The sequence below is a fragment of the Scleropages formosus genome, chromosome 3 (genome assembly GCF_900964775.1).
Source record: "Scleropages formosus chromosome 3, fSclFor1.1, whole genome shotgun sequence".
NCBI lineage: Eukaryota > Metazoa > Chordata > Actinopteri > Osteoglossiformes > Osteoglossidae > Scleropages > Scleropages formosus.
Window position 1 is genome coordinate 3,700,559 of NC_041808.1, and position 143,874 is coordinate 3,844,432.

General features: G+C 44.9%; 6 protein-coding genes, 2 long non-coding RNA genes and 1 pseudogene across 12 annotated transcripts; 5 read left to right on the top strand and 4 right to left on the bottom strand.

Moving 5' to 3' along the window:
• Nucleotides 1–211: 211 nt before the first annotated feature.
• On the bottom strand, nt 212–6,715 carry LOC108924689 (peroxiredoxin-like 2A; annotated as a pseudogene).
• A 135-nt stretch (nt 6,716–6,850) lies between these two features.
• LOC108924687 (proline-, glutamic acid- and leucine-rich protein 1-like) lies at nt 6,851–19,552 on the bottom strand. 4 transcript variants are annotated; one of them, XM_018736229.2, is made up of 6 exons: nt 19,398–19,550; nt 18,659–18,830; nt 16,143–16,385; nt 9,769–10,128; nt 9,111–9,278; nt 6,851–7,966 (listed from the first exon to the last, which is right to left on the bottom strand). In XM_018736229.2, exons 1-6 carry the CDS (start codon nt 19,439–19,441, stop codon nt 7,940–7,942), a joined length of 1,014 nt encoding a protein of 337 aa, XP_018591745.1. In that variant the 5' UTR covers nt 19,442–19,550; the 3' UTR covers nt 6,851–7,939. The 4 variants fall into 4 exon arrangements, with proteins under 4 accessions (XP_018591745.1, XP_018591741.1, XP_018591742.1 ...); XM_018736225.2 differs by lacking the exon at nt 6,851–7,966 and having other exon boundaries at nt 8,617–9,278; nt 19,398–19,552; XM_018736226.2 differs by lacking the exon at nt 6,851–7,966 and having other exon boundaries at nt 8,617–9,278; nt 19,337–19,550.
• Nucleotides 19,553–23,596: 4,044 nt separating this feature from the next.
• Nucleotides 23,597–32,582, top strand: LOC108924857 (S-adenosylmethionine synthase). The gene is made up of 9 exons (XM_018736488.2): nt 23,597–23,907; nt 25,790–25,867; nt 25,984–26,106; nt 26,830–26,942; nt 27,368–27,511; nt 28,903–29,121; nt 29,439–29,621; nt 29,908–30,041; nt 30,218–32,582. The coding sequence occupies exons 1-9, from the start codon at nt 23,817–23,819 to the stop codon at nt 30,318–30,320; spliced, it is 1,188 nt and encodes a 395-aa protein (XP_018592004.1). The 5' UTR covers nt 23,597–23,816; the 3' UTR covers nt 30,321–32,582.
• Nucleotides 32,583–32,918: 336 nt separating this feature from the next.
• Nucleotides 32,919–63,405, bottom strand: LOC108924843 (transmembrane protein 150A-like). 2 transcript variants are annotated; one of them, XM_018736452.2, is made up of 8 exons: nt 63,122–63,405; nt 62,684–62,839; nt 55,993–56,040; nt 54,039–54,125; nt 49,580–49,647; nt 42,094–42,221; nt 35,628–35,805; nt 32,919–35,407 (listed from the first exon to the last, which is right to left on the bottom strand). In XM_018736452.2, exons 2-8 carry the CDS (start codon nt 62,746–62,748, stop codon nt 35,154–35,156), a joined length of 828 nt encoding a protein of 275 aa, XP_018591968.1. In that variant the 5' UTR covers nt 62,749–62,839; nt 63,122–63,405; the 3' UTR covers nt 32,919–35,153. The 2 variants fall into 2 exon arrangements, with proteins under 2 accessions (XP_018591968.1, XP_018591969.1); XM_018736453.2 differs by lacking the exons at nt 54,039–54,125; nt 55,993–56,040.
• Nucleotides 63,406–91,478: 28,073 nt separating this feature from the next.
• LOC114910174 (calphotin-like) lies at nt 91,479–93,575 on the top strand. Its single transcript, XM_029250102.1, has 2 exons — nt 91,479–92,997; nt 93,040–93,575. The coding sequence occupies exons 1-2, from the start codon at nt 91,716–91,718 to the stop codon at nt 93,573–93,575; spliced, it is 1,818 nt and encodes a 605-aa protein (XP_029105935.1). The 5' UTR covers nt 91,479–91,715.
• Nucleotides 93,576–96,254: 2,679 nt separating this feature from the next.
• On the top strand, nt 96,255–106,896 carry LOC108935991 (interferon-induced very large GTPase 1-like). The gene is given in 7 exon segments (XM_029250114.1): nt 96,255–96,422; nt 97,422–97,477; nt 97,576–97,646; nt 98,847–98,913; nt 99,520–100,124; nt 102,134–104,960; nt 104,963–106,896. Coding segments are annotated over 4 exon segments (5,412 nt in total). The 5' UTR covers nt 96,255–96,422; nt 97,422–97,477; nt 97,576–97,646; nt 98,847–98,867.
• A 17,457-nt stretch (nt 106,897–124,353) lies between these two features.
• On the top strand, nt 124,354–125,035 carry LOC114910165 (uncharacterized). The gene is made up of 3 exons (XR_003797541.1): nt 124,354–124,567; nt 124,634–124,699; nt 124,982–125,035. It is a non-coding gene; the product is annotated as an uncharacterized LOC114910165 (long non-coding RNA).
• Nucleotides 125,036–125,097: 62 nt separating this feature from the next.
• On the bottom strand, nt 125,098–128,444 carry LOC114910166 (uncharacterized). Its single transcript, XR_003797542.1, has 3 exons — nt 127,862–128,444; nt 125,744–126,277; nt 125,098–125,167 (listed from the first exon to the last, which is right to left on the bottom strand). It is a non-coding gene; the product is annotated as an uncharacterized LOC114910166 (long non-coding RNA).
• Nucleotides 128,445–131,566: 3,122 nt separating this feature from the next.
• Nucleotides 131,567–138,398, top strand: LOC114910175 (interferon-induced very large GTPase 1-like). Its single transcript, XM_029250115.1, has 2 exons — nt 131,567–131,760; nt 133,641–138,398. The coding sequence occupies exons 1-2, from the start codon at nt 131,710–131,712 to the stop codon at nt 138,396–138,398; spliced, it is 4,809 nt and encodes a 1,602-aa protein (XP_029105948.1). The 5' UTR covers nt 131,567–131,709.
• The last annotated feature ends 5,476 nt before the right edge of the window (nt 138,399–143,874 follow it).

The following is a 143,874-nucleotide window of genomic DNA, read 5'->3' on the forward strand; positions in this document are numbered from 1 at the left end:
AAGTATTCCTTTTGTGAAAAGTTACAGTATTATAGTAAGGGTTTTTTATATCGTTAAAGAAAGTAACACACACACACACCCAGGACACACCCAGGACAGGACGCCAGTCCATCACAAGGCACCCCAAGTAGGACTCGAACCCCAGACCTGCCAGAGAGCAAGACCCAGCCAAACCCACCCCGCCAAGTGGTTGTTGACAATGGAGGGTTACTAAAACTTTTTGCACGGTGCTATATATTTTCAATGTTGGTTCCTCATGACAATTACCACGGTAAAAAATGCGGGAAACCGTCTGCTTTTCCTGGCTCGGCCTACTGCCATTCGAACTGTGTTCGAACCCCATCGACCCAACCATATGATCAGATCCGCGGTGTGTAATGTGATCACAACCAGGTGCGCAAATTTAAATGAAGAATACCCCCCCACACACTCATGGTGTCGGTAAGGTGAGGTCGGATCGTGTGTCCACTGGTGTATCGATGGAATGTGTTCTAAAATGTCCCTTTATCGAACCCAAAGCTTATTTAAAGTTCTCAGGGCAGCGATTCCATAACCACAACATCCTCGTGTGACAACCCTGACGCAACACTAAGATCTGTGGGTGGGAACCACAGTAAGAGGTTGGAATGGGCAGAATGTGCAAAACAGAGAAGAATCTGGTTGAAACAACATTTGCTTAAAAAAAAAAAAAAATTGGAATGCCAGACTAAGACAGGAAGAAATCAACATTTACTGGTAATTTACTGCAGCTGGACCTTCTGGACCTTCTGGACTGCCTCTAAGACGGATGACATGTTGACCTTGTCCCCAAACTCCTTCTCCCGGTGTTCCAGAAGGATCCCCTGGCAACACACACACATCTGTACCTCAACACACGTGTTTCATAAAGACGTACTATTGTAAATACACCTGCTTTGTGCATCTGGAGAACCTTCAGTGAACGGAGAACCTCATCAGCTCCACAATCATGTGTTTATACAATAGATACAACCGACAATCCTCAACCAAGGGCAGGCCTGGTTTAATAATATGGTGCCTAACCATACCCCCCTGTGATGGACTGGTGTCCCATCCAGGGTGTACCCTCCTCAACCTTGTGTCCCAATGATTTTGGGATAGGCTCCAGACCACCACAACCATACTCAGGACAAGTGGTTAATGAAAATGGATAAATGGATGGATGGATGGATGGATGGATGATCCTAGCCAATCACATGGGGTGCTGAAATTTGGAGGTACCAAATTGTTTTGCTAATCAAATTTTAAAAAAAAAATGTATTGGGATCTTCGAAAAATTTTTAAAAGTATTTATAATAAACAGTTTTCAGGTCTGCTGTCTTCTACATAATGTAAACTTCGTCCCACAGATCACTGCCCCATGTCTTTGAAATGTTGCAGCTCTGTAGGTGACGTTTTCTAGGATACAAACTGTCGCTCTGCAGTTAATGTTTATTTGTTCCCTTAAACTGCAGAACAAATTCGTTCTGTAGATTGTTTTCAGTCGTTACAGTGTGAATTTGTGTTCTGCTCTGTATGTAATATTTGCATATGTCATAAAGCAAAAAATAACATTTATATATTCAAATTTTATTTTCTCTCTATGATTCACCTGTATGTGTATCTAGAAAATAATTACATTGATTTGTTTAGCTGATGCTTTTGTGTTAAGCTACTTACAGTTATTTACCCATTTATTCAGCTGGGTAATTTTACTGGAGAAATTCGGGGTAAGTAACGTAACTTAGAGTAGCTTTTCTCTGAGATGTACGTTGCTAAATGAATAAATGTAAAGAACCTTGCTGGAAGGTACTACAGGGGAGGGGGGAATCGAACCTGTGATCTTTGGGCTCAAAGGCAGCAGCTCTAACCATTATGCAACCAGCCACAAAAAAATCTTTAATTTTTTGTTATAAGTGTGTACCTGCTGCACTTTACAGATGGAAATTTAAGGGCTGCCAGATCGAGTCTTGCCTAGGGGCACCAAAAACCCTCGTACCAGGGTGAGAGGTGCTGACAAAGGGTAAATTATACCATGTTTGTTAGGCAGTGTGCAGCAGATGCCAGTCAGATTAGTTTAAAGTTCAGACTGAACAGCCCTCCAAATAACTACTGGTTTGTGTGTGAAGAAGTGACCAACGGTCGACTGTAGTGAAAGGGGCCGATGTCACAAGGTGAGGTACCATACCTGTTTCCCAGGTCCGATCACAAACACCGCACCCAGTGTGAAGCCCTCCCCCTTGATGTTGCCCTGGAAGCCTTTCCTCTTGGCTCGGGCAAAGTTCTGCAGCACCCCCAGACGGATGAGTCCCAGTCCGATCATCCTCCTAGGCTGGGGGCCGTAGAAGCGTTGCTGCGGGAAACGAAGGGTGGTCTCGTTTTGTGAAGAAGGCACTGCTCATGCAACGGTACAGTTTTGCGAAAACAGTTTATGGTTCCAGCGAAGCAAACAAACGCTACAGTGAATGTTTATTTTTATGACGCACCTTCTCATCCAGGAAGATGTCCCCAGCGAAGTAGGGTCTGAAGTCCTGGACCTCTGTGCCGATGTTCTCCTTCACTACGGCGTACAGAGGGACCCCGTGTTCCTCCAGCTGGGGCTTGAGAGAGGACAGCTCAGAGGCCTCCTGCAGAAACAGCCCCCCCCAGTACAACAGCTCTTTAGGTCTTAAGATTCATGGGTTGAGAGCAGCTATTCAATGGCAGGACCAGCCTTAGGAATTAGGGGGCCGATTCGGACCATTTTGCCAGGGCCTCCCGGACTTAAGGTCATCTCCGATTAGGCATCAGGATATAAGCTATTATGTTTGTGTTTATTAGCTTATATTTTGACATAAAATGTATTAAAAGTACAATTATGAAGAAATCTTGCTTGCTGTTCTGAAAACTCCCAATTTTGTTGAAGGTTTTGATTTTTTACATTCTGTGGGTAACGCAGCAAGGCTCTTGAGTAGTTCTTGGACCTCGGACCTTGATCACTTTTGGCTTGGAAAAGCTCCTTTCCCCTGAAGCCCTCCCAACCCCCCAACCCAATGCTTCTGTAGGGTATTCCTAATGATCAAAGCTGGAGGTGGCAACCCCAGGGTCAGGCCCCCCAGTAGACGCAGGGATTACTGGGGTTTACTAGGTACAACTGGTCTAAGGCTGACCCTTGGGGGTGGCTGCTCTTCTCGATCACATGTGTGTGTCCAACGACCAGGTTGGTCATGTATGGGGGTAGTGAGTTGGATGAAAAACGTGGTGACAGACTGCCCTCGAACCTCTCTGCACAAGGATCATCCAGGCCGGCGCACGGCCATGACCACCGCACCCGTCTTCTTCCAAAGGGCCTGGGCTTTGAGCAGCTTCTTACCTGTGAAGGTAAACCATTGTACATTGTCAGTGTTTACTCAACGTTTACCCATGATGAGGATGAGAAGAGTCCAGTGCAGCTCACTAGGTGATCAGAAAGAACGCTGTTCCTTACTCTCCGACCCTGGAGATTCTGTTCGGTGGCAGTTCTGGCCTTAGCAATTTGGGGACTGGTTCTGACTATTTTAGTGGGGCCTGGATTTAAGATTATTTCGGATTAGCTATCAGGAATATATGCTATTCTGTTATGTTAAAAACAAAAGAATGTCAATATTTCATATCTTATATTTATAAGTTGAAACAATGCTTCTTAATCTTTCTTGTTTTTTATTCTGCAAAGTCATTCAAAGTTTTCACAAAGTTTATTGTTTCATCACATTCTATGGGTGACACTGCAAGGCTGCTGAGTGTCCTGGATCATTTTTGATCTTAGGTAAGATTTGATCAAGTTAAATTTGGAAAAACTCCTTTTCCCAGATGCCACTGCACCTGGTGCTGGTGACAAAATGGAAATCCAGTGTATCGCTCATTCAAAGCAAGTAACTCCAGGATTTACAATGGCTTCCCAACCCCAACCTCTTCTGTTGGGCGTTCTTTATTTTCCAAAGCTGGAGACGGCAACCCAAGTGTAGAGCCCGTCATGTGCGTGGGGCCGCGTTGGGTCAAACAGGTGCATTGTGTATAAATGTGGTAAATGATAGGATCTGTTATGATATTGGTGTTTTGTTTGGGTTTATGTTAGTAGTTAAGTGTTGTATATTAAGTATTAGGGTTGCTGTTGAATGAAAAGGGTAATTATGTGTTTGGCTGTTGAGTAAGATGTGATTTTTTTTCCTTTTTTTGATTTGGGATTGTAAATGATCTAGAGGAAGGATTTATTAATGGAAGAACATGTAATGGATTTGGCACTTCACCTTGATCCATCACTGAAGGCCTGCTTCTCTGCATGGACACGACCTCACCTTTCCCGATCTCCTGGAGGTCCGTATCCTCCAAGTACGCCAGGGTGGCTTTCGCCGGTTTAGCCAGCAGGATGTCAGTGTTGGCGAGGAAGAGGATCACCATGGCAACACCTACAGCACCCAGGACCAGGGTCCAAGCACAAGTGGCCAGGAGCTCCCCCTCCAGTAAGTGGAGCAGCACTGCAGTATCAATCCCCATGGAAGAGGGTCAGCTTGTATTAAAATGATCATCTCATTTGCAAAACACTGAAAAAAAGAGTTTATTACTCTATAAAGCAAATGATACATTTATAATAATTTGGGTAATTATGACCAGGAGGAATCTAGTGGAGTGAAAATATGACTCACAGACCCTCCTTGTCTTTGAGGTTTGAGGAGAAGTGTATGAAGTGGACAGGAATAAAGTGCAATTCCAGCATTTTTTTACTCTAAATTCCTGCACAGGGAGGGGTGCAGATATGTTCTTCTTTGTGTTTAGTCATTTTTTGTCCACGGTTCTAGGTCTGTGAGGGTGGGAATGGCACACACAATTCCCACGGTTACACACCTTTCTGTTTCAACCTCCTCGCTTTGCTTTCCAGATCTTTTATGAACATGTCCCATGTGTCCATTTCAGCCATTCCACTGTTCACTGAAACACCTCGAGTGGCCCTGAGCATCACCAGCTACTGACACTGACAAAGACACTCTGTATTGCTGCGATTAAATCATACCTGTTGGCAAACATTCAAATACTTAAAATATTAGGTTTGTACACTCAGCTACTGAGAATGACTTGCCCATTTATTCAGCTGGGTAATTTTTCCTCTATCAGGTCAGCATGCGAGAGGACATGGGTTCGATCCCTGCTCAACCTGTGTGGAGTTTGCATGTTCTCCCTGTGTCTGTGTGGGTTTTCTCTGGGTGCTCTGGTTTCCTCCCACAGTCCAAAGACATGCTGTTCAGGTTCACCCATAGTGTGTGAGTGACAGAGAGAGTGTGTGTATGTTCCACTGATGTATGAATGAGTCACCCATTGTAAGTAGTGTATCTAGCAGTGTAAGTCACCGCGGTGAATAAGGTGTGTGTGTGATAACACTACATAGAGTTCATTGGAAATCGTTTTGGAGAAAAGTATCTGTTAAATAAATGTAAATCTGTGTGAGAAACATTTAGATGCCAAACAGCTGCTTATTCAAACACTTAATTTTCCTCAGAATGCATTTACAGTCTTTGTCCAACTGAACGTACACATTGTCTGAAACTGCTTGCCCCGAGCAAGGGTTGTGGTGAACCGGAGCCTAATCCAGCAACACAGGGAGTAAGGCTGGGGACACACACACACCCAGAACAGGATGTCAAGGCACCCCCAGCGGGACTTGAACCCAGGACCCACCAGAGAGCAGGACCCGAGCCAGCCCGCTGCACCACTGCACCCCCCCAACTGAACATAAAGATTAGAAAGTTTCAGAGTCAAATGAAAGACAAATCTCTGAGCAGCAAAGATTTCACAGGGACAAGACCCCAGATTGCAGCTGAAATTAGTTTGCTAGACATTTATTCATTTAGGTGACACTCAAAAACTAAAAAATTAAAGGCCATCCAGGTACATGAAGACTTTCATAATATAAAATTACAGTAATAACCCTTGAAAACTGTAAAACTCAAACTGCCGCGTTGAGTTTACTGTACTGTTCTCAAGTCAACTTATATTCCACTGAAACGGAGCATTTATTGTAGCAGAAAATGTTATTGACGTTCATAAAATGCCAAAAATATTTGCAGAAAATCATGGAAAGTTCAAGTGACTCTACTCAGCATGCATCTTTGAGCACAAGAACATTTTAACATACCGGCATTATATAAATTTAAAAAAGCCTTGGGCTCTGGAGAGAGGCACTCACTTGCGTGTGTCGTTCCAGACTTCAGAAAGGTGCCGGCGTCTCTCCTCCAGCTTCAGGGCTTTGAAATATAATATGAATTAGATCTGGATCTGAGGGACTCGGAGGAAACGGTGTAGCTCAGACATCTGTTATAAAGCCTTGGAGTGGAGGAGGCTGCACCTCCCGAAGGAAGGAGACCAATGATCTACAGGCACTTTCACATACAGTGCACAAATACATTTACATTTATTTAACCGACACTTTCCTCCAAAGCTGATTAAAATGTGGAGGGACTTATAGCAATTTCCTCATTTATATAGCAGGGTTATTTTTTGCTGGAGCAATTCAGGGGAAAGAATAGCAGGAGATGGGATTTGAAAATAGAACCTTTAGGTCTAAGGACAGAAATTCTGAACATTCCACCACTTCTTACTACCCAAACAGACTTACTGTGGTCCTCATTGGCAGGATCTGAACTCTAGATGCTGCACACAGTGTAGGTTTTTGAATGTTTTATTCTTGTCACAAGGTGGGTGTAGTGGTGCAGTGGGTTGGACCGGGTTCTGCTCTCTGGTGGGTCTGGGGTTCGAGTCCTGCTTGGGGTGCCTTGTAATGGACTGGTGTCCTGTCCTGGGTGTGTCCCCTCCCCCTCCAGCCTTATGCCCTGTGTTGCTGGGTTAGGCTCCATCTCCTCATGATCCTGGATGGGACAAGCGGTTCAGATGGTGTGTGTGTGTGTATCCTTGTCATCTCTGCATCACTGAACTTTCACTGCAATTTGTGTGAAGGGTGACTGTATTAAGTAACTGTTATTCATTTTTAAAATATGAGAATCAAATTCTTGCAGATGTTGAAAGTCGTATTCTGACCGATACCGATCTGAAAAGAACCCGAGTGCAATAGGAGTGGTTGACAGGTTACTATGGCAACGAAGGAACTGGGACAGCGCTGAAGTTCACCACTTCTCAGAACTACGTTCTCACTCTGAAATCAACTCAGAGAGATCATTTAGGAGATGTGCATGATAGCTTTTGCATGCAAATTTATGCACCCAAAACTACTGGGGAAGTCTGTAACTGAGCTGCCAGCGGGCAATAATGAACAAACTGAACCCCAGTTCACTTTCCGTGACCCTACGTCAAAATAACACACAATTTACACAACGTTAAATTTTTTTTTGTTTACAGTTTTAAATGGCCGCACCTGCTGCTCGTTACATCTTAACCGGTTCTGACCAGGTGGGTCCGTTGGTCAGGTTTTCATTGAGCAATTTTTTAGTTTTTTAGAGCTTCGCTGCAGCATCAGATCACCAATAAGAGGCTCCAAATTCCCACACATTTCAATATTTTACTGAGTCCTATCTCCATGACATAAGGTTATGACAAAAGAAGAATTTATTGCATCCAGTTTTAAATGACAGTCCTTGGATGATTTCCAAACATCACAATAACAAAGTTCACATGCGATTAAGAAAAATATAGATATTCTAGAATGATAATAACTGCATCGAGTAGGAAATAAAAAAGACAAAAAAGAACCCAAATTATTACAAAAAGAACTACGTGTGACACCGCCTTCATGGTGTGTATTAATGAATTTCAGCATCAAGTATCCACCACTAATACATTCAGACTCCCCATCTACAGACCACAGCGAGAGATGTGATGTTCTGCATGCTCAAGATGAATGATGAAAATGAAGGGCTAAACTATTTCGCAGTCTTCAGCGCCAGGATGCAAAATCACAAGACAGTGTTATCCATGATGTTCATTCATCCTCTTTTTTATCTTCTTCCTGAAAAATTAAAATGACGACTGTTTCAAGCGCGCTTTAAAATTCATTTCAGAAGTGCAGCTATAGACTTTGCCAAAAATTCCTGATATGCAGCATGCTTTTAAGAAATGTGTCACGTTAAAAGCAAACTCAAGATTCAGATAACTACTGGTTACACCACAGAGAAGCTCTATTTCCTCACTCCATTGTGCCTTGTTGAAGGTCATGACTGGTACTGAACCAGCAAGTGAAATGGACTCTTTCCACACCAGACTGTAAGCTGCCACATCCTGAACGTCTTCCTCATTTTGTGGTTTACTGTGCTTTCATCTCCACACAGTGCAACATGGGACAGCGATGCATTCACTAGATCATGGGAACTGCTTGAATAACTGCACTCCTCAAAGTCCAATATGAGCTCCTATAAATTTGTCTTTGTATTGCGACATTTTTTGTGTGGGGAGTGCACTTCCTTTAAAAAACCCCTCAGCACTTAAAGAACGGTAAAGAAATAGCCAAGGGGCTGAAGATTCCTTCTGAGAGTCTGTTTAGAAGTAACTTCTGGAATAAAGTGTTTTATTCCATCCATTCATTATCATTATTCTTTGTCCACTGCAGGGTCATGGTGATCCAGACCCTATTCCGGAGGCATAGGGTGTGAAGCAGGGTACAGCCGGGACAGGACGCCAGTCCATCGGGGCAGTCAAATAGAATGTTTTATTTTTCAAATGATTTAATGATTTTTGAGGTTTATTCAGTCATTTCTTTGAGTTCACTGTAAATTGATATGATTTTATCACTGCAGCAGGAAAGCATTCACACACACTCCATAGTCAATGGTGTAAAACTTTAATCTGACAACTTAGTTTGCCAAAGAAAAAAGTTAGTTCAAAATTAAGTTCAACTAGGTAACCTGGCGCAAAGGCAAAAATGCTCAGAAATCTGGGCTGGAAAAAGAGAGTGAGCTGGAATAGAATGACAAAGTAGCACTGTTATGGCAATGATCAGATAGAATAAATAATTAAGAATGTGAAAAAACCTGCATTAAAGCACAGCTAATTAAGAAGAACCAAGGAATAAGATTTATGCACCACGATAAAAATCTACAATATGAGTGATGTGTGCATTGAATTCGGAGAAATGAAAAGGGTCTTATCTCTCTAACCTTTTCCTTGACATGTTCATCAGGAGATGCTCGAACTTCCTGAGAGATCTCTGCCTCCTGCTGGGGCCCCTCGTCTGATCCGACAACATCATCTTGTGGTTCCGGCTCGGGTTCGACTGGTACGGAAGGAACCTCTTTGCTTGTTTCGGGTTGAATTCTCTCCCTCTTCTGATAATCAGCGTGTTAGGGAGGTACAGAAACAACAAAAACAGGAAAGTAAAAAAGTGCAGAGTCAAAGCTCTCTCCTCTGTCAACTATCTACTCATCTCCCTGATTTGAAAATTTCGTACCAAGTAGATGAGATGGGGTTTGTCTCTCGTTAATCACCTCCAGATCCCTATCGGCACCTGCACTAAAATGTTAACTACGGTTTAGTGCAGTAAAGCCGCTATGTCTGTAATGTGTGTAACGGTCTTGTGATGGACCGGTGTTCACTGCCTCACGCCCTACACTTCTTGGATAGACTCTGGGCCTTTAGGACCACACACTGAGTATTTGATTATTGATGATTGATGGAATTTTTGGAAACATGAATGACATTTTCTCTGCTGTTGGTAAAAACACTCATACTTTTAGCTCTGGATCCTAATAATTTTGAATCAGTGACAAAAATCTGCGTTAAGATGCTTGTGTCTGTCGGAGCAACGGGCACCATCACCTTTTCTCCTCCCTCATCAGCGGCAGCAGACAAGGACTCTTGGCCTTCCTGCTGGAGTTCAGCTTGGACCACCCCTTCTACTGGGGCCTTTGGTTCCAGATCTGGTTCTGCTGGTGTGAGCTGAGCTCTTTCACTCACTTCTGTTCCACTTATCTCCAACATGTCTCCCACCTCCTCTTCTGCTTCGGCCTTTGATTCCAGATCTGGTTCTGCTGGTGTGGACTGAGCTCTTTCACTCGGTTCCGTTCCACTCATCTCCAACTTGTCTCCCACCACCCTTTCTGTTGCGGCCTTTGGTTCCAGATCTGGTTCTGCTGGTGTGGGCTGAGCTCTTTCAATCGCTTCCGCTCCACTCGTGTCCTGATGATAAGATAACACTTTATTGTCTTATGACAATAAGACAATATTGAAGTTATGATAAGAAGTTATTTAGCAAGAAACAGGTTTCAGTACAATCACAGCCTCAACAGAAGACAATAAACTATAAGTGGCTTCACCTTCCAGGTAACACCTCTTGAGTACCCAGAGCTGGTCTCAGCACCAGTCCTTTTGGGCTGGCACTGGTGCCACACACGGCTCATTTCTCTCTTCTGAAGATTTCTGGTTTCTTAACAATACTCCCACTACCGAGGATCTGGGGAAATATCTTTACCTCCAGCTATGTAACCTGGAGCACTTGATCCTTTCCCAATCCCCAGCAAAAGTACTTGGTGGTGCCTTACACAAGGGGTCCAAAATCTAACTCTCTCTCCCCTCAAAGCTGTCAAATCTCTACCAGCATTCATTTTTTTTTAAGGATCAGAATGGACTACCATTCTAATCCATAAAAAGATTCTGAAAAGGACTACTTTGAGATTCTAAAAAGTGTCTGCTACCTTGAGCTGTCCAACTTGACAGTAAACATCTCTCCTTTCATCACTTCCACTATTAAAATCTTTATTCAATAACTAAAAACATATGGTACATCACACCTTGCCTAAAATATATCCAATTAAATTTAATAAAACACCAACCAATATAAATATTTAATGACGAATACTTCAATAAATACATACCCCAAGTCTCAAACAGAAAACAGCTAAAAGGAGACCTACCGACAACTCCACCGCTCAAGAAGGGCCTGAAACCCATCTTTTTCGGACCCATTTCTCTCCTGATCTCAAATTTAAATGAGTCTATTTGAGGTACTTGAGGGATGTGAACCAGCAACATAGTGGAATCACACAAACACGCTGTGCATCAATAATGTTGCGTCTCTGTCTAAAGCTCTTTCTTTGTTGTTCGTGCGCTTGCTGGAAGCAGCGTGAGGCGAGCACTGTCAGCCGAGACAGAGTCTAAGGGACGATGGAATCCCTATTTAATGTGTGTTCGATCCTCAAAATTTCGTCAGATGCCGAACTTACGTGTTGTGTGTATAGCTCAATTGCACCTGCTGATATTGTTGATAAGTTCACGTGCTCAAAATGTATAGCAAATAAGTTGCGGAAAGGCCGCGACTTAAAAGAGCACATAAAAAATTTGACTTCTGTTTGTGAGACGGAAAGCTGGTTGGACTTGGCATGCCCCGCCGCCTCCATGGTGTCAAACTCAACATCAGACCTTTGTGACCCCAGTACAGTTCACGAGAGTCCTGGTACCCCAACTGCAGTCATAGCGACTATGTTACTGGGAGGAGGAAGTGGAACCAAGCTACATGTAAGCCACGAGGTCCAAGTTCCGGTTCTCCTGTCCGAACTCAAATAGCTATGTGCTTAGAAATAATGATAATAATAATAATAGTAATTAGTTGGAGATAGCTGGAGATTCAGCGGTTTGGAATGATAAGGTTCGAGGGCTTGAAGATTGAAGTGTAAAAACGGAGGCGTTTCCTGCGCGCATGTACGCGCGTCCGACATCGAGGATCGTGTCAGTTCTCTGTCCTTCAACCAGTGACGTCACTAGAATTGGTGTCACCCAGTGCGGTAACTCACGGTGTGACCCCCCACGGACCTCCTCCCGTACCAGACCATACAGAATCCTCAGTCAGTATCCGTAAGACAAAAAAATAGAGAGAGAATGAGAATCCGTAATGTTTTTTTGTACTAATGTTTTTCGGAAATTCAAATTGTACTTCCCGTATTATCACTGAATGTAATGGTAATAGTAGTGACGTAAACAACTAGCAAAATAAAAATGACACCTTTAAATTAAATTACAATATCATACGCGCAGCCTAATGTTTACATTATGTATGTACAGTTTCATGGTTAAAGTAAAAATTCGGTGAGAAAACAACAGAATTCCAAGTAACGTTTAAGAACTACGTTAAAATTGTGTATTTTAACATCATTATTTTCACAAATACTAATTACCACAATTCTGTAGCTAAAACGCCAGAAAATGTGACAAAATCGGCGACTATATATATAAAAACAGCAGCGGCGACGAAAACAAGAGCGCGCGCCCGTAGCGCGTGCAGACGAGACCACGTGATTCGAAGTGTCGCTGCAATTGGGTAATAATGAGAGCTGTGGGCGGAGCTTATTGGAAGGTTCAAAGTGTCAATGAGCGCAAAGTTTTATCCATGTAGGTTTATTGATACATATGAGCTGGGCTTTATTACGGAAGCTGTTTTTGTTCTTATAAGTACCTACAATTAAAAATAAAATAAAAATAATACATTTCTGCTAAAACAGTACACAAACATTTTATAGACAGTCATGGTGTCACCCTACCGTCCGCGCCCCCCGCACCCACCACTGCAGTAAGTACACAGTACATCCAAAAATAGGTTATTAAGACCGTGGCGTTTAACTCACTGGGAACGGCGACAGGAGAGCTTGCACCGGTAACCTAGAATATATTAACAAATAAACACGACTCAACTGATCACCGCCGGAAAATAGTCTGAAATGCTGTGTCTGTTAAATTCTCTCACTAACTGTAAGTTGTTTGGTAACTTACTATTAATACAAATAAATAAATCCCATCCTTATTTCTTACCAAAATCTGGCTCGATGACTCTGATACACTCCGCTGGTTGAAGCCGCTACAGACGGAGTGAGTATTCTTGATTGGTAATTTTGTGCCATTGAATACTCTGGCTTACTAGTTCTACATTACCTGATGATTTTTCAAAGTTAATGCATTTACACTTGAGTTACCAATTTTAAACAGGGGGGCAATTGTGGGCAAGTGCATAACTGCAGGTAGGATTCGAACGTGTGACCTTCGGGTCCAAGGCAGCACCTCTAAGCACTGTACTACCAATTAGCGAGGGTGTACAGAACGTAGACCGTAACTCGTAATTTTCGGTGTAGCTGTTCATGTAAATATAATTCCTGGTTCAACCCACTCGACTCGTGTTATAAATGGTATTCAGCTAAACTGCATGTTTCTGCTCCGTTTCGTTTGTGTAAAAAATATAGAAAAGCACTCTTTTTTTCTGTCTGTGCTGTGGAAGTTTCTGTCACCAAGACAAATTCCTTGTATGTGTGAACATACTTGGCAATAAAGCTCATTCTGAGCACTTTTAAAGTCTCTGTTACATTGACATTTATTTATTTAGTAGATGCTTTTTTTTTTTTTCTTCAATGGATAGTATGTAGTGTTATCAGTCCACAAACCTTAATCACCAAGGTGACTTACACTGCTAGATACACTACTTACAATGGATCACTCATCCCTACATTAGTGGAACACACACACTCTCCCTGACACTCACATACTACGGGGGGAACCTCAGCAGCATGTTGTTAGACTGTGGGAGGAAACCCCTGCAGACACAGTGAGAACATACAAACTCCACTGAGCAGGGATCAAACCCACATCCTCTTGTGCCAACCAAGTACTGTAAGGCAGCAGCTCTACTTAGTGTGCTACCATGCTGCCCCACATGCTTAGACCTTCACTAAAAAAACTTGATATAGACCTATCTGTAATATACCATTTTTATCCAAAATTTTGGGAAAGATTGTAGTTTCCCAAATTGTAAAATACTATACATGTACCACAGTAATCATATTATATTAGAAGAATTTCAAGTTGGTTTCCACCCTGGTCATGGCACTGAAACAGGCCTCACCCATGTTGTTGATATTCTCATCCTGTTTGATGCTTGTCATACCCTCATTTGTGTTTTTACTAGACTTGAGTGCTGCATTTGATAGTTGACCATATTATCTTACTCAGTAGACTCTGATCCCAGGTTGGGCTAAGGGGCACTGTTCTGCAGTGGTTCCTTTTGTATTTATTTAACTGTAAAATCTGTACTAAAATCAGATGACTGTATCCCTTCTTTCTTGTTTGTGGTTGACTATGATGTGCCTCAGGGCTCTGCGTTTGGTCCATTTTTGTTCTCACTGTGTATGTTAGCACTGGGTGATATTCATAAGCATAATATTAGCTTTTACTCATATGCTGATGACAGTTATGTTTTGTTTAAGCCTGATGACCCATCTCATACTGTATTTTGTCTTTAGCAAACTGTCACAAATATAAAATTATGGATGATTAATATATATATTTTTATCTGTGAATACTAGTAAAACAGAGGTTCTTGTGATGTTGCTGAAACCCTTGACACAGTCATGTCAATATTTACCACCCAGCTTCACGTGTACAAATATGTTAAGGACTTTCGTGTTTTGCTGGATAGAAACTTGTTATTTGTCTCTCATGTTGCTACATTGACTGGGCCGCACTTCCGTCATCTGCAAAATGTAGCAAGATTATGGCAATTTTTATATAGACAGGAGGCTCAAAAATTGGTTTGAGGCCCCGGGGGGGGGGCTTATTATAACACTGGTAAATTACTGCACTGGCTTCCAGTTAAGTTTAGAGTTATAAACTAATCTCTATACTTGTAAAGTCTTACTTTTGAAAAATAAGACTATAATGCCATTGCTCCATCTTACCTGTGTGAGATTGATTTTTACGATCCAGAACGTTGCATTTGTTCATTGGATGTGGGTTACCTTAAAGTACCTGTGATCAATAAAATCTCTGTAGGAGGGTGTGCCTTTCACTATAGAGAGCCTAAACTTTGGAAGAGTCTGCCAGTTATTGTCAGGAACGCCCCATCTGTCTCAGCCTTTAAATCCAGGCTTAAGACTTATATGTTCACTGTGACATCCATGACCAATGAAACGCCTGTTTGCTGTATTGTCTTTTATGCTATATAAAACTCCCTAATCTTATTATGTCAACTGTTTCTTTCTTGTTGAGCATTGTTTCCCCAGGATGAGACCTGTGGATGCCGGCTGTGATACCAGCACTCCATGCTAACAGAATCTGATGACTGCATGTCATGGTGAACGAGGCATGCCTATGTGAACCCAGGACACAGAGTTATTAGCACTTGGCAACAATGTTATGAATACCTGTAAATTGGCTTTAAAGTCTGTTTTAATTCTAGAATGCCCAGGAGGGGTGGGAAGCAACTCACACTTCGATCCTACAGAGGTTTTTTTTTCTCCCTTACCTTTCTTTCGATTATAAGGTTTTTTTTTTGTTAGTTTCCTTCCTTAATATATAGCCAACCGTTGATTTGTATTATGCTTCTGATCCTTGGTTCAGTGCTCTGTTGCTGTGAAAAGAGCACTCAATAAAAATAAATTGAAGTGAATTAAATAAATGTAAATGTAAACCATGGGATGGGGTCTCCCTGCTAACCTGGAGGAATTCACAGGAATGTTTTGGCCAGGAAAATGTGTAGAGATGTGACACCTGAAGAAGATACTCTACATGAGCATGAGAAGTAGCAAAATGACCACCACCAGTGGACCCCCCAGTCTGCTTGAGCATCCAGGTTCAGATCACAGTGGAGAAGTACTAAAGTTGAGGATGATCAGGTTTTTGTAAGCAAGTTTTACAAATTAAGCAGGTCACCGGTGAGCTAGTAACTTTCAGCAATGTCAGCCCCAGATGAGGGTAGCGAACGAGATTAACATCAAGATGAACACATTATCAGCCCCTTCTGAGTCTGAGGTTTCTTGTTTTTGCGGCTGGCTCTATCTGCAACTTCTGGCCTTCACCGTGCATTGCGCCCCAACTGCGTGGAAAGGCTTGTCTACAATCAAACTGTGGTCACAGAGAAAACATGATTTTTGTTTTTCTTCAGACGTGTGCATTAGAACTGATAAGGACAGAACGCAGTGTACTATCATGCTGCAGTTTTTTCTAGTGTTTTTTTTTTTTAAAAAAACATCTTCAGCATAGCAGAACAGCTTCCTAAGCTGAGACAAAGTAATACTTGATGGGGTGTCGTGTTTAACGTAAACATGAGAAGACAGGAAAATTATAAATAAAAACATGTCGGTTTTGCAGAAAATCAAAGCGAAGTGTTAACTACTGAACAACTTTAATTCCTTATAACAATGGTCTCAGGTTCAAACCTCGGGCTGCTCCTGAAGTTCTTCGACCTTCTCCTGAAGTTCTTCGACCTTCTCCTGAAGTTCTTCGACCTTCTCCTCAAGTTCTCCGACCTCCTCCTCAAGTTCTCCGACCTCCTCAAGTTCTCCGACCTTCTCCTCAAGTTCTCCGACCTTCTCTTCTTCCTCCTGCTTCTTGCTCAGGTTCTCTGCTTCAGCAATGGCCCTTTGCTGTTCCTCTTCCAGCTGTGCCTGGTACTCTTTCCTCTGCAGAAAACAGGTAAACAGGCAAACAGTTATTTACAAGCATGTTACATCTACAACCGTTTTGACAGTTGGGTCAGGTCTCTTGGGGTGATGGAAATACTAATGCGCAGCTTAGTAGCACTTACAACTCAACCTCTCCAAAACAGAGATCCTTCACCTCCCAGCTGGCTCATCTTCCTCTTGTGAATTCTCTATCAAACTGGACAACCCATTTTGCCTACCTCCTCAGCTAAGAGTGGATTGACTCAGGTCTGTATTTCTCTCAGCACGTTGAAGCCACCATCTGGACCTGCAGATACATCCTGCATAACATCTGCAGGATCTGTCCTTATCTAACAAGGAACTCTGCACAACTACTTGTCCAGGCCATGGTGATATACTGCCTGGACTACTGCAACTCTCTGCAGTTCGAGTTGTGTTTGACCTGCCAAAGCGTTCCCACATTTCCCCCCCTCCTCATCTCTCTGTACAGACATGCGTCACTTAACAATGGGGATTTGTTCCGAGAAATGCGTCATGAGGTGATTTCATTGCTGTGCAAACATCATAGAGTGTACTTAGACAAACCTAGATGGTACAGTGTCAATCATAGAGTGTATATATACAAACGCAGATGGTATAGCCTTGATCATAGAGTGTCCTTATACATTTACATACTTAGCAGACACTTTTCTCCAAAGCAACTTACAATGGATACTGGGTAGCGTTACCAGCCCACACACCTTATTCACCAAGGTGACTTACACTGCTGGATACACTACTTACAATGGGTCACTCATCCATACATACATCAGTAGAACACATTAGCTCTGTGTCACACACACTATGGAGGAACTGAAGTCTTTGGACTGTGGGAGAAAACTGGAGCACCCAGAGGAAACCCACACAGACGTGGGGAGAACATGCAAACTCCACACCGACTGAGCAGGGATCGAGCCCACCTTCTCTCACACCACCCAGGTGCTGTGAGACAGCAGCACTACTTGATGTACCACCGAGACGCCCAATGGCCTAGATGGTATAGCCTTGATCGTGGAGTGTACTTGTACAAACCTAGATGGTATAGCCTTGATGCAGTCCAGAGACGCAGTAAACATGAGATTTGTGACACTGCTGCCGCCATAACACAACATACTGTTTTACAGTTTAGTGCAGTAGGTTTGTTTACAGCTGCACCACCACAAACATCTGAGTAACATGTTGCACTACAACGTTACAACAGCTATGACCGCTGCAAGTCGATAACAATTTTTCAGTTCCATTATAATCTTATGGGACCACCGTCGTATATGCAGTCAGTCGTTAAGCGAAACGTCGTTAAGTGGCGCATGACTGTATTGGGTTCCTATAGCTGCCCGGATCAAATGTAAGACCCTGGTTGTGGCCTACACCCTAACCAGACTGCTACGCTCCTCCACCTCTGCCCATTGGTGGTCCCACGCACGAAAGGTCCAAAATCAAAAGCACAAAGGTTTTCAGTTTTGGCTCTGTTGTGGTGGAATGACCTCCCTCACCTCTCTCACTCAGAACTGCTAAATCTCTGTCCACATTTAAAAAGGGTTTTAAAACTCACCTCTTCCATGGCCTCTTAAGTTCATGTAATGTGTAAATGCTCTATAACTTTGACATAATTTACATTTAGCTGCTGCTTTTCTCCAAAGTAGCTTACAAGGTTAAGGTACTTACAATTATTTATCCCTTTCTACAGCTGGACAATTTTTACTGGGGCAATTTTCAGGTCAGTACCCTTGCTCAAGGGTCTGGGGCTTGAGCCCTGCTTAGGGTGCCCTGCGGCAGGCTGGTGTCCCGTCCCGGCTGTGTCCCCTTCCCCCTCGACCTTGCACCCGGCATTGCCGGGTTAGGCCGCGACCCCGCTCGGGATAAGTGGTTGTTGACGATGGGTGTATGATCAGGAACTGTCAATAAACCTTTATGCAGCTACTTGTGTGATGTGCATTGGTTCAAATGGTGGAAAGTAACAAATTAACTGTACCTAGGAATCATGTGTCTGCATCTAAGTGTCTCTTTCTGCTAATGTAATGCACACATTGTATTTTCTATGAGATGTACGTTGCTTTGGAGAAGTGTTCGATAGATGTATGCAAATGTATGTAAATATATGTAAATATAAATATATGTAAATGTGACACGCAGCTTGACCGCCCCCTAGTGTTCCTAACTGAGGGACATGGTGCAGCACATCGCTCGTCCATCGTGAGCTCCTGCAGTCCTGGTCAGTTGATCAGGCAGGAGCCCCTGGCAGTAAAACTCACCTCCTTTTCATAGTTCAGGTTCTCCTTGTACTTGTAAATCCAGTGGGCCAAAAACTCAATGGGGTCCCGGGGCCGCCGCTCCAGCACCTCGGCCAGACCCTCCACCAGACACTTGCCCAGGCGGTCCTTCAGGTACTCGGAGTCCATTACCCAGGGACTTATTGAAGACACGCTGCATGAAACACAAAATATCGGCTCAGGAAAATGCGCAGCGTGTGGTTTTACTTCACTTGTCCAAGTCAGGGTCGCAGTGGTCTGGAGACTATCCTGGAAGCACAGAGCACAAGGTCGAAAACAACGTACACCCTGGACAGGACACCAGTCCATCACAGGGCAGCCACACACACACACTCATACACTACGGACAATTCAGAGTCTCCAGTCCACCTGGAACACGTGTCTTTGGCAGAGGGAGGAAACCAGAGCACCCTGGAGCTGCTACCAAAATGTAACAAATACCACATGATCAATGTTAAAAAAGCATGTACCACATGAGTAAAATTGTAATTATGATTAACCCAGATAAAAAATGCATATTTTACACTGACCAGTGTAAAAAAGCAGCATTGATTCGCTAAAAATACAAATGTAGCAGTAAATAAGACATATTAGCGGTCTGGCCGCATCATTTAGCCAACAATCAATAGTAAGTTGAATATAAAGTCATGAAATACCAACCTAATACTGTGAAAAATTCTGAACTTTCGCACATTACAACACTCCGCCGCTTCTGCCTCACCGAATGTCCACGGACAAGCGACCGGAAGCAACAATGGTCTCCATGGAAACGGTGTCACGTCGTATTCCTTCCCCCAGTGCTTCGGGATAGTGTTCACCTTATTTGAGTTGTCGAAATGTTTTTGTCTCTGGGTCGTATCGTCTTGTTCTGTTGTGTTGTTCGTTTGCGTTACTGTGTGGTTTTTTGGAAAATAAGCGTTTGTTACTGTCTGACGTCATAACAGTTTCTTATTCAATTAAAACCGCAAGTAAACAAGTAAAATGATGTTTCCGACTGTGTGTGATTGTCAATTCGTGTGAAAGCATAAATTATATTTAATATTTCTCACTTTAAGTTTTAACCATGCTTAAACGATCCTGTGAAATCCTTCGACCGGCAGAAAAAATATTTAAAAGTATTAAAAAAAAGAGAAAAATATAAATAATAATCTTTTTTATAATAATAATAATAATAATAATAATAATAAAAATAATTCATTGATAAAGGGAGCTAAATAATTAAACCATTTCAGGCTGTTTACCGTTCACAGCTGTGTAACAGTGTTTCTTAAATGTGCAACATTTTGGTATAGACTCGGATCTACATGATAATCTCAGGAAACTATTGTGGGTAAATGTTCGCCGGAGTCACTGGTGTCTTTCCCTCACGCTATGTAAAAACGCGTTACTTTAATTGGAAAAAAGCAAAATTAGGAAAAAAGGGACGGGCCAGGAAGACGATCGGATCGGGAGTCGAAGCTGAAGGGTGAAACTCGACACTGGAGAGGCCTACGGGCGGCCGCTGGCTGCCCCAGGCAGGAATGTGCTGAGGGGCACTTTGGGGTAACGCCCTACCCACGCCCTGCAACCAGTCCATTCTGGGCCTTCGCCGGAGCGGCGGCCGAAAGGAGATCCCCTCACTGGAGTTCCGGCCACTCCTTCCCCCTCCATTCGTGGAGCGCTCCAAAAGCAGCTAAATAAGCGCTGCTTGCATGTGCAGCGGCGACCTGTGAATTTACACGAGACTTCTTTCCCGGCCGGCTGGGTGTGTTTCCCTGGCGGCCGCTTCGCTTTAATCCCCTCGGCTTCGAGTGGCCAATCAGAGCGCAAAATGGTTCCGAAGTTCAGGGTTTCACTGGCTTCCGTCAGTCACCCAACTTCGCTTTCACGGAATTCAGCTGGTTAGTCGTCTCTGTGTCATTAACTTGCTCGATATCCGCAGTGGAGGAGTATTACTGCCATTGTGCAGTAGGTGGTGGGTGTAAATTGGCTGTATTGTCTGGAATATTAAACCTCAACTTATTACATTTTAGGGGGGTGCGGTGGCGCAGTGGGTTGGACCACAGTCCTCCTCTCTGGTGGGTCTGGGGTTCGAGTCCCGCTTGGGGTGCCTTGCGACGGCCTGGCGTCCCGTCCTGGGTGTGTCCCCTCCCCCTCCGGCCTCACGCCCTGTGTTACCGGGTAGGCTCCGGTTCCCCGTGACCCCATATGGGACAAGCGGTTCAGAAAATGTGTGTATGTGTGTGTGTATTACATTTTAAAATTTTATAACCAATTTGAAACATTTAAATTGCAGCCATGTAGAATTTTTGGATCCTGAGTTTGAGTCCTGCCTTGCTGTGGCACCCTTAAGATAAGATAAGATACTTTATTGTCACTGTATACAATGCAATTAAATTCCGTATGGCAACCCTCAGAAGAACAGCAGCAGAAAGAACACTTGATACGAACAAACAAACAAATAAATAAGAATTTGGATGGAATAAATAACAATTGCACTGAAAAGCTTTAGAGTCTTCAGTCCTTAGCAGGCTTGGGGGGAGGAGGGGGTGAATGTGGGGGAGTAAATTGACACATTTAAAAAGTACCCTGTTATGTAAATGGTAAATCATTGTAAGTAGCTTAGTGTGCAAACCTGACACTGTTAAGTCTCCTTGGATAAAGGGGTCGGAGAATCAAGAAAAATAATTTTTCAGGATGGTCATTATTGCCAGGAAAACGGATGCAGTCCACTCTGAATGGCTCATACAATTCTGAATGCGTGCATTTTCTCCATCTCGGTAACTGCTTTCATTTGGCATGTGAGCTGGGCGTATGAATATTATCGTAAGCTCCATCCCAGGTAGTATAGTGCGGTGGAACTTTTAGTGGACATAAAGTGTCGGGAGCACCCCGCAGGAGACAAATGTGATCTGGGATTAAATTTCAGACTTGGACTGCTCTTTGGGACGATTCTCATCTTAGTGGTTCACTTCAGGGCCTGGTGTCACATGGCAAGAGCCACACCCCCTACACACCCACCGCCCACCGTCTGGCACCCACCAGAGCCCAGGAGGGCGGTCATCGGGAAGTAGCCTATCAGCGCCGGGCTCCCCGTCCTTCCTACTCCTGAGAATGTTGACAGACCGAACCTGTGACTCGGTGATAGAGGCATCAGCGCTCCCTGTCTGTGTGGCACATGGAAGGCACTGTTTGACCTCGTCCAATGACCGTTGAACGCACCTCTTGGAACCTTGTTAGGAAAGTAGAGTTTCACAACAAAGCAAACATGTGACAACACTTCACTTGTTTTTTATCAGGATTAGCCTTGAACTGCCACTTGCGCTTGTTTTTGTGGGCACGGCCCATGTCCTTCATTCACTCGTCTTATTAGTCAAGACTGAGTTTGCTGGTGGACACAACAAAGTCCCCGGTCTGAGAAACATCAAGAACGTCAGTAAAAGGCCACACATACCTCAATTAGCCCTTCTCTCCTGTCTCTTGAACCCCTGAGACATTCAGACTTAGTCCTTTTTACCATGGTATACCCTGGGGGCGTCTAACCTTTTTTGGCCAAGGGCCATGATCATTACCTGGAAGTGGTCTGAGGGCCAAGCATGTAAAAATCATAAAAAGTCACGTATCGAATATTAAATACCTAAATTAAATATAGTAAAATTAAAAAGTATTATGAAATAATATAATTTATTGCATTTTATTTAGGTTCAGTGTGTGTTCAAGTTTGTGTCTAACTACAGCTGTATTATTTAATAGAATTTATACTGTTTATGATGGATATCATTTATATTAATAATTTAACAAACGCTCTCGTTGGCCACATGGCGGCTGTACTCTGAACACCCCGGTGTGGACCGAGCCAGGTCCAGGTATTATGTCAACAGCATCAGGCATGGTAACACAGTAACAGCTTGACCTTTTCAAATGAACACAGAGACCTCCAGCCAGAATGGACAGCTGTACCACAGTAAACATCATTTACCCAAACTACCTGAAACCGGCAATATTTGTATTCCTTGGTCTGTCTGTATTGGGGAGAAAGTTGAGTATTAACTAACATCTGTATACAACACGACATTTTTATAATATGTAAGCTTTGCTCATTAGCAAGTTAAATGTTTTTTCTTTATTTTCATGGAGTTGGCACCTCTGTTGAAGGCAACGTACAAAGTGAAGTTGATTTACTGAGCTCTTTACCTATTATATCATATGGCTGGGTAACTTATACTGTGCCAGTTCAAGGTGTGTACAGCTCAAGGGTATAACCGCAGGAGCAGGGACTCAGACCCCAACTTCTTTGTTTGTGAGAGAACAACTTTAACCGCTATGCCACCTGCTGCCCCAAACTGGAAGTGTTTGCTAAGTGGTGAGAATCATGCTTCAGAAAGTTCTGCTGGTGTCTATGAATAGTTTCTCTTTTTGTGGACCTCTCTGTAGTGCCTCTTCACCTTCCGCCCAAGAGCGGTCAGTGATTATTGAGTAAAAATGACCTTTTGTTAAATGAAGCGGTGCTAATTAATAAAGATTAATCAACCCGGTCATTTAATTCCTTTATACTTGTACAGTGACAGTAAAGGTGAATTGAATTTATTTCTCTTCCCCCCACAGCTTTTTCCATGACTTAAAGCCCTGTTGATAAATGTGGTCGGAGCCCAGGGGAATGCTGGGAAAAATGAAAAAAACGAGACAGAGATTTAATGCTTTGCTTATGCTGCATATGTTACACCTGGAGGCCAGTATGACGCAGGGCCACGGAGGAGAAAACACCCCTCGGGTGCCATCTTGGGCGCTGCGAGCAAGAGCATGGCACCCAAAGCGTTAAACGTTCCCTAAAGGTTTTAATCCCCCCCGAATGCCCCCCCCCCTCCCCGTTCTTGTCCGGAATGGTCTGGCCCCGACCGTTCACATGACCTGCATGTGTGTTTTCTCTTAGCCATATATAGGGGCAATGCTGTGGGCAGAGTGCTGTGTGACAGAGCGCCACCGATCACACTCAGGCCTGCAGCGGAGCACACGGCACGGGCGGGAGTTCCGGCACACGACTGCATCCTCTCTCCTCCTGTTGTCGAGAAACAGAGTAACACCCCCCTTTCTTTCTTCTTCTTCATTTTTACTTTCTTTTTTTTTTCCCCGTCGGTGCGTCCAGCGCTGAGACTTTGGAGCCATGAACGGGCCAGTGGACGGCTTGTATGACTCTCTGCACGAGGACGGGTCCTTCATGTTCACGTCTGAGTCGGTGGGAGAGGGACACCCAGGTGAGTGACGCTCCGCACCGACTGAAAAACCCCCCCACCCTTCAGGATAGCACACCCCCAACCCGGCATCCCAGTCGCCACTGTGGCTCCTCCAGCCAAGCAGCTGTCCTGGTTTATACATCCGCCCCCCCAACTCTGCACACACACACACACACACACACACACACACACACATGACACACCCTCACTGCATAACACCCACTGTGCAACAAAGATGCAGACAGACATACAGACATGTACTCTGCAAGACACATACTGTACATAGGCGCACACACACACACACACACACACACACACACACACACACACACACACACACACTGCATTGTGCTGGCGGTTTGGATGGGGAGGGCAATGCATCTTCAGTGTACTAAGTGAAGCAAAGCGAAAATAGTCCAGTTACAGAAAAACATGCAGTGTTTCGACATCACAGATTGTCTTGGGTTTGGTGGCTTACCTTGACTTGAGTTGATTAACTTGTTTTGGGAAGGTTACCTTTTGTTAGTGGGTTAGTCTGGTTTGGGTTAGGGTTACCTTTAGTTGGATGGGTTACTATGGGTAGAGTGGGTTACCTTGCATTTGGAAGGTTTGGGTGGGTTACTACTGGTTGGGAAGATTACCTTGGATTGAGTAGGTTACCTCGATTTGGACTGCCATAACTTTGTCAAGAAGGTATTCCATTGACACATGCCAGAGCTGCAGTGTAGTGTGTGTGAATCTGTGTGTGTATCTACGAGAGGGAAGAAGGAGTGGTATCTTGATGTGAAGGTGCTGGGTCTTAAGCAGCCCTGCATAGTCATTCATGTACCACTCACACACACATATTGCATCGTAATGTACATGTGCACATCATTTCACATTCAAGGACTCTGCAATCATGCAATCGCACACACTCTACTCACAGTCATACAAACTCCAGACACTCATATGCACTTTTTAATTCACCCACACTCACTCACACACTCAACTCTGCCCGGCATCTACTCACAATCCCACTCCCAATCTCTTGGTCTAAGGTTGCCGTGACTTCAGCTGTGTCTTGATCACACACAGTCTATCTATAGCTTTTCTCAGAAGCATGGCTGACACTTGGAGTATACACCAAGACAGTGTGCATGAGCTGCTGCAGTCATATAGCATGTGCATGTCTTTATGCGTAAGAGTGTATGCACATGCATGTGTTCAGATGTATGGCTCCATTCTAGATGGAGCATGTGGCCTACAGTGAAGCTACCAACTCTTAAAGATTAACCCATAGCTACCCTCTTTTGCTGTACGGCTCCGTTACCACGCTGTCACCTTCGACCTTAAGTGTGACCAAAGTACCCTCTTTGAAAGTGGCAGAACTCAGTACTGGAGAAAATAAACAGGAAGTAATGCCAAGACAGAAGGAAAGAATCAGTTTTAATGTTATAAATAATGTTTATTAGTGTATAAATGATCTACTGGTGCAATAGTTTGAAGGCTAAAGATTCCAGGTTGATACATAAGCACATAACAAAGCAACAACAACAACAAAAAAAACACAATTACTGGTTACAAATGAATACTAGTACTGCTAACGGTACTGTACAACCAGAAAGCAGCAGGTCAGTTTAGCTAATTGCTAACAGGAAACTCGTGAAAAGACAAGATGTGCAGTGTCACTGCTGTCTGCATGTCTTTCACAGATACATGGTGCTTTTTACTTTTTCTTGACAACGCTACAGTTGCCGTCATTATTTACCAACCATAGCAAAGGGCAGCTCAGGAAGCCCTTTTGTTGATTTTCCTCTGTGTGACGGAGAAGATCTGCAAACGCGGGTGGGTTAAACGTGGTTTTCCAAACTACCACAAAGATATCGCGCAATCGTTTATTAACCAGACATCTTGTCCTGCTCAGACAAAATCTGCGACCAGATCAGTGATGCAGTGTTGGACGCACACCTGAAGCAGGATCCGGATGCAAAGGTTGCCTGTGGTGAGTCCTCAGAGCTGGGGTCAGGTTCAGGTGCATTGCGGGGGTCCAAGTGTAGCTTGTAAGATGGGTCCTTGCTGCTGCTGAAGGGACCTCCTGCAATTGTGTTTTTCCCACAGAGACAGTGTGCAAAACCGGCATGGTGCTGCTGTGTGGGGAGATCACATCCCGGGCCAACGTGGACTATCAGAAGGTCGTGAGGGAGACCATCAAAGAGATTGGCTATGACAACTCCGACAAAGGTGAATGTCCTGGGACCAAATTTGGGAGCCCTGGAATGCCGAAGCTACGTTACTCCAGCACATAGGCCTACCGAAGCTACATCCTCTTCTTTAGCATGATACTGTTTCAGGCAAAAACTTTTTCCATGGATGGAGTGCATTTCTGAGCTCAATTTGGCAAATTCTTAGCCTTCAAAAAATACCTGTAACCTAATCAGAGAATTTGCACAATACTTCCCTCAACGACATCAACTGGGGTTGGGGAGTAGGGACTCGGTTTTAGAGTCTGAACCACTCCTCTGAAATAGAATGCCAATCACTGATGTCGGTGTTTGATGCACATTATAAAAACACAGAAAGTTCTCAACTTTGACAGGACCATTCCTCATTAAGTGTCTGTGACTGGGATTATTTTCAAACTTTGATCTGTGCCATAATCCACAACAAACAACATAGTCGGTACAATAAATCATGTGTTCCCTGTTTCAGGGTCTAACTAGTTTTCCTTCAGACATGATTTTGGAGTTAAGGCTGACATTCATTCCTTTCCACTGGATCTTGTTTAACCCTCACCTCTGTTCTGAAACTGTAAAACATCCATATTTGAAATTTGTCTGAAACATGTAATTGACCTCAGAGACAGCAATATTTGTTGCTAATTTGCAGTATGAGTGGATAAAATATGGATTGACTTTGAGGGTATAACTCATTTTCTTTGGATTAATCCAAGCATTCTTCCATCAGGTTTTGACTACAAGACATGCAATGTGCTGGTAGCTTTAGAGCAGCAGTCCCCAGACATTGCCCAGGGGGTGCACATTGACAGGCATGAGGAAGACATTGGCGCTGGAGACCAGGTGCGGCTCTGTTCAATGCTACCTGAAGTGAGAAGCAGATCCTCAAAGACCACAACGGCATAAATGCGTTCTTATTGCTTGGTCTGATATTGGAAAAGTTTTTGAAGGTTTATGCCGATTTAACAAGGGTGTTCCTTTTTTGGGACCATATCCATTCTCCTTTGTTCTATGTTCTTCGGGTCATGTGCCAGATTTTCTTGCCAGGTTTTGCCTGTGATGTCTGCTAAAACTCTGATTTGATTCCAGGGCTTAAGTCCGATTCTAAATGGCTGCAATCCAGATTAGTGGAATCAGGTGGTTAGGTATACAGTGGGAATAATGGCCCTGTGGATACTACGACTACGACCTCCCAGGAACAAAGCTGAAGAACTCGGCTGTGTGACAGATTCACTAAGAGCTGAACTTCTGATCTCAATGTCCATCAGGGTCTGATGTTTGGCTATGCCACCGATGAAACGGAAGAGTGCATGCCACTCACCATCATCCTTGCTCACAAGCTCAATGCCAAGATGGCAGAACTTAGACGCAACGGGACTGTCCCATGGCTCCGCCCAGACTCCAAAACCCAGGTACTTGAGAGTGCGAAGCCAGTACACAAATCAACCAGTCTTTGTGAGTGCATTAACTGATGATTCAGAAATAAAAGACAGTGGTAGCAGCTTTGTGGGAATCCTTGGTTTCAGTTTTGAGTCCAAAGGATGGCTCACATCTGCAATTGGGCAAGATTGTTCAGTTTCCCTTTGACATAAGTCAATAGGTGATGGGGAGAGGTCGAAGGTTAGGTCTCATGAGCAACATACCCTCAAGGCCATTAAGCTCTGAGTTATTTTGTATACGCTCAAATCTAATATAAGGGAACCCTACACAAAAAAATCTTGGCTGGAGGGGTTGACTTGCTTTGTGATTTTCAGGTTACCTTGCACACTGGTACAAAACAGTGCAATGAGGGAAGCAATCACAAAAAATGTGGGCAATAAAAATGATTATCAAAAGAAAGAGATTAATTTCAGTATTTTTTTAGAGAAAATAAGTCATTCTGCAGGCAGCAGAGTTGCTGTGCAGGTTTCAGGCTGTCATGCAAACTGTCTCCGATAAGAACAACTTCATAAAATTAAATTCAGACATCTGTAGAAATAGGGCCCCCAGACCTCAAAAATTGTTTAAAATGAATTAAAGAGAGCATTTAAAAACCAGATATAACATACTATGCTTCCTGCTGCAAAAAAGTAGCCTTTCAGTACCAACAGGTTTTCAATTTAATTCAAAAAGAAGAAACGGAACACTCACCTGTGAAGCACTTATTTAAAATGAGAACCGCACACTTCAAAATTCCAGCTCTCTGGGAAGCTTTTGGTAACCTGGAAAGTGACCAAATTAGGTTCCTACTTCTGAGGCATGACTGCCTATCTTAGTGATGCCTTATAGGCTGGGGTCAACCTGGAGTGGGTTGGTTTAGGTTGGGTTTGACCAGGATTAAACAGCTGTTGACCTAGGATGGATTGGCTGATCAAGAGTAGACCCCGTAAGGGGCACAGCTTTAGGGAAACTACTCTCCACCTGTTTCTCTTCTGCTTGGAACTACTCCAACACTCAACTCGGGTCTCCCTTGTAAGCTGAGACCTTGATGCTATTTTAGACATTCTGAGATTCCTTAAATCATGGGCCGAATGAATGAGGAGGACAAGTGGCCTTAAACAGCTGAGAGGGAGCTTCTCACAAGTTCTTCCACACTGGTGTAACCATGCATGTTGAGTGTGTGATGCATTTTGTAATCCTCCTTTCAAGGTCAACAGCAACATGAGATTTGACAAAATCTTCGACAGCAAAAACTTACTTGCGTAGATTTGGACTGAGTGAAACCCTAAAGTGCAATGCGATAACTAGGATATGGAAGAAAAAAATGAATGAAATAATTGTAATTAATTGAATCCTACTCGGTTCTTCTCTGTTCAATTTGCAGGTGACAGTGCACTATATACAGGAGAATGGTGCGGTTGTGCCCAAACGGGTGCATACAGTGGTGATCTCTGTGCAGCATGATGAGGACATCTTATTGGAAGAGCAAAAGCAGGTCCTGAAGGAGAAGGTCATCAAGGCTGTGGTGCCTGAAAAATACCTGGATGAGAAAACTATCTACCACCTGCAGCCCAGTGGGCGTTTTGTCATTGGGGGGCCCCAGGTAAGTCCATGACCTTACCAACCATTCAGCATTCTAATGTTTCCTCAAGGATGGAGCTTGCTGTGAATGATTCACACAGCTACTACTGTCCCTTTTGTAAAATGTCTCCTGTTCTTTGGATAAGTGCTCTTTCACTACACATTCAACTCTATATCACAGGAGCAAATTCATTTTACCACTGTTTATCAGTGCAATAGATCTTATGCTCTACATATTGCGGTAAAAATATCAGCTCTAGAGGCTTCCTGATGTGAAAGGACAAGTTTTTAACGATGGCATAAATTCCTCCATGACAGAGCCTATGTTGTCTTGGGTAGGGGGATGCTGGTGTTACGGGGAGAAAGATCATTGTTGACACCTATGGAGGGTGGGGTGCTCATGGTGGAGGAGCCTTCTCTGGAAAGGATTACACCAAAGTGGACCGGTCAGCTGCCTATGCCGCTCGATGGGTTGCCAAGACGCTGGTCAAGGCCAAGCTGTGCAAGAGGGTGCTGGTGCAGGTGAGCACCAGTGACTGGTGTGCTGTTCCAGCTGACCAGACATCAATGTGAACATAGATTCACGTGGAATGTGAGATTCCTGACTGGTTACAAACACCTACTGAATAGGGGTTGATAAACTGAACTTGTGATGATAAGATTGCATGTTGCATTAATTTTCTTTGTTGTAAGGAAGCTGTGCTAATCTTAGATCTACCCTTTGTTTCGTCATGTAAAGTGTTACTTTATGTCCCGTCTGAATATGAAATTGATGGAACCCCTATCTCCACCACTTTGTTTAATGTAGGTGGCCTACGCCATTGGAGTGGCCTATCCCCTGTCCATCTCACTCTTTACCTACGGTTCCTCCCGCAAGACTGAGAAGGAGCTTCTGGAAATTGTCAACAAGAACTTCGATTTACGACCCGGAGTCATTGTCAGGTTCTAAGCCTTCTCCCTCCATTTTTTGCCCTTCTTCAAGGCTATTTTTAGCCAAGATACTTGTACAATGTACAACATGCCTTTTTTTGTGTTTGCTTGCATATTTCTGGTTTTTCTCTTAGTTATCTCTGTTTTCATTGGGTTTCCTTGCTTATTCCCTGTACTGTCACCCTCAGAGACCTGGATCTTAAGAGGCCAATCTACCAAAAGACCGCATGCTACGGCCACTTTGGCAGGAAGGAGTTCCCCTGGGAGATACCAAAGGAGCTGAAGTTTTAGTTTGGTGACTGCTGCCGTTGATGTGGACAGCTGTCCTTCAGGAGTCACGATACGAGGGACACCTCTGTGAAAGTTGTACCCAACTGTTTCAGTCACGAGGGATTGTGATGTTCTGCATGAGCCCCTCAACTCATAAATGAGTAGTTCTTAGCAAGCTCGCCTGTCACTAATCTCTCGATTTCTCTCTTCATAATACATATTTGTGAGGTCGTAATACATTTTAAACCCAAAGCCAAACTCAAACCAGGGTACTAGACCCTTCGCTATTCAAAGAATGACTAACAATATTCGCAACGTTCCGCACACGTGGACATGAACCCAAAGGTTTCTGTGGTATTTGGGACGTATTCCTGTGGCAGCATCGCAGCCTGTGGACCAGGCGTGCTTCATTCTGACAAGAGTTTATCCAGCATCTTTGTGACATTTACAGTAAGTTCACATTTTTTTCCTCCACAGCTGAAGCGTGAACATGTTTTGAAATTGGTATCAATTCACTCCCCGTTTCTGCAGGTCAGACGTTTTTAAATATGAAAAAACTTATCCAAAGGGGACAGGACAAATTTCTGTGACAGTTTCATGTGACTGCCTTCCACCATTTAACAGTTATTAATGACCAAATATTTGCTTAGCTTTTCAACCCTGCCTCTAAATACTGAGTTTTTCTTCCAAAATCAATGGCAAAAATTTTGAGTGTGCCTGAGAAACGGTTAAGATATGAGCTGTCGTAACTTTTCTTTTATTCGTACTCTTTCCTGACCTATCTGTACATATTTTTTTTGTGTGATATTTTAGACCACTTTGGCTTGGTCCACTCGGTAGTAGGTCTTTAGTTTGCTTTTTAGTCCACTAAAGTACATGAAATGCTGTAAATGGGATTTATGAGCTTTTTCTCATTAGGCAAAAGTTCCAAAATGCTGTGGGCCATTGCTGTGGAGAAGGTTGCTTCATAAAAATTAATTTTAACTTGATTTACTTATTTCAGGTTCGGTAACTGAGGTGATTGAGGTTCCCTGCATGTTTCAGAAACAGATTAAAATTAAAATTCATCCAACTGGCTCAGTAAGCAGCTGCTTTCATGTGGCTGCCAGCTGTCAGTGTGCTTTTGAGAACCTCACAAAAGCTGTAATTCGAACGTGAATAGGCATCGTTTCATAAGAGCTGTAGGCCAGACATAGCTCTAGACCGTTAGAATTCCGCTTGTTGAGCAGCATGGATTTTTATAAACATACCAATTATTGCCATGGAAACAGAATACATTTTAGGGTTTTGGAAAAGAAAAATTTCCATATAATTTCTTAGCTTGATGGCAACAATAGTTTACCAATGCACCCTTACATTAATTTCAATTGACTATATTACTAGTAATCTACATTTTTCATGCCCTTCATGGCATTGCTATTGTTAAGGATATTGAATAATAGTAGGTTTCAGGCTGAATTTTAATCAACCGCCTGGTTTACATGTACACTACAAGTGTATTGAAGGAGGCACCCAGCTGTAGCCCCTTGGGGCATTTTAGACCAAAGACATAGAATAAGTAGATTGGTGCTGGTCAGGTGCACTATGACTGGTGTAAAACTGTCTGAAAAAATCCCGGAATGGAAATGTATTTATCGTTATTGTTCCTTGTGTTTTATTGCTTCTACCACTTTGTTTACAAATTGAGATTTTGAATGTAAAGTGGTCGAGGGGTCAATTAATCCAATACGGCCAGGGAGTTGCACTCATGTCCTGCAATACGGCCTTGCTGAAATCACACAAACACGAGGGCTGTCCACTCCTGGTTCTGGAGCAGTGTCTTCCACCTTCTTTGAAAGCCTCGCTGCTTTACGGGATGGCTGAATTAGATCAGTTCTGAAAATATTTCTGTCTAAGTGCTCAACTGAAAGAGAAAATTTCAGGGGACTAGGATTTTACACCCCTGATCAGTTGTTCCTGAGGACCTTCACTTTTGGAAAGCAATGGCTGTTGCAGGTGTCAGTATTCTCATGCCTGTGGTTTATTTAACCAGAGTACATAAGTAGACAGGAAACAACATCAGCGGTGTAACTGAGTTACTAGTTACTAGTTCAGGACCTGCTCCAAGGCTCCAAGGCCCATGAGGACAGGAGTTGCCAGTGTCCGTCCAGTACAGAAATCCATGCCTGTGGTGCTACTTCATGACTTATTCTGTGCGTGTCTCGCTGGTCTACATCATCCAAAGCTTTTGTAGAAACCTATAAATGTAAATAATTTATTGACAATAAAACATTTTAGCAGAAATGCCTTTGTAGTTTTTGTTTTTTGAATAATCACGCATAAAGGAAAGAAATTCTAAAGATTTCTTGACACCCGGGACAATTCCAAGATGGGACACACTGTGCCGCTAAACCAGTGCTTTTTCATACAAATTAGGCACAACTTTAATTATGGTAAAAAGACCCAGTCTTTGGTTTCATTTAAAGAGGGAGTGAAGAAATAAGGCACAGCTGTGCTTTATTTTTCGGGTGCACTTTATCACCAGTGCTCCTGTACAATTTATGAACAGCATTTTTGAGTACAAGGAACTCACCATCACTTTAGCTTTTTATTTATTGATTTATTTATTTATTTCTCCCTCTGCATATGACATACGTGTGTGAACACATAAGACAATAAACAACAGAAATCACACAGGATCAAATGAACGCCGAGCTGACTTGACTCCTCTTTTTAGCGGTTTAGGATCCCAGAATCGACCCCTTCAGCTTCATGAGACTCTAACCTGATCAGGCTCTGACTGAGTGGCTTAAAGAGGTGCATTCTGGGTAGTTTGGAACAAACCTTGAATAACTCCCGATTTTGGCCTTTGTGAAATCTTAAAGTAAATTTGCGTTTTTTTTAAGGCTTGCTTTTTATTGTGGTACCTCAGATGACCCTCAGGTGGATTTACTGAAAGTTCCCACCATGGATGACTGACTACGGTCAGATTTCAGTTTTACTGGCAGCAGTAACAGTTTGAGACTATCCCAAGGTGAGGTGTAGAAGTTTAGTTTTTCAGTGCCTGATCAAAAGAAGATATTAATCACTTTTGTCACCCGAAAGTGTTTATTGAGTGATGTATGAAGCTGGATGTCATTCCTCCAAAGACAGTGGGGGGGAACCATGGAGCACACTCCCATGACCACCTTTAACGGTTCAGTTACATAACAAATACTCACACCTCGCTTACATGGCAGTAAAATACACAAACTGATCTACACATACAGAAACAATTGGTCCTTTGTCACTTTCTTAAAGGAAAAAAGAAACCAAAAAAAATTCCTTTGAAGTCCCAACTATAAGCTGGTAAGAGGCTGTAAGGGATTTTCCTGAGAAGTTGCAAAGGCAAAGAGGTGAAGAATCGGTCAGCATTAACAACACACACAAGTAAACGGGCTGTGGTTGTTTCCGTAGATGAAAATGATGATGAAGGTGATATTCTGCATATGACACTTCTGCTATTGGTCCACTAACACATTTTTTTATAAGACAAAAAAACCATTTTCTTTGATGTTTCATCATCAGAAAACATTGGGTATATCCTGCCGAAATCTTACACTGTAAGAAAAAAACAAGGATTACTGGGACTCTGCAAGTTCTCACTTTTTCACATAGAATTACACAGGCGCTACAACAGGCCACAATTATGGTGAGTTTTCCACTTGTGACCAACAGGGGTCAGGCTTTAATTACAACAAATATTTTTCTGATAATTTATTATATATGGTCCATTAAAAAAAAAAAAAATGATGAAATAAAAAGGCAATTATTAAATTTCCACACTGAGACTGTGTGATACAAAGTTGTATTTTGGCCAGCCTCATGACAGCAATGTGGTTTTTTCAGTTGCGTGGTTTTGAGTGTCAAATCTTTGGAAACACTGCAGCGAGAAGAAAGAAGCCCTTGAGAACGGAGGCCGTGGCAGCAGTTCAGCACCATTTTCCATTTGGATGAGTTCTTAGGTTTTGCACAAACATCAGGAAAAGCCGCCGTCGGAGTTGGGAAAAGGCCCACGGACCAAAACAGAGGACGCATATTTTCATTCCTTTACTGCTAAAAAAAATTGTTGCAAATACTGGATGCAGTGAAAAATACTTTCAGGTTTTCCATAGATTTTTTTTTTCCCCATCTTTAGAAAAGCAGCGCGTAATTTTTTTTTTTCTTCAATTTTGCAAGAAAATATGGGAGCGAAGGCAAAGAAACCAAGTTTGCGTGTCCGGCTGTGAGCCATACCAAAGGACGCAGAGACGAACGTCATCTCTGACATCAGCAAGCAGATGTTTTAGCCCCTCCGTGAATCACCAAGGGAGAACAGTCTGTGAAATGCCCGCTTACCCATGATGCCTCACAGAGGAAACAATGGCGAGTCCGCTGTCCAAACGAGAAGTGCTTTAGGCCTGTCCTGGCAGTGTAGTTCCAGCAGCTGTGTGAGTGTGTGAGCCTTTTGTAAGCTTTGCTTGGACTATTTCCTGCGTGTGTGTGGGCTTTCGTTTGGCTATTTCTGTCTGTACAAATATGAGAAAATATAAACAGAAGGTTGTTTGACAGATCATGGCTCGTCCTGATTTACCCTCTAGAACAGGAAGTCGCCACATCTGTATGACGCTGTTCCCATCATGCTTTGCGTTAGTTCACTTGGCTGTGCTCGGATGACAACTCAACGCTGACCGGGTGACATCATCTTTGGTTTGAAAACTTTGGTGTCTTGGCATTGTGCAAATTTCAAGCTGGGCCCTCTATGGCCCCCGATAGAGGAAGTGGTTCCTGTTATTCCTCCTGACGTCCCACTTAAAATTTCAGCATCGCGAGGTTGCCAGGGCAACCCATGTTGGACTATAGCATAGACAAGCTCTCAGCTTCATGCTGGGGATGACTCTGTCCCCCCGCATCCTCCATTTTCCACTCGGATCGGGAGAGGCTACGAGCAGCACCGCCCTGGACCAGCACCATAAGGGTGTCGCTGGACACGTCCCCAAACTCAAAGGCAAATGTACCGTAGAAGAGCATTATGATGACAGCGAAGAGCCACTCGAAGATGGCTGAGGCGTGCTGCAGCTCAAAGCTCTCCTGCATAAAGAACACACCACCTGGAGGATAGGAGGTCAAGGAGTATCAGTATCGATAGAACTTTAGGGACACGCACACACATACACACAAATATTTGTCCACCAGCAGGGGGTGCTGTTTTACAACAGATGACGATTTGGTTCACTCTTGATGCTTCCACACATCACACACCAAGGGACAAACACGGCGCGCGCGCGCGCACACACACACACACACACACGCACGCAAATAGTAGGATACTGAGCACCAGTGAGATGAAGGCCAACAAGGTCAGGCCCAGACGCAGGTGTGCCATTCCATACTCGCTCTGGGTTTTGGCAAGGCGGTATGTCAGTGCAGCCTGGAGGCACACGAAGAGCATGCTGGTGGGGAATGCCACCCCGGCGCCCACGTAGTGCAGGACCTTGGCATAATCCACCTGTGGGGGATTGATCACATGATCATCAGGAAAGGCTCGCGCAAAAGTAGATGCACAGAGAGCCCTCGTGAGCAATGACTGCAGATAAACTCACATTGGCCAGATAAAGCACGTGGGGGGCCAGATAATAAGAGAAAAACACTTTAACAGGCTGCTGTACTTTAACCACCATGGAAGTGCTTCGAGTACATTTAAAGGAGTATATTCACAGTCCTGAATCAATTTCTTTACAGGAGAAATTCCGTAAAAGGAGGGAATGTGTTACACAGCGACACTTACAGGTCAGAGCAGGTACTGCAGGGGTTGTTTTAAACCTATGGATGAAAAGCAGCTATTATAAGAGTAAATTAACCTACTTAACGTAATGTCTGACTCTATAAATAGGTAAAAAGTATAAGCTATTGTTCTGGTTCTGTCGTCTCTTAAATTTAAAGGAGCACTTGAACCACTGTAGCCTTTTGTGTAAAACCACAAACTGTCAGTGCAACTCCATTAACCTTAATCTCCCTGTTTACGTCACTTCCTCCGGTCTTTTCAAATGATTATGAGATTATGTACAATTATATGACTTTTATATCCACTGACACCATGGCTACGTGAGCCAGAAAGTAAAACACTGCCCTTTATGTGCTACAAGAGCAATTACACACACTGCGCCAACGGGGGAGGCGTGTCCTACTGCCCCGCCCCACCACACATTAACAAGCTGCAGTGTTTACAGCTCTCTTGTTTGTACCATGTTTACATCCTTTCCGCGAACAGCTGAGAGGCGCGTGTTTGGATCTCGGCTGTTGTCTATAAACAATGTCAGACACAAGCACTCACACTGGAGAACTACACGTCCCATCACCAAGGCAACGCTTACTGCTCTCATAACCTCAGGGCTGGAGCATCATGGCTAAGGCAGACAGAGATACCCCAACTGTTCCTTCTAACAAAATCTTTCACCTTTGTACAGAAACAGTGGCCAAAAGTTGGATGCGGGGTGAGTGGGGGCTACCATAAGGCTGCCTTGTGTCAGAATCACATGCGAAGAGACAATGCACAATGGGTGAGACTGTGATCACATGACTGATGCTGGGGGTGTGTCACATGACAGGTGCTGACTGTGCCGGGGACCATGAGCTCAGTCAGGCTTTAAAGCCCTTTAAAAAGGTCTTGGCCAGCGGATGTACGTATGCGTGTCTTTTAGTTACTGAGATCCTTCCGGAAGAACGCCACAGCAGACATGCAGTTCCAGGGCTCCAAATACAGGATGACTGACACGTCTGGGAAATTCTAGTCCAACACATTAATTTTTAAGTTGCCGGAAGAGTGGCAGCATGTCCACTGGTGGAAAAACATGCACAAACATTGCAAAAGTCAGATAATTCACCTGAACTTGAGACCAGGAAGGTCTCAAAATCCCAGCAACACGGTCCTCTACCTGAACTGCTTTAGTAACACCATACCGCAAGCCTGACTGGTTGGAGACACAAGCTGTGGGCGGAGTCAAGGAGCCTAGACATGTGCTGACAGTCTTGGTGGAATTTTTTTCATAAAAAATGAAACTGTAACCCCCCCCACCCTCTGGCTACACACGCTTCCTCCAGGAGCCAGTTCAAACGTGCAGATGCTTCCCATAATCTCTCATAGACCTCCAAGATACAAAAAAATCATTAATGCCATGTGGATTGCAGTAGGCTATTAACACAATAGACACTGGCAGCCTTTAGAGCCCCTGAACATGGCTTAAAACACAGCAGAAGGGAACAGATCTGTCCAAACAGTAATACCTATTTGTGAACGCAAGCCCTGTAGAGCTCACTGTGGTGACCATGGAAAGATCTGATAGACCCCTTTGACCATCAACTGGACCTATGCATCCCAGCTGCGGTGGCACCAAGAGCCAAGGCCCAGTGCCTTAGAGGCTGAACCAGTAGCATATCCCATCCAGACACACCCCACCTCTGTCATCACTCAACACACACTGCTACCTTACACCAGTTCTTACATTTGCCCTTTCAGCTGGTCCTTTTCTCCAGAGCAACGTATAATATAGCAGGAGGTGGGAATTGAACCTGTGAACACTGAGTCCAGAAGGAGTGCCTTCAACCACTATGCCACATGCTGAAGATTCTACATTCCAGCTATTGTCAGATTTTCCATTCGCATCATTAAAGCTTCGCTGCAGTTGCGAAATAAATTAATTTCTCCCATCCTGGAAAGCCCTGGAAAATCAGATTTCCGGAATTGCTTTGGAAAGTCAGCAGCAAAGAGCTCCATGACATGACTGGCAAAAATGCGCTTTGCTAAATAAACCCAACCGCACAAAAAAGGCGGGGCTTTTACTCAGAACGCAGCTAGCGGGAAGAGAGCCTCTGTGTGAGTGTGTGTTTCGTGTGTGGTGGGAGGGGAGCTGGCTGGAGTGGATGGTGGGTGGGGTTCAGCAGCAGGGCGTAGTATTGGCGGAACCCGCTATGTCATCACGGCTGCGCTGGAGTCACATGGCACCTCAGGGTGAGGCCCCACGGTAAAATTCCCCAAATCGTTTCCCATAAATCTTTTTGGAGAAGGAAGCAGCGAAGGAGGAGAAGCCAAGCGGGACTCAACAAAGAGCGGATGCTGGAGTACAAAGCGCCAGCAGAAATGTACTGTGTAAAAATAAGGCTACCTGCTTTTTTACACTATAGGCAGACGCATGAGCTCCAATAAAAACAAACCTTTTTCTGACTGTTAATGCTGACGGTGCACAACAATAACAAAGATTTACACTGGTTCCAACAGCTTGCGTGGCAGCGTGTGTCACAGTGCAGCGTTTGACCCTTGAACCCTGGACCTCAACTTTAAAGCCCTTAAATACCGCAGAAGGTGTGAGGGTTAGAGTTAGAGTTTGCGCTGCTTTCTCACACAGATGTGAGTTTGCTGGCAGTGAGACTCTAGATGCTGCCGTAGTCTTGGATGACGTGAGAATAAACAGATGGTGGGTCTTAGTCCATCTCAGGCGCCATCCTCACATGTTCAGGCAAACGTCTCTACGAGGAATGGGGTACGATGCACTCAGGCTTGTTTTCGCTCCCCCCACCGATAGGGCAGGACAGAAGGAAGATAAGAGTGTGGTGGGACCATGAGTCAGCAGAAGTTCAGATGCAGAGGAAAGGGCAAAGGTTCTTGGGAATACAAACAGAAGGGTGTAGAACATTCTTCTTATGGGGGGTCAAGGGAAAGCCACATTCTTATAATTGGGACGAGACCTCCGGAGCAACACGGTATTGGGCATCAACGGGGGCAGCGTGTTGAGATCATCAAGCAGACCTTGCAACCGCAACGCTGTGGCTTCACATCCCGAGTTAGTCCCACTCTTGCATGAGACGATTAACCTGAAATGCTTCACAAATGATATCTTGTCACCTACATCGCAAAAATCCAAGACCAAAGCTAAGCACTTCATAGTTTGACTGAGAGTGTAAGAGGAGCTGTTATAAACCCATCTGATAAGCAGCTCTTCTGAGCGCTGTGGACGGACGACCTTAGAGGACCTTCACAGGATGGAGAGGCTGGGCATGGAAAGGTCACGTGACAGTTTCTCTTCTCACAAACTGGACGCTTATCAAAGGTTTTAGGGGGCGCGTTACGGGGCGCAAATCACGGAGCAGCTATTTCACTCCTCTCTGAGTTGCCGGGAAACAGCGAGCAGAGGAGGGAACTCGCCATTGACACAGCCTTGTGATCTTAAAAAGTGAGCTGCCATCAAACCCATGTTTCAGTGCAACCCTTTGACAGAAACCAAAAGTCCTACACAAAAGTTTCTTCCTATAGCTGCCTGGATCAAATTTAAGACCCTGGTTATGACCTACAAAAGCGTCAATAGAACTGCTCCCAGGTACCCAAAGGACTCGATCAACTGCTAAACTCCAACCAGACCCCTTCGCTCGTCTACTTCTGCTTGCTTGGTGATCCCACACACGCAAAGCAAAGTACGGAAGTTCTCGGTTCTGGCCTCGTTGTGGTGCAACGACCTCCCCCTCTCACTCAGAACTGCTGAATCTCTGTCCACATTTAAAAAGGGTCTTAAAACTCACCTCTTCCAGACTCATTTCGCCCATCATCTCTTAAGTTCATGTAAGGTGTAAATGTTCATGCACCATAACTTTATGATGATGCCCGGATACACCTTCACGCAGCCACTACTCCTGTAATGTAACGTAAATCTTTATATGTATCTCAAAAAAAAAAAAAAGACTAGGAAGGTGATCAGGCATCGTGGTTATTCGGATAAAGTTTTATGCAGCTACTCGTGCGATGAACTTCGGTCCATATGGTGAAGGAAACTAACTGTACTTAAGAATCACACGTCTGTAAGTATGTCTCTCTTTCTGCTAATGCAATGAACAAATTGTATTTTCTATGAGATGTACGTACTTTGGAGAAAAGCATCTGCTAAATGAGTACATGTCAATGTAATGTAAATGTGAGTCCGAGAGGTGGGAACGGCCACGGCGCGCAAGTGTGGCCAGGAGCCGACACACCACCTCTCTTGGCCGACAAATACAGTCTTTGCTGACAAGATGCAAACTCCTTAATTATGGTGCCCTAGCAGAACGCTCTAAACTCAACGCTGCCCTCCCAGGGGGTTTTAACAGAGCTATTATCTCTAATGAAACCCACATAAAAAAAAAATCCCTCCCACAAACACCGCGGTAAAATAACAGAGGGGGAGCAGACACAAAAACAACATACCCAGTGAGAAATAGAACGGTCATGAATGGTTAGTGTCTAACTGCGAACATTGAGTGCCATATACAGGTTCTGGAAAAACAAGGCAGCGTTCCGAGAAAGAGAGAAATGGGTTGCACAAGAAGGCTGTTCTGCTAGGACATGGTAAACTAACGCCTTTCTGCTCGACATGAGAGGAGTCAACTGTTTGTGGTACGGAGGTCTCCCTGCACCTCGACTGCTCCCACACCTCACACCCTTGTTCACCCGATCACGTCGGCTTTTATCTCAAGACTGGGCCCTTCGTGAAGAATCGGTCTGTTACCTCCGCATTGCATTAATATGAATTAACTACAAATTCAAATTAAAATCTGAATTCATGAAGAAGCTATTTTTATATAATTATGATAACACTTATGTTTACATTATATATGCACAGAACTCAAATTTATGCTGTATCAGCTTAATACTACACTTATTTTGAAGAGGTTTAAGGGAACAAATAGATATAGACTATTTACTACACTGGACATGGGAAATGTCATCTACGGAGTTGCAACATGTCGAAGACACGGAGCGGCGATGTGTTGTATCATGTTTACATTTATTTAGTAGACGCTTTTCTCCAAAGCAGCTTCCACTGAACCCTATGTAATGTTATCAGTCCACACACCTTATTCACTGCGGTGACTCACACTGCTAGATACACTAATTACACTGGGTCACTCATCCATACATCAGTGGAACACACTCTCTCTGTCACTCACACACTATGGGGAAACCTGAACAGCATGTTTCTGGACTGTGGGAGGAAACCAGAGCACCCGGAGGAAACCCGCGCAGACACGGGGAGAACATGCACACTCCACACAAAGTGAGTGGGGATCGAACACATGTCATCTTGCACCACTTGCTGCGCCACCGTGCTGCCCCATTTATGTAGCATATTATGTGGCAGATTGTCTCCAGTTTTAAACCTGTTTCTTTATTACTCAGTGAGTTTTTTATATGATTCTTTCTTCCAAGATTAAAATTTATTTTTTGATTTTAGCTGCAAGGGGTGTGGCGACGCAGCGGGTTTGACCGGGTTCTGCTCTCTGGCGGGTCTGGGGTTCGAATCCTACATGGGGTGCCTTGTGGTGGATTGGTGTCCCATCCTGGGTGTGTCCCCTCCCTCTCCAGCCTTGTGCCTTGTGTTGTCGGGTTAGGGTCTGGTTTGCCGCGACCCCACTTGGGACAAGCGGCATCTGCCAATGTAGGTGTGTGATTTTGCTCCTCCAATCTGTCTAGGGTCACCTAATTATTAAACCTGCCTTGTCGACTGTGTTTCAGAGGAATGTTCTCCAAACAGCCACTCAGGCCTCTCCAATGATCTTTGGTGTTGTAAAGAACATGCACACATCACAGGTTAAAGACCTGCTTAAAGGTACAACAGCAGTATCCCGCACGTGACAACCACCACCATCTGGCAGTAAAGGTTCACATTCTGGGCCATAATGTTCAATAGCTCAGGCGGGAAGGTAACCATGGAAACATCCCGGGCGGGACGACAACTTACTGCTACCTGGGCTGCAGATGCCAGAGCTCGCTCACCTGAAAGTTTCCCACCATGATGAGGCCGGCGGCGCAGATCCACCCCATGGAGAGGGCTGCCGTGTTGAGGACGCAGTTCTGGTGTTTCTCAATGACGTGAGCGTAGCGCAACAGGCCAATCAGCATGACTGTGTTGAGGGAGGGGTGACAGAAGAGGAGGTTTGTTAGTTTACCATGGTAAAATAGACCACAATAGACCATGCAAGAAAATATCTTAGTAAGATGCTCTTCCCCAACGAGATTTCCATGAGGTGTACCAAGTACAACATGACTGATTTCACGGAGTCCTTCATCTGGGGTCAAAAGTGCACCCTCGTCCCTCTTGAGCGATCTTGCCCTTTGGCAGTAGAAGTGGCTGGCTTAGAAAAAAGCTCCACAGACTCAGCTGAAGCACAGTCCTAAGGGCTGTGTATCCAAATAGCGATGATGTCAAGAGCCGGGGCAAAAAGGACGCGGTCAAAGCTCACGGCCGCTCTTTTTCTGGAGTGAATGGAGACACTAAAAAATTCGAGAACATCTCAAAAGTCAACCTGTCCTCTTACAATAAGAGCTCTGGAGATGCGAACCGCCACATGCAGGACTCCAAACCCATCGCGAAGCAGCCCAGCGCTGTGCGAGCGTCTCTAAAGGTAAGCAAAGTCACCACGGCCACCTGACCTCTGACCTCCAGCTGTCTTTGGATGTAGAAAGACCACATCTGCAGCAACTGTGATCTCATCTCCATCAGACAACAAACACTTTGTGTGCAGGCGGAACCGATACGTGCCACGGCATAAACTCGATAAGCCACGGCCGGTGTTTTTGTTAGAGAACCGGCAGGAGACTTCCTGACTTTCCTGTGTGTTCGCGCCAGACACTTCAGCTGAACAATGAGCGCGTCTAACATCGCGGTCGCCAGCGTGCAGGACTGCGTCTGCGGGGTGTATGACACAGGAAGCTGGTTAAAGAAACACTTTGCCTCGGAGAGTTTCGCCTCACCGTGGCCTGCGGTCCCCGAGCTATGGATTCAAACATGAGGACCGAGTGCGATTGACATGTTAACAGTTTTATATTCATCTAAGAGAGAAAATCAAAGCAGTCAACTTGATCTCTGGGTGCAACCAGTTGTATAACCAGGTGAAAGTTTAATCTGTGAAATTGTCCTTTGTCTGGGTTCAGGTTGTTTGCATGGCAGGAAAAATCTTGAAGTTTGTACGAACACAAAAATTTTTTTTTTAGATAACATACATATGGCTCGTGAAAAAATTAAAATGAAATTTCTATTTGTAAATAAAATAAAACATTTTTAATGTAAAACACATATGTGAACATGATCTATGTGCAGAACACACATTGATACTGTAACGACTGAAAACAGATTAAAGACTGAAGTTGGTTAACAGAACAAATAGATTTACACTATTTACTGCATAGAGAGACAATTTCACAGGAAATGTGAATATTTCAGAGGCACTGGGCAGCGATGTGTCAAGAGTTTTATGTTTAGACCTTCAGCTGACACTTTTCTCCAAGAAAGCTTGCAACTTTAAGACACTCAGCCTTTTGTACAGCTAGGTAACTTTTACCAGAGCAATATAGGGTAAGCGCCTCACTCAAGTATACCACAGGTGGAAGTAGGGTTTAAACCTATGACCTTCGGCTCCAAAGGCAACAACCCCACCCACTACGTCGTGAGCTGTTTCTCACACAGTGTACCTGCTTAATCAGGTTTAAAGAACATATAAGGCAGCAAATCTTCAATTTTCTAATAAAATTGCTAATAATACACACACACACACATTTTCAGAACTGCTTGTCCCTTACGGGGTCACAGGGAACCGGAGCCTACCCGGCAACACAGGGCGTAAGGCCGGAGGGGGAAGGGGACACACCCAGGACAGGACGCCAGTCTGCCTCAAGGCACCCCAAGCAGGACTTGAACCCCAGACCCACCGAAGAGCAGGACTGCGGTCCAACCCACTGCGCCACCGCACCCCCTTGCTAATAATAATTTAATGTTTTTTTGTACAAAGCATTGGTTTCACTATTTTTTCCAGGTTTATTTTCAGGTCAATTTGCTCCAAACTTCAGCACTCCATGGAGACCACCTATATTCTCCTAATGTTAAACCAGCACCTATGTGGCCTAAGGGGACAGTGGGTGTATCACTGCCGAAGGAATCTGCTCTGCATTCAAGCATCCTCTTGGACGCAGGCCACAGCTGTTCCTCGACGTTACTCACGCTACAACTCCACCCGGTCACAGGCCACATATCAAAACAAAAACAGATCATTGTTTCTGTGAACAGGAGGGGCTGGAGGTGTGAGACGCACTGATTTGTGAAAGCTGTCTGGGTCGTGGTGCATGTGCACGTGATGCCTTCCCTCCGCTCTGTCTGCAGAAGAAACCACAGCACCCCATCACTCCCCATCCCACCCATCTCAGGTAAAGTTTCTACCTGGTGATCGACTGCCAGATAACCCACAGGACTCCTGTGGTTCCACTCCCTGCCTCAAGAATCTCTCCAAACAAGCAGACTAACTAACATGTGATGCAGAGTTTCAATCCTCAGTGAGACCCCTTTGTTACACCTTTAGGATAGATAACACTGGTCAACAAAATTTTAACTTTTTTTGTCCCACAAACTAAAATATATGTACTTGATAGTACTTTATACCACTTTTTATGCTGAATTCAGATCTGTTTTCAAAATTTTTCCATCAGGCAGGGTTTAAAAGTTACAAAGCAATTATGTTTTGAATAAATGCACATTACTTATTCATAAGGCTGTTATCACACCTAAAATACGTACAAACTTATGAATGCATGCTTTTTGGCTGTATTTGGCCTCAGGAACAACCCCCTTTGGTGGAGCAGGGGTGTGGTGAACCGGAGCCTAACCCAGCAACACAGGGTACAGGGCTGGAGGGGGAGGGGATACACCCTGGATGGGTTGTAAGTCCGCCACAAGGCACCCCAAGCAGAACTTGAACCCCAGACCCACCAGAGAGCAGACAGCGGCCAAACCTGCTGCACTACCATGCCCCCAATTTTGCAAACAGTTTGTTTCAAATGCCCATATAGTACCGGTACCAATATACTATGCAGTATGGCATGTAAATATACCAACCAACCATTGTCAATAACCACTTGTCCCGAGGTGAGCCGGAGCCTAGCCTGGAAACACAGGGCGCAAGGCCGAAGGGGGGGGGAACACCCTGTATGGGACGTCAGTCCACCTCAAGGCACACGTCAAGGGTGGGACAAAGGTGGGCCACCAGGACCCTCCTCCGCATGTTGGGGGAGGCAAACGCGGGGGAGAAACATGGAGCTGCTTTGGACCCCAAGCAGGTCTCAAATCCCAGACCTGCCACAAAGCAAGGCACCGGTCAAACTCACCGTGCCACGCCATGCCACGCCACACCACTTTATGTCAACATACTGGTACATAAAAACTATGGGTGATAGAGAAATTCTGAAATCATATTTGAATTAAGCATGAAAAATTACATTGAAAACAGGCTTTTGTTTTTATGAAACAAAAACCTGTTAACCAGTGTAATGAGTCTTCTCTAGGTTCATGTTTTCATAGGACATCAGGAACCTGTGTCTATCCCAAATATGGATAACGAAATCAAAGTGTGTGTCATTTGTGATGCCCATAACCATCAAACCACTGTCTGCTTTGTGAGGGAAGAAAGGCCACAGGTTATATCTTTCTATACATTCCACAGTGGTGTGAGATGTTATCGAGAGCTCAGCAGGGCACAGAGTGGATCTGAGTTCGATGTGACCCTGTCTGTGGGAAATTGGTAGGACACCATGGACATGTCTGGGGAAAGTGTCACCTGGCTGCTTCTGTGCCTTTAAGAAAGGCCCTCATCGTTATTCAATCAGTTAAATTAGATCCATCACAACACATTTTTATGGGGAGCTACACTTGAAAAAGACAAAATCACTGAACGTCAGCATAACAAAACAGGTGCATGACTTCTCGATGAGGAAAAACCAGATCTAACCAAGGGTCTCAAATGCAGGCCACACAGAGTTGCCCTCAGGCAGCATTTCACTCTGCTGAAATTCAACATAAATGCTGTTTATTTCATACTTTAGATCCTTTGCTACGACAACATTCATCGCAACCCTTCGTGCCTCATATCTGCTAAATGTGTTCTATTTTATCGATTTTAGGAAAAGGCACAGCAATGAATGAAGCCAAGACTTAAAATACAGAAATGTTATGTTTGGTCAGTCTTGTTTGGCTCTGAGTCACGGTCAGTAAGGAAAGTCAACTGAAGAAGAATATAACCTTTTGAAATGTGGTGGGATAGAAGGGTGAGGAAACTAACGTGGACTGAATGAGTAAGAAATGAGGAGGTTGTTAACCAGATCTAACTAAGATCTAACCAGTATTTTTGTCATCATTATAAATAACATAACCCTTATAATGTGGCTGCGGTTCTTGCCCAGCTACTGTCTCCAGGAGGACCTCCTTGAGACAGTAGCTGAGCAAGAACCGCACCCACATTATAAGCATTATGTTGTTTTTTATATTTATGAGAAAAATACTCACTTTTGTCCGTTGGCTTGCAAGGAGCAGAGCAAGAAAAAAATAAAGGGTTTTCAATACAATAGCTGAACAAAATCTCACAGTAGACAAGCAGGGAACCAACTTCACTGCGCACGAGATCAAAAGGCGCGGAAGGGAATGGAGGACAACCTCCACATCAAAGCAGTGATCTCCGTCCCACACGGACCGTGTTTGACACCCTGGTGTCAGCAATTTGCAGGAGAGCCCAAGTGATGGTCCTTGGTAGCTTACATCAGTAACCTAGTTTTTTCTAACCAGCCCTAAATGCTTCGATACTTTTATCCTTCGACTATAGTGACTAAAACAGCAAAATTCCACCCCCCCCTTTATATATAAAAATGACAGAAGAACTCCCTTCTTCACTGGAATGTCATTATCAGACTGTTTCCTGAATTCATCCTCCCTGCTACACGTCCGTTTTGACTGCTTCTATCTCTAAAACGACACACCCTCAGTCCAAACCATCTTCCAATGAGTGCTGGACATGGGGCTTGTGAAGTCCACCATGGCAGTCTCCTGGTTGTGGTCCCGGTAGTGCGATTCCCACCGGAGAGGCACCGCACACCCTGGTGCGTCTTTGACTAGAAGGAGTACGTGACCAGAAGTACTTTGTGTTCGGTCTGACCGCTGTGCAGACTTCTTCTGCTGCCTGCCCAACTAAAATAAGGACCCATTGTGTAGGTAAACATGGTGGGGTGGGGTGGGGTGGGGTGGGGTGGGGGACGTGGATTGTTTGATAGGGCTGTTATGTAACCCATCACTTCAAAAACGCAGCTCTCCACGTTGCCTTGTGACCCCGCTATCAGCCTGAAAGGTTCAAAGCCTCCGTCGCACTGTGGGAACGATGATCGGCACTCCTTGGGCCAGAGCCTCCTGGTTGAAGGTCAAGGTAGAGCTTCGCCATACCTACAGCTGCAGGAACCTCCATTTTTCTTTGCCGCCCAAGATCCTCCGGGTCATCACTATAATGGTACATGAATGTCGTGCTCTCTTTTACTCTACAATGCCACTTTAACTGCGAAGCAGTTCGGGTCATGAGAAAGCACATTCCAAAGACTCGAGCCATAACAAGTATCCCTTAAATAGCAACTGATGCCCCGTGTCTCTCTCAAGAGGCTCAGGGTTCAGTGGCTCTCTGATTCAGACTGCACCCTGTTTTATACTGCAACCTGCGACCATTCAGATTGTTCCAGAACCTGTGGCTGCGGTGGGGTGGGGAGGAGCGCTGGTACTGCCTTCTGTTTATAGAGGCCATTCTGGAGACCGCTCCCACAGCTGGGAAACATTGAGTGGGAAACCGCACCGGGCCCCCTCCTGGCAGGCACATAATGGGGAGGCAGGATGGAGAAGCAGCTTGGGAGATTAACAACCAGAAACACACATGTATATACCCCGCCCCCAGGCACCTCCCGATGCCCGGTTCATAGTGTGGCCCACAGAACCAACGCCGCCATCCTTCCACTCCCCCACGGGGCCTTAAGTGGATCTTGCCCATAAAACTCGTTGTGCTCCGACAGCAGCCCCCCCGACATGGCGGTCCACACAGACCTACACGGCACATGGATGATTTAAACGACCCCCCCCGTGCCTCTGAGTAAAGTTTTCCACAGAAGTGTGTTTCCACTGAAAAGGCCCATGCTGGTGATGTGGAGGCAGACGGCCAGCGATTTCCGGAAAGACAAAGAACAGTTGCTCTCATTGCATCCTCACACGAACAGACTATTATTCCTCATTCTATCAGCTGTGACGAGAGGGTAAGAGCGCATCGTGGAGCCATTGGCGCTGGTGCGATTTAACTGTTCGTTTAAACACCCCTCCGTTCCGGTGCAACACTACCCTCAAAACGCAGAGTGCTGTAAACAGACATATACATGACACCGCAGCTTGTAAAAGCTAAACACTTAGAATGGTTTCCTTCAGCAGTCAAAAACAGCCCCTGTGACTTGCATCTGAAACTGATAATCATCCTAAACCCAAAAAAGCAGAGGAAAAGTACCACATTGATGAACATAGCAACATCCTCAGGGAGGCAACAAAACAAATACTGGAAAAGTTGAAATATCCAAGTATGCAAAGTATCGCCGAGGTCTTTGAAATAGTTGGAAAGAACAGAAGTCGAAGATGTTACATCAGTGAGTGAATGAAGCTCAACCCTACAGAGGATCACTGTAAACTTGAAGGAGCAACAAACACTCTGGGTGGAGGAAATGTTTGCCTCGCCTGCTTTTTTACATAACTCATTTATCTCATGTCTGTCATTGCTGCCGGACGGAATTGAGTGACGGACTCAAGTGGATGCTCGTTGTCGGTGGTAAGCAGACAAAGTCGTAGGGAAAAACAAACAGGGAAATCCAGGGACGGGCACAGGTCGATCGCACAGCAAACGTCACCAGGGGAGAACAGCAAGACTGTGGTTGAGAAAATGTGAAGCACAGGTCAAAAAAGCAGGAACCCAGGAAGGATCATCAGGAGCCGCTGGGGAATCACTGCAGTTGCTCATGGGAGGTTCTCCGCTGACCGGAGTCCAGCACGCCTTCTTATACCGTGCTCCTGTGATCAGCTCCAGGTGCTGTCGATGAGCTGCCAGGTGAGGGCGTGACAACCTACTCATAAACGTTGGCTTTGAACCCTGGAATAGGTCCACTAAACACACTGCAGATCGCCTTGATCCTAACTCTCCAGCCTCCCTAAACACCCTGGATTTCGTGTCTGCAGCCTCTGCTTCGCGTAACCTGTCACGCCATGCAACATGTCGATACTGCTGATGCAGGTGATCAGTGCTCAACACTCCTAGGCCACACAAGCTCTTCCAATCCAGGTTGTGCATCGGTTCTCCATCCACGGTGCGTGGTCGTTCACCCACCCACGGCAGAGTGCCGGTTCTCCACCCACAGTGCTACGGTGGTCCACACTTACCCATGAAGGAGCTCGTGCTGCAGATGAGGCTGAAGAAGCAGCTCTCGGGTGGCAGGCTCCCGCACTTGCTGAAAGGGAACCACACGGGGGGATGTTTCAGGATTAAAGGAGGGGTGTGGCTTATGCATGATATGAATTATAGGAAAAAAGGAGGGCAAAACAAGAGCACAGAACATGACATGAGACATGAGGAAGTGAACAGATAACACTTTGCCCCTCAGGGCAGTTTGTTCAATGTCAGGTACATAGAACTGAAATGGCATCCTCGTGGTAACAGGTGGTGTGCTGGTTAGCAGTGTCACCTTTCCATCAAATAATCATGGGTACAAATGCGTGCTCCCGCTGTAGTACCCTTAGTTAAGGTACTTTCCTGGATTTGAGACAGTAAAAATTACCCATCTGTATAGATGGATAAATCACAGCAAGTAGATTATAATACAAACCTCACATTAGATGTCTGCTCTGAGACAGGTGTCAGATAAATATAGGTTGATATCCTTGCAGGATATAATGCATTGCTCTTAGATCCACTGCCGCAGAACTTTAAGACCTTTCCACTGTTCCACTGAGCACTTTGCTGTGTTCACTGCTCTGCCGGTCATTTTTCAGACCTAAGAGGTCCTTTCCAAGGGCTTTCGCTTAGTTTCAAACCCTACTGTTTCTGGCCCTACTGAAGGGGGGCTATGAGATGCTGTCAAAGTGAAGAGCTGAAGAGCAGTCAGCTACAAGACTGTGGCAGAATTGCAGAGTTTATCGCAGCTGTGTTGGAAAAACACATGACAAGGAGCATGGTACTGGTACCAAACAGGGGGGCTGGTGTTTCACATCAGTCTTAATAGCACCGGGGTCTAACAGAAGGTCACTCATTGCTCCACGAGGAGGAGTGAGAGGCGTCACGCCCCCTCCTGCCCCACACCACTCTAGATGGCCTGTAGCTCCCGAGTGGGACGGCTGACCTTTCACTTACTTCTGATGGCCGCAGCTCCAGAGATGCGATGAGAGGGAGGAGGCGCGTGAATCACACACACATAGCTTCTAATGCAAACATGAAGGCGTTAAGGGGTACTGAGAACAGACCTTCTCCAACGGGATGGAAGGCGAGAGGCTGTCGCTTCGGAAAAGCAACCGACCACATGGGAAGATACACCTGGACTAGTTTACATCCTAAATACTGCAGTCCTCCTTGAATGCCTGGGAGGACAAACCGAGGAAGAGGACAGAAACAAATGGCAGCGGCTATTCCACGATCTCTCCTCTGTGTTTGTGGGGAATTCCTGCACCAGTTGAACGAGTCTGGGCAGAACCAGAGCTCGCACAGCGGGAAGGGGGTGGGAGGGTGTTAGGTGGTATGGCCAGGAAACCTAAGCATGATGCTATTTTGGAATCAGGAAATCACCTTCAGGGTCCCGAAATGGTGTGGCAGCAACAATGACGGGGGGGGCGTTCCTATGTCTCACCAGATGACGGCAGCTTTCGTGTGCATGCTTTCCCAGAGAGGGAAAGGAGGACGAGAAACAAGAAGGGTCCGATACCTGTGCTGCTCAGGAAAGGAAATGCAAGTCCTTATTTCTATTAATCTTCTTATTCAGCTGATCCAGCATAAGTTATCTTATAGTTTTAAGCAACTTAGGATGGTTTACCAGTTTAGACAGCCAAGCAATTCTATAGGAGGTAATACTTTGCGGAAAGATGGTACAGCCGGAGATGGGATTCGAACACAGCTCCTCTAAGTTAGAGGCAGCACCTGTAATCACTATGCTAATTGCCGCTCCAAATGTATGGCCACAATGGGCAGGATTCAGACCTTTGGAAGGAGACCTCCCCCCCCAACTACATTTTGAGTCCATTGCCTTAACCACTTGACCACAACTACAGTGGTCCTTAAGGCCAAATTGTTACAATGGAGATGGTGGACAGTTTCGTAACTACACTCATACCCATTATGCGCCCATTCAGGTGAAGAAAATTCAGCTTTATGAGGAGTTTAATTTCATACCCCTACTTTTTCTTACAAGGCATTTCTCTGCATTTATGAGGACCAAATTTGGATTTTGTGGGCCTCGCCACAGCTGAGCGGCACGAGACTAGAGTCACCATGCGGTCTTCTTCTCAGTTATAGTTTGGCTCAAACTGCGTTACGTTTTCAATCTCCGTTACAGGCAGTGCCTGGATTACGAACTAGCTCTGTTCTTCAGTCTGTCTTTAAGTCGAATTTGTTGATACACCAAAACATCTTTAACCTAACACTAATAATATTATTATTAATAATAATAATAATAATAATAACTACAGTATTTATAATAAAGAGAGACATAGAAAGACATAATAATAAATGAGATGAGAGATGAGAAAGAGGAGAGAGAGAATGTGTGTGTGTGTTTGTGTGTTTGTGTAGGTATAAAAAAACCTTAAAGAAATTTTAATGTTCACTTTTCCAATGTTCGCTGGTGTTTCACTTTTTTCCGATCACTGTTAACAGCAACTCGGTCCAACTGAAAAGAAGTCTTTGTCCTACCTCGGGTTCACGCACCCACGACCCGACGAACCACTGTAGACGCGCAATGTTTTGATGCGTGTCATAAAGTAGCGCCTGTTTCTTCTTATGAATCATTGTATGTAACAAAAAATTTTTAATATAACATGCTTTATTGGGGGGGGTGGTGGTTCGTAACTATGGGTTGTACGTAACTCAGACGTTCATAACCTCGGAACTGCTTGCAGTCCTGGTTTGCCAGGCACATCTGTTACTGTGTAACCGCGATAATCACAGCCACAGTTTGAACTGTCCGAACCATGTCCACTTGTCCACTTGTCCACAAAGTGTCAGTTCAAGTTCATTTCCTTTCATTGCTTTCATTCACTTCTTTTGTCTTTACTGTTCTGTGTTTTTCCATTAAAGGTTGAATTTATACATCAACATTAAGTATCATGCTATGCATTTTGTTAGTGAGCGTTTAATTGAACAGTATTTAATAGCTACAAAAAAGGTGAACGAGCACAGGTGGACAGTCATACGGTATTAGAGAGTAATTAAGGAAGAGAAACTGCTTTTTTATGTTGTGTTATAACTAATGTTAACAACTTAAGTTTCTGTGTCTGTTAAAATGAGATCTGATGATATTTTAACATCAACGAATGTCAACTCTGAAGATCAGGAACGCATAAAAATTCCGTAATTGAAATCAATGATAATTATGTCTTCAGTTTACGAGAATTCAGCTTAGGAAGGATTTTTAAGAAACAAATTACCTAAGCAAGGAGGGTGAAGGCTGTACATTGAAGTTACTCTTTTCAGACAATCACAGACAGAATAAGAAGGTGAAGTCCTCATCAGGGTAAGAAGGATATTAAAAAGTGTAATAGGAATTTACAGGTGAGCATCACAAGTAGAAACAAGCGCAGAGACAGCAGTGGGTTAACAGGACACGTGTGTCTGTGTCATGGTGGTGAAACAGTTAAAATGATGTAAATATGCGCCAGCCCCCTCCGCTATCCTTTCAGGGGCTCCTTCTCCCTCTCTGACTGGAATCCATTCACCTCACAGGAGCACTATCCACCCCCGAACTCCCCCTCCGCCATCTGCCACCGAGCCAGCGGGCCACGCTCCTATTGGATGGCTGCACTCAGGCCATGTGAAACGGGGCCCTTTTCACTGGCTGTCTACGGGTGCCAATCTCACCATTGCGCAACGAAGGTTTCCGTGATGGTCCTGGCCGACCGCCTGCCCTCACCTCCGAGACAGCACACTTTTCACCTTCTTTCACAGCAAACAAGCACTAGATAGCCATGAAGTACGGTACTTAACCGAAAAAACCCAGAAACACGAAATCGTGCGCACTCATCTATGATCTGTTTTCTCAAAAACCGTCTATTTTTGACATTTTTGCCAAGTTCTTTTCTAACGATGCACCGTTCTTATTTTTGCCGTCAGGAAGAGGTGATTTGACTACCGCTTTTGTAAGCCCGTGTCTCTCAGCCCAGCTGCTGAAATGCACCGAGAGAAATCTTTACAGGGATGATGATAATAATAATACTACTACTAATAATAACCTTTGGGTCTGGGGTTCGAGCCGTGCTTGGGGTGCCTTGCGAAAGCCCGGCGTTTCATCCCGGATGTGTCCCCTCCCCCTTTGGCCTCGCGCCCTGTATTGCCGGGTAAGGCTCCGGCTTGCCGCGACCCCGCTCGGGACAAGCAGTTGTTTACAGTGGATGGACGGATGAAAAATAACCTCTATTTAGCTGTCGGTTTTCTCCAAAATAACTTACAGCGTTAGACTTGCGGAGTAAGCTACTGCTACTTTGCCGTATCAGTTCACAGTTATTATCTTCATCAAATGTACTACAACCAGAACAGGGGTTCAAACCCATGTTTACTACTACCTGTTGCCCCAGTGGGGTGTCTATGCGGCAGGATCAGTGAGGTGTCACACCACGGTACATCAAGCGGGTTGCCACTGACCTGATGAGAGGTACATTTTCCAGTGTGCAGCACAACACCGGGCCACTCTGAAGAGACAGGTCCTCTTTGCAGGACAGGTTATACACCCTGTGAATGCATACGCACACCTTAGTGAAGTCAGTGCTGATAGACAGTTTATTCCATATGCCACAGCATTCATCAGATCACGCACAATTAACATTCCACTTCAAATAAAGTCCGAGTGTGTTGGAAGCGCCGGTATGAACGGACATGTTCCTACTGACTGTGAAGAAACAAAAAGCATTTGGTTTCTAAATTACAGCCTGCCATTAGCAGGTTCAACGACAGGCTCCTTGTGAAGCACCGCAGAAGGTCAACCCATGGTTTGACAGCCCAAATACTATGTCAGGCAAAGGATCGAGATTTATGACATGCTGGGACCAAGGTTTGCTGCAGGGGAGAAAGAGCGGGAGTTTGGCTCCAGTTCCCTGTCAGGGAGGGACCTTGCGCAGGATCTATGCTGGATGGAAACTCGTAACCTGCTGGACACCGCGATAGATGACATCAAGACTGCAGGAAAATTTGGCTGCGAAGCCAGTTGTCCACATTTGACCTTCTTGCACAATTTTATTGTTCGGAGAAGGACACAGTGACTTGCGCCGTTTGGCATGAAATGGTGGTGGGAGACAGGTCTCAGCAAGGGCAGTGTCGATGGGGGAGCAAGGAGGAGTCATGCCAGGTGAGCACATAATCTACAGGTGCTGGCACACTCCGTGTCACCAACGAGGTTAGGGTTGCTGTTGGACTGTGGTCACACTGACCCTCATTCCTCAGGCAGCCAAAGTGCCACTGTTCTCCTGCAGTGTTGTACCATCACCACGCTGTCGCAAGAAAGGACACTTGGCAGAGCCGCATGGTTTCTAGGTTTGAGCTGAAACCCCCTGTGGAGAACACATTTATGCGACCTGCTTCGTGTTCAACGTTGGTCACGCTGGTCGCAAGGCATTACGGGGGTTGCCTTGGTACCACGGGTACCATGGCATGGAATCACACAGGGTCTGCATCTTGCCTTAAGAGCATGCAAAAGGCACATGCTGACCTCAGACTCAGCCTTGCCTCGGGAAGTTTTTAATCCATGTTTACACTGCACATACCACTGAAGCCCGTCTCCCTCAAGCCGAGGAATTTCAATCCTCCGTTTCCCCAAACGCCTTGTTTTCTTCCTCTCAACCTCTCTGCCTTTCTCTCCTTCTTTGCAGTCAAAATTTTCAGTTTCCTCCTTTTCCCTTTAGAGATCTCTCTTCCCCAAAGTCCTCTCATTTTTACTTTCTCTCAATTCCTAAATGTCACTCTCTCTCAGGCTGGGATCATTCTGCAGGGAACACGGTTAACAAAAGGTTCTTGGCCAAATAAAGAGAGCGGAGCAGGGTGTATGGCTAGGAGGGAGCTTCCTCCTCCTGTAGAAAGGGAAGTGCTATTTAAACATTTGTTTTGAATTCAGTTGAACTAGAAGGCACAGGATAATTTCTCCCATGAAGCTGCGGGGCAAATCCTCGCACAAATTCTCCTGATGGTGCCATCATGATTGCACATGGACTGGTGAACACACACATATGCTCTGAAGATGAACCACTCAGTCTAGAGACTCTTTCCTGAGAAATACAGTGTTATTATTTCTGATATCAATCAGAATATTTAGGGGATGAACTCCCCATTTCAGCTGACTTAATCACAGGAAAACGCAATCTGAAACAAGTTTCCCATTCCCAAAAACGTCCCATCTTGCAAGGGTCTCACGCCACATTAAATGAGTCACCCGTGAACAATGTTATTCAACATTAATATGTCATACAAGTCACTGCAGAGAGATAAGACATCTTCTTACACTGGCCCACTAAGTTTAGCACAAAACAAAGTTCTTTGTCCTGAAAACAGGTTCATCACGTATGGAGGATGTGAGGTGGATGTATGGATGACTCAATGAAGACCATACCAGTTGTCCACAGGGCAGACGTGCTGGTTGTACAGTGCCATGGCATATCTGGAATGACAGAAGAGACACAAATCTTAGAGACGCATCAGGATGAACTGGGAAGGAAAGCTGGAGACACTTCATTCTGATTTTGTGCTGTTCGGTTGAGCTGTGGTTGAGTACTGCATAAAGAAGAATGGCAAAAGCTTTCTCCTTGGTTGGTAAAGCTCACTTTTTCCACCATAAAATCCAGCTATTTAACCACTACACCACTTGCTGTCCTCAATTTGGTGTTTTTATGACTGAATGGAAAGGTGAACATGGGCAGAGGAAGATTGTTGTTACACGACAGTTGTGACAACAGCGTTATGTATGGTTAAACGTAATAATTGTTTTCCCTGTTTTGGAAAAGCGAAGAGGGATATAAACACCTCCTCCTTAGCAGTGTACCACTGATCACTTGCCAAAGTCTAAGTCACGTTGCTAGCAGTATATCTGCTTTTACATTTTTCTATTTTTATGCAGCTCTATCACAACAGAGGGACAATCTGAGATGTTAGATCAGGACATTCTGACAGCTTTTTTCCAGGAAATTTAAAAAGGGTTCTGCACATTGACTTAGCGCGTCATGGTTCGTGGCACTCCACCACATCCCTCCTTGCAAGTTGCACTTTTAAACGGGAAACATAGGAAACATCTGTCACAAGTGGACGCAGAATTGTCAGTGCAACGCTGCAGCCCACATGCACTCTGGTCACTGACGTGGACTACGCAGCAGAGCCGCTTCCTACTTGGGACTAACACGACTGGCAACGTGGACTATAATCTAGACATGTAGGAGACTGCAAAAGAAGAACCCCCTTCCATAGCCTTACTGAGGAATGAGTCATGGAGTCCAACGAAACAGGGACTTGTGTTCTATAACTACCTGACGTGACCCCAGATGAGACCGCTCAGGCAACAAGGAGTCACAGAGTCCGTTCAAACACAGAGCTTAAATTTTAACCCATGCACACTCATTCCATAAGCTCTGCTGATGGATAACGGCTGACAAAAACAACACTGAGAACTTCCTATTGATTCCCTCCACAGGATTCACTGATTGACATAACCCTGGAAAACGGGCTGGAATACTGACTCACACGGATAAGAAGGGCTCATGGATAACTGATCACTGTGACTCCATCCCACAAGGGTCGATGCCCTAAAGGGCAATTGCCAGTAGACCCAGTTTCTTCTCTTGCCAGACTAGGCTGGAGCAACACGTGTATGTTATATCACGTTTAGTAGGCCTTTCTGGTCAGTAGATAAATCTGACGATTTTGGTGATTGTTTAAGCCCTATTCTGAATGAATAAACTCCTATTCCAATCTTTTGTTTTGCATTTCCACGGCAACCACTACTTAAGACTTAATAGACGCCATCTGTCAAAAAAAAAAAAAAAACAAATGAAAACCAAAAATCTATCCTTCAAGTCAGTGTTCTTAGGCTTCTGTATGAATGACTAAGTTGTCTCTTAGGCATTTTGTCAACAGATGATACAATTTCAGGAAGAGCACTCCTTGCCCACACATGGATAGAAATGTTAATATAAACTTATAATCATGAAACACAAACATACACACTAACAAACACTGATCAAGACAAACACATCAAAACTAATGTCCACAAGTGCATCCACTCACACAGTGACCTGGAGCAGAACACTGGAGTACAAAGTACACAAGGTAGAGTATTTCAGAGGCTACGCTAGGCAAAAACATAAACTGTATGCAGTGTTCGGGTCACTGGAATATTATTTTTATAGTATCAAAATAACATAACAGGTTACTTGTGCAAATTAACAACACTGTTCCTTTTTCTTTGTTAGACATATTGCATCCCTTCGTACGTGATGATTTTGCAATGTGGATTCAGCCACACACTGACAAAAATTTTGTATGACTTTAAAGTTTTTGGGTTAAAGCAATTTGTATTTAAACAGAATACAACAGCTGAAAATCAAATTAACTGTAATTTTAATTTTGTTTTGGTAACAAGTCAGACAAGGCAGCCAATATAGTCACACGTGGCCCCCTCATGACACAAGGGTTTTATGGGACAGTGATATGAGTGAGTTCGCAAAAGTGAAGAGGACCAATAATCAGAAAAATATGACTGTCACAGCCCTCACCCAGTGCTGCAAATTCTGATAGCGATAATCCAGAAGGGTAACTAGGTGAATCTGTTCACTGTGAAAATACACAAACATTATCTTTCCACGAATGAGTCTTTGACCTTAAGACACTGAATTGTATGGTGATCTGTTACATCTCTCTTCTCAGATCACTAGAACACCTAGCAGCAACAAATCTTTGCTTCTCCAGTCTCACACAGGGCAAGAGGATATGACTCTGCTACCCACTGAGTTGCATGTTGGCTTTGTTTATTTTTTGTTTTCATAGCCAGCGCACGCAATCTGACATCCTTTCAATTGGATAAATCTGTTCTTTGATGGTGAGATGGCCTGGAGGCTGAATTTCCCCACTGGGCCACACTGCATGGAGGAAACTCGTGTCTTATAAAAAGGTGGTAGGGTAACGTCGACAGCCAGGTCACAATCGTCATAATAATAGTTATATAATCGTTTGCACAGCTGCACTGACGGGAACCGAATGGCAGGACTAAAAAATCGTATAGACCATAGAAGGAACATCGGAATGCAGTCACAAAAGACAGTGGACAGTTTACTCAAAATTGGTATACGTTACAGAAAAAGAGTGTGAAAGACAGAGGGGACGTGCAGCTAGAACTGCGAAACTCTTGTAAAGTCAGATCTCCTAAGAATATCAAGCAAAAACAAAGCCAGGACCTCTTTGCTTCTTCTCCAGGACAAGGCAGAACTTATTCCACAGCGTCTTCAAACTATTAACCATCTTTGCTTGAAGGGACAGGACTAATATATGCCGGTGTTTTGCCTCTCACCACTATGTCACATAAATGTGGAATTTTTTTCTCCATGGCAAGAATTATGCAGTCTGTATTAGACTCCTGTGGGAGTGACACTTTGGGTACTTGGTTGAACACATGGACCCAACCTGGGTGCATGCATGTGTTGCAAAATGTATCAAATACTGTGTTGGCACAGATTATTTCTTTAAATTAAAAGAGACATTTATCACAAAATATCTAGGCTTGGCAGTCTAAGAAGAAAATGCTCCTCAGCATATCTTTTAAAAAACACAAATTAATCACATGCCTATCAGACCTCCCAGAAGAACTTTGATGATATACTCAGCCCAGCAGTGAGAAATCACAACATTAAAACATCCTGTTGGCAGTAAGAAACCTGTTTTTTGGAATCAGCTGGACAACACATGTTTGCACAGTGGCTGTCAGTCCTGGTGTAGTTTTGGACCCCTTTCAATACTTGTTCTGAGCTTTTCATTTTTTGGGGAGGTGGAGGGGCAAAAAGGTATTGCTGAATAAGCTCCGCCTATCAACCCATTTTCCAGGCTGGTCCTGTTTCTGTGTCACAGAGAAATTAGAAAGAAATTAAACTCTTTTCATGTACAAAGATGTCTTTCTAAAAGGGTGTGCAATGGGAAACTTGGATGCGTTCCAGTGGTTGGGGGGAGAGGGGAGCAGGAGGGGGGCACGTGTGAAGGTTTAGACATTAGTTATCCACTTCTTTCATTCCTGACACCCACTCTCCCTTCCACCAGTCTTCCCCTACACACCCAAACCTACTTTTTTTTCTCCTCAAAGCCCCCCCAGCCCACACCTGCCCCTCAAGCTTTGAATTCCTGAGTAGCAGTTCAGCTATGCCAGATGACAAAAAAAAGACAAAGTGGAGGTTCTCCATCTCGCTGTCTCTCTCCACTTTACTTATCTACAGCGCCAACATCCCGTACCTCCATGTCTCTTCACTCCATGTTCATGCATACCTCACCTCTACACCTCAGCTCTGTTATAACAGGTCAGTCTTCTTGGATGTACATGCACGGTTGACAAAAAGTTCACTCTCAGGTGGGTTCTGCCATGTTTTTAACAGTCTCTTGGTGAAGCAGGTGGTCACTCATCAAGGAGGGGATTCTTAGGGGAGAATCCAGAAAAATCGTTATGTCGTTGGGGCACACTGACTGTAGGCGCAGTTGCTGCCCTTTGTTTCAGGCACATTCAGAAGCTGTGCTGACAAACACGGGGTGACCGCATCCCGCTGCCAAGACAGCACTGGCTATTTTTACCATAGAGAATCCATTCATTTACTGGATGTTGCAAAACCTTGGTTTGAACAGGCTAGAAACATTCCACACGGTGTCACGGGCTGCGCTCAAACACATCTCCATGTGGAGAACACAAAGTTAACATAGGCTCAATCCCATAAGAAAGAACAAGAAAAAATCTCCTAAAAGTAATATTGCAGATGCTGAAGTCGGGGAAAACAATACAATATCGCAGAAAGAAGGACCTGTTCTAGAAAAAACACTTTCATCTTTCTACCTGCCTTTAAAATCTGCCCATTTTTTACATGTAAAAGGATAATTAGCACTATTACGTCGGCAGAGTGGTGGAGCCGGGGGTGGGGGGTACCGTTAAATCCGTGCTGGAGCAGGAAGGGGGCTGAGGCCTCCTAAAATACACATTTGCAGACCACGTTATTCCTGTAAGTAACCCTCCCTAGTAAGAGTTTCTGCACCAGGCAGTGCACACGAGGAGACATTCCGCCACGTCGCCACGGCGCCTGTGAGTTCCAGGACACTCCAGAATGTTCTGGACAAAATACGTCTCTGAACATCCCAGAAGTTGTGCCAATACCTGCCCTGCGAAGTCTCTAGATGGCAAACATGGTGGGACAAAGTTGGACAAGACAAAGCTTTGCAGCGTATCCAGAAACCAGGAGTCCGCAAATTTCCCTCTGATTACATTTTACAGAATACGATTCAGCTAAGGGCATTATATCTATTTCCTGTAAAGAAGTTCCAACAGCAACTGCATTCAGCTTGTGAAACGCAGTTCAAGAACGATCTTCTCGCTTGTCTCTCTAGTGCCTCATTCCAACCGTTGCATGATGCTTATAGTTTTATGTGACAGCTTTGTCTAAAATAACTTTCCATGCTCGATTTTTGCAAAAGCTGTTTACAATTATTTACCTATTTCAATAGTTGGGTAATTTTTACTGTATCAATTCAGGACAAGTACCTCAAGCAAGGTACTACAGTAGGTAGTACTGAGATTCAAAGCCAGGTGCTGTGCAAGGCAACTGTTCTACGCATTTTGCCACCTGCTACTAGTGCAGCATCGCTCAGTCTGTGCTGCCCTCTCTGATGATCCCTCCTGCATAACTAGTGTTGATATTATTATAAAAAGTGTCAGCATAATCACCTGGACATAAATGTAACCAAATGGGTGCCACTTCAAAGAACTTCACCTTAACTACTTCAGAACAACAACAAAAAAAAAAAAAAACACTTAATGTGGGTAAAACAATGAATCAGGCAACTATCAATACAATGGCCGTAATAATAAACAGCACTGTACTTACAGCTACATTTATCTAGCAGACACTTTTGTCCAAAGTGACTTCCAATGAACTCTATGTAGTGTTAACAGCCCACACACCTTATTCACCATGGTAACTTACACTGTTAGATATACTACTTACACTGGGTCACTCATCCGTACATCAGTGGAACACACTCTCTCTGTCACTCATACACTATGGGTGAACCTGAACAGCATGTCTTTGGGAGGAAACCAGAGCACCCAGAGGAAACCCACACAGACACAGGGAGAACATGCAAAATCCACACAGACTGAGCTGGGATTGAACCCATGTCCTCTCACACCACCCAGGCCCTGCAACACAGCAACACTATTTGCTGTGCCACCATGCTGCCCCAGGCCGCATAACGGCAGAGACAGGAACGCAAAAACCGAAATATTAAAATATAAAAACATTTTTTTCCGTGATGGAATGTCAGCTATTATTACCTGAAAAAACCAGAACCCTAAGTCTCTTCGCTGATGATGTGATAGTTCCAGGTGAATCGACAGTTTCATCCACTGAGCATTACAGTATCTGACCGATTTACACAGCAGGTTGTTCTTACTGGGGTAATTCAGGGTCAGTACCTTGATCAAGTACCTTGATCTTGATGTATCGGTGCTGCTGGTGTGGTGGTATCATGCAAAATTCACATTCTTGGAGAAAGACTTTATATGATTTTATTGTGAAAATGTATTTCATGTAAAGAATTTTTAGTAAGTTTTCTGTTGGCCAACCAAAGGAAATTAAGTTGTTTTTAAATTTGTTTAGATTTTAACAGTGTGTAAAATTAAATAACTTTAGTCAAATAAAGTTTGAAAGAAAAAAAATCTGCTAGTTGAACGCGACTTGAACCGGCAACCTTCAAGTTACAAATCCATGTCCTCAGTCTAAAACAAAAGTCAACAATTTTCTTCAATTTTGTGCATAATGTCAAGTTTATTTAACATTATTTATTAATCTTCACCCCATTTGTACGGTGCATAAGTTGCTTCACGATATATTGCAAGTTTGAAGACTCCTTCTGACAACATCTGAAGCTGATCTTGATGGTTCTTTACACATCCACAGTGGTTTGCAGTAACTAAACTGCATGTATTACTACTACTATTATTATTACTATTATTATTACTACTCACATAGTATGAACTGCTCGAACATGAGACGGGCTCCGGCGCTACTCACACGACCCACATGCCGGTGATGGTGAGCACGGGGAGGCTCACGGGCAGGATGGTCCAGAGAGACATGTCCAGCGCTCCCTCGCCAGCGCCCTGCCGCCGCCGTCCACGTGACCATTTACCTGCGCGACAGGTGAGCCTGCGGCGGCGCGCGCTCCTCCTGCGCCGGCCGAGCGCGCGACGGAAGAAGAAGAGCGCAGTGAGACCCCCCGCAGGGTTTCTTCCGCGACCGCGGCTACAACGTGACTCTTCGAAGTAAATCTAACAATCAATCAAAACGCTTAACTGTGGATAACAAAATATTATGTTATTATCTCTCTGGACTTGAGTAGCTCAAAAGCGATCTCTCCTCGGAGCTGATGATGTTGATGATCATCATCCCTGGGTGATGACCGGATGATGTGGATGATGACTGAAGACGTGGGACGTCCCAGCATCTCACCTCCACTCGCCGTTCCGTCTCCTCCAGATTCGCACCTCGCGCCTCTTCACATCTGGATCCTGCCCGTCACCCGCGCGACGGAGGAAAGCAGACGTGTAAAAAACGTGGTTCGGAAACGTAAAGTAGGCGTCCGGTCTCCGCTCAGCTCCCCGCTGTCTGTCCTGTCGGAGTGAAACTCTGCGCTCAAAAGTCGGCACTCCACGCTGGGTCCGAGGTGAGAGAGCTCCCCCCCAACCCCCAAAAAACGCCCCTGCCCTCTCTCAATGGGAAGTCTGTTTGGAAGCGCAGCGTTGCCCCGACTGCGCGTAGCAATTACAAGTTTCGAGATACACACACACACACACCCACCTTGGGGAATCAGTTTACGTCTTTATATTTATATAATCAGTACACCTTTGTAGTACAACATGTATTATTAATTTACAGTGCACAGTGAACCGCAGATAAAACAAAATCACATCATTATTAAAAAATTGGAGGAAATATTATTATTAATTATTTTCATGTAGTGTATATTTTTCAAATGTTACAGTAAAGCAAAACTGTGCAGCGCAACAGTTACTGAAATATTCACGTACATGCCGCTCATGTAGGAGTGTTGAATTGTAGTATTTGTTCCGAAATAAGGACAAGGTTACAAACATGGGGAGGACACAGTATTAACGCACCTAAACGTGTGTAGGGGTAAAAATGTGCTTCTTCTTGTTACCCAGCTTTTTATGTATTAAATTTACTGAAGCGAGCGCGGACGGGAGGAGTAAAGCCACACACGCGGATTCCATAATGCAACGTTTACAAACACACAAGTCGACAAGAAGGTCCAGCCAGGAGAGACAACAGGAAGTACGGTATTGCTCTTTTACTATGAGACAATACCCCTGTCCCCCCGCCTTGTACCCCCAGGACGGACATTCACTCTGTCTCCTTTACTGCTGCGCACCTACTCACTCATTGGCACTTTCCCCACCCCCAGTGGCGCGCAGTACAAAGTAATTTTTTGAGCTATATAAAGTGTGTTAAAATGCATAACTATTATCTACAGTCTTTTTACTATGTGTATTTAATCAAGTATTAAAAATAAAAAACTTTTTCAATGGGTTCGAAAGCAGGGCTCTAAAATGGGAAAAGTGAATTCTCCGCACTGTTGAGCGTCTCTCTTCACATTTTTATAGCTCTGCTGTCCTCTAGTGGCTGAAATATTAAATGCATATGGTTGCCTATTTGGCGCCATCTACCGGCGACATTATAAAAAGCAGGTAGGACTACTTTCTGTTTCATAGGAGTAAATCAGACACTGATTTGAATTTGCTTCATTGGTGCGATGTGATTCACTTCAGTATTTTGCTGGGTTATATTATTTACAGTTATTAATATCCTTAATGTGGTTGCCTTGTGCACCTGTCTGTCTTGTCTATTGTCTGTAATGCTGCAAGCATCAAGCACCAAAGCAAATTCCTTGTGTGCGTCATCAGCACACTTGGCAAATAAAACCATTAAAACTACATGATTAATTTCACTATAGACTTTTACTTTGATGCTTTGTTTTCTTTGTACGGCTGCTATGTTTTAAAAAGGCTTAAAAATGTGTTGTGTATTTATATCTTGAAAATGCCTGATTATGTCATGATAGGCCGACTGAACCGGGACAGAAAGACCCAAGTGCAGAGTTGTTCGTCTGGAGTCAGAGGATCAGGCAAGTTCTCAGTATCGGGGACAGGCGGATGGTCGGTCGATCGGTGGTCAGGGTCAGAGCGGGAATCCATGGGCGAGCTCAGGAGGCGAAGCGAAGAGTCGGTCAGACGGCGATTGGAGTTGAAACGAAGATCCGTGGACGTGGTCGAGAAAGCTAGGGGTCAAAACCGGAGACCGTGAACTGAATATGTGTATGAGCAAGGAGTCACAAAGAAGGGTGGTTGCCCCTGACAAGATTCCGCAAAGGTATGGGAGCTGAGGAGGGTCTTTTAAAGGCTGAGCGGTTAATCAGGTGCTGGAGCAGAGTCAGGTGTTGTTGGTTGAGTTGTGGGCGTGGACGTGACAGACGAAGTGTGCATTGTTGGTTTTATTTAGGTACCATTTTAATTGCTGTGGTTTTATGTGTACTTTGAGAATCTTAATATTTATGTATTCTACTGAGGGGGTGCGGTGGTGCGGTGGTGCAGTGGGTTGGACCACAGTCCTTCTCTCCGGTGGGTCTGGGGTTCGAGTCCCTCTTGGGGTGCCTTGTGACGGACTGGTGTCCCATCCTGGGTGTGTCCCCTCCCCCTCCGGCCTTACGCCCTCTGTTGCCGGGTAGGCTCCGGTTCCCCGCGACCCCGTATGGGACAAGCGGTTCTGAAAATGTGTGTGTGTGTGTATTCTACTGATATGTGGAATTTAAAGTGATGCTTATGTGGAATGAGTTTTACTCAGTGTTAAGAGATTCTGTTATTAAGGAGCCTGCATACCATGTTTTGCAATTACTGACTGTTTTATGTATGTTTTATGACATGACACTTGTTATGTGGAATTTAATTAACTTTATTCAATTAGATTTCCAGAAAAAAAAACCTCTACAGCAACAATTCATGATAATTAACAGTAGTTAGCACGTTAACAGGCTAGAACAGAATTGCTTTACATTCATGAAGTATTTTAGTTTCCATTTTGTAAATGTTTTGGTGTGTCCACATTCCATGGACTACTGTGATGCAATGAATTAATTACATGATTCAACACCAAAAAATACACAATTTATGATGCAAATCATATACAAAGTTACTAAGTGTGGTTAATCTTGATGCAACATACATTTAGCAATTTACAATATATCATCTAAGAGAAGCAGCCGGTTCAGGAGTTGTTGGTAACAGTTGGGTTTTTTCTGCTGAAACAGAAGAGGATTTCTTGTCCTGTGGAAATTTAAGTAAAGACCTCTGCTGGAAGGACTTTGCTAAAATGAGCTGTCTGAATTCCGTCTGTAATGTTACGTCCTCGATTTGCTGTTAAATGATATTTAAAAAAAAACAAAAACAAAAAGATGAAACCTGACTAGACCGAATTGTGGAATACTTTGGAGGAGGGAATGATGCACGTGTGACAAATTCAGGCATCATCCTGACACTTTGGTGTTTCATCGGAAGCTAACCGCGTTATTTTAAAAAACCGAACTTGACAACAAATCAGTATTTGTTACGGAACTTTCTCTGCTTTAGTGGATAGAAGAGGCTTGTTCCACCTCTCCAAATACCAAACTTTTTTCACTCCTGTATTTCTGAGTTTAATTTTTCCTCTCTCAGTTTTGCTCCTACAGCTATTCCTCCTATAGAAGCCAGCGCTGTCCCGAGAGCAGTCCCCAACGGTCCTGCTACTAGAGTGAGCCCTGCCCCCATCACTAAAGCTGCTCCCATTGCTGTTGCCATAACCCCCACACCCTTCTGCACTATTGCTGTCAATACTGCAGCCATAACAAGAGACAGTGTACACATAGTCACTCCAACAGTGTCCACATTCATCAGTGCAGTCAGGGCGACAGCCAAACATGTCGAGAAGCTCATCCCATCTATAAATGTCAACCTGTCCTGCCTGACAGCTTTACGTGTTGGTTTTTGTAAAGTTAATAAGTCCCATAAAGCTTTCACTGTGAGTCCTTCTCTTTGAAGGTCGAAGGCTGTGGCTACAATTCCTTCACCGTTTTGTCCCACTGTGGTGAGGACTGCAGATGCCACCACTGCTGTGGTGACTAACCCTGCAACAGTGATTTTAGAATCTGAGAGCGGAGAAAAAATGATCATTGAAACTGCCACCACTATTTGTAGTAGAAAGACCAACATCAGTGGTGTAACTACCTCAAGCAACTCCTTAAATTTGTTTACGAGCCACCTGACGGAGAAAAGTGCCCCTGCTGAGACCGCGAAGCCAACTATGAATAATCCTGCCAGTGCAATTTTTCCTATAACCGATTTAGCCTTTTCTCCATCTAATGGCTGCGATTCCTCACCTGGTGGTCCTGATTCCCCATCTGTTGGGCACGGCCTGTCTGATGGGCAAAGTCCCACTGATAACGTGACTAAGATTCCTATTTTAACACCTATCATGACACCAATCCCTATTAGTAAACTCTGGTGAAAAAGTCTGAGTGCACCTTCAGTTGATGTGCCTATTTCCTGATCCTTTACAGCTGTTCCCTCAACTGACTTGTCCATTTCTTTTATTGTTGCAACCGTACCCTCAGTTGATTTATCTGTTCCCTGAACCGCTGCAACCGTTCCCTCAACTGATTTGTCCGTTTCCTCACCTGGCATGTTCATTTCCTTAGTTGATGCACCCATGTCTCCAGCTGTTGCAGCTGTTTCCTCAACTTCTGTGTGTGATTCCTTCACCAATGTGACTGTCTGTCCAGCTGATGCGCATGTCCCTGTAACCAGTGCCACCATTCCTTTGGCTAATGTGGCTGTTTCTGGAGCTCTCTTCTCAGCTCCAGCTTTTTTCATCTCACTGATTGCGCACTTTGCCTCAAAAGCTGCCTTTGTTTTCACATCTGATGCTCCCTGTCTCAGAGCTGATGCTAGCTGTTCCCCAACAAATGCGGCTGCACCTCCCGCTAATGCAGCTTGTACTCCGGTTGGTACGACCAATGATCCAGTCAAAGCTGCGCCTCCCTGGAATGCTGCAGCGGTCAATGAGACCTGTGACCCAGCTGACATCATCTTGAGCACGGATGTTATTCCAACAGGCACAGATGACATTTTCACCCACGCAGCTGTGCCTTTCGTAACCGGGGCTGTAATTTGCACAACCGAGGCTGTCTTAGCAGCTAATTGTTTCCTTCACTGCATTGTCAGGTGCCTGTCCTGGGAAAAAAAAAAAAATACTGCAGTGAGGCGTGTGCGGTGATAACAGCTTCATAGCACAGTGGTTAGAGTGATTAGAGTTAGTGCCTTTGGATCCAAAGGTTGCAGGTTTGAATCCCACACCTGTCTGTAGTACCCTTGATCAAGGTACTAACTCTTGCTCTAGTAAAACTATCCAGCTGCAGAAATTAATAGATAATTGGAGGTCCGTCCGATCCACTCGCCCCGTGGGGAACCGGAGCCTAACTCGGCACACAGGGTGTAAGGCCGGAGGGGGAGGGGACACACCCAGGACGGGACGCCCGTCCGTCGCAAAGCACCCCAAGCAGGACTCAAACCCACCGAAGAGCAGGACCAGGACCAACCCACTGCACCCCTATAATTGGAGGTACCTTAACATTATTAGTTACTTTCAAGAAAACTGTAAGCTAAAGTAAATATAAAACAGATTTCAATGAATTTCATGCAAAGAAGCAATAAGACAGAAAACAAGTTCAGTTAGTTGCACTTAAATAAAACATAAATAATAACTTTAAAATTATATTTACTGTAATAATTATTTAACGTAGGTCCATCTTTGGGGAAATTGACAGAAGGGTTGAGTGTAGGGTGTGCGTCCTCAGTTTTAATTAAAAACTGCACTCTTGGAATCTACATCACTCCTTTAAAGCAGACCATTTAAAGCACTGCATGTCAGACTCGGTGTGTGTAAAAATACTTGTACTGGAGATTCAGTAACAGATTTTAAGCAGATTGGTACCTTCATACTATTGCAGATCTGCAGATCAGATCAAATTGTTGCTTTGAAATGACTTCATGGTAACAGCAAGCATTTACACTTACAGTCATTCATTCAGCTCACGCTTTTCTCCAGAGCAAGTTAAAATGTTAATCTACTAACGGTTATTTATACATTTTTACAGCTGTGTAATGTCACTGGAGCAAATTAGGATGCAGTTTGAAGCAACAGTTTTATATGTGTTGAAGACTGCGGGAAAAATCTTGCCATTTGCTTTAGGTTCAGAGATTCCAAAACTTCAGTCTTGAGAAGTTAAAAAAGTTATAATTCTGCAAGTATGAAATTATTACACTTGTTCTGTGGTCCTTGTATTGCCCCCAGTATAGTCTAGGGGAAACATGACATCATCCATTTTGTACTATTTGCTCAGAACTGTAGTCACTGTTTGTAATTATTTAGCTGTTCCACTTCGCTTCCATCCATCTTGGAGGTGATGAACTTCACCAGGCTGAGGCCTCCAAGTAAAGACCCCCAACAGTGGGGTGGATCAGCACACCCGTGAGGGGTGGGCAGCCAGTGGGGCTTGGATCTCATGAGGTTTTTTAGTATTCTATCTTCCTTTTTGGCTGTAACCCCACGGGTTTGTGACAGACTCTCCATCGTTGGGTAAGCCATTTAATTCTTCCAAAGCATCGCAACCCCTGTTTTTGGTATGGGTAAGCATTGTGTTTTGTGGTGGGTTATGTGTTTTGTTTAAAGTGTAGGGTTTTCAGCATTTGCCTTAACTCACTTTATTTAATTGGCAGCATGGTGGCACAGCGAGTAGCGCTGCTGTCTCACAGCACCTGGGTGGTGTGAGAGAAGGTGGGTTCAATCCCTGCTCAGTCTGTGTGGAGTTTGCATGTTCTCCCCGTGTCTGCGTTGGTTTCCTCCAGGTGCTCTGGTTTCCTCCCACAGTCCAAAGACATGCTGTTCAGGTTCCCGCATGGAGTGAATGTGTTTCACTGATGCATGGATGAGTAACCCTTGTAAGTAGTGTATCTAGCAATGTAGTCACCTTGGCGAATGAGGTGTGGGGCTAGTAACACTACATAGTATCTGTTGTAAGTCACTTTGGACAAAAGTGTCTGCTAAGTGAATAAATGTAATTGCACAATTTTAAACAACTCAGCACTTTTTTGCTCTTTTAAGTAGTCTTTGAAGTTTGCTGGCACTTCGACTACTGGTGTGGTGTGGGTCTTTAATTTATTGTGATTATTTATTATTTAATTCTGTTTTAGTTTAGTGTAGTGTATTATAGTTTTCATTATGCATGTGGGTGCTTGCTCATTAATCCTTATTGATAGTTTTCGGCTTATTAGGTGTTTTTTGTTAATTGTACTTGTATTGTTTATTTCTTTTTATCAAAATGTTTAAATAGTGGGAGACGTGATGCGAAAGAAGAAACACCCAAAGGGAATGATAGGCAAGGTGTGTGGCAACACCTAGCAACAGGCCAGGGGACTGCTCCTCTTGAGAGGTGGAGTTGTTAGATACCGTTCCTCGATTTATTTATTATTGTAGCCTTTGAGGTTTGTTCTTTTGGTGTTTTTTTTAAGAATCCATCATGTAATGTTTATATTGGTTGTTTTATTAATTTTACTGGAGATATTTAGTAGTAGTAGTGGTGATTTTATGGCTTTACTTTTATTTATCAAATAAAGATTTTGATGGAAGAAGTGATGAATAGAAAAATGTTTTTCTGTCTTATTGGACAATCTGTGGTACGAAACACGTTTAGTGTTCTGGTAATTCATTCAGATGCATTAAAAAAAAACTTTTTTTCTTGTCTTTTAACATTACAGATTGATGATTAAGTGAAATCCATTATTCAAACAGCAGAATAAGCTGCACTTATCTTTATGGTTATTGTCAGCCAGAACAACCAGTTTGGCGCACAGAAATGCCTTCGTAGATACAATGTATTATATGTAATTCTGTTATCTCTTCACAGACTTGCGTTTGCTCACTCTGTTTTATCGCATCATTACACAGCTCATTTTACAGTTTGATTTAAAATCATAATTTGCTAAAGTATTGCAATGTTTAAGATACAGCACAACCATTTTCAGTTCGATATGTCATTTTCCAGCTCATTTGGTTAACGCTGCACAAGTTCAGAGTGAAAAGGAGACACACACACACACACACACACACACACACACACACACACACACACATTTTCAGAACCGCTCGTCCCATACGGGGTCACGGGGAACCGGAGCCTACCCGGCAACACAGGGCGTAAGGCCGGAGGGGGAAGGGGACACACCCAGGACGGGACGCCAGTCCGTCGCAAGGCACCCCAAGCGGGACTCGAACCCCAGACCCACCGAAGAGGAGGACTGCGGTCCAACCCACTGCGCCACCGCACCCCCTGAAAAGGAGACAAAAAAGTTAAACAAATTTAAGGTCCCAAACAAGAAACAAGTAAAGTTCTATTAATTAGAGTGACACCGACATAAATAAAATGATAAATGAAGTCTAATTTAAAAAACAAATTGACATAACAATACAGGTGTGCCCTTCTGTCTTGTCTCAGTATGCATGAATTTTGAAGGTTTGTAATTAAAAAAACAGAGTGGAAAAAAACTACACTTACACTGGATTCAGAATATCGGTTCCGGTTACTCTGGAGAACAGGCCGCATTCAGAAGTCTGTTAAACTCTTTAAAACGAAAGCAAGCTGTGAATTTCCTTAAGAAACCTCGGTGACGTGAGAATGACCCTGTGGGAAACCTAACCCACTAGATTTTTCCCTTCTTTTCTACGGATCACAATGGATTACCAGCCCACCAAATGTATCTGGCTCCACACACTGTCCAACTTGACAGGTTAAATTTTCTCCATTCATCATTTCTGAAAATTAAAATCTTTATTTAATAAATAAATCCTAAAAGCTTTCATGCCAATGTTAAAATCAAAAACAAGACTAAGAAAATCAATAAAACCAACTAATATAAAGACTGCATGACAGGACCTTTAAGACACTAAAAGACATACCCCAAAGCTAAAAAACATAAATAACTGAAAGGAACTTACCTGGCAAATCTACCACTCAAGAGAGGCAGTCCCCTGGTCTGTTCCCAGGGTGTTACCATACACCTGACCTACCGTTCTTGGGTGTTTTCCTTTTCACAACTCCCCTATCAACATTTTAGGAGAACAAGTGAATGATACAAATACATATACATTTTATCAAATATACAAACACCATTAAGAAAATTTTAAAAAACCCACACACAGTGAATTAAGCTATACTACACTAAACTAAACCATAAAGTAAACAAACACACACACACACTTTCTGAACCGCTTGTCCCATACGGGGTCGCGGGGAACCGAAGCCTACCCGGTAACACAGGGCGTAAGGCTGGAGGGGGAGGGGACACACCCAGGACGGAACGGCAGTCCGTCGCAAGGCACCCCAAACGGGACTCAAACCCTAGACCCACTGAAGAGCAGGACCCAGTCCAACCCACTGCACCACCATGCCCCCTTGCACAAATAAACAAACAAATTAATAAATAAATACAAACATGCCACACAGGTAGCCTGCCCCCCCAGACGAGAATGAAAATGTCTTTCGCAAGGCCTCTCCCCATGATGTGGGGCAAGGGGTACACCTGCGCAAGGCAGAGCAACGTGGAGAGGATGTCCACCTTTAGAGCCAGCATTTTTCCTATCAAGCAGAGGGACCTGGTCTTCCACAAATCCATTTTCTCCTTGGCTTTGGTCAAGCTTTCTTCCCAGTTGATCCTGGTGGCACCTTCCAAAAGAAAGTTGACCCCCAACACCTTGAGAAGACTGTAGCATATAGTACAGTGGGGTTCATACAGTATAGACTTACTGAAGTTCAGAGCTGCACCGGTGACACATCCAAATGCCCAAACCAGGCCGAGCACCTGACCGAGTGACCCGTCTGAGCACAGAAAAAACATAGTATCATCCACATACTGGGCCAGGTTCAATGCCTCACTGCCACCCCTGAGCAGGAGCAGGCCATCAATACCTGGGTGGGCGCGAAGAGTGGCTGCCAGCGGCTCGATGTAGAGAACATAGAAAAGCGGGTTTCCCTGTCTCACTCCGCTAAGCTGGGGCACCCACCTCCTGAGGGAGCCGTTGATGATAACTTGGCTACCTACTTTGGCGTAAAGCATATGCACCCCCCTCAGGAAGTTGAGGCCAAAACCCAATTTGCTCAGGGTGTTAAACAGGAAGTGGAGATCCACTCTGTCAAACATCTTCTCCTGGTCCAAACTGACCAGCGCAAAGAGGACCTTTTGGTTTTCTGCCCTGATGATCGTGTCCTGGACCAGGTGCAAATTCCAGAGTGCAGAACCCCCGGGCACTCTGCATGTCTGGTCACGATGGAGCAGCTCAGTCATTACCTTCTTCAGGTGCTTGGTCAGGACCTTCACAATGATCTTTGGATCCACACAAAGCATCGTGAGGGGTCTCCAGTTGGCAAGATCAGCTTTATCGCCTTTCTTATAAAATAAGGAGAACACTCCTGTCCTCATACTCTTAGTAAGCACGCCCCTGCCAGCATCTCCTTGACAACGTGCAAAAAGTCGGCCCCAAGGCATCCCAAAACGTGGAATAAAATTTCACCTGTCGAGGCAAGGAACTTTGCACCGATTCATCTTACCATGCACCTCTGACAGCTCGAGCAAAGTGATGGGGCTCTCTAAGCCACTAAGGGCACCCTCGGGAACCCGCAATGTCAAATTCTCTAAAAAGCTCCTTTCTGTTACCGGATCTATTTCCCTGACTTTAAAAAGATTTCTATAAAAAAAAGGATGTAACCTCCAACTGTCGCATCCACGCCTAATCACCATCAACAGCACCTGACACAGATCAAGCACCGGACACAATCAGTACACGCACCCTTAAAAGACCCTCCTCTGCTCCTGTTTCCTTGCGGAATCTCGCCGAGACAACCGTCCCCCAGGCACTATGTCCTGCTCTCCCTCATCTCTCACTTCCTGTATCTGTTCTCCAGCTTTCCACCCTTCACATCGCCCCCTGACCACGTCCATGGATCCTCACTCTCACTCTGACCCCTAGTTGACTGACTCTGTGCCAGTCCCTGACAACGAGAACTCGCCTGACCCCTTGGTTCCTGATGAACGATTCTGCACTTGGGTCCAGCTGCCCCAGCATCCTTGGTTCCACGTGACAGAAGATTCTGCCTTACACGTGGACCCAGCAGTGATCAAACACCAGGGAAATGCTCTGAAAATGCGCCAGCGTACGTTTGCGGTAAGCAAAACCGATGCCCAAAAAGATGCAAACCTCCTTGCTATACCCCGGATCACCACCGGAGGTCGTCCACGCTCCACCGGCCACCTCACAAGCCGAAGACCAGTGATGGAATCAGTTCATACAGCAGGCGATCGCCGTGGACAATCTGGCCTGCGAGCATTCACTACAGCCCCAGCTGGCCACCAAAGAGGCCCCAGCACCCTTGTGGATTGGACGAGGACATCTGACCCCCATAGAAAGACAGAGACACTTCCGAGAGGGCCTTTGTCTCTACTGTGGTGGTGTTGGGCACTACTTAGCAGCTTGCCTGAAGAGGCCCATCACAGGAGGACCTCGGGCTAGACAATCCAAGGTGGGTAACCCCTCCAGGCAGTCCCTCAACTCACTGTTTCCATAGTCCTAACGTGGGGTAGGGATGCCTGCCAGCTGGTTCCACATGCATTTGTAGATTTAGGAGCAGCTGGCAGCTTCATGGATGTTGCTTTTGCAGAGACACACGGCATTCCCACGCACCGCTGTGCGGTCACTTTATGGGTGAAAGCGCTCAATGGGCAACCGCTAGGGAAAGGGGTGGTGGAGTCCCAAATGGTGGAGATTGGCCTCCAGACAGGGGCATGTCACAGGAAGAGCATCTCCTTTTTTCTTATTAGATCCCCCAACACACTGGTGATTCTTGGCTAAACCTGGCTGGCCTCGCATGACCCAGTGTTCTCATGGAGTTCTGGGGAACTGATGTCATGGGGAGAGTGGTGCGCCTCCTCTTGCCTTTCTTTGTCTTGTAGAGCCACATCAATCGAAAGCCCTGACTCCACACAGCCCCTGATGATGCCAGAGGACTATGTAGACCTCGCCAAGGTCTTTAATAAATCTCTTGCATCTGCCCTACTTCCACATCGCTCATGGGACTGTGCCATCGACCTCCTGCCCGGAACCACCCCTCCAAGGGGCCGAGTTAACCTGCTTTCTTCACCAGAACAGAAGGTTTTGTAAAGCTGAAGTGTGATTCGTGTATGTGACCTGAAACTAACCCAGGCAAGAGTAAGCGCAGCTGAGGTGTTTGCCCTGTGATTAGGGTACTTTAAACCAGTGACAATCAATCAAGGGGACCTCTTGAAGGCAGTTAATCCTCTAAAACATAATAGTGGAGTAGTGAGAACCGCACGTGAGGAAGTAGAACCCCAAAGTTACGATCCGTGTCATAATAAGAATCATACAGACTATAGTAGGCGCCACTGTGACTGAAGGACCATTAACCAAAACAGCCTAAAATAGTGGCCAGATCCAAGGGGGGATCTGGACTGCATAAAAAAGGAGTGTCCGGTTAATCCAAAATTGTATAAAAGGTACTGTTTGTGAGTTGTCCGGCAGTTGCTCTGCAGACCAACTCAGTGTTGTTACTCTGTAATAAAGTCTACTTGCATTTACAAACTACCCAAAGAGTCTGGTGTGTCATCTCTGAAAACCATGACAAAGGCCATGGAGGCATCCGTGACAGAGGCCCTGTCTCTGGGTATTATTAGGCCGTCCACCTCACCAGCCTTCGTGCTTTTTATTTGTTTTATTTATTCATTTGCGGATTCAGTAGCCTCGCTGCACCCCTCACCTCTCCTCAAGGGCAAGCAGTCCCAGCTGCCCTGGCAGACAGAGGCCTGTGAGGATTTCCAGGAGCTCAAGTGGCGGTTAACAGCTGCTCCGATCCTTAAGCACCGTGATTCAACGCTACCTTTTGTTGTTGAGGTGGACGCCTCAACTGTGGGTGTCGGGGGGGTTTTGTCACAGAGACAGGGAACCCCATCCAAGCTCTACCAGTGTGCATATTTCTCCCGTAAGTTGTTGCCCTCCCAATGTAATTATGGCATTGGTAACAGGGTCAGTGATCAAACTGGCGCTAGAGGAGTAGAGACACTTCGTGGAGGGGGCTGCTCACCCGTTTCTAGTCCTTATGGACACTGAAACTTGGAATACCTGAAAACCGCCCGTTGGCTCAACCCTCGACAAGTCCGTTTGACCGTTTTTTTAACCAGGTTCAGGTTCACAGTCTCTTACTACCCTGGTTCCAAGAATACCAAGGCGGACGCCCTGTCCTGGCTGTATGACAAGGAGCCGACTCCAGACACACCCGAGCCCATCCTGCCCAGCACTGTGGCCCCCATTTGTTGGCAGTTTGTGCAGGACATCCAGAGGGCCCAAACGGAGCAACCCAGTCCAGCTGACATCCCCGAGGGCAAGGAGTACGTTCCCCCAGGATGAGGCCCCAGCTGCTTCACTGGGTGCACGACTTCCTAGCCGCAGGCCATCCAGGGTGTTGACAAACTCTGGCCCTGCTCGACAAAAAGTACTGGTGGCCCTCCCTTCGGGAAGATGTCTAGGAGTTTGTTGAGGCGTGTGCTCAAGCTAGGATCCTGAACCAAAAACCCGCAGGCCTTTTGGAGCTCCTACCGGTTCCAACCAGATATTGGTCCCATGTAGCATTAGACTTTCTGACCGATTTACTGCCCTCCAAAGGGAATACAGTGATCCCAGTGGTGTTAGACGGGTTTTCTAAGTCCTGTTGTTTGCTTCCCTTGCCTTGACTCCCTACTTCCCTGGCCACGATCGAGCTTCTCTTTCAGCATGTATTCTGGATCTTTGGGTTACCCGAGGACATTGTCTCAGACGGAGGTCCTCAGTTCGTGTCCCGGGTATGGAGGACGTTCTGGCAGAGGCTTAGCGTGTCCGTTAGCCTTACTTCCGGGTACCATCCTCAGGCTAACGGACAAGTGGAGCAACTGAATCAAAACCTCGGCCGGTTTCTGAGAAACTACTGCTGACAAGACCAGACCCGATGGGCATGGCTCCTGCCCTGGGCCAAATACGCCCACAACTCCTTGTCACATTCCTCCACAGGTCTGTCCCCTTTCCAGTGCGTTCTTGGTTACCAGCCTCCCTTGTTCCCCTGGTTCCTCTGAAGTGCCAGCTGTGGATAACTGGTTCCTGAACAGCGAGGCAGCTTGGCAAGCGGTACGGGACCATTTGCAACAAAGCGTACACCGGTACAAGCAACAGGTCGACTGACACTGCTGCACCTTGCTTTTCCAGCCTGTGGAACGGGTATGGATATCCACAAGGGACATTCGTCTGAAACTGCCCTCCAAGAAGCTCATCCCCTGGTTTATTGGCTCATACAAGATCCTTCGTTGGATCACCCCCGTCATGTACCAGTTGCAGTTGCCTCCTCGTTTACATATCTGTCCCACGTTCCATGTCTCCCTTCTCAATCCCTATAGTACCTCCCTGCTCCAAGCTGCCCCGGCTGAGCTGACACCCCTTCCAATGGAAGTGGATGGGGAAGCGGCCTACACCATCCACACCCTCCTCGACTCCAAACGCAGGCGTGGGGGCCTGTACTACCTTGTGGACTGGGAGGGGTACGGCCCTGAGGACCGCAGCTGGGTGCCGGCTTGCAATATCCTTGATCCGTCTGTCATCTCCGATTTCCATCGGGACCATCCGGGTAAACCAGCTCCGCGTCCCAGAGGCCGCCCCCCTTCCAGGCGTCACAGGGCGGCTGGAGCTGGCCGTAGGGAGGGGGTACTACTTCGCATGTCCCCAACACCGGGAACTCGCCAGACCCCTTAGTTCCTGATGAACGGTCCTGCACTTGGGTTCAGCAGCCCTAGTGTCCTCAGTTCCCTGTGACACCAACATCTTGGCAGTGTCAGTGAAGGACTCACCCTGCTGGTTCTGCAGAGTGGTAAACCCTCTCTTGCATTTCAAGTCCTTCTCTTTGTTAAAAAAAAATGTAAGAGGTACATTTCTTGTTCTCCTCTACCTCCTGAACTCTGGTACCAAACAGAAAAACTTTGGCCTGCCGCTCATGCTGCTGCCTCAAAATAGCCTTTATTTCTACAGCCCTATCATAATCGAAGGTCCCTCCGTTATTGTAGCAAGAATAAATCCTCTGGATTTCCTCCTCAAGTGTGCTGACTGTCACAGACTGAGCTGTGACAGGCAAGTTGGTCTCAAGGAATCAGTAAGATGCTGGCAAAGTACCATCAATGAAATGCTGAACCTTGTTGCTGTTGTTGCCTGTCACATGCATTTCACCTTGTATTGTTATATTGCTTGTTCTGGTTTAGTATTCCATTTAACAGTTTTTGTTTGAACTAGATTGGGTGCCAGGAAAGGCCTACCGGTATCTGTCTGTTTGTCATTAACTAATAATATTTATTTCATAAAGGTATGGCAGGTATATGTAACTGGTTGTAGAGAGTGAATATATTTATTGTTTTTAGAAGATCATTTCTGTAGACTTTTTCCTTACCATGCAGCTGTCTGGTATTCTGTTGTGTTTGGTACCTTGTGTTGTAAACCAGATGGAGTGAACTATTTGGGGTATATCTAGGTGGGAGTCCTTGGGCACAACCAACTAGGCAGGGGTGTTTTATTGTGTAGTGTGATAAATGTTTTTATAAGTTGTAACCTAGGGATATTTATAGTAGAAAATGTTTTGTATTGTTTGTATGTTTTAGTATTTATGTTGGATGTAATTTTTGGGGAAATGTACTTTGGAATAGTTGAGGCTGTTATGGTATAACCAGAAGGGCGGAGTTACTGCTATATAAGTTTGTATTAGGGCACTAGTGGAGAGGGTGAATTGATGCAAACTTATGTAGACAGACTCTCATGCAGTAAACAGGAGAGCTAAGCATTGATGTTGATACAAGGGGTTAAGCCCATGGCTCATAGGCCTCATGTTCTTTGTAATTTAATGTTTGTTTTGTACTTGGTTGGGGGTTAATGTGTTTTGAGGAATACCTTTTAGTAAAAAAAAATAAACCTTTTTGGTCCAACTACTTCAATTTTCCACTGCTGCTTCCATCCGTTGTCCATACCCTCACACTGACATTCTGACGTTGCAAAGCAGCACATTGGATAGAATAGTTGATGGTGAAGGTCTTGGTCTTCGCCTTGACCCCCTCCCACCAATCACCCACTGAGGGGTAAAACTCCATGGAATCCTGCCACAACAAAAAATTCTCATAAAAAAGGTCTCTCTACTCATTTTCTTGGAGGATTTCAGTATTCATCTCGCAGTAGCCACACCCATGGGTTCGACCATCATATGATCCGTGGGCCACTGGGTAGTCAAGAAAACCTTCTTTAAAATAACAGAGGACGATGCTAAAATGTAATTTAAATGACTACAGGCACTGTGGCTGTTGCGCCAGGTAATGGCCGGATCGGTGGGATTGGATTTTTCTAGAGCCCTCCGTAAGGCTAAGGACGACCCGTGGGCCGCGAGGAACCCGACAGAGGGGGCAATCATCCTAGGAGACCTGCTGGTGACCGAGCCCGAGCAAAAGTTAGGGCTGGCCCGTCCCGCGGTCCATGGATCGACTCAGACAGAATACGCCATTGTCATCAGAAGGTAGGAACATATTTTCAAATACATGTTGGTTAGAGTCCAACATGAAATCCGGTTGGAGTCCGGAGACAAACACGTGAATCGTTACTCTCGGTTACAGAACCTTTATGTGGAAGGTTGGTTAGAGTCCAATCTATAAAGTCGACTAAGTGCTGGTGGGTCCAACACAGGAAATAGGCCTAGTTGAGTTAACTCTGGTAATAGTGTTGATGGGTCCAATATAAAAAGTGAGCTCAAGAAAGAGAGACTGTGTCTGTGTGTCATTGTGTCTGTTATTTGTAACTGTGTGAATGAGTGCATGAAAAAGAATAAAATAATACTGTAATATAATCCATCCATCCCTCCATCTTCTGTCCCACTTGTCCTAAAAGGGTCGCGGTGGCAGCAGGGAGAGCAGAGAGGCCCAGCCGCCCCTATCCCCCGCAACTTCCTCCAGCTCAACCTGGGGGATCCACAGCTGTTCCCAGGGCAACTGTGAGATATAATCCCTCCAGCAAGTCCTGGGTCGACCTCGGGGCCTCGTCCCAGTTGGCCGTGCCTGGTATACCTCCAAAGGGAGGCGTCCAGGGGGCATCCTTATCAGATGCCCGAACCACCTCAACTGGCTCCTCTCAATGTGAAGGAGTAGTGGCTCTACTCTGAGCTCCTCCCTGATGCCCGAACTCCTCACCCTGTCACGGAGAGTGAGTCCCAGCACCCTGCGGAGAAAACTCATTTCTGCTGCTTGTATCCGTGATCTTATTCTTTTGGTCATCACTCAGAGTTGATGACCATAGGTGAGGGTAGGGACGTAGATCGACCGGTAAATGGAGAGCTTCGCCTTATGGCTCAGCTCCCCCTTCACCACTACAGTCTGGTACAGCGACTGCATTACTGCTGCCGCTGCTCCCAGTCTGTGGCCGATCTCACGCTCCCTTCTTCCCTCACTCCTCCACCTGGGGCAAAAACTCTCCCCTTACCTGGAGGGGGCATACCATCCTTTTCCGTGACAGAACCATGGACTCAGACTTTGAGGTGCTGATCCTCATCTCCACCGCTTCACACTTGGCTGCAAACCATTCCAGTGCGTTCTGGAGGCAGCCATGTAATGGTGCCAAAAGGACAACATCATTTGCAAAAAGCAGAGACGTCACCTTCCGACTCCTACACAGAATGCCCTCCCGACCTCGACTGCGCCTTGATATCCTGTCCATGAAAACCACAAACAGGAGTGGAGACAAGGCACAACCTTGGCAGAGTCCAACACCCACACTGAACAGGCCTGACTTAATGCCGAGTACGCGGACACAGCTTTCGCTCCGTATGTACAAGGACCGAATGGCCCGCAGTAGTAGCCCCGGTACCCCATACTCTCGAAGGACCTCCCACAGAATTTCCCGGGGAACACGGTCATAGGCCTTCTCCAAGTCCACAAAACACATGTAGACTGGATTAGCGAATTCCCATGCCCCTTCAATGATCTGTGAGAGGGTAAAAAGCTGGTCCACTGTTCCACGGCGAGGGCGGAATCCGCATTGTTCCTCTTCAATCTGAAGTTCAACTATCGGCCGGAGCCTCCTCTCCAGCACCCCGGCATAGACTTTCCCAGGGAGGCTGAAAAGTGTGATGCCCCGATAGTTAGCACACACTCTCCGGTCCCCTTTCTTAAAGATAGGGACCACCATCCCAGTTTGCCAATCCAAGGGCACTGTCCCCGAGGTCCATGAAACATTGCAGAGGCGCGTCAACCATGGCCTTAAGCATTTCCGGGCGGATCTCATCCACCCCCGGTGCTTTGCCACTGTGGAGCTTACCAACTACCTCAGTGACTTCCACCAGGGAAATGGACTCTGACAGCCCAAAAGCCTCTGGCCCTGACTCCTGTAAAGGAGGCATATCACTCGGGTTTAAGAGTTCTTCAAAGTACTCCTTCAACCTCCCCGACAGCATCCTCATCAGAGGTCAGAGTTTCTCCACTCCTGCTAAACACAGCCTGAGCGAAACTCCTCCGACCCCTTCTGAGCTGCCAGATGGTTCTCCAGAACCTCTTTGATCGGGGCCTTGGTGTGGTGGAAGGGCTTGCGTGATATAGGGATCTCCAGAGCTATGTTGTCGGGAGCATTATGCTCCTGGTAGGGTCTCCCAAGGCGAACAGGTCTGGAGTGAAGATCCAGACTAACACCATCCAAAAACCTCCATGAAAAATGGAAACAGAAAAACATTTACCCTGCCCGGAATAGGGTCACCGGGACTTACCCCTGGAGCCAGGCCTGGGGGTAGTGTTCCTAGGCAAGCGCCTGGTGGCCGGGCAGCCCATGTAGTCCGGCTGGGCTCAGCCCGAAAAGGCATCGTGGGGGGGCCATGTGGGCCCACCACCTGCAAGGTCCAACATGGGGGTCCGGTGCTCTATATACCTAGTGGCGGGAGGGGGAGGGGTGGTGCATGGGGTCACAGCCCCTCGCGACAAAAACTGGCTCTTGGTACATGGAATGTCACCTCACTTGGGGGAAAGGAGCCGGAACTGGTGCGGGAGATTGAGAAATACCAACTGGATATAGTTGGGCTCACCTCCACTCACAGTGTTGGCTCTGGAACCAAACTCCTCGATAAGGGGTGGTCCCTCTCCTACTCAGGAGTTGCATAAGGTGAGAGGCGCCGGGCGAGTGTAGGGATACTCACAAGTCTCCGGCTGGCTGCCATACAGTTGGAGTTTGAGCCGGTGGACGAGAGGGTCGCCTCAGTGCGACTTAGGATCGCAGAGAGGAAAACTTTGACTGTTGTGTGTGCTTATGCACCAAACAGCAGATCAGAGTATTCGGCCTTCTTGAAGAAGGTGGGAGGGGTTCTGGACAGGGCCCCACCTACAGACATCATTGTCCTGCTGGGGGACTTCAACGCTCATGTTGGCAATGACTGGGAAATCTGGCAGTGGGTGATTGGGAAGAACGGCCTGCCCGATCTGAACCCCAATGGTGAAATGTTATTGAACTTCTGTGCTAGTCATGGTTTATCCATAACAAACACCATGTTCTAACACAAGGATGCTCATAAGTGTACTTGGTACCAGAGCTCCTTGGGCCAAAGGTCAACGATCGACTTTGTAGTCATTTCTTCTGACTTGAGGCCACATGTTTTGGACACTCGGGTGAAGAGAGGTGCTGAGCTGTCAACTGATCACCATCTGATGGTGAGTTGGATCAGATGGCAGGGAACACTGATGGACAGACCCAGTAGGCCCAGATGTTTAATGAGGGTGTGCTGGGAACGACTGTCAGAGGACCTTGTCTGGAATGATTTTAACTCACACCTCCGGAAGAGCTTCTCCCATGTCCCAGAGGAGGTAGGGGACATGGAGTCTGAATGGACTCTGTTCAAAACCTCCATTGTGGAAGCAGCCAGGCGACAACCCGAAAACCCGCTGGTGGACACCGGTGGTGAGGGAAGCCGTCAAGCTGAAGAAAGAGGCCTTTAGGGCCTGGTTGGCTCTGGGGACTCCTGACTCAGCAGACAGGTACCGACAGGCGGAAAAGGCCGCAGTGGCTGCAGTTGCAGAAGCAAAATCTCGGGCATGGGAGGAGTTCGGAGAGGCCATGGAAAATGACTATCCGTCAGCTTGTAATGTAATAATAATAATATATGTCACAAGACAGAAGCAAATAATAGAGGTATCATGTTGACGTCCTCTGTGTGTGAATGCATAACCAGTAACACTGGAGTGTCAGAGTTAAGGGCATAATTGTAACAATAATAAACATATTACACATTTTGAAAGAAAGAAGGTGGTGTCTTCGAAGGTAAAAGAAACACACTATGGGGCAGAATAATAGCAAACCAGATTGGGGACCAGATCCTCCATATGATCCGGACGGGGAAACGAAATTTGAAAGATTAATGAAAAAGAAGGAAAAGTTGCTAGAAAGAGAGAGAGGGTCATGTTGTGGTGGTAAAGGTTCAAAGGTAGACAAATTCAGGATATGGGAAACTGCAGCTCAGAAAAAGGCCTTAGAAATGGCACAAAAGCGTGTGGCTGACCTCACCATGAAACTAAAGGCAAAAAATGAAAAGCTGAAGGCAGAAAAAGCTAAGACTGAAATGCAAACTGTCCTAATCATGGCAGCACAAGCCTTCCCTGCAGGCGAAAGCACCAAAGCAAAGAAAAAGGAAGAACTGCCTCAGTACCCTGTCCTACCGCCTGTTTATGATGCCCAAGGAGCCGCAGGACCATCCTCCAGCACCCCTCCTGCCCAAGACAAGGAAGAGGAGGAAGACAAGGAGGTTATACAGGAAGCCAGCACCAACCGTACCCAGGCAGGTATCGTTTACAAGGGCTCTTGTCTCCCTTTCTCTCCCAAGGGAAGCGTCAACAAGGTGCAACAGCTCCCGTTGGTCCAGATGCTGAACCCAAAGGGTCTAGGCAATGATGGCATCCAGTGGTTTGTGATTGTACAAAGAAACTGGGACATACAGGAACTGATTGACGTGGCTCAGAGCCTACCAGACCCAAAGCAGGTGGGCGGTGACCATTTCTGGAAGGAGGTCCAGGAACTAGACGGTATCTACCAACTAAGGGGAACTGAATGGACGCAGGTATTGTGCCGCCATCCGAAAGGGAAATGGGGACAAGTGTGTGGGACCTGGCAGGGCCATGACAGGAACCATGCAAACTATGATACCCAGTGGACTGAGTTGGGAACCAAGATAAAAGAAAATACAATAAGCGACCCAATTGGTCCAAATTTCAGCAAGAGAAGCAGAAACCTGATGAGAGCATCTCAGAGTGGGAGCACCATCTCAAAACACTCATGAAAGACTATTCAGCTATAGAGACAAATGCAGAAAGGGCCTGAGCTATGGTGTCCGTGTTTGTGGCGGGTCAGCTCTCTCCCCTACGGAAGTCTCTGAAAACAACGTGCATCGAATGGGAACAGGCTGACATGGACACGATCTGGCAACATGCGCTGCATGCTGAGAACACTGTCAAGGAAGAAGAAGAGAAAAAGGCATGAAAACTGATGGCATCCCAGACCCTGTTTTATCAGGGAGGAGGGCAACCCCAAAGAGGAGGGTGTGGAGACGGCAGAGGTTGTGGAAGAGGATGACGTGTGCGGGGACGTGGGAGAGGCCAAGGCCAGTGGCCCGCTTCAGACACAGGACAACGGGGATGCTTCAATTGTGGGGCACCCGACCACTGGAAACAGGACTGTCCACAACCATCAAAGTCTCCAGGTCCAAGAGGGGGGTGGCCTGCTCTGCCTGGAGGGACCACTGCTCACTTTCCACAATAGGGAAGTACCGGGGAGGGTGATGGGAGCAACAATCCCGCTCAAGGTCAGTACATCGCCCTAACCTGGTGTCCTCAAGCTGACCCACTGACTGAATTAGAGGTATGAACGGGAGGAAGATCAAGTTCCTGGTTGACACTGGGGCAACCCACTCAACCCTGTGATCCAAGTAGGCACCAGGGGTCCCCACCAGTAGACATTTTGCCAATGTTATTGGCACTGCAGGACTGTCACATCTTCTTGCTGAAACGATACTGCTGGCCGTGAGTAGCCCGACAGCTGCTTCCGTCATCTACCATGCTTTCCTTCTGAGTGACTTTTGCCCTGTGAACCTTTTAGGCAGAGACTTGCTAGCAAAGTTGGGGGTACAAGGTTACAGAAGAAGGTACACACTTATCAACCCCAAGCCTCGGTCTGTTCCTTGCTCAAGAGGCAGCATCATTCTACTATGTGTGATCATTAACTGCAGAAGACCAGCTGCTGCGTGATAAGGTGCCTAAGTCACAACAACAACCAGATAAGCTACACTGCACTGCTCCCATCTTCCCACAGTCAAGAAAGGACCTGTGGGAGGAGGACTTTGTGCAGGCTGGAACGCAAGGAGAAGAACTGAAACTGCAATTCCTCTTCACCTCGAAGACTCACACAGCCGCTTCTGTTACACTCATTGAAGAACAACAGAAGTGGTACAAAGGGGGATCAGCTCCACATGTGTCATTGGGGAAAAAACTGGTAACATCAGATGGCAGGACTTAGGGTTATGGGTTCAGGCATGTTTAACAAGACAGGACTAGGGGGAGGTTGAAAGGGGTATGCAGTGATGAAGATGTTTCCCGAGTCATTTTGGATAAGTTGTTCCCTGTTCACCGGGAAATGTGTGGGTGGGGGCAGACATGAAGGGGATACACAGGGTCACCCTGATTGGTTAGACCAGGTAGATCAGAAATTGTGGGCAACGGGGAAGAACGATTTTGGTTGGGTAATTACAGCGGAACCACTTGTAGTGGTCCCAAAGTCAGAGTACCGTCCACACTGGGATCAATACCCCTTATCACCAGAGGCAGAGGAAGGTATTAGCAAGGTCCAAGCAGAACTAGTGCAACGAGGAGCAGTAAAAGAAATAACACATTCACCTGTTAACTCACCTGTTTTGCCTCTAAGAAAAGCCAATAAGTCTTAGCGGTTTGTACAGGACCTAAGGGGTAAATTCTGCTGTACATCCTAGAGCCCCAATAGTACCGAACCCATCTACCATTATTTCCTCCATTCCTGCGGAAGCAGAATGGTTTGCTGTTGTTGATCTGGCAAGTGCTTTTTTTTCCCATTCCAGTTCATACTGACTCTCAGTACTGGTTTTCATTCACCTTTAAGGGGAAACGATGGATGTGGACTGTCATGCCTCAGGGTTACCCTGAATCTCCCAGCGTTTATGCGCAGGAAGTGGGACGTAATTACGAAGGGTTTACTCCGGGAAAAGGGGAGTGTGCTGATACAACATGTGGATGATTTGTTGCTTTGTTCCACCACCAGAGAGGCATGTGAATCTGACACTCGAGCGCTGTTGTCTTTTCTTACAGAAAATGGCCATAAAGCCTCATAGGCAAAACTGCAGTTAGTAAAACGGAAAGTGCGCTATACAGGTCATGACATGTCAAAAGAAGGATGCTCATTAGGAGCCGAACGAATAAAGGCAATCCTGAACGCTTTGAAGCCGACCACGAAACGACAGTTAATGTTTTTAATGGGCATGATTGGCTACTGCTGCCCTTGGATCCAAAATTTTGGGCAACGTGCACAACCCCTGCAGGACTGTATACATGGACAGAAATCAGCCCCAACAGACAAAGTGACTTGGACCGAGAAACTTGAGCAAGCGCTGACTGACTTGAAGCAGACTCTCACTAGTGCACCAGCACTTGGGGTTCCTGACTGACAGACCTTTTATTTTGTATTGAGAGACAAGGTTTCATGACAGCAGTATTGTGCCAGAAACATGGAGGTGGCCACCGTCCATTGCCTATTATTCCAAACGACTAGATCCAGTTGCTGCAGCTCTGCCCGCCTGTTTTGAGGCTATGGCAGCCACAACTGAGGTCGTATTGGCCTCTGCCGACTTGGTTCAAATGCACCCGCTAACTGTTTAAGTTCCTCACGCCGTCCATACCATCCTAAGCCAAGCACAAACCTTGCAACTCACCCCAGTGTGAATGATTCATTATCAGAATGCAACTCTATTACCTGTGGAGACAGATGGAGAACCTCACAGCCGTCTCGGGCTCTTAGAGCATGTCAGTAAACCAAGACCAGACTTAAGGGAGGACCCACTGGAGACAGGAAAGGTGTTGTTTGTAGACGGTTTTTCATTGCGTTTGGCCGATGGCTCCCCCTCCACCTCATACGCTGCTGTATCAGATACAGGAAGTCCAGCAGAAGCGGCGAGATTACCAACTACATGGTCAGCCCAAGCACCAGAGCTGCATGCCCTTACTCGTGCATGTCAGAGTGCAAGAGAGAGTGAGGTGACGGTGTATACGGATTCTCTCGACACTTTTGGAGTGTATCATGATCACGAGGCGTTGTGCAAACAGAGAAGGTTTTTAACAAGCACCTTTAAACCCATACAGCATCACCAGATAGTATCTGACCTTTTAGAAGCGCTATTGCTGCCGTAGCAAATAACAGTGGTAAAGTGCCAGGCACACGCAAGGGGTAAGGGCCCTGTGAGCACAGGGAATGAAAAGGCAGACTGGTGAGCAAAACATGTGGCTTTGAGCCCTGAAGGGCCTATGGTATCATTGTTTCTAGTCTCTACCCCTAACCCAGATGTTTCTTTGCTGCAAACAGGTGCCACAGCAAGAGAAAAGGCGAGATGGCTCCACGCAGGGGGCCGGAAGACAAAAGATGGTGTGATTGTTTCTATTAATGGCAAACCTTTTCTCCCCAGGAGCATGTTCCCTGGAGTGGCAAAGATTGTGCACAGCCTGGATCACGCTTCTTGCGATACCATGATGTCCCCTGTCTCCCAGTATTGGGAGGCTCCAGGGTTTTCCACCTTCGCATCGGTTTTCTGTCAGAAGTGTCCAGTGTGTTCGCAATACAATATTGGTAAAAGGATGGCAGTGTCCCAATCTCACACACCACTCCCAGAAGGTCCTTTTGATCATCTGCAAATAGATTTAGTTGAACTCACACTATCACCAGGATTAGGTACTGTCTGATTTTCAGCGATCTCGAGATGGGCAGAAGCATTTTCAGCACAGAAGACTTAGCACGCACTGTAGAAAAGTGCCTATTAAAAGAGATACTGCCTAGGTGGGGTGTCTCGGTGCGAATCACAAGTGACAATGGGACACATTTTGTAAACTCAGTAATACATCAACTTTCCAGATGGTTGGGATGTGACTTCAAACATTATTGCTCATATCACCCCCAGAGTGGTGGAATGATGAAAAAAGCGAATCAGATGCTAAAAGTTAAACTCGCAAAAGTGTGTGAGGAAACAGGTATACCATGGCTGGATGTGTTACCAATAGTCCTAACGGTTATGAGGGAAAAAACATACAGACAACTGGGATTCCGCTTTTGAGGTTCTGACAGGAAGACCAATGCCGGCCCCCATGCCAGCTGGATGAGTTTCATTGGAAACTGTGGATGGTGATCTGCTCTCCTATCTTTCAGGTCTCCAACGAATGTTGAAGGAGGTGCGTCAGCAGGTGCAACAGGACCTGCGAACCCCTAACCAGGCAGACACGTTGAAGCTGCTCCCTGGAGATTGGGTTCTCATCCGTGACCTACGAAGGAAACATTGGAACCAACCCCGGTGGAGAGGCTCTAACCAAGTTCTGCTGTCCACGCCCCACGCTGTGAAAGTAGAAGGCATGGACTCGTGGACCCACATCACCTACTGCCGTAAAGTAACCGATCCTGCAACATCATGAATGACTCCAAGATGCCCTGGAATCCCTTCCATCGGACAGGACTGTGTGAAATGAGAGGAACTTTGTGTTTCTTTTTTTGTATTAGCATTCATGATTGTATTGCCTACTGTATTACTGTCTGGGAAGTCTACTGAGAAACAGGGAGGTAATCGAACTTAAACCTCTGTTACAGACCGTAAGAGATCTGTAGAACATGAGACAGGCCTACATGGTGTTAACACGGCTTTAGAGCTGAGTTGCCCAAGGGGTTTTAGGTCACTAGCATTGGTGAGACATTTGAGAAAGTCTCAAAGGGGGGAGTGTGGAATGAAATTCTGTTTTACTTATTCTAATCTGTGACATTAAGTTGTTGTGCAGTAATCATGTGAACTTTGTACACGTTTTTGAGCCATTGTTTGTATGAAGACTGTACCTCTAAGATAAGGAAGCATGTGCTTGTATGGGAACGCCCTAGCGCGAGACCAGAAATCGGTTTCGGTTAAGGGCATGTGTGCTTAGAATAGGGTTAGAGTGTCCGAAAATGAGGACCTGCGTACGTGACTAAACGTGACTGGTATGTTGTGATAAAAGGATATCTTTTGCGCCTACACCGACAGACAAGCTTGGAATAGAAGTAACAACCCCGCCCCTGTGTGTATAAACATCTGCCTGCTTGCCTGTCCCGGTGGGACTCTCCCAAGAGGCTCACCCGTGCGCACGTATTGCATTAAAGGTTTCTGTAACCTGAGAGAGAAGCTGATGTTGTTCTTTCCTACCACATATATTTAGAAAGGGAACTTCAGTTGTCGACCACAACGTAACATTTACATTTACATTTATTCACTTAGCAGACGCTTTTTGTCCAAAGCGACTTACAATGGATACTATGTAGTGTTACTAGCCCACACACCTTATTCACCAAGATGACTACACTGCTAGACACACTACTTACAAGGAGTTACATGAAAATACACACACACACACACACACACACACACACACACATTTTCAGAACCGCTTGTCCCATACTGCCACGCCCACACCTCCGGGCCAACACGGAACACCTGTGACCCAACGCAGACTGCAGCATAAAAGGCTGCGTCGGACAACCAGCTGATGCGGAACCTTGATCTGCCTCCTCGTTAGCGACCTTCTCCAGCCATTTCCTGTTCCCGAACGCCTTCCCCGAACCCGTCCCTTGTTCCCCCGATCTACTGCCTCCTTCGGATTATCGACCTCTTGCCTGTACACTGACCTCGCCTTTTGGATCCTCCCTGTTACGACGTTCGCACCTCGAAGACCCTTTGCCCATCCTCTGACCTCCTCTCTTGGATTTCCCCGAAGACACCACGATTACCGCTCTGCACTTGGGTCCGCCGCTTCCCTCAGACGCGACCATGACACATACGGGGTCACGGGGAACCGGAGCCTACCCGGTAACACAGGGCGTAAGGCCGGAGGGGGAGGGGACACACCCAGGACGGGACACCAGTCCGTCGCAAGGCACCCCAAGCAGGACTCAAACCCCAGACCCACCGGAGAGCAGGACTGCGGTCCAACCCACTGCGCCACCGCAGCCCCTACATGAAAATACATTTCATCGCCAAGCATCTCTTACTGTATGGACTGGTCATAGTCTAAGTACAGATTTACTGGTTTTACAGTCAAATCTTATAAAATAAAAAAAAAAAATTCAACAAAATTTCGACAAGCGCTGATTTCAGTTTTTGAAGGTATTTAATAAAAGTAAAGCAATGCCTCAGATGAGTTTCTTTGTTGAAAATTAACCTCAGACAGAACACCATGCAAATAAAACACCTAACAATGGCAACTTATGCAATCTAAAAGAAGCAGTGAATTCATGAATTGCTGGGATGAAGTGGAGTTATTAATAAATGTCAGTAAAACAAAAAATGCATCCAGAAGGCGGCATCAATAGAATGGCGGGGCAATAAATGTAAGAAAATTTCAGATCTGGAAATTAATCTTTTATGTTTCACCACAAAATATGGACATTACTTTAAAAGCACTAACCCCTGATCAAACAATATTTGTTAGGCACTTTCATTTACCAGGCAGTAAAACAGGTCTTGGGGGGGGGGGTGCGGTGGTGCAGCGGGTTTGGCCAGGTCCTCCTCCCTGGTGGGTCTGGGGTTCGAGTCCTGCTTGGGGTGACTTGCGACGGACTGGCGTCCCGTCCTGGGTGTGTCCCCTCCAGTCCTATGCCCTGTGTTGCTGGGTTAGGCTCTGGTTTGCCATGACTCTGCCTGGGACAAGGAGTTTCAGCAAGTGTGTGTGTAAACAGGTCTGTTCCACCTTTTAAAATCATCAGTCATTGTTTCAGTTCCACATTTCAAACGCTATTCATTTTTCTTATTTCTCTTCTCACATTCTTTGAATTTTACTCCTACGGCTACTCCTCCTATAGAAGCCAGCGCTGTCCCGAGAGCAGTCCCCAACGGTCCTGCTACTAGAGTGAGCCCTGCCCCAATCACTAAGGCTGCTCCCATTGCTGTTGCCATAACCCCCACACCCTTCTGCGCTATTGCTGTCAGTACTGCAGCCATGACAAGAGACAGTGTACACACAGTCACCCCAACAGCATCCACATTCATCAGTGCAGCCAGGGCGACAACCACAAATGCTGAGATACTTGTTCCAGCTGCAACTTTTACGAATTCATGGCTTAAAGCTTTACGAAATGAATTCAGTAAATCTGGTAAGTTCCATAAAGCTTTTAATTGCTTTATGACTCCCCCTTCTCTTTTAAGAAGGGAAACTACAGATTTAAAAGCTGTAACTATTTCTACATCATCTTCACTCACTGTTGTGAGGGCAGCAGTTGCTACCATTGCTGTAGCAGCTACACCTGCTCAAGTTATTTTACAGCCTGACAATGGAGAAAAAAAATCATCCCTATAACTAAAACCACTATTGCTAGAGCAAAGATCAAAACTGATGGTGTGAGAATATTAAGTAATTCTTTTACTTTCTCAAGTACATATCTCAAGTAGAAAACAACCCCTGCAACTGTTATACCAGTTCCTACCCCAAATCCTGATAATCCCATTGCAACCATTCTTCCAACTAAAGCAACAGTTCCCCTTCCTGATGCAGCCATTTCTCCAGTTGAAATGGCTGTTTCTCCAGCTGCTGCTGCTGCTGTTCTTCCAGTTGACGTGGGTGTTCCTTCAGATGCTGTTGCTCTTCCTCCGACTGACGTGGATGTTCCTCCAGATGCTGTTGCTGTTCCTCCAGCTGGTGTTGCTCCAGCTGGTGTTGCTCCAGCTGGTGTTGCTGACCCTCCAACTGATGTAGTAATTGCTCCAGCTAACTTGGCCCCAAGTAATGTGCCTATTCCTCCAACTAATGCTGCTGCTCCTCCAAATAAAGAGGCTATTCCAGCTTTTTCGGCTATTTCTCTAGCTGATGTGGTTGTTTCCGGAGCTGATGTGGCCATTTCTCCAGTTGCTGTGACAGGTTCCTCAGATGATGAGATTGTTTCTCCCCCAGTTGATGAATTCATTTCTCCAGTTGCTGTGGCAGGTTCCTCAGATGATGAGACTGTTTCTCCCCCAGTTGATGAATTCATTTCTCCAGTTGCTGTGGCAGGTTCCTCAGATGATGTGGCCATTTCTCCAGTTGCTGTGGCAGGTTCCTCAGATGATGAGACTGCTTCTCCCTCAGTTGATGTTGTCATTTCTCCAGTTGCTGTGGCAGGTTCCTCAGATGATGAGATTGTTTCTCCCCCAGTTGATGAATTCATTTCTCCAGTTGCTGTGGCAGGTTCCTCAGATGATGAGACTGTTTCTCCCCCAGTTGATGAATTCATTTCTCCATCTGATGTGGCAGGTTCACCAGATGATGTGGCTATTTCTCCAATTGTTGTAACAGGTTCACTAGCTGATGTTGTCATTTCTCCAGTTACTGTGGCAGGTTCCTCAGATGATGAGATTGTTTCTCCCCCAGTTGATGAATTCATTTCTCCAGTTGCTGTGGCAGGTTCCTCAGATGATGAGACTGTTTCTCCCCCAGTTGATGAATTCATTTCTCCATCTGATGTGGCAGGTTCACCAGATGATGTGGCTATTTCTCCAATTGTTGTAACAGGTTCACTAGCTGATGTTGTCATTTCTCCAGTTACTGTGGCAGGTTCCTCAGATGATGAGATTGTTTCTCCCCCAGTTGATGAATTCATTTCTCCAGTTGCTGTGGCAGGTTCCTCAGATGATGAGACTGCTTCTCCCTCAGTTGATGTTGTCATTTCTCCAGTTGCTGTGGCAGGTTCCTCAGATGATGAGATTGTTTCTCCCCCAGTTGATGAATTCATTTCTCCAGTTGCTGTGGCAGGTTCCTCAGATGATGAGACTGTTTCTCCCCCAGTTGATGAATTCATTTCTCCAGTTGCTGTGGCAGGTTCCTCAGATGATGTGGCCATTTCTCCAGTTGCTGTGGCAGGTTCCTCAGATGATGAGACTGCTTCTCCCTCAGTTGATGTTGTCATTTCTCCAGTTGCTGTGGCAGGTTCCTCAGATGATGAGATTGTTTCTCCCCCAGTTGATGAATTCATTTCTCCAGTTGCTGTGGCAGGTTCCTCAGATGATGAGACTGTTTCTCCCCCAGTTGATGAATTCATTTCTCCATCTGATGTGGCAGGTTCACCAGATGATGTGGCCATTTCTCCAGTTGCTGTGGCAGGTTCCTCAGATGATGAGACTGCTTCTCCCTCAGTTGATGTTGTCATTTCTCCAGTTGCTGTGGCAGGTTCCTCAGATGATGAGATTGTTTCTCCCCCAGTTGATGAATTCATTTCTCCAGTTGCTGTGGCAGGTTCCTCAGATGATGAGACTGTTTCTCCCCCAGTTGATGAATTCATTTCTCCATCTGATGTGGCAGGTTCCCCAGATGATGAGGTCATTTCTCCAGATGATACAGCAATTTCATCTGCCGCTGCATTTGTTTCCCCAGTTAATGAGAACGAAAAAATATTATGAAATATTAATTGAAAAATACCTATGAAATTAATTACTCATTTCTTTTATGATTAATGTGTAAACCATGTCTAACTTTGTTGTATGTGTCTGTTCTGGGCATACATACTGTACAGCCTAATGGATGAATTAGACTTTGTTTAACATAAACTGGAATAGTGGTTAGAGTTGCTGCCGTTGCAGGTTTAACTCCCGCCCCAGCTACCTTCCTTCTACCACGGTACTTACTCTAAAAAACTGCTCCACTAAATGACCCAGTTGTGTAATTGCATAAATAGTTGTAAGTTAACATGAAATGTTATTTTGGAGAAAAGCTTCATCTAAATGAATGATGTCAGTGTAAGAAGCAAGAAGGAGGGGTTCTTAGGGACATGGGTAAAAAAATAACAAATTAACCTTAATCTCAGGGTATTTATAGACATCACACCACTGACAGGGCTACTCATAGGATGCAAGTCAGAGATCTCAGTGTGAAATCTTAACTCTTTCGGAGTGAACATCAACTCTGTATAACACATTACCTTGAGGATTACCTGGAGGTTGCTGAAATCTGGTGTCTCTTTGGAAAGACTCTTTGGGTAACACCAAGTAAGAGTCATTGTGTGCTATCTTGCTGGTGATTTCTTCTAGAAGGGCATCCATGTTACTGCAAAATGTAATATCACTGGGTTCATATGTTTCGATCCAGAATGGATGCTGGTGGTCTGCTCCCCAGCAGAAATGGACCACCAAAACATATTTCATATTTGTTTCACCAAACATCTCAGTCACAGTCTGACGATATGCGGGTGCTGTTCCTGTCACAAGGACTGCACTGATCTCGGGAAGCTTTTGGACCACAGAGGCAAAGCTGGCATGTGAGGCATGTTCAGTCGAAGTTTCAGGCAAAGATAAAAAAACAATGTTTGTATCATTATAATTTTGACTCTTCCAGGCAATCCCATCTGCTCTGCACAACCACTTCTGGGTGTGTTTTGTATCTTCAGTATTTTCAGACATGAAGTCTGTCACTTCGCCGACACACAAAATGTATTTTCCTGTTGGAAGTCTGTCGAAAGACCTGTGCACTAAAAGAAAACATGACAATTTCATTCACAGTATAATGGTATTGCACACATGAATTATTGTTACTAACTTGGTCATTTTTTTCATTGCACTTGGTCCTGCTCTGTGAAATGCATCTGTCATCAAGTGATGCAAAGTCAAATGATACAGGAACTACTTTTATTAATTTAACTGACCCTTCTCTCCAAGACAGCTTTAGGGTAAGTACCTTGCTCAAGGGTGCTGATGCCTGTGATCTTTGGATGCAAAGACAGGAACTCCAGCCACTATGCTACCAGTTGTCCCCATGTTATGAAATAAGTGTATTGATTCAGTTTCATCAACAGCTCAATCAAAAATAAATATTATCAAACTTTACTTTTTCAAAGTTCAGAAAACACAAAGTCCACTGGTCCCCTTGCGATAGCCAAGCCATGACCCTTTGCTCCTCGGTCTCCCGGTCCCTCTTCACCCATTCACCCTGAATCCTATCCTCTCGGTTCCGGACTTCGCGATTCTTCTCCTAGACCCCGATTCTCGTCTTACCCCATAGATAACATCTGCACCTCCAGTGACCCGTGTCTGCCCTGAACTACGACTCTTGGCCTGCCCCTTGTTTAAGTGCTGAAGAATGAACAACCTGCGACTGGGTCCTCCCCTTCTCCTCAGCCTCCTGTCCTCATCTTTGACAGTAACCATTAATAGATCATAAAGCCTAATGCACATTTTGTCTAAAAAACTAAATATGCTGAAAAACTCACAGATAACCACAAACTCAGTGCCATGCCCACGCCACCGAGCCAGTGCGGAACACCTGGGGCGCGGCACAGACTGACGCAGAAAAGGCAGCTTCAGAGCAGGGACTGATGCGGAACCTTGTTCAGCCTTGTGACTTCCTTGCTGTATCTGAACTCCTTCCTGATCCCTTAGTCCTTTCCCAATCCCTTACCCTGCATCCTAGTCTTCGTGCCTCTTTATGATTATCGACCTCTTGCCTGTGTACCTGGTCTTTTGTATTGCCCCTTCAACGACGTTTGCGCCTCGGAGACCTATTGCCCTTATTCCTCTCCGGACTTGGGTCCGCCCCTTCCTTCCGGAACCATATAACATATTACTCTGATTAATATACTGTTATATCTAGATAAAAGGATTTCTCAGTGTGGATATCGATATCACAGTAAATTAACACACAAATTGTCTGAAACCGCTTATCCCCAGGGGGGTTGCGCCGAGCCGGAGCCTAACCCGGCAATACAGGGCGTAAGGGTGGAGGGGGAGGGAACACACCCAGGGCGTCTGGCGCAAGGCATCCCAAGCAGGACTCAAACCCCAGGCCCACCAATGAGCAGGTCCCCAGCCAAACCTTCTGCACCCCCACAAATTAACAGAATGATGGATGTCTATAGATAAATATGATTGATATGAACATATCTATCAAGATGTAGAAAGAATAATCAGTAATTCTGACATGCAAAGTTTTAAATGTTACAGAGAAAATAACCTGTATCCTTTGTTTCTATGGCTGAAACTGAAGTGTTCACAGTAAGTAAATAGAAGTAGAGGTAAAATAAGTACTACAGAAGTTTAAAATGACACTTACATTGAGAGTTCATTTCAGAACCGTCCATGTCTATCGCGATGCGGCTAACGGGACGTTCGGGAGTGAATTTACAGACAAGTGAAAGTGAAAACATTACTTTCACTTTCAGTTCTGTTGTTGCCCACCGCCCAGTTCACATCCCCTCCTCCTGGGGTTCTGTATTTAAAAAGGCGCAGAGACCCTCCGTTCAGTCAAACCTGCAGCAGGTGAGTCCCTGTGTTTCTACTTCTATGTATTCTTTAATAATGGAACATAGAACCTCACGCAAAATGTTACTTAACTCTGTCACGGCAACAGAGGGACTGGAGACAGACACACACAGGCAAGTCGTGGACCCAATTGCGGGTTGATTTTATTCTTTTCTTGAAGTTCGAAGGGCAGGACACGATCAAGGTCAGGCGAAGGTCTTTCAGGCGAAGGTCTTTCAGGCGCAGATGTCTCGACACAGGCAAGGCAAAACTCGGTGGTTGTAGAAGACAGGGGAGGGTCGAAAACAAGGAACACTAGAACTAAGCAGGCTGCGAAGAACAGCCCGAGGCCGCTGCCGCTGCGATTGCGAGAATCCGTGTCGTGCTGTGTACACGGAGCTCATTTTATCCCGGGCGTCATCAATTAGCCAGATGTTGCCGCTCCACTCTTTCCTGGAGGCGTGACAAACTCACACACACATTGTCAGAAACGGCTTGTCCCGAGCAGGGTCGTCGTGGCGAGCCGCCGGAACCTAACTTGGCAACACAGGGCGTAAGGCTGGAGGGGGGCACCCAGGAGGGGATACTAGTCCGTCACAAGGCACCCAAAGCAGGACTTGAACCCAAGACCCACCAGAGAGTGGGACCCTGCCAAACCCGCTGCGCCACTGCGCCCCCCTGTGGTTTTAGTAGTTATGTTCAGTTATTTATTTTCTCCCGTCCTGGGTGTGTCCCCCTCTGGCCCTACGCCATGTGTTGCTGGGTAGGCTTCGGTTCCCCGTGACCCCGTATGGGACGAGCAGTTCAGAAAATGTGTGTGTATTTATTTTCTTATTTTTATGGACATCACTAACCCTAATACACGAGCTACATGAAGGTGTAATGAAACAGGCTTATTTGCGATGTGGGGGGCGAAGTTGCACGGGGGTGCTTGGTCAGGTCCTGCTCTGGTGGGTCTGGGGTTTGGGTACTTTTTGGAGCATCCCTTTTATACCCCGTCTCCCCGATTTGCTGCAGGTACGGTCGTCCGGCATGAGGTCGTGGGCGTGACAGTCCGTGTTTTTGCTATCACAGTATGTCTTTAAGTTTTAAAATATTTACATTGTACATATATTACGTTGTGTATTTATTGGCAGAATTCTGTACTTATGCTCTTCTGTTATTTTAACAGTCATTTGCCAGGAGAAGTTCCGTAGATTATAACCCCCAACTCAACCCCCTGAAGACCCAACCACAGGTCTGGTGAGTTACTTAGCATTAAAGAGGTGGATCTTACACCAAAGGGTAGTTGGTTTATGTACAAGGAAAGACCCTTCTGGGCAAATCCATGAATACGAAGACATACGTACACGCACACACACACAGACACAGACACACACACACACACACACACACACACACACACATTGTCTGAACCACTTGTCCCATACGGGGTTGTGGGGAGCCGGAACCTAACCTGGCAACACAGGGCGTAAGGCTGGAGGGGGTGGGCACACACCCAGGATGGGATGCCAGTACCCCAAGCAGAATTCAAACACCAGACCCACCAGAGAGCAGGCACAGGTCAAACCCGCTGCACCACTGCAACCCCCCCCCCCCCCCCCGCCCCGAATATGTAGACATGGACCAAAAAAAATACTTTATTCAGTGCTCTGTGTCACCATGTGAGAAGAATGCTCTATAAAAATAAATTGAATTCATTAACTGGTGTTTTAAGAAGGCCTGAGAGCTCCTTAACACCACACAGACTGGCCTTTTGAATGATATTTTTAGCTAGGATTACAGATAATGTGGTAATTTGCAAAATGTTCAACTTCAAAGAAACTGTCTGTACTGTTTTTTGTTTCACATATAGCTCCAAAGATAGTCCTAGCAGACATACAGCATCTGTCACAAAAACTGTCAAATTATTTTCCTCTTAAGCCACCCTTTGATTTCAATAGCCATCTTTCACAGTTTTCTTAGTAGAAGTTATGACTAATCTGTTCATGGCAGACAAAGCTTCACCTTAACTATTTGTGCTGACAGCGCAGGGGTTGAAATCTGTCACATCAGTCACATTGCCAGAATCACACATCAGGACACAAGGGGTAGGACCCAGTTCCAGGACAGTTTATTTAGTTATTGCAGGGCTGTACACTCGGGGCAAAATTAAGATGCAGCTGGAGTCACCTGTTCCCGTGAAGAGATGAGGACTGTATCAATTCAACTTACTCTTAAAATGATCTTCAATGAGACATTATAATCAGTACTGAATTCAATTGTGTCATAAAACAAGTGTTTATTTTAGTTATTCTAGTACCTGTGATTATTATTATTATTATTATTGACAACAACAACAATAATAATAATAATAATAATAAAAATTGAATGGTCCATATAGCACTTTGACAAAAAGTGGAAATGAGCTTTTTATTACTAGATATTTTCTCTTATTTTCAGGCTCTGGCTGCAAAAGCAGAAATGGATTCAGAAAAAGTGGAAAGTGATACAGAGGCCAAGTATAAAAGTTAGTTTTCAAGTCATTATGGTTTACTTAAAATTATTATTTTTTTTTACTGTAATACACATCTTTTCTCTCAAAGTAAATCAATGATTTCTCCAATGACTTCCAAATGTTTTATGATTTAAAGATTTCAATCCTTGCAGATTATTGTTGTCTAGGGTAAAGGTGGGAAGAGTAGTCAGTAACAATACTTAAATAAAAGTGCTGTTATTTTCACAAATACTTTAAAAAAAATACTCATGGAAAAGTAAATTTGGTTATTGAAAAAATACTATACAATTCTAAGATTCACACCCAGCTTAGTTCTTGTTAACATCATAATACATTGAAAGTGTTACTTCATCCACTCCAGTTTCCCTGGTCAGACACGTGGAGACCCTCTGTTCGCTGTCATTTTAATCAGACCTAAGAAATTAAACAATGAAAAGACAACCTGTTGCTTCCTTCATGTGATATTTCACATTTTTACTCCAGCCCTAATCTTCGTATGCTGATTGTAATATTTGAATGGTAGAATTGAAAAAGTTAAATTTTAATATCTGAATGGTTTTACAGTTTGAAAGAGTGAAAAGAAACATATTTGGTCTTAATCATTACACTGATTTACAGGGAGCAAAAATGAAAGCAAAGAGAATCAACCAATCAGAATTGTCCTTTTGGGAAAAGATGGTGTTGGGAAGAGTTCTGCAGGAAACACCATTTTGGGGAAACCAAAATTCAAAACTTGCAACATCGCCTCAGAAACACAGTGGCAGAGAGCAGAAGCAGTGGTGTGTGGCAGGACAGTTACTGTGATCAACACACCAGATGTGGTTACAGAACAGCTCACTCCAGAGTCTGTGAGAGCCATTGTGAACGGCCTCCCTTTGTGCTCCCCTGGACCACATGCTTTCCTTCTGGTCATGTCAACAGAAGGGTTCGCCAAGGAAGACTGCAGAACTGAACATTTTCTCAGTAAGATATTTGGGGAGAGCGCATTGATGTACACCATGATACTCTTCACCCAAGACCAGAGTGAGACTCCATATGTTGAAAACTTGAAGCTCAAATCATCAGGCTTTAGTGAACTCGTGGAGAAAATTCAGAGTAGATATCATGTCTTCAGTAATAAGGACGGGAAAGATCAGGCTCAAGTCATTCAGCTCCTGGAGAAAATAGATGGCATGGTTGCAAAGAATGGTGGAGGATTTTACACTGAAAAAATCAACAAAAAGGTACGTAACACACACACACACACACACACACACACACACTCACACTGTCTGAAGCTGCTTGTCCTAAGTGGGGTCACGGCGAACTGAGAACAGAGAGCGGGACCCGGCCAAACCCGTTGTGCCCCCTGTGCATCATATACACTATTCTAAATGCCTTACTGCGAATAAGTCATTTTGTGTTAGTAAGCTGTGTTTGTCTACAACAGAAAAATTTGAAAAGAATAATTCAACCAAGTGTGGGGGTTGGGGGGAGGGTGCAGAGGAAGCAGGGGGAGCACGGGGTGCAGTGGTGGAGGGGGCTTGACTGGGGCCTGCCTTCTGGCGGGTCTGGGGTTCGAGTCCTGCTTGGGGTGCCCTGTGACGAACTGGGATCCTGTCCTGGGCGTGTCGTCCCCACCTCCAGCCCCGCGCCCTGTGTTGCCAGACTAGGCTCCGGTTCCCTGCGACTCCTGCTTAGGACAAGCGGTTTCAGACAATGTGTGTGAGTTTAACCAAGTTGATACAGTTTTAGTACATTTATTAATTTAAATTTCTCCAAAGCACCATACATCTCACAGAAAAATACAGTGAGTGCATTACATCAACAGAGAAAGAGACTTGGATGCAGACGGGTGATTCTAAAGTACAGTTAATTTGTTACTTTCCGCATTATGAACCAAGTACCTATGAACCAGTTCACCAGTTCAAAAAATCCTAGAACCTATTTTGGTACGTGTTTTAACTCATACCAGATACGTGTAAATGAAATAGATTCAACACCAGCGCTATTTCGATTCTTTCTTGTTGCATTTTGCTGCCAACTACTGGTCACTTTTTGCTCTAGAATAGAGGAATTTCAGAAAACAGAAAGAAATGAAAAAAATCCAATTAAAGTAAATCAAACTGTAAATGTATTTTTTTTTATCTTTAGAAATTTGTAAGTTCACTGTTCGTAACTGGAAGTACAAAGTTACCTTACTCATGGGTACAACAGAAGGATGTGCGATTCAAGCCTGAGTCCTTAGAACCCCATAGAATTAAACATGTAATTATGACCTCAGTCACTGAAATCAACGTGGCACCCTGGGTTCTTCCAGAGAACCATACTGAGGACAGATTCAGGTAACATGCAAAACTTGTGTTGCATTCAAGATCTTTACAGAAAAAGTAACTGGTCAGGGAGCAAGAAAGAAATTTACATGGGGAAGGTCCGGGAAGTGCACTCTCTGGTCTCCTTCTCAGGGTCGAGTGACCTCCTGCGGCTGGGGAAGGGTTAAATGAAGGGGGCATTGTGGACATTTGTCGCTGTGGAACCAATTCTTTTTTTCCCTTATGAAATAATGGACCTCATCACAATGAAAACTTGCCTAAAAGCGAATGGGTGGCATGGTGACACAGCGAGTAGCGCTGCTGTCTCACAGCACCTGGGTGGTGTGAGAGGATGTGGGTTTGATTCCCGCTCAATCTGTGTGGAGTTTGCATGTTCTCCCTGTGTCTGTGTGGGTTTCCTCTGGGTGCTCTGGTTTCCTCCCACAGTCCAGAGACATGCTGTTCAGGTTCACCCATAGCGTGTGAGTGAGAGAGTGTGTGAGTTCCACTGATGTATGGATGAGTGACCCCATTGTAAGTAATATATCTGGCAGTGTAAGTCACCTTGGTGAATAAGGTGTGTGGGCTGATAACACTACATAGAGTTCAGCCGCTTTGGACAAAAGTGTCTGATAAATAAGTAAATGTAAGACGAGGATGTTATGGAACTGATTAACCTTTTTATGTGAGGGATGGGTGTACATCTCACCAATTTTTTGCATATTGTTGCATGAGTTCCTGTAGCAATCCTGAGTAAAATATCGTATGCAGTTTAAGTACTCATCCAGGTAAAACACATAAGAAGATCAATGCAAGCCCTACACATTTTACGTTTTATTCATTCAGCAAGTTGCTACCATAAATAAAAACACATTTCAACAGGTTAGATATTTGAACAAGCTTCTTTTGCAAAACCTGGAGTGTTACTTTATCTTTTACAGGTGATAGCCACAAATTCTACTGGAAAAAAGCCAGAAATGAGCAAAATGGAGCAGCAGCTTCTAGAAATTATTGGCAGACTGGGTCTTGAAGATTTTCACCCTAAAAAACTAACAACAGCAGACATACTGACCATTGACAAATGTTCCGTGGGTCATCAACCTCAAACAGAAGAAGACGTGGCAGTTGCATTCCTACAGAAACTGCTTGTTCTAGATTACAGAGGCAGACAGGTGTCTTTAAAAGATAGAAATATGGAGCCTCTTAATTCAGATGACTTTGACATAATGCAATTTATTGACCAAAAGAAGAAGGAGGCAGAAAAAGCAGAAAGTCTTCACCCAATGGATGTTCAGATGGCAGTTTTTCATTGTGCAGACAACTTCCTGAGACAATACATGATGAATAAACTGTCTTTCTGTCAGTATGCACTTCCACTGTTAGTGCCCAATCCTGTTAGCGGTGAGATAGAGTTTCCTTTGTGGACATTTCGTCAGATTAAGAAGACCTGGAAAACTCTCGATACCTCCAAAACAGCTACAAGCAGAAGTGAGCCAGTTTACAAGGCATTCACCCCAATGGTATTTTTCTGCAGAATTGGAACAGTGACATCTTCTAAATCCCAGCTGATGAATTCTGTCATCAATCCACGTCACAACACATTCTTCCATAGACACTGCCCAGGGAGCAGCAGAACCTGCCATCTAATGGATGGAGTTGTGGAGATTGCCTGGTACTGTTCTTCCGGAAAACCAGATGACACGTTCAATGACTGTATTGCATTCTGTAATCTCCACGGTGATGCAGAAAAACATATAAAACAAAGAAAGTTCCTGGTTGAGAAGTCAGCTGTGAGTGTTGTTCTGTTACAGAAATTGGATCTTAGCGAGGAAGGGAAGGACGTCTTGCCACAGTTTCTTGATACCTCTAAGCCTCTAATCTTCCTTCTTTCAAACGAGAGAACAAGTCTAAGTAAAACAAGTGAAGGCCATTTTCAAATTGGCTTGAAAGACAGAAATCAAGCTGAAGTCATTGAAGAACTGACAATGATAATCAAATACTTTTTGAAAAGATCAAATCCAGTCTTTAACCTTGGGGACATTGCTGAATCTTCAGAGTTCAGTGTAGATGAGACTGAGACTGATTGCTGGGAAGGGAAACTCAAAGCAGACACTGTAATAAAGGAACTGGATGGAACTGAATTTTCTCAAATAAAAGTGAAATTACTACCTCGTCAAGGACGTCCGTGGCAGGAGTGGAGCAAAAGCAGCAAAGATCTTCACCGTCTACATGGAAATGTAATGCAAATGGAGAGTGAAATACATCAAAAAATGAAGTCCTTACGACAAGAACAGCGATCCTTCCCTCTCAGTGATCTGATGAAGCATTTTTTAAGGGAAATACAGTCAGGCAACATAGCACATAAGATGTACTTCCTGAAATGGGTTAGCAGCTTAATGGATGACCTGTGTGAAGATAAGTTGTCAGTGATTCGCAAACAATATGATGCTAAATGGACAGAGGCACTACAGTTAAAAAACAAACATGATAAGAGGGATGAATTAAGAGCGAAACAGGAGGAACTTGAAAAAGTGTCTGAGGAACTGAGTGATGGAACATGTGGCCTGGAACATCTCATGAGAGAAATGGGTCAGATCTATGAGGCATGGGAGTCTCAGAAAGAGGGAACTGACAGAACAGGAGTGGACATTTCTTCCCTTCCTGCCCTTGCTGCAGACATCATGATCTCTGGGTTTCCAATAGAACTGATGGATGGTGATGCCGCTCATGTTCCGATGCAGTGGATAGATGCTGTTTTGGGAAAAGTTGTGGAGAAAATAGGTAACGAGAGACTCTTTGTTTTGTCTGTTCTTGGTCTTCAGAGCACTGGGAAATCCACTATGCTGAATGCCATGTTTGGCCTACAGTTTGCAGTAAGTGCAGGTAGATGCACCCGAGGTGCTTTCATGCAGCTGGTAAAAGTTTCAGGAGAGGCACAAAAAGAGCTGAAGACTGACTACTTTTTAGTGGTTGATACAGAGGGACTTCGGGCTCTGGAGTCAGCAGGAAAAGCAACTGTTCACCATGACAATGAGTTGGCAACATTTGTCATTGGCCTTGGCAACATGACCCTGATCAACGTCTTTGGAGAAAATCCAGCAGAAATACATGACACTGTGCAAATTGCCATTCAGGCCTTCCTCAGAATGAAGAAGGTGAAATTAAGTCCCAGCTGCATATTTGTTCACCAAAACGTGGCCGATATTGCAGCGGGAGAGAAAAACATGGAGGGGAAGAGACGTTTGCAAGAGAAGTTGGATGAGATGACCTGCTTGGCAGCCAAGGAGGAAGAGGAGTGTGATGTGAAGTGTTTTAATGATGTGATTTCATTTGATGTGACAAGAGACATCCAATACTTTGCTCAGCTCTGGGAAGGGAATCCACCAATGGCCCCACCTAATCCACGATATGCAGAAAATGTCCAGGATCTCAAGAAGATTATTCTTTCTGTGGCTAAACAGCAGGAACGGATCAGTATCTCCAGTATCTCAGATTTCCGTGTTCATGCGAAGGACTTGTGGAGTGCATTGCTTAATGAAGACTTTGTTTTCAGCTTCAAAAATACACTTGAAATAGTTGCTTACAGAAAACTTGAAGCTGAATATGGGAATTGGACCTGGACTCTCAGGAGTGCCATGCAAGTCATAGAAAATACACTCTACAACTGCATAGAAAATGGTTCTCTGGAAGCTGTGGACAAAGAATACTTACGATCAGAAATGAACATTTCATATCAAACAGTTCAGACCAAGATGAATCAGTACTTCTCTACAAAGACAAAGAAATTCTTTCACAGTGGAAATGTAGGATTGAACTGAGAATTGGGGATCTCCATAGGGATCTGATAGATAAAACTAAAAGGAACTTTGATGAGATCATTCAACAGAAAACTGCCTGTAAAGAACTGGAGGAAAACAGAACTTGTTATGAGAATGAAATATACAACAAAAGTGTAGAACTGGCACTTAAGCTGAAAGGAGAAGACTTTGATAAAGACAAGTTAAGTAAAGAATTTGAATCAATGTGGAAGAAATGGACTATGTCGGTGACATCAAAAATGTCAACAATCGAAAACATTAACATTCGGAATGATGTCATGAACATGTTGCAATCGCACTTTGAATATAAGCAAATCAAAGATAGCATTGAGAAAGGCTCTTTCAAACACAGTCACACTTCTCCGAATCATGAAGAAACAACATATTCTGGATTCAAAGGTTTCATAAAGAAAGGGGTGAATTACATCGGAACTAAACTGGGGGTAAAACAAGACAATTTTGAGGATACAAGGAGAGTCAGAGAATTGTCACAAGCTATAGAGAGAGAAACTGCAGAAAACATCAAAAAAGCACCAGTTAAGAAAATGGGTTATGATCAACGCTATATCCAAGAGATCATAAAAAATGCAACTGATAAACTTATGGAATTTGAATCCAAGAATTTTCAGTTACGAAAAGAGTTCAGATTGGACCTTCTGTTGTATCTGTGTGACATGGCAGAGAAGGAATTCACAAACCTTCACCACCAGTTCAGGGAGGCCAACGATCCACGTGATTTCCTGGACAGGAAGAAACCAGAGTATTACAGCATCTTCAAGATTCACTGCAAAGATACAACTTCAGCTGTTGCAGTGGCTGATATTCTGTGTATGAAGCTCAAACCCCGTATTCTGCAGGCTGCTTATAACCAATCCGCTGTTGATGTGGCCGATACAATTAGAAGAAATTCTGAAGAATTCAGAGGGAACAGGTCTAATCTGGAGAAACATTTCTTGAAGTCTCTGGCAAAATCAAAGAAATTTGAGGACTTTATGAAATATGTACATGACCCACAAAAATACTTTGAAAATTTCATAACTGAACATGTGAAAAATCAGTTGGATACAAATCAAAGTTTTCTCCAAATTTTTAAAAACAATCTGAAGGCAAAACTGGCCTGTGTTACTGATGCAGTGGAAGCCGCTACAGAACAAGTAAAAAACCAAAAGGAAGAAAGTGATGAAAGTCAGAAGGACAGTACTGACACCAGTCAGGAAAAGGCCAACGTGTGGCTGGACAGTTTTTGTAAAAAGCTTGCAGACAAGCTGGAATTTTCCATGAAGGACCTTAAAGGGATCAGTTTAGGTGAGATCCTCAACTTTGACAACCTTAAAGAGACAATGAAGAGAGCACTGGATGGACTCACTGAAGACTTAAACCCAGAGTTCAGCAGCCTGTCCTCAATACAAATGGAGCTTTTTCGGGAAACACCTGCAGAGATCTTGATAAAGCAGCTGTGCGACTGCTGCTGGGTTCCTTGTCCTTTTTGTGCCGCCATCTGCACCTGTACCATAAGAAATCACGATGGAGACCACAGTGTCTCTTTTCATCGACCCATTGCAGTAAATGGTTATTATTACAGCTACATTGATGTTTTCTCAATTCGTATTTGTACTACTGCAGTTTCAAGTTCCGAATTATTTTCTCCAGATTCATCTGATCGTTCAGTCCAGTATAAAAAATACAGAGAAGCTGGTGAGAAGTTTGCCTGTTGGAACATCACTCCGGACACCTCAGTTTTACCCTACTGGAAATGGATGGTGTGTCAGTTCAAAGACCAACTGGAGAATCACTACAAAAAAAAATTCATAGGACCGGGTGAAATCCCTGCAGCTTGGAAAGAACTGACTGAAGAAGATGCTCTTGGGAGTTTAGAGAAAATCTGAACATTTTCATTCATTTGTGGAGTTCAAGTCATCGACAACAGAAACTTGAGCATAAAATTAATGTGATGACAAGAAAGGATTAAGGTTACATTGATAACGTTCAGATGCAGGAAATATACGAATGGTAAAGAGCATAATTACTCATTGCATTATAACTTTCATGGACTCTTTTTCATGGGCATTCTAATAATATTTTTCAGTATATTAATAATTAACTGAATGGCTGTAACGGGGGGCGTGGTGGCGCAGTGGGTTGGACCGGATCCTGCTCTCCGGTGGGTCTGGGGTTTGAGTCCTGCTTGGGATGCCTTGCGACGGACTGGCGTCCCGTCCTCGGTGTGTCCCCTCCCCCTTCAGCCTTACGCCCTGAGTTGCCGGGTTAGGCTCTGGCTCCGCGTGACCCCGTATGGGACAAGCGGTTCAGACGGTGTGTGTGTGTGTGTGTGTGTGTGTGTGTGTGCGCGCGCGCGCGCGTGCGCCACTAGGATGGTAGTAGCGAGAACTGTACAGTAAAGTGCCAATGGGTGAGTAGGTGCGCAGCAGTAAAGGAGACAGAGTGACTGTTTGTCTGTGCTGGGGGGACAAGGGGGGACAGGGGTATTGTCTCATAGCAAAAGAGCAATACTGTACTTCCTTTTGTCCCTCCTGGCTGGACCTTCTTGTTACCTTGTGTGTTTGTAAACGTTGCATTATTATGGAATCCGCGTGTGTGTGGCTTCACTCCCCCTGTCTGCGCTCGCTACAGTAAATTTCATACATACATAAAAAGCTGGGTAACAAGACGCACATTTTTCCTCCACACACATTTTCGTCCATTATTAAATATTTTTCCCCATGTTTGTAAGCTTGTCCCTATTTCGGAACAAATTCTACAATTCAACATTCCTACAGTACTGAATGTCATGTAAGAGAATATTTCAGTAACTCTTCGCTGCAGTTTTGCTTTACTGTAACATCTGAAAAATATACACTAAATGAAAATAATATTATTTTTCAGTATATCAGTAATCATGGCTGTAGATGAATATTTTTTAGATGCTGAAATAAATCTGTCAAATCTGATTTAAAATAGTGCATGTTTACCATTAAGTCGTCTAAAAACCCAGTATATTGTGCTTTGTAGATGTAATTGGGAGAAAGAAAACCCTTTTTTAGTCAATATGGGGAAAGCTGGATATGACTTCCTGATCTCTTATAATGTCAGCAGAATAAGTCTCTAGGAAACAATGTGTATAAGAGATAATTTACAAGAAATACAGAGAACATCAGAGTGATGAGTAACACTTTGACAACAGATGAACATTCATTGCCTATAATTTCACGGATCCTTTTGGTGGAAAAAGGTCATTCAGTGTTTGGACAGAGGGGTGATTTGTAGCCAGGTGCTGCCAGTGAAATCCACTTGATTAGTTGATCATCAGCAAGTGTGAACACTTATTGTTACTCATTCCCGGAAGGATTATGAGTAGTGCTGGAGAAGTTGAGCTTTCTGAAGCAGTGAGCTTTTCCACATAATTGTTGAAGAAAAAAGGTTCATTACTCAAAGCTCTGGTTAACACAGTGAATGCTGGTGTTCCCTGATGGTCAAAACTACTCATAGCAGTTCAACCCGTTGGAAATGACATGTTGTAGTTGCCCAGTCATCAAATATGTATTTTCATAATCAGCTAGGAAAGCAAAGAATGTATTTGACTTGTTTTCATTAGATAAAGTGTGAAATTGGAATAAAGTTGTCTGTCACTTTAAATTGTCTTGCTGTTTTTTTGGAAAGAGGATGAACCAACCTCACACACATATGTGCACGCAATCATCTGAAACTGCTTGTCCCCTATGGGGTTACAGGGAGCCAGAGCCTAACCCAGCAGCACAGGGCAAAGGGCTGGAGGGGGGAGTAAACACCCATCTGTCACATGTCACCCCAAGTGGGGACTCAAACCCCAGATCCACCAAAGAGAAGGATCCAGTCCAACCCACTGCGCCACCGCACCCCCAAGGATGAACTAAAGAGGGATAAATTCACCATCCTTGTGATATCGGGAGATGAAAAACATTTATAAATTTTTCTTCAAGAACAGTTTTTCGGGCTGATCCTGTTCCTTTCTTTCTTTGGAGTTTAAGACGTCCAGCAGTCTGTCCTCAGTGAAAATGAGGCACTTTAGGAAAACATGCATAGATGTCGATCGAACAGTTGTACGAATACTGCTGGGTTTGTTCTTCTTTCTGTATGTCTATCTGCACCAGTAACCACAGAAAAATCCCGCTGAAGGTAAGTGTCCCTTTCCATCAGACTAATGGAATCAATAGGTTGCATTATAAAGATAGAAAATGTGTCTGTACTGTATTTGTACCACTGTAGTTGCACTTTACGTGGCTGTACTGGATTGTTCATTTCAGTATAAAAAAATACAGAGAAGCTGATGAGAGGTTTGCTTGTTGGATCATCACCCTGGACACCTCAGAATTACTCCACTGGAAATAGATAGTGTGACAATTCAAAGACCAGATGGAGGATCACTACAATTGTCACGCGGAACACAGGGAGCCGGGACAGCTGAACCCAAGTGCAGCGCTGTTCGTCTGAAGTTGAGGGAAGAGGCAAGTTCTCAAAACCAGGGACAGGTGAAGGGTCGGTCGATCTGCGAACGGGACAGGAACAAGGATCCATGGACGTGGTCGGAAAACGAAGCAAGGAGTCAGAAAACCGGAGACTGTGAACAGAGAATAAAGTAAGAGTGTGCGCAAAGTAACGCGAGGAAGGGCGGTTGTCCCAAACGAGATTCCGCAACAGTACAGGAGCTGAATCGGGTCTTTATAGGGTGAGCAATTACTCAGGAGCTAGTACAGAGTCAGGTATTGTCGCTTGTGTTGTGGGCGTGGACGTGACAACAATCTTACATTGAAAAGAGCGGGGTGAAATCCCTGCAGTTTGGAAATGCTCTTCAGAGCTTAAAGAAACTTTTTGGAGAGTTAAACAGTCTGGAAAAAAATTACAGAAAATGAATCAAATGGTAACAAAGACCAAAAACTTGAGGTATGGTGATAATTAATTATGGGAAGTATACAAGTAATGAAAATAAAGGTTCATTATGTGCTTTATGGGGGGGTGCAGTGGCTCAGTGGGTTGGGCCAGGTCCTGCTCTCCAGTGGGTCTGGGGTTCGAGTCCCGCTTGGGGTGCCTTGCGGCGGACTGGCGTCCCATCCTGGGTGTGTCCCTTCCCCCTGCGGCCTTACGCCCTGTGTTGCCGGGTAGGCTCCGGTTCCCCGTGACCCCGTATGGGACAAGAGGTTCAGAAAGTGTGTGTGTGTGTGTGTTGATTGATTCCAGTTTATAGCTACTGCAACTAAAAGACCTTATATATCTAAATAAAATATAAAATATATGCAAGTGTACTTGTTTATTTTTGTTCATGTCAGTAAAGTGGGCCACACTGGGTCACCTCTCATTAAAAATATTCCCTTTAACCTGGTAGGTGCATTATGGAGGTGACCTAAGCGGGATGTGACAATATTGAGTATTTGGCTCTGAACAGCTGTTTAATTTTGCTAATGGATGACAGCAGTGCTGTAGGAAATAGAATTGAATGAAATTTTACATTTAAAGAATATTACAAGAAGATTTGGAAGACATGAGGAAGTGCTACGTGATCAGACCTGTGACAAACTGTAACCTTTTGACCCTGAGTTCTAACTTTATATATGGGCACACAATTGCTTTTAATGAAAAAATTTAAATGTAAGGTGTAAACACAGATTCTGTTCACTCTGCTAGAATGATGGGCAACAAAGAACCGGATTAAAAACACCACAAAAACACTGTTTTGAGTGATGCCCTTGTATTATTGGAATATTTTAAACAGAAAAGCTCGTAAACAAGTTTTTCCTCCTCTAATTGAAGCTTAATACATTTTTGTGTTATACAAAAGCGGTAGCCTTTCAGCTTTTATTTAGCAAGCATTTTTATGCAAAACATCTACTGACAGTTCAAGTCGAGTACCTTTGATCAGGGCTATACTTTTTTCTTCCGCTACTGGAATTCATCGATGCAACTGATGAACTGCAAACCCCTGGTCAGAGATCCACTTCCTTAACTGATACAGTGGTAATGAAAACTGAACAGTGTTGGTATTTGTGCTCTACACACTTCAACAGAAACCACAGCTCCAGTTTCTGGTGGTCCCGCGTGCTTTCCAAACGCTAACTGTAGCTTAGGACTGGTTATGCTCCGCCTACCAATTAGGCTCCACCCAACTTACTTCATATAGCTCCACATACTGCAGCCCGAAAATGGTTGCCATTTAATCCACTGATTTTTTTCAAGAACAAATAAATACAGTCATAAATATATTCAAATATTGCTCAAGATACGTCTGAAAGGTCCTCTCTTACAAGAGACTCATACCACTTTTTATGAAAATTCAAGTTTTCCCCCTGGAACCAGTCCATTCTGGTAAAGACATCATTTGCACATGTTTTTCATAAGAGACAGAATGCTGCTGTGTGTCATATAAAAGAGTCTTGAATCCAAATTCACCTTGTCAGTTGGTGAACTGGTTGTTAGTTGTTCCCTGAGATCCACCAACACTCCTTTGGTGAACATTGAGGGAGGAATACAGTGGAATCATAGCAAGACAAAATCTTTTCATTTCAGTCAAGACACAGCAGCATCAATTACCTCAAACACATGAACTGTGATACAAAAACAGAAAAATATCTTCTATGAAAGCTTTCCGTAATCATTTTTGGATATTTCAAGCTCTATTCCTTTGAAAAGCATTTAGTTGTTCTATAATCAAACACTGTTTTTAAACCCATCACCGACTTATTTTGTCTTCATTTTGCAGCTTGATGTCAATAAATCACCAATCAGCCTTTGGTGTCATGTTTTCATTTGCATTGGTCATCCAAAGCAGTTGTGGTCCGACATACACAAATAGCTAGAGCTCAAAATCTGGGGCTCTGACATATTAAATACGTCCATAAATATGTTATAAAAAGGGTTTGGTCAGGACCTGCCCTGTGGTGGGTCTATGGTTCAAGTCCTGTTTAGGTTACCTTGCACTGGCCTCCCATTCAAGGTTTGTCCCCTCCACCTCCAGCCTTGTACCCTGTGTTGCTGGGTTAGGCTCCGGTTTGCCGCAACCCCGCTTGGGACAAGCGGTTACAGACATAATGTGTAGTTTCATAACTCTTGAGTTCAACTTAATGATCAATTAATTAAAATAAAAATATAAACCTGTTCAAATTCATGCTGAAAGCCATTTAAGTAATTACAAATTACGTTTATTCACTAAGCAGACACTTTTCTCCAAAGCAACTTACAACAGATACTGCGTAGTGTTACTATCAGTCCACACAACTTATTCACCAAGGTGACTTACACTGCTAGATACACTACTTACACTGGGTCACTCATCCATTCATCAGTGGAACACACTCACACTCTCTCTGTCACTCACACACTATGGGGAAACATGAGCAGCTTGTCTTTGGACTGTGGGAGGAAACCAGGGCACCCAGAGAAAACCCAAGCAGATACGGGGAGAACATGCAAATTCCACACAGACTGAACTGAGCGAACCCATGTCCTCTCACACCACCCAGGAACACTGCAACGCTATTGGCTGTGCCACCGTGCTGCCCTAGGTTATAAGTGCAAAAACAGGAACACAAAAACTGAAATATTAAAATATAAAAACATTTTCTTCTGTGATGGAATGTCAGCTATTATTAGCTGAAAAAACCAAAACCCTAAGTCTCTTCACTGATGCGGTATTTCCAGGTGAATCGAAAGATGTGTGTAATAACAATAAAACATAAACGTGCAAATGGTTTGGCTGGCAGTTTCATCCACTGAGAATTACAGTATCTGACCGATTTACACAGCAGGTTGCTCTTACTGGGGTAATTCAGGGTCAGTACTTTGATCTTGATGTATCAGCGCTGCTGGTGTAGCGGTATCATGCAAGATTCCGATTCTTGGAGAAAGACTATCTGTTATTTTATTGTGACAAAGTATTTAATGTAAAGAATTTTTAGTAAGTTTTTTGTTGACCAACCAAAGGAAATTAAGTTGTTTTGAAATTTTAATTTTTAATTGTGTGTAATATTAAATAACTACTCCAATAAAGGCTGGACCGGGTCTTCAGTGGGTCTGGGGTTCGAGTCCCGCTTGGGGTGCCTTGCGATGGACTAGTGTCCCGTCCTGGGTTTGTCCCCTCCCCTTCTGGCCTTACGCCCTGTGTTGCCAGGTAGGCTCCGGTTTGCTGCAACCCCGTATGGAAGAAGCGGTTCAGAAAATGTGTGTGTATATATATTTTTCAGGTGTTACAGTAAAGCAAAACTGCAGCGAAGAGTTACTGAAATATTCTGTTACATGACATTCAGTACTGTAGGAATGTTGAATTGTAGAATTTGTTCCGAAATAGGGACAAGCTTACAAACATGGGGAAAAATATTTAATAATGGACAAAATGTGTGTAGAGGTAAAATGTGCGTCCTGTTGTTACCCAGCTTTTTATGTATGTATTAAATTTACTGTACCGAGCGCAGGCGGGGGGAGTGAAGCCACACACACGCGGATTCCATAATAATGCAACGTTTACAAACACGCAAGAAGGTCCAGCCAGGAGGGACAACAGGAAGTACAGCATTGCTCTTTTGCTATGAGACAATACCCCTGTCCCCCCAGCACAGACAAACAGTCACTCTGTCTCATTTACTGCTGTGCACCTACTCACCCATTGGCACTTTACTACAGTTCTCACTACTACCCCCCTAGTGGCACACACACACACACACACACACAGTCTGAACCGCTTGTCCCATACACAGTCATGGGGAGCCGGAGCCTAACCTGGCAACACAGCGCATAAGGCTGGAGGGGACACACCCAGGACAGAATGCCAGTCCATCGCAAGGCACCCCAAGCAGGACTAGAACCCCAGACCCACCGGAGAGCAGGACCCAGTCCAACTCACTGCACCACTGCACCACCGCACACTCCGATGCAACGTTAGCTTGAAACAAATAATACTGAGTAGAAGGCCAAATGAGAAACATGATTGTACAGCAGCAGACACAGCGGAATGCTGGAACTACAGGGGTGTCGTCATAATTAAAGCAAGCAAAACAGCCATAGCAAGAAAAGTGTTGAAAAGAGATTAGTGAAAAGGACAGGTAGGGACTGAGAAATGTAAGAGAGCATGTGTGCTAATGTACTAGTCCAGAATCCATCAAGCTGTGACAGTTGAAATATCCAGTTCTGCCACATGTCGAGTTTGAAGCAAATAGCACTGCAGAACCAGTGAAACCACATGGTGCACCAGAGAGACCATTCCAGGAAACAGTGGATCTTCTCAAGTGTATTGGAGCAGATTGTGTCAGACAACTATTCTCTCCACCACAAAGTATGCAAACTGAACTGAAAAGTATCTCCGCAGATACTGTGACTATATACACAAAGTGTTCTCAGCAAAACGTGTACCAAAAAAGTTGTTAGTGATAATGGACCAGTTTGCTAATGAGATGTTTAAAACCTTCAGCAAGAACTAGCATTTGTACACGCTACTTTGAGTCCAAATGTTTCTTAGTAGGGGAGTGTGGTAGCGCAGTGGGTTGGACCACAGTCCTCCTCTCCGGTGGGTCTGGGGTTCAAGTCCCGCTTGGGGTGCCTTGCGACGGACTGGTGTCCCGTCCTGGGTGCGTCCCCTCCCCCTCCGGCCCTACGCCCTGTGTTACCGGGTAGGCTCCGGTTTCCCGCGACCCTGTATGGGACAAGCGGTTCCGAAAAAAAATGAAGGGGGTGTGGTGGCGCAGTGGGTTGGACCATAGTCCTGCTTTCTGGTGGGTCTGGGGTTTGAGTCCCGCTTGGGGTGCCTTGCGACGGACTGGCGTCCCGTCCTGGGTGCGTCCCCTCCCCCTCTGGCCTAACGCCCTGTGTTGCTGGGTAGGCTCCGGTTCCCCGTGACCCCGTATGGGACGAGCGGTTCTGAAAGTGTGTGTGTGTGTGTGTGTGTGTGTGTGTTTGTTTCTTAGTAAAATGAACTGAGGAAATGCAAAAGGAAAAAAACGAAAGATATATTTTGATATACTTTGGGATACATTTACTTACTTGAACTCCATTCTGGTGACACTGTAGGGTAAGGTGCAATGCTTAATATGACGCATGGACGGAAAAAAGGAGTGTCTGAGAACAAGCACAGCCAAGAACAAGCATGGGGCTGAGGTGACCTGATAAAGGCAGGAATGTGGTCCTGCTTGCATATCAACATGTTATCACAGGCGGGCGCCCCTGGGGGCGAGGAGCCGGACTATCCGGGTGATCCCTGTGAAAGAGAGTGATTAGTTCTGAATCCAAAATATCAGGGGCTGGTACCCATGACCGTTCCTCTGGCCCATATCCCTCCCAGTCCACTAGATACTGCAGCCGGCCCCTCCGCCGGCGAGAGTCCAGCAGGGCCCGGACCCTGTACGTATTGTGGTTATCCAAAGGCGGAGGAGGGGTTGGTGCGACGTCTCTTGTGGGCTGGTGAAGAGATACTCCCACTGGCTTTAGCAGGGAGACATGGAAGGTGGGATGTACTCGGAGGTCCGGCGGAAGCAGTAGACGATAGGTGACCGGAGTGACCCGGCGTAGGATTTTAAAAGGACCGATGTATCGGGGCCCGAGTTTTCTCGAGGGGCTTGCCAGACGAAAATCCTTCGTTGAGAGCCACACCCTTTAGCCGGGGACGAAAGTGAGGGTGCGGCGGTGTCGGTGGGCTTGTTGCTTGTGTCGTTGTGCACTGTGGAGGAGGTGATCCCTGACCGTCCTACACACGCGGGCACTCTCTTGATGCCAGGCCTCCTCCGTTGGAACCGGACTCCCTGGGGTTCCCCCCGGTAAAAGAGCGGGTTGGTATCCTAGGAGACACTGAAATGGGGAGATACCGGTGGAGGTATGCTGGGCGGCGTTATGGGCATACTCGGCCCAAGCCAGGTACCGGGACCATTGGTGCGGCTGTGTGGAACAATAGGCACGGAGGTATCGTGCTAGATCCTGATGCAGACGCTCCACCTGGCCATTGGCCTGTGGGTGATACCCCGAGGTGAGGCTTACCGTTACTCCCAGCCTATTCCAAAAGGCCTTCCATACCCTGGAGGTGAACTGGGGGCCTCTGTCCGAAACGATGTCTTCTGGGAGCCCGTACAACTTGAATACCTGTTCGAATAGGATCTCTGCAACCTCCATAGCGGTCGGTAATTTTGGCAGGGGAACCAGTCGACACGCTTTGGAAAAACGGTCTACAACGGAGAGGATCACTGTTTTACCGGCGGAGACGGGTAAGTCCACCAGGAAGTCCAGAGCCACGTGTGTCCAGGGTCGGGTCGGTGACGGGAGAGGTTCCAGGAGGCCAGCGGGTTTCTCGGATGGGGTCCGGGTCTGGGCACAGACGGTGCATGCCTGCACGAAGTCGTGAACGTCTTCAGACAGAGAAGGCCACCAGAACTGCCCCTGCAAGAGAGAAAGGGTACGCCGGATACCTGGGTGTCCCGCCTCAGGGCTCTCGTGCGCCCAGGCCAACACCGCTGCTCGATGGGTACTGGGGACATAGACCCATCCCGCTGGCTTGCCCGGGGGTTCTGGTTCCCGAGTCTGTGTGTTTTGGATGTCTTGCAGCAGCTGCCAGTTGATCGGTCCCACCACACACCCCTGGGGTAGTATCCCCTCCGGGTTAGGGGGTACCGGATCGGGATCGTGCAGTCGGGAGAGGGCATCTGCTTTCGCGTTTTTGGTGCCTGGGCGATAGGATACTGTGAAATTGAATCTAGTAAAGAACAAGACCCATCGGGCCTGACGGGAATTTAACCTCTTAGCAGTCTCAAGGTACTTGAGGTTCCTGTGATCGGTAAGTACCAGAAACGGGTGAACCGCCCCCTCCAACCAGTGACGCCACTCCTCTAGAGCGAGCTTAATCGCAAGGAGTTCTCGATTCCCAATGTCATAATTACACTCCGCCGGTGTCATCTTCTTGGAGAAGAAGGCACAGGGGTACAGCTTCGGCGGGTCTCCCTGCCTTTCAGATAGGACTACCCCAACCCCGACAGATGAAGCATCCACCTCTACCACGAAGGGCAAGGACGGGTCAGGTTGCCTCAGTATCGGCGCAAAGGTAAAGCGGGCCTTCAAGTCTTGGAAGGCCCTCTCCGCCGCCGTTCCCCAGGGGAGCTTTCGTTCCTTACAAGAAGTTAGTGTGGTAAGAGGGATGGCTATGGTGCTGAAATCTCTGATAAACTGGCGATAGAAGTTCGCAAAGCCGAGAAAGTGTTGGAGAGCCCTTACTGTGGTGGGTCGTGGCCAGGCCGTCACCGCACTGACCTTCCGGGGGTCCATGGACACTCCATCGCGGCTCAGGATGTACCCCAAGATCGTGATCTCTCGTCTATGGGACTCACACTTTTCTCCCTTGACGTAGAGCCGATGCTGCAACAACCGCCGGAGGACCGCCCGTACCTGTTGGATGTGTTGGTCTCGGCTCCGGGAAAAGATCAAGATGTCATCGAGATACACGAGGACGAATCGGTTAACGTAGTCCCCCAACACATGATTCAGGAAGGCCTGGAAAACCCAGGGGGCGTTTACCAGACCGAAAGGCATGACCCGGTATTCGTAATGGCCCTGTGTGGTAGAGAAGGCTGTCTTCCACTCGTCCCCCTCCCTGATCCTGATCAAGTTATAGGCACTCCGGAGGTCCAACTTAGAGAACCAGGTGGCTCCATGTATGGCCTCCAAGGCCGAGGTGATTAGAGGTAAGGGATGCGGGTACTTGATCGTGATCGCGTTCAACCCCCGATAGTCGATACACGGTCTCAACCCCCCATCCTTCTTGCTAATGAAAAAGAACCCGGCTGCTGCTGGGGAAGTAGAGGGTCGAATCAGACCTGACGCAAGGGCCTCCTTGATGTATTCCTGCATTGCTTGTTGTTCTGGCAACGACAGGGGATAGACCCGACCCCGGGGCGGCGAGGTACCTGGGAGGAGGTCTATCGCGCAGTCCCACGCTCGATGTGGGGGCAGTTCAGCCGCGCGAGTCTTGCTGAACACCTCCTGAAGGTCGCCGTACTTGGGGGGTATATCCGGCGGGGGTAGGCCTTCTATCCCTTCCACGGACGTGGCTCGACACGGGGTGGTGAGGCAGGACGAGTGACAGGCGTCGCCCCGTGCCACCAGGTCGTTGGTGCTCCAGCGGAAGACCGGGTCGTGGCGGGTCAACCAGGGATAACCTAGGATGATCGGGGTGTCTGGAGCCCGGATCAAAAGAAAGGTTAGGGTTTCCCAATGACAGGCTCCTGTCTCAAGCCGGAGAGGGATGGTCCGGGTGTCCACAACTCCGGACCCCAAGCGTTGTCCGTCCAGCGCTTTAACACTTAACGTGACCTCACACATCTTCGAAGGAACCCGATGGGCCCGGGCAAAGCCCCAATCCATGAAAATGCCCGTGGCCCCGGAGTCGATCAGGGCACTTGTCTGCACCCGCCTTCCTCCCCAAGCAACACACACAGGTAACCTCAGTTGACCCCGCGGTTCCCCCGGACTCACCTTTGGGTTTTTGGCGGACCCCTGGGAGGGTCGGACAGGACAGGCGGCCCGGAGATGTTCTGGGGATCCACAGTAGAGGCAGAGATTCCCCACCAGTCTCCTCCTGCGTTCCTCTGGTACCAGGTGATTGTGCCCCAACTGCATGGGTTCGGGTTCGGCCTGCGCCCGGTGCACCGGGCGGCTTGTTTGGCCTCCCAGGGTTCGTCGAGACCAACCTCAGTTGCCAATAGAAATAGCGCTCTCCACGAACCGGTCGAAGTCCTCTTCGTCTCCCCTGTAGGTGAGCTCGTCTTGGATCCGCGGGTGCGGCCCCTTGAAAAAACAGATGAGGAGAGCCACGGAGTTCCATCCACTTCTAGCCGCGAGGGGACGGAACTCCAGTGCGTACTCAGCCACGCTTCTCTCCCCCTGCGTGAGTCGCATGAGTCGATTCCCTGCCGCGCGTCCCGCGTGAGGGTTATCAAAAACCGCCTCAAACTGCTCGCGGAATTCGGTGTAGGGGGTTCTTCGGTGTGTTCGCCACCCCGCGGCCGCCCAAGCCTGGGCCGGACCGGTAAGCAGAGACAAGATGAAAGCGGCCTTGGCAACGTCAGTTTGGTACATGTGGGGAGAACACTCAAAGACCAGCTCACATTGCATAAGGAAATCGTGACAATGTTCAGGCGACCCGTCATACCGTTCCAGTGTAGCGATATGCGTGGCCGAGCCAGATGCCAGAAGAGGGCTCCTGCGGCTGATTGGTTCCAGGGGGGAGAGGGAAATTTCTTCCACAGCAGACATGGGAGTGTGTTGCTGTGCGTTCAAATGCTCCTTGTGTTGTTCAAGAACCCAAGTCCTTCACCACTGAGTCTTCCAACTGCTCTTGTTACCAAGTCACCTTTTGCAGCACAACACCAACTTTGTTGAGCACCTAGCACTGTCAAGAAACTTTCACTGAACTCACTATAATTTACGTCTTTATGTGATCCTGATGATTACATCCTACAAGCTCACCAATGGGTCCGGTTGCCGATATCTTCGGGACCTGATTGCTTGCTCTGTCCCAGACTACTATACTTCTTCACGTCTGCCCACTTGGTGGCCCCATGCACAAGAAGTCCAAAGCCAAAAGCCTGTATGTTCTCAGCTCTGGCTTCAATGTAAAGCAATGATTTGGCTATCACTCAGAACTACTGAATCCTTCTTAACAGTTAAGAAGGGTCTCAAAACACATCTCTTTCGGACCAGCTACTCCTTGGATCTCCAGCTACTTCACTTAATGCGTAATTCACTCTGCATCAAGAATCACATGTCCACATCTACGTCTCTCTCTGTTGGTGAAATATGCTTATGTTTTCTCTGAGCTGCATGCTGCTTTGGATAAAAGCCTCAGGTAAATTAATAAATGTAAATGATCTGTGCTCTGCTATTTTTATTTTGTCACTAGGCAAAGGCAAATGCATGGATTGTTTGTGCTGTTGATGAGCAGGACATTGATTTGTTTTTTGTCTATAGGTGTGAGTGTAAGGTCAGTTGCCTGATCTATCGTGATTAACAAGAGGAAGTGAACAGGTGCAAAAAATTTTCCTGCTGTGTGAACAGATGAGAAATGTGAAAATTTGAAACCAAGGGGAGCCTGTGTGCTGAGTTGTTTGCATGTACTCTTTGAGAACTTATAGTCATGAGCAGTTTCAGAAAGGGAAGTATGAGCTGAATGAGCCCTAGATTTGAACAATGGTCTATATTGAGAAACTGAGCTGTACATAGTTTGTGAGAGTTGTTTCGTGTGGTACAGAAGGGAAAGATAGAGAAAATTTAACAATTTTTGAGAACCTTGTTATGGTCTCCCTGTTGCATGTGACATAAACAAAGGCTGAAAATTGTTGGCAGTCTGATATGTGCGGCCGATCTGTTCTTCCACAAGTGAGTTTGAGAGTGCTTAACCATTTCTTGTTCTAAAAAAAGCTCAGTTCCTGTGTGTTTCTTTATACTTTGTTTTTTCTGACTCAAAGAGAAATGCATTTTTGATTCACGATATTTTCGACTTACAATGAGCTATAAGGTTTGTTGGAACGTAACCACATTGAGGACCACCTGTATATGGGTAAATTGTTGTAAGTAGCTTAACATTGTGAGTTCCTGTGTAGACATGCAGTTCAGGTGAACTGGTGACTCTTAATTGCCCTTAGTGTGTGAATGGGTGAGTGATTTCATGTGGCTACCCTGCAATGGAATAGTGTCCCATCCGGGGTGCACCCCCTCAGCCTTGAGCCCATTTGTTCCGGGACTGGCTCTGGGTCACCACAACCCTACTTGAAATATGATGTTCATCATTTAATTACTGATTGTCTGTTCTTCACATTTATTTACTTAGATAGCTGACACTTTTCTCCAAAAGTGACTTACAATGTTCAGTTACCTACAACTGTTTATGCATTTAAACAGCTGGGTAATTTTACTGGAGCAATTAGGGGTAGGTACCTTGCCCAAGGGTAGTACTGCATTAGGTTAAGATTTGAACCAGCAACCTTCAGATTCAAAATGCTGCAGCTCCTACCACTATGATATCAGCTGCCCTCCCCTCTTTTTCAGCAGATGGTTATAATTGCACATCACGTGTTCTGTACATGGCATATATCTATATGTTAATGTAATATACTATACATGCACGCTGAAGAAGGCATTTAGCCAAAAACACATTGATTTACTGTGCAAATTAAATTTGTTGTTCACTAAGTTTGAACCTGCTGCACCCTTTTTACTTTTGAATCAGCTCAAGTCTTGTGTATTCCCTTATCTAGGTCATTCGGTTTCCATTTGACTCAAAAAGGCAAACAAACATTGCTATAATAGTACTTTCAGATTCCATATGACTCAAGGTGGAAAAACATGTTTTCAATAATACACACATACACACACATACACACACACACACACACACACACACACTGAGGCCGCTTGTCCCAAGTGGGGTCGTGGTGAGCCAGAGCCCAGTCCGGCAGCACAGGGTGCGGGGCTGGAGGGGACACACCCAGGATAGGATGCCAGTCCGTCGCAAGGCACCCCAAGCGGAACTCAAACCCCAGACCTGCCAGAGAGCAGGCACAGGCCAAGCCCGCTGCACCACCGCACCCCCTGTAATGCAAACAAGTAATCAGAATAGCCAGGGCTGCTTTCCTTGCTTTGTACACTTACCAGGCAGAATCTACAGTACATTAAGTTGAACGTTTTTTTCTGACATTTGAGTCTGCTGCTAGGGGGCGCGGGGGCGCGGTGGCGCGGTGGGTTGGACCACAGTCCTGCTCTCCGGTGGGTCTGGGGTTCGAGTCCCGCTTGGGGTGCCTTGCGACGGACTGGCGTCCCGTCCTGGGTGTGTCCCCTCCCCTTCCGGCCTTACGCCCTGTGTTGCCGGGTAAGCTCCGGTTCCCCGCGACCCTGTATGGGACAAGCGGTTCTGAAAATGTGTGTGTGTGAGTCTGCTGCTATAACAGCACCCTGTCAGCAGCACAATATTGAAACCGGAACCTATGAAGCTCATTGCACAGTTCAACCCCAAGTCATCACCTTGTTTGCTGTGAAGTAGTGCTCAGCACAGCTCCCAGTGGTCCTCCTGATGCAAGTAGCCCTGCCCCATCACTAAGACTGTTCTTTCAGGCTGTATTACTGGAAATATGAGCTGTAGAAACCAGCATACACACAGCCCAGCTCTCTGTTATATTTGGTATTCCACTTATGGCATACTGCACTCTATTCTGAGTATATCCTTACATAAAGGCACACATTCAGCTGTAAAAACCAAGAGTATCCTTTTATTGTTAGTTTTTATGAAAAGCAGGGTCACAGAAATATACAGGCGGGAACAATACATAGAAATAGAAAATACGTTCATGTACGTAGAGCAAGAGCTGAAGGTCAAAAGGTTAAAATATAGCACAGGTTTGATCACAGCATATTCTACTAATTTCAATAAGAGTTGACATTCTAGAATACATTTGAATTGTTATGGAAATTATTGTTTTTAAATGAAGGAATACTTTAGTTACCCCCATATTTAGAAAGGGATCTTCAGGTGTCGACCACAACGTGACATTTACATTTACATTTATTCACTTAGCAGACGCTTTTTGTCCAAAGCGACTTACAATGGATACTATGTAGTGTTACTAGCCCACACACCTTATTCACCAAGATGACTACACTGCTAGACACACTACTTACAAGGAGTTACATGAAAACACATTTCATTGCCAAGCATCTCTTACTGTATGGACTGCTCACAGTCTAAGTACAGATTTACTAGTTTAAAAGTCAAATCTTACAAAACAAAAAAAGAAATTCAACAAAATTTCTACAAGCGCTGATTTCAGTTTTTGAAGGTATTTAATAAAAGTAATGCAATGCCTCAGTTTTAGATGAGTTTCTCTGTTGAAAATTAGCCTCAGACAGAACACCATGCAAATAAAACACCTAACAATGGCAACTTATGCAATCTAAAAGAAGCAGTGAATTCATGAATTGCTGGGATGAAGTGGAGTTATTAATAAATGTCAGTAAAACAAAAAATGCATCCAGAAGGCGGCATCAATAGAATGGCGGGGCAATAAATGTAAGAAAATTTCAGATCTGGAAATGAATCTTTTATGTTTCACCACAAAACATGGACATTACTTTAAAAGCACTAACCCCTGATCAAACAAAATTTGTTAGGCACTTTCATTTACCAGGCAGTAAAACAGGTCTTGGGGGGGGGGTGCGGTGGTGCGGTGGTGCAGCGGGTTTGGCCAGGTCCTCCTCCCTGGTGGGTCTGGGGTTCGAGTCCTGCTTGGGGTGCCTTGCGACGGACTGGCGTCCCGTCCTGGGTGTGTCCCCTCCCCCTCCAGCCCTATGCCCTGTGTTGCTGGGTTAGGCTCTGATTTGCCATGACTCTGCCTGGGACAAGGAGTTTCAGCAAGTGTGTGTCTGTGTAAACAGGTCTGTTCCACCTTTTAAAATCATAAGTCATTGTTTCAGTTCCACATTTCAAACGCTATTCATTTTTCTTATTTCTCTTCTCACATTCTTTGAATTTTACTCCTACGGCTACTCCTCCTATAGAAGCCAGCGCTGTCCCGAGAGCAGTCCCCAACGGTCCTGCTACTAGAGTGAGCCCTGCCCCCATCACTAAGGCTGCTCCCATTGCTGTTGCCATAACCCCCACACCCTTCTGCACTATTGCTGTCAGTGCTGCAGCCATGAAAAGAGACAGTGTACACATAGTCACCCCAACAGCATCCACATTCATCAGTGCAGCCAGGGCGACAACCACAAATGCTGAGATACTTGTTCCAGCTGCAACTTTTACGAATTCATGGCTTAAAGCTTTACGAAATGAATTCAGTAAATCTGGTAAGTTCCATAAAGCTTTTAATTGCTTTATGACTCCCCCTTCTCTTTTAAGAAGGGAAACTACAGATTTAAAAGCTGTAACTATTTCTACATCATCTTCACTCACTGTTGTGAGGGCAGCAGTTGCTACCATTGCTGTAGCAGCTACACCTGCTCCAGTTATTTTACAGCCTGACAATGGAGAAAAAATCATCACTATAACTAAAACCACTATTGCTAGAGCAAAGATCAGAACTGGTGGTGTGAGAATATTAAGTAATTCTTTTACTTTCTCAAATACATATCTTAAGTAGAAAACAAGCCCTGCAACTGTTATACCAGTTCCTACCCCAAATCCTGATAATCCCATTGCAACCATTCTTCCAACTAAAGCAACAGTTCCCCTTCCTGATGCAGCCATTTCTCCAGTTGAAATGGCTGTTTCTCCAGCTGGTGCTGCTGCTGTTCCTCCAATTGATGTGGGTGTTCCTCCAGATGCTGTTGCTGTTCCTCCAACTGACGTGGATGTTCCTCCAGATGCTGTTGTTGTTCCTCCAGCTGGTGTTGCTGACCCTCCAACTGATGTGGTAATTGCTCCAGCTAACTTGGCCCCAAGTAATGTGCCTATTCCTCCAACTAATGCTGCTGCTCCTCCAAATAAAGAGGCTATTCCAGCTTTTTCGGCTATTCCTCTAGCTGATGTGGTTGTTTCCTGAGCTGATGTGGCCATTTCTCCAGTTGCTGTGACAGGTTCCTCAGATGATGAGATTGTTTCTCCCCCAGTTGATGAATTCATTTCTCCAGTTGCTGTGGCAGGTTCCTCAGATGATGAGATTGTTTCTCCCCCAGTTGATGAATTCATTTCTCCAGTTGCTGTGGCAGGTTCCTCAGATGATGAGATTGTTTCTCCCCCAGTTGATGAATTCATTTCTCCAGTTGCTGTGGCAGGTTCCTCAGATGATGAGATTGTTTCTCCCCCAGTTGATGAATTCATTTCTCCAGTTGCTGTGGCAGGTTCCTCAGATGATGAGACTGTTTCTCCCCCAGTTGATGAATTCATTTCTCCATCTGATGTGGCAGGTTCACCAGATGATGTGGCTATTTCTCCAATTGTTGTAACAGGTTCACTAGCTGATGTTGTCATTTCTCCAGTTACTGTGGCAGGTTCCTCAGATGATGAGACTGTTTCTCCCCCAGTTGATGAATTCATTTCTCCAGTTGCTGTGGCAGGTTCCTCAGATGATGAGATTGTTTCTCCCCCAGTTGATGTTGTCATTTCTCCAGTTGCTGTGGCAGGTTCCCCAGATGATGAGGTCATTTCTCCAGATGATACGGCAATTTCATCTGCCGCTGCGTTTGTTTCCCCAATTAATGAGAACGAAAAAAATTATGAAATATTAATTGAAAAATACATATGAAATTAATTACTCATTTCTTTTATGATTAATGTGTAAACCATGTCTAACTTTGTTGTATGTGTCTGTTCTGGGCATACAAACTGTACAGCCTAATGGATGAATTAGACTTTGTTTAACATAAACTGGAATAGTGGTTAGAGTTGCTGCCGTTGCAGGTTTAACTCCCGCCCCAGCTACCTTCCTTCTACCACGGTACTTACTCTAAAAAACTGCTCCACTAAATGACCCAGTTGTGTAATTGCATAAATAGTTGTAAATTAACATGAAATGTTATTTTGGAGAAAAGCTTCAGCTAAATGAATGAATGTCAATGTAAGAAGTAAGACAAGGAGGGGTTCTTAGGGACATGGGTAAAAAAATAACAAATTAACCTTAATCTCAGGGTATTTATAGACATCACACCACTGACAGGGCTACTCATAGGATGCAAGTCAGAGATCTCAGTGTGAAATCTTAACTCTTTCGGAGTGAACATCAACTCTGTATAACACATTACCTTGAGGATTACCTGGAGGTTGCTGAAATCCGGTGTCTCTTTGGAAAGACTCTTTGGGTAACACCAAGCAAGAGTCATTGTGTGCTATCTTGCTGGTGATTTCTTCTAGAAGGGCATCCATGTTACTGCAAAATGTAATATCACTGGGTTCATATGTTTCGATCCAGAATGGATGCTGGTGGTCTGCTCCCCAGCAGAAATGGACCACCAAAACATATTTCATATTTGTTTCACCAAATATCTCAGTCACAGTCTGATGATATGCGGGTGCTGCTCCTGTCACAAGGACTGCACTGATCTCGGGAAGCTTTTGGACCACAGAGGCAAAGCTGGCATGTGAGGCATGTTCAGTCGAAGTTTCAGGCAAAGATAAAAAAACAATGTTTGTATCATTATAATTTTGACTCTTCCAGGCAATCCCATCTGCTCTGCACAACCACTTCTGGGTGTGTTTTGTATCTTCAGTATTTTCAGACATGAAGTCTGTCACTTCGCCGACACACAAAATGTATTTTCCTGCTGGAAGTCTGTCGAAAGACCTGTGCACTAAAAGAAAATATGACAGTTTCATTCACAGTATAATGGTATTGCACACATGAATTATTGTTACTAACTTGGTCATTTTTTTCATTGCACTTGGTCCTGCTCTGTGAAATGCATCTGTCATCAAGTGATGCAAAGTCAAATGATACAGGAACTACTTTTATTAATTTAACTGACCCTTCTCTCCAAGACAGCTTTAGGGTAAGTACCTTGCTCAAGGGTGCTGATGCCTGTGATCTTTGGATGCAAAGACAGGAACTCCAGCCACTATGCTACCAGTTGTCCCCATGTTATGAAATAAGTGTATTGATTCAGTTTCATCAACAGCTCAATCAAAAATAAATATTATCAAACTTTACTTTTTCAAAGTTCAGAAAACACAAAGTCCACTGGTCCCCTTGCGATAGCCAAGCCATGACCCTTTGCTCCTCGGTCTCCCGGTCCCTCTTCACCCATTCACCCTGAATCCTATCCTCTCGGTTCCGGACTTCCCGATTCTTCTCCTAGACCCCGATTCTCGTCTTACCCCACAGATAACATCTGCACCTCCAGTGACCCGTGTCTGCCCTGAACTACGACTCTTGGCCTGCCCCTTGTTCAAGTGCTGAAGAATGAACAACCTGCGACTGGGTCCTCCCCTTCTCCTCAGCCTCCTGTCCTCATCTTTGACAGTAACCTTTAATAGATCATAAAGTTTAATGCACATTTTATCTAAAAAACTAAATATGCTAAAAAACTCACAGATAACCACAAACTCAGTGCCATGCCCACGCCACCGAGCCAGTGCGGAACACCTGGGGCGTGGCACAGACTGACACAGATAAGGCAGCTTCAGAGCAGGGACTGATGCGGAACCTTGTTCAGCCTTGTGACTTCCTTGCTGTATCTGAACTCCTTCCTGATCCCTTAGTCCTTTCCCAATCCCTTACCCTGCTTCCTAGTCTTCGTGCCTCTTTATGATTATCGACCTCTTGCCTGTGTACCTTGTCTTTTGTATTGCCCCTTCAACGACGTTTGCGCCTCGGAGACCTATTGCCTGTTCTGTGATGAAGATTCTCGGATTTCCCCAAATAGAGCCCTTATTCCGCCCCTTCCTTCCGGAATCATATAACATATTACTCTGATTAATATACTGTTATATCTAGATAAAAGGATTTCTCAATGTGGATATCGATATCACAGTAAATTAACACACAAATTGTCTGAAACCGCTTATCCCCAGGGGGGTTGCGCCGAGCCGGAGCCTAACCCGGCAATACAGGGCGTAAGGCTGGAGGGGGAGGGAACACACCCAGGGCGTCTGGCGCAAGGCACCCCAAGCAGGACTCAAACCCCAGGCCCACCAATGAGCAGGTCCCCAGCCAAACCTGCTGCACCCCCACAAATTAACAGAATGATAAATATGACTGATATGAACATATATATCAAGATGTAGAAAGAATAATCAGTAATCCTGACATGCAAAGTTTTAAATGTTACAGAGAAAATAACCTGTATCCTTTGTTTCTATGGCTGAAGACGTGTTCACAGTAAGTAAATAGAAGTAGAGGTAAAATAAGTACTACACAAGTTTTAAATGACACTTACACTGAGAGTTCATTTCAGAACCGTCCATGTCTATCGCGATGCGGATGACGGGTCGTTCGGGAGTGAATTTACAGACAAGTGAAGGTTAACACATTCTTTTCACTTTCAGTTCTGTTGTTGCCCACCGCCCACTTCACATACCTGCTCCCAGGATCTGTATTTAAAGAGACACACAGAGACTCTCCATTCAGTCAAACCTGCAGCAGGTGAGTCCCTGTGTTTCTACTTTTATGTATTCTTTAATAATGGAACATAAAACGTAACGCAAAATGTTACTTAACTCTGTCACGGCAACAGACGGACTGGAGAGAGACACACACAGGCAAGTCGTGGACCCAATTGCGGGTTGATTTTACTCTTTTCTTGAAGTTCGAAGGGCAGGACACGATCAAGGTCAGGCGAAGGTCTTTCAGGCGAAGGTCTTTCAGGCGCAGACGTCTCGACACAGGCAAGGCAAAACTCGGTGGTTGTAGAAGACAGGTGAGGGTCGAAAACAAGGAACACTAGAACTAAGCAGGCTGCGAAGAACAGCCCGAGGCCACTGCAATTGCGAGAATCTGTGTCTTGCTGTGTACACAGAGCTCATTTTATCCCGGGCGTCATCAATTAGCCAGGTGTTGCCGCTCCACTCTTTCCCGGAGGCGTGACAAACTCACACACACACTGTCAGAAAGGGCTTGTTCCGAGCAGGGTCACGGCGAGCCGGAGCCTAACTTGGCAACACAGGGCGTAAGGCTGGAGGGGGGCACCCAGGAGGGGATACTAGTCCGTCACAAGGCACCCAAAGCAGGACTTGAACCCAAGACCCACCAGAGAGTGGGACCCTGCCAAACCCGCTGCGCCACTGCGCCCCCCTGTGGTTTTAGTAATTATGTTCAGTTATTGATTTTCTCCCGTCCTGGGTGTGTCCCCCTCCCCCTCTGGCCCTACGCCATGTGTTGCTGGGTAGGCTCCGGTTCCCCGTGACCCCGTATGGGACGAGCGGTTCAGAAAATGTGTGTATATTTATTTTCTTATTTTTGTGGACATCACTAACCCTAATACACGAGCTACATGAAGGTGTAATGAAACAGGCTTACTTGCGATGTGGGGGGCGAGGTTGCACGGGGGTGCTTGGTCAGGTCCTGCTCTGGTGGGTCTGGGGTTTGGGTACTTTTTGGAGCATCCCTTTTATACCCCGTCTCCCCGATTTGCTGCAGGTACGGTCGTCCGGCATGAGGTTGTGGGCGTGACAGTCCATGTTTTTGCTATCACAGTATGTCTTTAAGTTTTAAAATATTTACATTGTACATATATTACGTTGTGTATTTATTGGCAGAATTCTGTACTTATACTCTTCTGTTATTTTAACAGTCATTTGCCAGGAGAAGTTCAATAGATTATACCCCCCAACTCAACCCCCTGAAGACCCAACTACAGGTCTGGTGAGTTACTTAGCATTAAAAAGGTGGATCTTACACAAAAGGGTTGTTGGTTTATGTACAAAGAAAGACCCTTCTGGGCAAATCCATGAATACGAAGACATACGTACACGCACGCACACACACACACACACACACACACACACACACACACATTGTCTGAACCACTTGTGGGAAGCTGGAACCTAACCTGGCAACACAAGGCGTAAGGCTGGAGGGGGAGGGGACACACCCAGGATGGGATGCCAGTCCGTCGCAAGGCACCCCAAGCAGGATTCAAACGCCAGACCCACCAGAGAGCAGGCACAGGTCAAACCCGCTGCAGCATTGCAACCCCGCCCCCCCCGAATATGTAGACATGGACCAAAAAAAATACTTTATTTAGTGCTCTGTGTCACTGTGTGAGAAGAATGCTCTATAAAAATAAATTGAATTCATTAAATGGTGTTTTAAGAAGGCCTGAGAGCTCCTTAACACCACACAGACTGGCCTTTTGAATGATATTTTTAGCTAGGATTACAGATAATGTGGTAATTTGCAAAATGTTCAACTTCAAAGAAACTGTCTGTACTGTTTTTTGTTTCACATATAGCTCCAAAGATAGTCCTAGCAGACATACAGCATCTGTCACAAAAACTGTCAAATTATTTTCCTCTTAAGCCACCCTTTGATTTAAATGGCCATCTTTCACAATTTTCTTAGTAGAAGTTATGACTAATCTATTCATGGCAGACAAAGCTTCACCTTAACTATTTGTGCTGACAGCGCAGGGGTTGAAATCTGTCACATCAGTCACATTGCCAGAATCACACATCAGGACACAAGGGGTAGGACCCAGTTCCAGGACAGTTTATTTAGTTATTGCAGGGCTGTACACTCGGGGCAAAATTAAGATGCAGCTGGAGTCACCTGTTCCCGTGAAGAGATGAGGACTGTATCAATTCAACTTACTCTTAAAATGATCTTCAATGAGACATTATAATCAGTACTGAATTCAATTGTGTCATAAAACAAGTGTTTATTTTAGTTATTCTAGTACCTGTGATTATTATTATTATTATTATTGACAACAACAACAACAACAACAACAACAATAATAATAATTATAATAATAATAATAATTGCATGGTCCATATAGCACTTTGAAAAAAAGTGGAAATGAGCTTTTTATTACTAGATATTTTCTCTTATTTTCAGGCTCTGGCTGCAAAAGCAGAAATGGATTCAGAAAAAGTGGAAAGTGATACAGAGGCCAAGTATAAAAGTTAGTTTTCAAGTCATTATGTTTTATTTAAAATTATTTTTTTTTTTTTTTACTGTAATACACATCTTTTCTCTCAAAGTAAATGAATGATTTCTCCAATGACTTCCAAATGTTTTATGATTTAAAGATTTCAATCCTTGCAGATTATTGTTGTCTAGGGTAAAGGTGGGAAGAGTAGTCAGTAACAATACTTAAATAAAAGTGCTGTTACTTTCACAAATACTTTAAAAAAAATACTCATGGAAAAGTAAATTTGGTTATTGAGAAAATACTATACAATTCTGAGATTCACACCCAGCTTAGTTCTTGTTAACATCATAATACATTGAAAGTGTTACTTCATCCACTCCAGTTTCCCTGGTCAGACACGTGGAGACCCTCTGTTCGCTGTCATTTTAATCAGACCTAAGAAATTAAACAATGAAAAGACAACCTGTTGCTTCCTTCATGTGATATTTCACATTTTTACTCCAGCCCTAATCTTCGTATGCTGATTGTAATATTTGAATGGTAGAATTGAAAAAGTTAAATTTTAATATCTGAATGGTTTTACAGTTTGAAAGAGTGAAAAGAAACATATTTGGTCTTAATCATTACACTGATTTACAGGGAGCAAAAATGAAAGCAAAGAGAATCAACCAATCAGAATTGTCCTTTTGGGAAAAGATGGTGTTGGGAAGAGTTCTGCAGGAAACACCATTTTGGGGAAACCAAAATTCAAAACTTGCAACATCGCCTCAGAAACACAGTGGCAGAGAGCAGAAGCAGTGGTGTGTGGCAGGACAGTTACTGTGATCAACACACCAGATGTGGTTACAGAACAGCTCACTCCAGAGTCTGTGAGAGCCATTGTGAACGGCCTCCCTTTGTGCTCCCCTGGACCACATGCTTTCCTTCTGGTCATGTCAACAGAAGGGTTCGCCAAGGAAGACTGCAGAACTGAACATTTTCTCAGAAAGATATTTGGGGAGAGTGCATTGATGTACACCATGATACTCTTCACCCAAGACCAGAGTGAGACTCCATATGTTGAAAACTTGAAGCTCAAATCATCAGGCTTTAGTGAACTCGTGGAGAAAATTCAGAGTAGATATCATGTCTTCAGTAATAAGGACGGGAAAGATCAGGCTCAAGTCATTCAGCTCCTGGAGAAAATAGATGGCATGGTTGCAAAGAATGGTGGAGGATTTTACACTGAAAAAATCAACAAAAAGGTACGTAACACACACACACACACACACACACACACACACACACACACACACACACACACACACACTCACACTGTCTGAAGCTGGTTGTCCTAAGTGGGGTCACGGCGAACTGAGAACAGAGAGCGGGACCCGGCCAAACCCATTGCGCCCCCTGTGTATCATATACACTATTCTAAATGCCTTACTGCAAATATGTCATTTTGTGTTAGTAAACTGTGTTTGTCTACAACAGAAAAATTTGAACAGAATAATTTAACCAAGTGTGGGGGTTGGGGGGTTGGGGGGAGGGTGCAGAGGAAGCAGGGGGTGCAGTGGTGGTGGGGGCTTGACCGGGGCCTGCCTTCTGGCGGGTCTGGGGTTCGAGTCCTGCTTGGGGTGCCCTGTGACGAACTGGGATCCTGTCCTGGGCGTGTCGTCCCCACCTCCAGCCCCGCGCCCTGTGTTGCCAGACTAGGCTCCGGTTCCCTGCGACTCCTGCTTAGGACAAGCGGTTTCAGACAATGTGTGTGAGTTTAACCAAGTTGATACAGTTTTAGTACATTTATTAATTTAAATTTCTCCAAAGCACCATACATCTCACAGAAAAATACAGTGAGTGCATTACATCAACAGAGAAAGAGATTTGGATGCAGACGGGTGATTCTAAAATACAGTTAATTTGTTACTTTCCGCATATGAACCAGTTCACTACAAAATACACCCATCCCTTGAGTTATGCGCAAACTTCTTGTCACAAGAGTATTTGCTTCTACCTATTTGTAGGAATTTTAAAAAAATCCTAGAACCTATTTTGGTACGTGTTTTAACTCATACCAGATACGTGTAAACGAAATAGATTCAACACCAGCGCTATTTCGATTCTTTCTTGTTGCATTTTGCTGCCAACTACTGGTCACTTTTTGCTCTAGAATAGAGGAATTTCAGAAAACAGAAAGAAATGAAAAAAATGCAATTAAAGCAAATCAAGCTGTAAATGTATTTTTTTTTTATCTTTAGAAATTTGTAGGTTCACTGTTCGTAACTGGAAGTACAAAGTTACCTTACTCATGGGTACAACAGAAGGATGTGCGATTCAAGCCTGAGTCCTTAGAACCCCATAGAATTAAACATGTAATTATCACCTCAGTCACTGAAATCAACGTGAAACCCTGGGTTCCTCCAGAGAACCATACTGAGGACAGATTCAGGTAACATGCAAAACTTGTGTTGCATTCAAGATCTTTATGGAAAAGGTAACTGGTCAGGGAGCAAGAAAGAAATTTACATGGGGAAGGTCCGGGAAGTGCACTCTCTGGTCTCCTTCTCAGGGTCGAGTAACCTCCTGCGGCTGGGGAATAGTTAAATGAATGGGACACTGTGGACATTTCTCGCTGGGGAACCAATTCTTTTTTTCCCTTATGAAATAACGGACCTCATCACAATGAAAACTTGCCTAAAAGCAAATGGGTGGCACGGTGACACAGCGAGTAGCGCTGCTGTCTCACAGCACCTGGGTGGTGTGAGAGGATGTGGGTTTGATTCCCGCTCAATCTGTGTGGAGTTTGCATGTTCTCCCTGTGTCTGTGTGGGTTTCCTCTGGGTGCTCTGGTCTCCTCCCACAGTCCAGAGACATGCTGTTCAAGTTCACCCATAGTGTGTGAGTGAGAGAGAGTGTGTGTGTTCCACTGATGTATGGATGAGTGACCCCATTGTAATTAATATCGTATGCAGTTTAAGTACTCATCCAGGTAAAACACATAAGAAGATCAATGCAAGCCCTACACATTTTACGTTTTATTCATTCAGCAAGTTGCTTCCATAAATAAAAAGACATTTCAACAGGTTAGATATTTGAACAAGCTTCTTTTGCAAAACCTGGAGTGTTACTTTATCTTTTACAGGTGATAGCCACAAATTCTACTGGAAAAAAGCCAGAAATGAACAAAATGGAGCAGCAGCTTCTAGAAATTATTGGCAGACTGGGTCTTGAAGATTTTCACCCTAAAAAACTAACAACAGCAGACATACTGACCATTGACAGATGTTCCGTGGGTCATCAACCTCAAACAGAACAAGACGTGGCAGTTGCATCCCTACAGAAACTGTTTGTTCTAGATTACAGAGGCAGACAGGTGTCTTTAAAAGATAGAAATATGGAGCCTATTAATTCAGATGACTTTGACATAATGCAATTTATTGACCAAAAGAAGAAGGAGGCAGAAAAAGCAGAAAGTCTTCACCCAATGGATGTTCAGATGGCAGTTTTTCATTGTGCAGACAACTTCCTGAGACAATACATGATGAATAAACTGTCTTTCTGTCAGTATGCACTTCCACTGTTAGTGCCCAATCCTGTTAGCGGTGAGATAGAGTTTCCTTTGTGGACATTTCGTCAGATTAAGAAGACCTGGAAAACTCTCGATACCTCCAAAACAGCTACAAGCAGAAGTGAGCCAGTTTACAAGGCATTCACCCCAATGGTATTTTTCTGCAGAATTGGAACAGTGACATCTTCTAAATCCCAGCTGATGAATTCTGTCATCAATCCACGTCACAACACATTCTTCCATAGACACTGCCCAGGGAGCAGCAGAACCTGCCATCTAATGGATGGAGTTGTGGAGATTGCCTGGTACTGTCCTTCTGGAAAACCAGATGACACGTTCAATGACTGTATTGCATTCTGTAATCTCCACGGTGATGCAGAAAAACATATAAGACAAAGAAAGTTCCTGGTTGAGAAGTCAGCTGTGAGTGTTGTTCTGTTACAGAAATTGGATCTTAGCGAGGAAGGGAAGGACATCTTGCCACAGTTTCTTGATACCTCTAAGCCTTTAATCTCCCTTCTTTCAAACGAGAGCACAAATTTGAGTAAAACAAGTGAAGGCCATTTTCAAATTGGCTTGAAAGACAGAAATCAAGCTGAAATCATTGAAGAACTGACAATGATAATGAAACACTTTTTGAAAAGATCAAGTCCAGTCTTTAACCTTGAGGACATTGCTGAATCTTCAGAGTTCAGCGTAGATGAGACTGAGACCGATTGCCTGGAGTGGAAACTCAAAGCAAGTACTTTAATAAAGGAACTGGATGGAACTGAATTCTCTCAAATAAAAGGGAAATTACTACCTCGTCAAGGACGTCCGTGGCAAGAGTGGAGCAAAAGCAGCAAAGATCTTCACCGTCTACATGGAAATGTAATGCAAATGGAGAGTGAAATACATCAAAAAATGAAGTCCTTACGACAAGAACAGCGATCCTTCCCTCTCAGTGATCTGATGAAGCATTTTTTAAGGGAAATACAGTCAGACAACATAGCACATAAGATTTACTTCCTGAAATGGCTTAGCAGCTTAATGGATGACCTATGTGAAGATAAGTTGTCAGTGATTCGCAAACAATATGATGCTAAATGGACAGAGGCACTACAGTTAAAAAACAAACATGATAAGAGGGATGAATTAAGAGCGAAACAGGAGGAACTTGAAAAAGTGTCTGAGGAACTGAGTGATGGAACATGTGGCCTGGAACATCTCATGAGAGAAATGGGTCAGATCTATGAGGCATGGGAGTCTCAGAAAGAGGGAACTGACAGAACAGGAGTGGACATTTCTTCCCTTCCTGCCCTTGCTGCAGACATCATGATCTCTGGGTTTCCAATAGAACTGATGGATGGTGATGCCGCTCATGTTCCGATGCAGTGGATAGATGCTGTTTTGGGAAAAGTTGTGGAGAAAATAGGTAACGAGAGACTCTTTGTTTTGTCTGTTCTTGGTCTTCAGAGCACTGGGAAATCCACTATGCTGAATGCCATGTTTGGCCTACAGTTTGCAGTAAGTGCAGGTAGATGCACCCGAGGTGCTTTCATGCAGCTGGTAAAAGTTTCAGGAGAGGCACAAAAAGAGCTGAAGATTGACTACGTTTTAGTGGTTGATACAGAGGGACTTCGGGCTCTGGAGTCAGCAGGAAAAGCAACTGTTCACCATGACAATGAGTTGGCAACATTTGTCATTGGCCTTGGCAACATGACCCTGATCAACGTCTTTGGAGAAAATCCAGCAGAAATACATGACACTGTGCAAATTGCCATTCAGGCCTTCCTCAGAATGAAGAAGGTGAAACTGAGTCCCAGCTGCATATTTGTTCACCAAAATGTGGCCGATATTGCAGCAGGAGAGAAAAACATGGAGGGGAAGAGACGTTTGCAAGAGAAGTTGGATGAGATGACCTGCTTGGCAGCCAAGGAGGAAGAGGAGTGTGATGTGAAGTGTTTTAATGATGTGATTTCATTTGATGTGACAAGAGACATCCAATACTTTGCTCAGCTCTGGGAAGGGAATCCACCAATGGCCCCACCTAATCCACGATATGCAGAAAATGTCCAGGATCTCAAGAAGATTATTCTTTCTGTGGCTAAACAGCAGAAAGGAATCAGTATCTCAGATTTCTGTGTTCGTGTGAAAGACTTGTGGAGCGCATTGCTCAATGAAGACTTTGTTTTCAGCATCAAAAATACACTTGAAATTGTTGCTTACAGAAAGCTTGAAGGTGAATACGGGAATTGGACCTGGACTCTCAGGAGTGCCATGCAAGTCATAGAAAATACACTCTACAACCGCATAGAAAATGGTTCTCTGGAAGCCGTGGACAAAGAATACTTACGATCAGAAATGAAAAATTCATATCAAACAGTTCACACCAACATGAGTCAGTACTTCTCTAAAGACAAAGACAAAGAAATTCTTTCACAGTCGAAATGGAGGATTGAACTGAGAATTGAGGATCTCCACAGGGATCTGATAGATGAAACTAAAAGGAAGTTTGATGAGATCATTCAACAGAAAACCGCCTGTAAAGAACTGGAGGAAAACAGAACTTGGTATGAGAATGAAATATACAACAAAAGTGTAGAACTGGCCATTGAACTGAAAGGAAAAGTCTGTAATGAAGAGACGTTAAGAAATGAATTTGAATCAATGTGGAGGAAATGGACAAAGGAGGTGGCATCAAAAATGGCAACAATCAAAAACATTAACATTCGGAACGATGTCAAGAACATCTTGGAAAGTCACTTTGAATATAAGAAAATCATTGACTGCATTGAGAAAGGTTCTTTCATACACAGTCATAGTTCTAAGGATGCTGAAGAAAGAGCACATTTTTTAGTCAAAATAAAAGACTTCGTAATGAAAGGAGTGAACAAAACTGAATTGGGGTGGAAGCAACTGAATTCTGATGAGGAGATGAGAGCCAGAGAATTGTCACAAGCTATAGAGAGACAAACTGAAGAAAACATCAAAAAAGCACCAGTTAAGAAAATGGGTTATGATAAACGCTACATCCAAGAGATCATAAAAAATGCAATTGATAAACTTATGGAATTTGAATCCAAGAATTTTCAGTTACGAAAAGAGTTCAAATTGGACCTTCTGTTGTATCTGTGTGACATGGCAAAGAAGGAATTCACAGACCTTCACCGCCAGTTCAGGGAGGCCAACGATCCACGTGTTTTCCTGGAGAAGATGAAACCAGAGTATTACAGCATCTTCAAGATTCACTGCAAAGATACAACTTCAGCTGTTGCAGTGGCTGATATTCTGTGTATGAAGCTCAAACCCCGTATTCTGCAGGCTGTTTATAACCAATCCGCTGTTGATGTGGCCGATACAATTAGAAGAAATTCTGAAGCATTCAGAGGGAACAAGTCTAATCTGGAGAAACATTTCTTGAAGTCTCTGGCAAAATCAAAGAAATTTGAGGACTTCATAAAATATGTCCATGACCCACGAAAATACTTTGAAAATTTCATAACTGAACATGTAAAAAATCAGTTGGGTACAAATCAAAGTTTTCTCCAAATTTTTAAAAACAATCTGAAGGCAAAACTGGCCTGTGTTACTGATGCAGTGGAAGCCGCTACAGAACAAGTAAAAAACCGAAAGGAAGACAGTGATGAAAGTCAGGAGGACAGTGCTGACACCAGTCAGGAAGAGGCCAACGTGTGGCTGGACAGTTTTTGTAAAAAGCTTGCAGACAAGCTGGAATTTTCCATGAAGGTTCTTAAAGGGATCAGTTTAGGTGAGATCCTCAACTTTGACAACCTTAAAGAGACAATGAAGAGAGCACTGGATGGACTCACTGAAGACTTAAACCCAGAGTTCAGCAGCCTGTCCTCAATACAAATGGAGCTTTTTCGGGAAACACCTGCAGAGATCTTGATAAAGCAGCTGTGCGACTGCTGCTGGGTTCGTTGCCCTTTTTGTGCCGCCATCTGCACCTGTACCATAAGAAATCACGATGGAGACCACAGTGTCTCTTTTCATCGACCCAGTGCAGTAAGTGGTTTTCATTACAGAAACACTGATGTTTTCTCAGTTCGTATTTGTACTACTGCAGTTTCAAGTTCCGAATCATTTTATCCAGATTCATCTGATCGTTTAGTTAAGTTTAAAAAGTACAGAAAAGCTGGTGAGAGGTTTGCCTGTTGGAGCATCACTCCGGACACCTCAGAATTACCCTACTGGAAATGGTTGGTGTGTCAGTTCAAAAACGAACTGGAGAGTCACTACAAATATAAATTCAAAAAACGTGGTGAAATCCCTGCAGCTTGGAAAGAACTGACTGAAGAAGATGCTCTTGGGAGTTTAGAGAAAATCTGAACATTTTTACTGATTTGTGGAGTTCAAGTCATCGACAGAAACTTAATAGAAAATTATTGTGATGACAAGAAAGGATTAAGGTTACAGTGATAATGTTCAGATGCAGGAAATATACGAATGGTAAAGAGCATAATTACTCATTGCATTATACTTTTTCATGGACTCTTTTCCATGGGCATTCTAATAGTATTTTTCAGTATATTAATAATCATGGCTGTAGATGAATATTTTTTAGATGTTGAAATTAATCTGTCAAATCCGATTTAAAATAGTGCATGTTTACCATTAAGTCATTTAAAAACCCAGTATTTTGTGCTTTGTAGATGTAATTGGGAGAAAGAAAACCCTTTTTTGGTCAATATGGGGAAAGCTGGATATGACTTCCTTATCTCTTATAATGTCAGCAGAATAAGTCTCTGGGAAACAGTGTGTGTAAGAGGTAATTTACAAGAAATACAGAGAACATCAGAGTGATGAGTAACACTTTGACAACAGATGAACATTCACTGCCTATAATTTTGCGGATCCTTTTGGTGGAAAAAGGTCATTCGGTGTTTGGACAGAGGGGTGATTTGTAGCCAGGTGCTGCCAGTGAAATCCACTTGATTAGTTGATCATCAGCAAGTGTGAACACTTATTGTTACTCGTTCCCGGAAGGATTATGAGTAGTACTGGAGAAGTTGAGCTTTCTGAAGCAGTGAGCTTTTCCACATAATTGTTGAAGAAAAAAGGTTCATTACTCAAAGCTCTGGTTAACACAGTGAATGCTAGTGTTCCCTGATGGTCAAAACTACTCATAGCAGTTCAACCTGTTGGAAATGACATGTTGTAGTTGCCCAGTCATCAAATATGTATTTTCATAATCAGCTAGGAAAGTAAAGAATGTGTTTAACTTGTTTTCATTAGATGAAGTGTGAAATTGGAATAAAGTTGTCTGTCACTTTAAATTGTCTTGCTGTTTTTTTTGGAAAGAGGATGAACCAACCTCACACACATATGTGCACACAATCATCTGAAACAGCTTGTCCCCTATGGGGTTACAGGGAGCCAGAGCCTAACCCAATAGCACAGGGCAAAGGGCTGGAGGGGGGAGTAGACACCCATCTGTCACATATCACCCCAAGCGGGACTCAAACCCCAGATCCACCAAAGAGAAGGACCCAGTCCAACCCACTGCGCCACCGCACCCCCAAGGATGAACTAAAGAGGGATAAATTCACCATCCTTGTGATATCGGGAGATGAAAAACATTTATAAATTTTTATTCAAGAACAGTTTTTCGGGCTGATCCTGTTCCTTTCTTTCTTTGGAGTTTAAGACGTCCAGCAGTCTGTCCTCAGTGAAAATGGAGCACTTTGGGAAAACATGCATAGATGTCGATCGAACAGTTGTACGAATACTGCTGGGTTTGTTCTTCTTTCTGTATGTCTATCTGCACCAGTAACCACAGAAAAATCCCGCTGAAGGTAAGTGTCCCTATTTGTACCACTGTAGTTGCACTTTACGTTGCTGTACTGTATTCTTCATTTCAGTATAAAAAATACAGAGAAGCTGATGAGAGGTTTGCTTGTTGGATCATCACCCTGGACACCTCAGAATTACTCCACTGGAAATAGATAGTGTGACAATTCAAAGACCAGATGGAGGATCACTACAATTGTCACGCGGAACACAGGGAGCCGGGACAGCTGAACCCAAGTGCAGCGCTGTTCGTCTGAAGTTGAGGGAAGAGGGAAGTTCTCAAAACCAGGGACAGGCGAAGGGTCGGTCGAACGGCGAACGGGACAGGAACGAGGATCCATGGACGTGGTCGGAAAACGAAGTAAGGAGTCAGAAAACCAGAGACTGTGAACAGAGAATAGAGTAAGAGTGTGCGCAAAGTAACGCGAGGAAGGGCGGTTGTCCCAAACGAGATTCCGCAACAGTACGGGAGCTGAATCGGGTCTTTGTAGGGTGAGCGATTACTCAGGAGCTAGTGCGGAGTCAGGTGTTGTCGCTTGTGTTGTGGGTGTGGACGTGACAACAATCTTACATTAAAAAGAGCGGGGTGAAATCCCTGCATTTTGGAAATGCTCTTCAGAGCTTAAAGAAACTTTCTGGAGAGTTAAACAGTCTGGAAAAAAATTACAGAAAATGAATCAAATGGTAACAAAGACCATAAACTTGAGGTATGGTGATAATTAATTATGGGAAGTATACAAGTAATAAAAATAAGGGCTCATTATTTTCTTTATTAAAAATTGATTGATTGCAGTTTATGGCTACTGCAACTAAAAGACCTTATATATATATATATCTAAATAAAATATATGCAAGTATACTTGTTTATTTTTGTTCATGTCAGTAAAGTGGGCCACACTGGGTCACCTCTCATTAAAAATATTCCCTTTAACCTGGTAGGTGCATTATGGAGGTGACCTAAGTGGGATGTGACAATATTGAGTATTTGGCTCTGAACAGCGCTTTAATTTTGCTAATGGATGACAGCAATGCTGTAGGAAGTAGAATTGAATGAAATTTTACATTTAAAGAATATTACAAGAAGATTTGGAAGACATGAGGAAGTGCTACGTGATCATACCTGTGACAAACTGTAACCTTTTGACCCTGAGTTCTAACTTTATATATGGGCACACATTTGCTTTTAATGAAAAAATTTAAATGTAAGGTGTAAACACAGATTCTGTTCACTCTGCTAGAATGATGGGCAACAAAGAACCGGATTAAAAACACCACAAAAACACTGTTTTGAGTGATGCCCTTTTATTATTGGAATATTTTAAACAGAAAAGCTCGTAAACAAGTTTTTCCTCCTCTAATTGAAGCTTAATACATTTTTGTGTTATACAAAAGCGGTAGCCTTTCAGCTTTTATTTAGCAAGCATTTTTATGCAAAACATCTATTGACAGTTCAAGTCGAGTACCTTTGATCAGGGCTATACTTTTTTCTTCCACTACTGGAATTCATCGATGCAACTGATGAACTGCAAACCCCTGGTCAGAGATCCACTTCCATAACTGATACAGTGGTAATGAAAACTGAACAGTGTTGGTATTTGTGCTCTACACACTTCAACAGAAACCACAGCTCCAGTTTCTGGTGGTCCCGCGTGCTTTCCAAACGCTAACTGTAGCTTAGGACTGGTTATGCTCCGCCTACCAATTAGGCTCCACCCAACTTACTTCATATAGCTCCACATACTGCAGCCCGAAAATGGTTGCCATTTAATCCACTGATTTTTTTCAAGAACAAATAAATACAGTCATAAATATATTCAAATATTGCTCAAGATACATCTGAAAGGTCCTCTTACAAGAGACTCATACCACTTTTTATGAAAATTCAAGTTTTCCCCTGGAACCAGTCCATTCTGGTAAAGACATCATTTGCACAGTTCACATGTTTTTCATAAGAGACAGAATGCTGCTGTGTGTCATATAAAAGAGTCTTGAATCCAAATTCACCTTGTCAGTTGGTGAACTGGTTGTCAGTTGTTCCCTGAGATCCACCAACACTCCTTTGGTGAACACCGAGGGAGGAATACAGTGGAATCACAGCAAGACAAAATCTTTTCATTTCAGTCAAGACACAGCAGCATCAATTACCTCAAACACATGAACTGTGATACAAAAACAGAAAAATATCTTCTATGAAAGCTTTCCGTAATCATTTTTGGATATTTCAAGCTCTATTCCTTTGAAAAGCATTTAGTTGTTCTATAATCAAACACTGTTTTTAAAACCCATCACCGACTTATTTTGTCTTCATTTTGCAGCTTGATGTCAATAAATCACCAATCAGCCTTTGGTGTCATGTTTTCATTTGCATTGGTCATCCAAAGCAGTTGTGGTCCGACATACACAAATAGCTAGAGCTCAAAATCTGGGGCTCTGACATATTAAATACGTCCATAAATATGTTATAAAAAGGGTTTGGTCAGGACCTGCCCTGTGGTGGGTCTATGGTTCAAGTCCTGTTTAGGTTACCTTGCACTGGCCTCCCATTCAAGGTTTGTCCCCTCCACCTCCAGCCTTGTACCCTGTGTTAGGCTCCGGTTTGCCACAACCCCGCTTGGGACAAGCGGTTACAGACATAATGTGTAGTTTCATAACTCTTGAGTTCAACTTAATGATCAATTAATTAAAATAAAAATATAAACCTGTTCAAATTCATTCTGAAAGCCATTTAAGTAATTACAAATTACGTTTATTCACTAAGCAGACACTTTTCTCCAAAGCAACTTACAACGGATACTGCGTAGTGTTACTATCAGTCCACACAACTTATTCACCAAGGTGACTTACACTGCTAGATACACTACTTACACTGGGTCTGTCATGGCGGCTCGGAGGCAGGACGGACTCAAGCGCAGAGTGCGGTGCGAGAGAGGTTTATTAGTTAAGAATCGTTACCCAAAGGCAGGTCATGGGACAGGCGAGGGTCAGGCGATCAGCAGACGAGGTACAAAGGGCGAAGGCAAAGATCAGGGTCGAATAGTACAGGCAGCGGTCAGACACGGGCAGAGTTTCACGGGTACACGTTGTTTGGGAAACAAGGAGGCAAAAGCTAGGTTCCGCACCCCTGTTTGCACGTCGTCTCCTTTTATGCAGCTTCCATCAGGAATCTGCAGGTGTCGCCGATGAGGTGGGTGCGCGGGGCGTGACAGGGTCACTCATCCATTCATCAGTGGAACACACTCTCTCTGTCACTCACACACTATGGGGAAACATGAGCAGCTTGTCTTTGGACTGTGGGAGGAAACCAGAGCACCCAGAGAAAACCCAAGCAGATACGGGGAGAACATGCAAATTCCACACAGACTGAACTGAGCGAACCCATGTCCTCTCACACCACCCAGGAACACTGCAACGCTATTTGCTGTGCCACCGTGCTGCCCTAGGTTATAAGTGCAGAAACAGGAACACAAAAACTGAAATATTAAAATATAAAAACATTTTCTTCTGTGATGGAATGTCAGCTATTATTAGCTGAAAAAACCAAAACCGTAAGTCTCTTCACTGATGATGCGGTATTTCCAGGTGAATCGAAAGATGTGTGTAATAGCAATAAAACATAAACGTGCAAATGGTTTGGCTGGCAGTTTCCTCCACTGAGAATTACAGTATCTGACCGATTTACACAGCAGGTTGTTCTTACTGGGGTAATTCAGGGTCAGTACCTTGATCAAGTACCTTGATCTTGATGTATCGGTGCTGCTGGTGTAGCGGTATCATGCAAGATTCCGATTCTTGGAGTAAGACTATCTGTTATTTTATTGTGACAAAGTATTTAATGTAGAAGGGGGTGCGGTGGCGCAGTGGCGCAGTGGGTTGGACCACAGTCTTGCTCTCTGGTGAGTCTGGGGTTCGAGTCCCGCTGGGGGTGCCTTGTGACGGACTGGCGTCCCGTCCTGGGTGTGTCCCCTCCCCCTCCAGCCTTACGCCCTGAGTTGCCGGGTTAGGCTCCGGTTCCCCG

Coding starts and splice junctions, on each gene's coding strand:
- LOC108924857 (XM_018736488.2), top strand. CDS start 23,817: ATGAACGGGCCAGTGGACGGCTTGTATGACTCTCTGCACGAGGACGGG. Junction 25,868..25,983: donor GGATGCAAAGGTTGCCTGTG/GTGAGTCCTCAG, acceptor TTTTTCCCACAG/AGACAGTGTGCAAAACCGGC. Junction 26,943..27,367: donor ACATTGGCGCTGGAGACCAG/GTGCGGCTCTGT, acceptor AATGTCCATCAG/GGTCTGATGTTTGGCTATGC.
- LOC108924687 (XM_018736225.2), bottom strand. CDS start 19,441: ATGGAGACCATTGTTGCTTCCGGTCGCTTGTCCGTGGACATTCG. Junction 10,129..16,142: donor AACTTCAGGAGCAGCCCGAG/GTTTGAACCTGA, acceptor TCTTATCATCAG/GACACGAGTGGAGCGGAAGC. Junction 9,279..9,768: donor CTGATGAGGGAGGAGAAAAG/GTGATGGTGCCC, acceptor GCTGATTATCAG/AAGAGGGAGAGAATTCAACC.
- LOC108924843 (XM_018736452.2), bottom strand. CDS start 62,748: ATGTCTCTCTGGACCATCCTGCCCGTGAGCCTCCCCGTGCTCACCATC. Junction 49,648..54,038: donor GAAAATGTACCTCTCATCAG/GTCAGTGGCAAC, acceptor GTTCCCTTTCAG/CAAGTGCGGGAGCCTGCCAC. Junction 35,408..35,627: donor CTTCATCTCACTGGTGCTCA/GTATCCTACTAT, acceptor CCTATCCTCCAG/GTGGTGTGTTCTTTATGCAG.
- LOC114910175 (XM_029250115.1), top strand. CDS start 131,710: ATGGTTGCAAAGAATGGTGGAGGATTTTACACTGAAAAAATCAACAAA. Junction 131,761..133,640: donor CTGAAAAAATCAACAAAAAG/GTACGTAACACA, acceptor TATCTTTTACAG/GTGATAGCCACAAATTCTAC.
- LOC114910174 (XM_029250102.1), top strand. CDS start 91,716: ATGGCTGTTTCTCCAGCTGCTGCTGCTGCTGTTCTTCCAGTTGACGTG. Junction 92,998..93,039: donor TTCTCCAGTTGCTGTGGCAG/GTTCCTCAGATG, acceptor TTGCTGTGGCAG/GTTCCTCAGATGATGAGACT.